This window comes from Salmo salar, chromosome 10, assembly GCF_965601325.2.
Source record: "Salmo salar chromosome 10, fSalSal1, whole genome shotgun sequence".
NCBI classification, from domain to species: domain Eukaryota; kingdom Metazoa; phylum Chordata; class Actinopteri; order Salmoniformes; family Salmonidae; genus Salmo; species Salmo salar.
Window position 1 is genome coordinate 40,160,463 of NC_138300.1, and position 144,179 is coordinate 40,304,641.

The 144,179-nt window shown below is 42.8% G+C and overlaps 3 protein-coding genes across 10 annotated transcripts in view; 2 read left to right on the plus strand and 1 right to left on the minus strand.

Annotated features, from left to right (window-relative positions):
• Nucleotides 1-9,189: 9,189 nt before the first annotated feature.
• Nucleotides 9,190-17,986, minus strand: ileu (Leukocyte elastase inhibitor). 5 transcript variants are annotated; one of them, NM_001252355.1, is given in 7 exon segments: nt 9,190-10,340; nt 10,867-11,034; nt 11,356-11,498; nt 11,799-11,916; nt 15,424-15,561; nt 16,260-16,442; nt 17,849-17,934. In NM_001252355.1, coding segments are annotated over 6 exon segments (1,140 nt in total). In that variant the 5' UTR covers nt 16,425-16,442; nt 17,849-17,934; the 3' UTR covers nt 9,190-9,932.
• An 18,403-nt stretch (nt 17,987-36,389) lies between these two features.
• Nucleotides 36,390-105,338, plus strand: LOC106560377 (uncharacterized). Of its 3 annotated transcripts, XM_014123236.3 has the most exons (16): nt 36,390-36,693; nt 58,026-58,212; nt 58,588-58,656; nt 89,741-89,837; nt 91,090-91,426; nt 91,580-91,803; nt 92,261-92,366; nt 98,916-99,009; nt 99,608-99,717; nt 99,877-100,018; nt 100,332-100,402; nt 101,408-101,536; nt 102,301-102,453; nt 102,583-102,661; nt 102,878-102,928; nt 103,742-105,338. In XM_014123236.3, exons 1-16 carry the CDS (start codon nt 36,629-36,631, stop codon nt 103,802-103,804), a joined length of 1,977 nt encoding a protein of 658 aa, XP_013978711.3. In that variant the 5' UTR covers nt 36,390-36,628; the 3' UTR covers nt 103,805-105,338. The 3 variants fall into 3 exon arrangements, with proteins under 3 accessions (XP_013978711.3, XP_013978712.3, XP_013978713.3); XM_014123237.3 differs by lacking the exon at nt 102,878-102,928; XM_014123238.3 differs by lacking the exons at nt 36,390-36,693; nt 58,026-58,212; nt 58,588-58,656 and adding an exon at nt 63,155-63,871.
• Nucleotides 105,339-124,058: 18,720 nt separating this feature from the next.
• The window catches only part of gmds (GDP-mannose 4,6-dehydratase), a 234,690-nt gene continuing 214,569 nt past the window's right edge, over nt 124,059-144,179 (plus strand). Inside the window, exon 1 of one of the 2 annotated variants that reach the window (XM_014123207.3) lies at nt 124,059-124,288. In XM_014123207.3, the coding sequence (XP_013978682.1) occupies nt 124,193-124,288 (96 nt within the window). In that variant the 5' untranslated portion in view covers nt 124,059-124,192. The remainder of the gene's footprint in view (nt 124,289-144,179) is intronic. The other variant, NM_001141373.1, reaches the window with a different exon arrangement.

Below are 144,179 nucleotides of genomic sequence, written 5' to 3' on the forward strand. Positions count from 1 at the left end.
ACAACAGTAAAAAGACAGGCTATATACAGTAGCGAGGCTATAAAAGTAGCAAGGTTACATACAGACACCGGTTAGTCAGGCTGATTGAGGTAGTATGTACATGTAGATATGGTTAAAGTGACTATGCATATATGATGAACAGAGAGTAGCAGTAGCGTAAAAGAGGGGTTGGCGGGTGGTGGGTGGCAGGACACAATGCAGATAGCCTGGTTACCCAATGTGCGGGAGCACTGGTTGGTCGGCCTAATTGAGGTAGAATGTACATGAATGTATAGTTAAAGTGACTATGCATATATGATAAACAGAGAGTAGCAGCCCCATGTGGGTATTCAGTTGGAAAGGTGGGCATGGGCAGGCCCACATCAAGCCCAAACCAGCCCAGCATTGGCTAGACAACAGCAAGCCCACACCAGACCAACACAGGCTAGTCCACACCAGACCAACACAAGCTAACCCACACCAGCCCAACACAGGCCAGCCCATACCAAGCCCAACGGGCTAGCCCACACCAAGCCCAACGGGCTAGCCCACACCAAGTCCAACAGGGGCTAGCCCACACCAAGTCCAACAGGGGCTAGCCCACATCAAGTCCAACGGGCTAGCCCACACCAAGCCCAACAGGGGCTAGCCCACACCAAGTCCAACGGGGGCTAGCCCACACCAAGTCCAACGGGGGCTAGCCCACACCAAGTCCAACAGGGGCTAGCCCACACCAAGCCCAACAGGGGCTAGCCCACACCAAGCCCAACAGGGGCTAGCCCACACCAAGTCCAACAGGGGCTAGCCCAAACCAAGCCCAACAGGGGCTAGCCCACACCAAGCCCAACAGGGGCTAGCCCACACCAAGTCCAACAGGGGCTAGCCCACACCAAGCCCAACAGGGGCTAGCCCACACCAGACCAACACAAGCTAACCCACACCAGCCCCCCCCCAAAAAAGGAATACATCTCACTCAAAGAAGTAGTAACATTTTGCGTAAAAGTTATCTTACACCTTCCCCTCAGTCAGTTACAGGAAGCCCTAATTAATTGTGCAACATCGATTGACCCCACACCAAGCCCAACAGGGGCTAGCCCACACCAAGCCCAGCACAGACTAGCCCACACCAAGCCCAGCACAGACTAGCCCACACCAAGCCCAGCACAGACTAGCCCACACCAAGCCCAGCACAGACTAGCCCACACCAAGCCCAGCTAGAGCCCCCAAATATTTTGGGGGGTGGTTTGCACACATTTATTTCTTTGCAACCATTACTCAGTGTTGTTCCAGTTTAAGTGTTCGTGTGTGTGCCCTGCTGACTGCCAATGAAGTATCTCAAGACTTAAATAAATGAATGTGACACAGTACGTCAAAAGTTAGGACAAACCTACTCATTCAAGGGTTTTTCTTTATTTTTACTATTTTCTACATAATAGTGAACACATCAAAACATTGAAATAATACATATGGAATCATGAAGTAACCAAAAAAGTGTTTATAATATATTTTAGATTTGAGATTCTTCAAAGTAGCCACCCTTTGCCTTGATGACAGCGTTGCACACTTGTGGCATTCTCTCAACCAGCTTCATGAGAAATGCTTTTCCAACAGTCTTGAAGGAGTTCCCACATATGATGAGCACTTGTTTTGGGTCATTGTCCTGTTGAAAAACAAATGATAGTTCCACTAAGCACAAACCAGATGGGATGGTGTATCACTACAGAATGCTGTGGTAACCATGCTGGTTAAGTGTTCCTTGAATCACTGACAGTGTCACCAGCAAAGCACCATCACACCTTCTCCTCCATGCTTCATGGTGGGAACCACACATGCAGATCATCTGTTCAGCTACTCTGTGTCTCACAAAGACACGACGGTTGGAACCAGAAATCTCAAATGTGGACTCATCAGACCAAAGGACAGATTTCCACCGGTCTAATGTCCATTTCTTGTGTTTCTTGGCCCAAGAAAGTCTCTTCTTCTTATTGATGTCCTTTAGTAGTGGTTTCTTTGCAGCAATTTGACCATGAAGGCCTGATTCACGCAGTCTCCTCTGAACAGTTGAAGTTGAGATGTGTCTGTTACTTGAACTCTGTGAAGCATTTATTTGGGCTGAAATCTGAGGTGCAGTTAACTCTAATGAACTTATCCTCTGCAGCAACGGTAACTCTGGGTCTTCCTTTCCTGTGGCGATCCTCATAAGAGCCAGTTTCATCATAGCGCTTGATTGTTTTTGCGACTGCACTTGAAGAAACTTTCAAAGTTCTTGACATTTTCCAGATTGACTAACCTTCATGTCTTAAAGTAATGTTGAACTGTAATTTGCCTTTGATTATTTGAGCTGTTCTTGCCATAATATGGACTTGGTATTTTACCAAATAGGGCTATCTTCTGTATACCTCCCCCAACTTGTCACAACCCAACTGACTGGCTCAAACGCATTAAGAAGGAAAGAAATTCCCCAAATTAACTTTTAACAAGGCACACCTATTAATTGAAATGCATTCCAGGTGACTACCTCATGCAGCTGGTTGAGAGAATGCCAAGAGTGTGCAAAGCATCAAGGCAAAGGGTGGCTACTTTGAAGTATCTCAAATATAAAACACATTTTGGTTTGTTTAACACTTTTTTGGTTACTACATGATTCCATTTGTGTTATTTCATAGCTTTAACATCTTCACTCTTATTCTACAATGTAGAACATTTTAAAAATCAAGAAAAACCCTTGAATGAGTAGGTGTGTCCAAACGTTTGACTGGTACTGTATGAGAAACATAACAGATTCTCTTGTAAAAAATATATACTGAAAAAAAATATAAATGCAACATGCAACAGTTTCAAAGATTTTACTGAGATACAGTTCATATAAGGAAATCAGTCAACTGAAATAAATTCATTAGACCCTAATCTATTGATTTCACATGACTGGGCAGCGGCACAGCCATGGGTGGGGATCAAATTTTTTTTATTTTTTTTATTTTTTATTTTTTTTTTATTTTTTTTTTGGGAGGGATGGGAGGGCATAGGCCCATCCACTTGAGGAGCCAGTCCAACCCACTGGGGAGCCAGGCCCAAATTTCTGCGATCTTTTATTTAAGCTTATGAAACATGGGACCAACACTTTACATGTTGCGTTTATGTTTTTGTTCAGTATGTATGAATGATAGTAATAACTTGGTTGTCTTTCTGATACAATGTATCACGTTCCCAAATTACCTTTAAAGGCTTGAAAATTATAGAATTTATGCATTGAATTAAATTGTAATAAATTAATTATAAATACATTCCTATGAAATAGCAAATGCACATGGGACCAATATTTTAGCCTGCATTGTGCCAATGTGGGCATGTTTGCTGGGTTGGTTATAACAATAATTTTCATCTAATGGATGGTCAGTTTTTGCATCTGTAAGTCTGTCTATGAATTTGATAGTGTTTACATTTATCAAATCAAATGTTATTGGTCGCATACACATATTTAGCAGATGTTATTGCGGGTGTACCAAAAAGCTTGTGTTCCTTGCTCCAGCAGTGCAGTAATATCTATAAATTCACAACAATACACACAGATCTAAAAGTAAAATAATGGAATTAAGAAATATATAAATATTAGGACAAACAATGCCGGAGTCCGGAGTATAAATATACGCTACCGTTCAAAAGTTTGGGGTCAGTTAGAAATGTCCTTGTTTTCCATGAAAACATACATATAATGAGTTGCAAAATGAATTGGAAATATAGTCAAGATGTTGACAAGGTTATAAATAATTATTTTTAATTGAAATAATAATTGTGTTCTTCAAACTTTGCTTTCATCAAAGAATACTCCATTTACAGCAATTACAGCCTTGCAGACCTTTGGCATTCTAGTTGTCAATTTGTTGAGACAATCTGAAGCGATTTCACCCCATGCTTCCTGAAGCACATCCCACAAGTTGGATTGGCTTGATGGGAACTTCTTACGTACCATACGGTCAAGCTGCTCCCACAACAGCTCAAATGGGTTGAGATCCGGTGACTGTGCTGGTCATTCAATTATAGACAGAATACCAGCTGACTGCCTCTTCCATAAATAGTTATTGCATAGTTTGGAGCTGTGCTTTGGGTAATTTCCTGTTGTAGGAAGAAATTGGCTCCAATGAAGCCACAGGGTATGGCATGGCGTTGCAAAATGGAGTGATAGCCTTCCTTCTTCAAGATCCTTTTTACCCTGTACAAATCTCCCACTTTACCACCACCAAAGCACATCCAGACCATCACATTGCCTTCACCATGCTTGACAGATGGTGACAAGCACTCCTCCAGCATCTTTAAATTTGTTCTGCGTCTCACAAATGTTCTTCTTTGTGATCCGAACACCTCAAACTTAGATTCGTCTGTGCATACCACTTTTTTCCAATCTTCCTTTGTCCAGTGTCTGTGTTATTTTGCCCATCATAATCGTTTCTTTTTATTGCCCAGTCTGAGATATGGGCAGCATCCCAGAGTCGCCTCTTCACTGTTGACGTTGAGACTGGTGTTTTGCGGGTACTATTTAATGAAGCTGCCAGTTGAGGACTTGTGAGGAGTCTGTTTCTCAAACTAGACATTCCAATGTACATGTCCTCTTGCTCAGTTGTGCACCGGGCCTCCCACTCCTCTTTCTATTCTGGTTAGAGCCAGTTTGCGCTGTTCTGTGAAGGGAGTAGTACACAGCATTGTACGAGATCTTCAGTTTATTGGCAATTTCACAGAATAGCCTTCATTTCTCAGAACAAGAATAGACTGACGAGTTTCAGAAGAAAGGTCTTTGTTTCTGGCCTGTAATCGAACCCAAAAATGCTGATGCTGCAGATACTCAACTAGTCTAAAGAAGGCCAGTTTTATTGCTTCTTTAATCAGAACAACAGTTTTCAGCTGTGCTAACATATTTGCAAAAGGGTTTTCTAATGATCAATTAGCCTTTTAAAATTATAAACTTGGATTAGCTAACACAACGTGTCATTGGAACACAGGAGTGATGGTTGCTGATAATGGGCCTCTGTACGCCTATGTAGATATTCCATTAAAAAAGAATCAGCCGTTTCCACCTACAATAGTCATTTACAACATGAACAATGTCTACACTGTATTTCTGATCAATTTGATGTTATTGTAAATGGACCAAAAAATAGCTTTCTTTCAAAAACAAGGACATTTCTAAGTGACCCCAAACTTTTTAACTGTAGTGTATATACGTGATGGAATGTATAGACATTATGGACAGTATGTGGAAAGAATATTTAGTATATCTGTAAGATATGTAGGATAGAATATTATACAGTATATTCAGCAATAGTTGAATAGGATGGCCTTGACTAGAATACAGTATACTGTATACATGAAATGAGTAAAACATGATGTAAACATTATTAAAGGAACCAGTGATTCCATGTCTATGTACATAGGGCTGCAGACTCTGGGGTTCACGCTTGAGTAAACAGGTGGTAGCCGGCTAGTGACAGTGACTAAGTTCAGGGCAGGGTACTGGGTGGAGGCCGGCTAGTGATGGCTATTTAACAGTCAGATGGCCTTGAGATAGAAGCTGTTTTTCAGTGTCTCAGTCCCAGCTTTGATGCACCTGTACTGACCTTGCCTTCTGGATGATAGCATGGTGAACAGGCCGTGGCTCGGATGGTTGATGTTTTTGATGATCTTTTTGGCCTTCCTGTGACATCGGGTGCTGTAGGTGTCCTGGAGGGCAGGCAGTGTGCCCCCGGTGATGTGTTGGGCAGACCGCACCACCCTCTGGAGAGACCTGCTGTTGCGGGCGGTGCAGTTGCCGTACCAGGTGGTGATACAGCCCGACAGGATGCTCTCAATAGTTGTCATGACGTGGCCTTCTTTGGTGATTGCGAGTACCATCCCCTCTCTCTACCATCCCCCCCTCTCTCTCTGTCTCCCCCACCCAGGTTCTGTTATTGCAGGTCGTAAATTCCATGAGGAGACATGGCCATGCAGTATAGAGAGAGAGAGTTTCACAGGAGAACAAAGGAACCTCTTCCACATCACAGAACTTGAGAACTGAACAATGTTCATGCTTTGGAGAATGAGTACACGGTCGGGGGAGAATCCAGCTATGACCGGTCCATTTCGTTTAATGTTTGTGAAACTCATGAGAGACAATACAGCCACATTACCATAACTCTGTGTATACAAGAGTCTCAGTTGTGAGGCTTGCATCTAATTGTTGTATAAAATGAATGAGTAAAGATGAAACTATTTGTGAAATTATGTAATGTGATTTTAAACAGTTTAATGAAGGAAGCTCCAATTCCCTTTGGAGTTTAACTAAGTCAGAGGCCCACCCCATAAGCACAGACATTGATCTGGTGTCATGGGACAGCCCTTTACTACTGTTCTGGATATAACCCCACCTTGGGAATTTCCCTTCAGACCAAGCTACCTCGATTACCGAGAGGGCTAAGGTTTGAGTAGAGACCATGCATTCCTCGTTGCTGAATTCTTAACCATACCACATGGTTAAACTCTGATACTATCGATACCGACAGAATAAGAGCAACTCTTCGATACTAATTACTAGTCTGCAGCTAGGAATTTAATACCATTGAATGCGAAGACTGACAACCGCTGAAATAGCTATTCTATAAGAACATTTCTGAATGTTACTCTGAAGTATCCATTCTAACCAAAGACTCCAGGGACGCAGAGAGAATCCCGGATGAACTCTTCAACAGAAAAGGACGATTCCAACAGAGATCACGACGACACACTGAGTGTAAATATATATATTGATTGCAATTATTCCCAAATGAGTGAGCGTTCATGTGCAAAGGATTAGCATTACAATTATTATAATTATCAACTGTGTAGTGACTCTTGTCTTTTGCGCCCTTCTCAGTCCCATTGTCTACCAAGCCGTCATACCGGTTTAGCCCAATAGGGCACATCCCCTATTATTTCCTTGTAACTATATATACTTTGTTTGTTTGTTTGTGCATTTCTTTGATTAGTTAGTTAGTAAATAAATAAATGATTGAGACAATTGATGTATGGATGATTCATAGTGAAGACTGGGTTCGTGCAGATAACCAACAATTTACCACATTTGGAATGAGACTAACGTGAGGTAAAGAATAATTCATTCATTATAAGACTAATTGATCAGATATTAAAATATCTGAAAGTCATATTAGGAAAATTATAACTTTGTAATCTGAAGATTTTCCTTGGTGCCCCGACTTCCTAGTTAATTACATTTACATGATTAGTTTAATCATGTAATAATAATTACAGAGAATTGATTTGATAAAATAGCAGTCTTCCTTTTAAAACCTCTTGAGGATATAATCCCGCTAACGGGATTGGTTGGACAACAACCAGTGAGATAGCACGGCACGATATTCAAAACAAAATAATCTCAAAATTAAAATTCAAGTATTATACGGCATTTTAAAGATACTCTACTCGTTAATCCAATCACTTTGTCTTATTTCAAAAAGGCTTTACGATGAAAGAAAAACATTCGATTATTTTAGCATAGCATCTCAGCAAAAAAAAAGCAATTTTCCAAGCACGATAGCCATCACAAAACCAGATATACAGCTAAAATTAAGCACTAACCTTTGACAATCTTCATCAGATGACACTCCTAAGACATCATGTTAGACAATACATGCATTTTTTTGTTCGATCAAGTTTATATTTATATCCAAAAACCCAATTTTTACATTGGCGCGTGACGTTCAGAAAATGTTTTCTCCCCATAACTGCCGGTGAATAGGCACATTAAATTTACGGAAGAACTCATAAATGTTGAAAAATGTTATAACAATTATTTAAAGAATTAGAGATAATCTACTCCTTTATGCAACCACTTTGTCAGATTTCAAAATAACATTACGGAAAAATCACATTGTTCAATATTCTGAGTACAGAACTTAGCCTTCAATGCTAAGCTATACAGTTAGCCTACAACCACGGCGTCGACAAATCTCTAACAATATGTTAGAAATATTTACTTACCTTTGCTGATCTTCGGCGGAATGCACTCAGATGGGCACCCACTTCCACAAGAAATGTTCATTTGTTCTGCAAAGCCCATCATTTATGTCCAAATATGTCCGTTTTGTTGACCCATGCAGAACACTTTACAATGCCATGTGGCGTGGACGCAAATCCATAGACGAAATGTTCAAAGTTCCATTACCGTTTGTAGAAACACGTCAAACGATGTTTACAATCAATCCTTTAGGGTATTTTTTAACGTAAAATTGCGATAATTTTACAACCGGGCAATAGCTATTCATCCCAGAAGAAAAATATAAAAACGATGACGTCACGTGTACACGCATCATAAGACACCTCTCCTCAGACTGGCCAATGATTGACTGAACCAAAATGATCTGCCCGGTAACAGATGACGGTTGAAACCTGTTCATAAAGATTGTTGACAGCCAATGGAAGAGTTTGGAGGTGTAACGTAAATCCTATGTCACTGTAATTTTCCAAGGGATTCTAAACAAAAACTACATTTCTAAATTCTCCCACTTCCTGATTCAATTTTTCTCAGGTTTTTTGCCTGCCATATGAGTTCTGTTATACTCACAGACACCATTCAAACAGTTTTAAAAACTTTAGAGTGTTTTCTATTCAAATCTACTAATAATATGCATATTAAATTTTCCGGTCCAGAGTAGTAACCTGTTTAAATTGGGTACGTTTTTCATCCGGCCGTGAAAATACTGCCCCCTAGCCCCTAGAGGTTAATTAATGATGCCAAAGACAGGACATAGGGCATCTGTAAAAGTTTGTGAGGGTCTTAGGGGCCAAGCCAAATTTCTTTAGCCTCCTGAGGTTGAAGAGGCGCTGTTGCACCTTCTTCGCCACACTGTCTGTGTGGGTGGACCATTTCAGATTGTCAGGGATGTGTACGCAGAGGAACTTGAAGCTTTTCACCTTCAACCATTTCAGTGGCCTTGTGTTTTGTGTGGCTACCCTGAGATTGAAAGGTTGGGGGATCGATTCCCAGCAAAGTCATTCCAAAGACTGTAAAAATGGTACCCGGTGCGTCTCTACTTGGCACTCAGCATTAAGGAAATAGATTGGGGCTAAGGCCCTGCGATAGACTCGCATCCGGTCCAATGATTTATGTATACACACTAGATTTTGGCACCCCCCCATTGTAAAAAATATTTTGGAAGCTATACAATTAATTTATGAATGTCTACATTTGTTTTTGACATGTTTATTCTATTACAGACACCTTCATGCATCTTGTTTATATTATTATATTATGTGAGCTAAACAAACATAAAAAAATGTACACATTTTCATTAAAGTATAATTTTTTAAAGTTCTGTTACTGTCCCCACAACAACAACAAAATACTTAATTTAAATGTTTCAAAGACAAGATTTAATGTAACTGCTTCTTCTGAGGAGTGTCAATATGGCCAACCGGGGCTTCAAAGCCTCTCATTGGCCAATACACAGCATCAGCAATCCAGGGTTTATACACATCATTGGTCCGGTCCAGTGGGGGGACTTGTACATCAAGCTGCCTCATGCTACAGAAACAGGAGATAGGCTCATGATCCTGTGAGCCGGAAGTCAAGGCTTGTGCAAGGCTACTTACTTTACTACATTTCTCCAGACCCTACTATCAGCTGTTTAAACCCCCCCGCCGAAAGAAAAAAAAAGTAGGGTGGTGACCACTTTGTTAGTTGAATCTCAGAATCATAACAATGTTGAAGGGAACTAAGGTCGCACACAATGATACTGTCCAAACAGACAAGTAACTTAGACATTTTCCTTTATTTGGTTTTATAGTGGATTAAATCAAGTGCTGATGGAACTAGCTACTAGCTAGCTGGCTAAATCTGGCACATTTACAGAAATGTTGATGTTAAATGTCCCTGTCAAATAAATGTTGTAAATTATGTTAAATCCCCTCTACACGTTTTAACTATTATTCTACTGAGGAGAGGAGAACCTCCCAAGGAAGAGGATGCTTTTGGTCTTATTGTGCCTGATGAAGAAGAGGAAGGGGTGGTCAGCCATGAAGTGTTCCTCTCGGAACATACAGAACGCTATCATCCCAGCAGTGGCGGCTGCAGCCTCCGTCCCCTCCTCATTCACCTCCACAAAAGCCTTATGGGCCACCGTAGACAGGAAGAGCCCCCCCTTCCCATTCATCCCAGACAGGTCGGCCATGCCCCCGACGAACACATCCTTCATGCCCATCTGGACCAGGGGATCATTCAGCTCGTAGTCCTCCTCCAGTTTGAACTTGGGCAGATGAACTATGATGTCTGTGCCCGTGTCCATGTTGGACCTGGTGGTCCACTCATCCAGTTTCTCCATGGTCAGCTCGCTCTCCAGCTAAATGGTACACAGAGTTAAAACACAGTCAGTATATAGAATAAGTAGCATGTAGCAGTATATAGTAGCAGTATATAGAATAAGTAGCATAGAAATATAGTCAAGATGTTGACAAGGTTATAAATAATTATTTTTAATTGAAATAATAATTGTGTTCTTCAAACTTTGCTTTCATCAAAGAATCCAACAGTCCATACATCAGATGATAAATGATACTGTAGTCATGTTTTCAGCAGCCTACCCGGGCCTGACCCAAGTATACCACCTAGTGGCAAATGATGCGCAACAAATGCTGACTTGCATTGGTTTTGGGCCACAAATTCTAAAACGTTAGCATTTGGATACAAAACCAAAGCATGGATTGCTGTCATACCTTGTTCATCGGCTGCTTACAGGGTAAGCAAACCAATGTCTTGTAGTGTAGGGAACGGAGGGACAGGGAAGCGAACCCTGGTTGCTAGTGTGAAAGGCAAACACCCCACGCATCAATCAACTATGCAGTTATAGGAGGCTGTGTACAGTATACCTTCACTAGAGGATTAGATCCGTCAGTGGCCTCCTCAGGCAGCAGGACAAACATACTGAGCTCCTCGTCCACATAGGGAAGCTCCACGATCTGGAGGTTATAGTCTGGGACGTAGTTAAAGGGGAACTTCTTTATCTGGTGCATCATCTGAACTGGCTTGCTCTCACTCTGAAAAAAATCACAGATTATTATAGACAAGGAGAATGAGTTAATCTGAACCATATAACTCCCAATAGGCCTATACAGTATAACTTGAAAGTTTGTTTGGTCTATTGGATGACGCATAAATGTGTCAAACTTATGCCTGTACCACTGCTAAAAAGAAGGCCCAAGTGAAGCGAGCCATTGAACCCTTTTTGGTTTTAAATAGCACCATATCTTCTAGCAGTTTAGTATATAATCCTATTATATAGTAAATCATTATATTATAATTCCATTATTTCATTACTGAGCATAAATAACTATCTAAATATTACTGCCAATATCCACCTGGTTTAGTTTGAAGGTCATCTCTTTGGTATCTTTCTGGTCAAATCTGTTCAGCCAGTTTCCTTTGAAGTAGATGGCATTGACTAGAGCCAGCCTTGTCATACCACTGACTGTCCCCTGCTTCAGCAGATCTTTGATTTTATCTGTAAAAGCACACACACACACACACACACACAAAAACAGCTCTGAAGCCAGAGGTCCTATCTGGCTTTAATGCTGTCGGTAGGCATAGACAGATTTATTCATCACATGTTCAGTTCCATGTTAGCCGAGCCTGGTTATAGATGTGATGGTTGCTATTTTTTAATCTAATGTGTGTGTTAAGTGTATGTTGTTGTATTTTTGTTGTTGTCCCCCCCCCCCCCAGTGTATTGCACTACACATTTCCCAACTGGGATAATACATGTGATTGGTTAACTGATTGATATAGTAAATGATGATACTTTCTGTCTGCTGCTCCACCCAGCTGTTGATCTGTCCTCTGGTCTCCTCTGCTGCTCTGAGGAAGTCCACTGCCTTCATGTCTGCACGGTAGAACTTCTGGGTGGATTCTAAGAACTCCTACATCAGAGTGAAACAGTTCAATAAAAGTAAAGAGAAGTACAGTACAACTTCTGGGTGGATTCTCAGACAGCAGACAGTAATAGCACAGTCCGTCTCAATAAAACCATTTTCACACAGGACTAGTATTACTAGAGAACGTTGGGTATGTCATTATTACCCCTGTATGCCTGTAAATGTATTATGATTGTATAGATTAGTAGATGTCTGGGTGGATTCTAAGAACTCCTATGGCAGAGTGAAACAGTTCCATAAGATTAACTAGCCTCATGTATGCAGATGTAAATTAAGCATTAAAACCTGAGGAGGGGTATATGGCCAATATATCACGGCTAAGGGCTGTTCTTATGCACAACACAACGCTAAGTGTCTGGATACCTCCCTTGGCCGTGGTATTTTGGCCATATACCACAAACCCCAGAGATTTTTTTTAATTTTTATTTCACCTTTATTTAACCAGGTAGGCAAGTTGAGAACAAGTTCTCATTTACAATTGCGACCTGGCCAAGATAAAGCAAAGCAGTTCGACAACATACAAAAACACAGAGTTACACATGGAGTAAAACAACATACAATCAATGATGCAGTAGAAAAAAAATAAGACTATATACAATGTGAGCAAATGATGTGAGATAAGGGAGGTAAAGGCAAAAAAATGCCATGGTGGCAAAGTAAATAAAGTATAGCAAGAAAAACACTGGAATGGTAGATTTGTAGTTTGAAGAAAGTTCAGAGATAAAATATAAATAATATGGTGCAAAGGAGCAAAATAAATAAAATAAATAAATACAGTAGGGGAAGAGGTAGTAGTTTGGGCTAAATTATAGATGGGCTATGTACAGGTGCAGTGATCTGTGAGCTGCTCTGACAGCTGGTGCTTAAAGCTAGTGAGGGAGATAAGTGTTTCCAGTTTCAGAGATTTTTGTAGTTCGTTCCAGTCATTGGCAGCAGAGAACTGGAAGGAGAGACGACCAAAGGAGGAGTTGGCTTTAGGGGTGACCAGAGAGATATACCTGCTGGAGCGCGTGCTACAGGTGGGTGCTGCTATGGTGACCAGTGAGCGGAGATAAGGGGGGACTTTACCTAGCAGGGTCTTGTAGATGACCTGGAGCCAATGTGTTTGGCGACGATTATGAAGTGAAGGCCAGCCAACGAGAGCATACAGGTCGCAGTGGTGGGTAGTATATGGGGCTTTGGTGACAAAATGGATGGCACTGTGATAGACTGCATCCAGCTTGTTGAGTAGGGTATTGGAAGCTATTTTGTAAATGACATCGCCGAAGTCGAGGAATGGTAGGATGGTCAGTTTTACGAGGGTATGTTTGGCAGCATGAGTGAAGGATGCTTTGTTGCGAAATAGGAAGCCAATTCGAGATTTCACTTTGGATTGGAGATGATTGATGTGAGTCTGGAAGGAGAGTTTACAGTCTAACCAGACACCTAGGTATTTGTAGTTGTCCACAAATTCTAAGTTAGAACCGTCCAGAGAAGTGATGCTGGACAGGCGGGCAGGTGCAGGCAGCGATCGGTTGAAGAGCATGCATTTAGTTTTACTTGTGTTTAGGAGCAGTTGGAGACCACGGAAGGAGAGTTGAATGGCATTGACGCTCGTCTGGAGGGTTGTTAACACAGTGTCCAAAGAAGGGCCAGAAGTGTACAGAATGGTGTCGTCTGCGTAGAGGTGGATCAGAGATTCACCAGCAGCAAGAGCGACATCATTTATGTATACAGAGAAAAGAGTTGGCCCAAGAATTTAACCCTGTGGTACCCCCATAGAGACTGCCAGAGGTCCAGACAGTAGGCCCTCCGATTTGACACACTGAACTCTGTCAGAGAAGTAGTTGGTGAACCAGGCGACGCAATCGTTTGAGAAACCAAGGCTACTGAGTCTGCCGATGAGGATGTGGTGATTAACAGAGTCAAAAGCTTTGGCCAGGTCAATGAATACGGCAGCACAGTATTGTTTCTTATCGATGGCGGTTACGATGTCGTTTAGGACCTTGAGCATGGCTGAGGTGCACCCATGACCAGCTCTGAAACCAGATTGCATAGCGGAGAGGGTGCGGTGGGATTCGAAATGGTCGGTAATCTGTTTGTTGACTTGGCTTTCGAAGACCTTAGAAAGGCAGGGTAGGATGGATATAGGTCTGTAGCAATTTGGGTCAAGAGTGTCACCTCCTTTGAAGAGGGGGATGACAGCAGCTGCTTTCCAATCTATGGGAATCTCAGACGACACGAAAGAGAGGTTGAACAGGCTAGTAATAGGGGTTGCAATAATTTCGGCAGATAATTTTAGAAAGAAAGGGTCCAGATTGTCAAGCCCAGCTGATTTGTAGGGGTCCAGATTTTGCAGCTCTTTCAGAACATCAGCTGAATGGATTTGGGAGAAGGAGAAATGGGGGAGGCTTGGGCGAGTAGCTGTGGGGGGTGCAGTGCTGTTGAATGCAGTAGGGGTAGTTAGGTGGAAAGCATGGCCAGCCGTAGAAAAATGCTTATTGAAATTCTCAATTATAGTGGGCTTATCGGTGGTGACAGAGTTTCCTATCCTCAGTGCAGTGGGCAGTTGGGAGGAGGTGTTCTTATTCTCCATGGACTTTACAATGTCCCAGAACTTTTTAGAGTTGGAGTTGCACGAAGCGAATTTCTGTTTGAAAAAGCTAGCCTTGGCGTTTCTAACTGCCTGTGTGTATTGGTTTCTAACTTCCCTAAAAAGTTGCATATCGCGGGGGCAGTTCGATGCTAATGCAGAACGCCACAGGATATTTTTGTGTTGGTTAAGGGCAGTCAGGTCTGGGGAGAACCAAGGGCTATATCTGTTCCTGGTTCTACATTTCTTGAAAGGGGCATGCTTATTTAAGATGGAGAGGAAGGCATTTAAAAAAAATAACCAGGCATCCTCTACTGACGGGATGAGGTCAATATCCTTCCAGGATACCAGGGTCAGGTCGATTAGAAAGGCTTGCTCGTTGAAATGTTTCAGGGAGCGTTTGACAGTGATGAGTGGAGGTCGTTTGACCGCTGACCCATTACGGGTGCAGGCAATGAGGCAGTGATCGCTGAGATCTTGGTTGAAAACAGCAGAGGTGTATTTAGAGGGCACGTTGGTTAGGATGATATCTATGAGGGTGCCAGTGTTTGCGGCTTTGGGGTTGTACCTGGTGGGTTCATTAATAATTTGTGTGAGATTGAGGGCATCAAGCTTGGATTGTAGAGATGCCTTATTGCTATTATAAATGGTTACCAACATAATTAGAGCAGTAAAAATAAATGTTTTGTCATACATGTGGTATACGGTCTAAAATACCACAGCTGTCAGACAATCAGAAAACAGGGCTCGAACCATCCAGTTTATAATCAATAGTAAAATGTATTAATTGATTGATAATATAATAGCAATTGTCTGATTTGGAGGTATTTTGTCCAATGCTATACCGAAGCAAAATGAAAGAGGACACATGTAAAGGGACTGTTACTTGCATGAAAAGTATAGTTTATAGTGAAACTCACGGTCAGGAAGTTGCAGGTCTTCTCTCCATACAGACGGTTGGCCAGTTTCAGGATGTAAGTTGCAGAGGGAGAGTTGATATCTGCATTGAGTGTCTGGAACTCTGTGTGAATGTCTTTGGTGAAGTTGAATGACAGAGCCTGGGGGGAAATTCAGAAAGATGATTATAATGATGATGACATTGATGATAATTGTGATGATAATGAATAAAGCTTGGACTGTGTACATAAAAGGTAAGTAAGAGTGCAGAGTACCTTTCAGATACAAACAGACAGTCATGATGCCATGTACGCTACTGTGGATTTACAGCTTTGCTTGGATTCTGACTGACTGAGGGTGTGCCTCCCAAATGGCACCCTATTTCCTACATTGTGCACTTCTTTTGACAAGGGGCAGTTTCCCAAAAGCCTCTTAAGGCTAAGTTCATTGTTAGAATGGTTATAATGATGAACTTAGCCTTAAGATGCTTTTGGGAAACCGGGCCCAGAGCCCTATGGTCAAAAGTAGTGCACTACATAAGGAATAGGGTGTGATTTGGGGTGCAGAAAAGGGAGTAACCTGTGGGTTTATAGCCCTCTCCATGGTTACTATGTTGCTGTGTGTTCCCAGAGGTATATACTGCTGTGCTACAGTCTAAAGTACAAGCTGAGCAGCTCTAATCAGTTTGTCTTCTACATATAGACACACACCCTGTCACGTTATCAGATGTCTGAAGAATAGGCCTAACGAGTACAACGCTTCATGTTACCTACTATAAGGGTGTGTGTGTATATATATATATATATATATATATATATATATATATATATATAAAAGTCTGTTTTTCTCTGTGTATTACCTTTGCCATCTGAGAGGCTGTGTCTCTTTTAGCCCCCAGGTAGACCATGGCCAGAGCTGAGCTGATACTGAATGGGGAGATGAAGATATTCCCTGTGTTGGTCTGACCCAGAGTGCGGTACAGCTCCAAGGCAAAGGCTGTGTTAGAGCTGCTGAGAGACGCCATGGCTGATGACTGGTCTGTCTGGAGAACGGATGAAAGCAATGTTTGACATATGCAGTGGTGTAAAGTACTTAGGTAAAAATACTTTAAAATACCCCAAAAAACTACGTAAGAAGTATTTATATTTTTGACTACTTTTACATTCCTTAAGAAAATAGGGTACTTTTTGCTCCACACATTTTCCTTGACACCCAAAAGTACTCGTTACATTTTGAATGCTTAGCAGGACAGGAAAATAATCCAATTCACACACTTATCAACAGAACATCCCTGGTCATCCCTACTGCCTCTGTTCTGGCGGACACACTTAACACATGATTCGTTTGAAAATGATGTCTGAATGTTGGAGTGTGCCCATGGCCATCAGTAAATAAATAAAAAAGAAGTAAATGGTGTCATTAGGTTTGCTTGATATAAGGAATAAAACATTATTTATACTTAACATTTTGATACTTAGGTATATTTTAGCAATTACATTTACATTTGATACTTAAGTATATTTTAAACCAAATACTTTTAGACATTTACTCAAGTAGTATTTTACTGGGTTACTTTAACTTGAGTCATTTTCTATTAAGATATCTTTACTTTTACTCAAGTATCACAGTTGGGAACTTTTTCCACCACTGGACATATGCAGACTAGTCGGACACTGATTTGAATGTGACAATAAGATTTTTTGCGGCATCTTTAGTGACCTAAATATTGAGGTGTCTGTCATCACATCTCATACAGGAAATAAAAGTTTTGCTCCTAATCATATTCTCTTTAGTTTGCGCTGTTTAACCTACTCAATGACATTGGCAATAGTGAAATGGCTATGGTAGAATGTAATCATCAATTTTAATTTGGCACTCTTTAATCGCATATCAATTGCTATTGAAAATATACAATCGGCAGGCAAAATATCCATAAATAGCCTACATTATTCTAGTCGGGGGCAATCAGGAAGCAGAGGATAACGTAACTAAAAATATATTCATCAGCTGAAAGCAAAACTTCAGCCTTCAAATCACACAATTTGTGTTGTTTTTTGGGATTAGAAAAAAGTATATACACCAACCCTTCTGCTTCTCTCTGTGTGAAAAGTTCGAAAATGCGCAGTTCAAGTGAAAGATAAACAAAACAGAAGTAAAGACCGCAACGACGCCTTCCTCCTGAGATAACTACAAAAAAGCGCTGTAAATATGCCGCATAATCCCAAATCATTTAGCGCGTCTTTTATTTATCATACTCACTGCTCTACTTGTGCAATAAAACCGGGTGGGGACTTGGCCTTCAGCCCACTCCCCCCATGGGTTCTCGAGGTGGGGACTGGACAGGCTTGTCCTGAATTACATGATAACTTTGCGGAAGTCAGTTCGCCTATTGATAAAGTCAGTTAGCGACAAATGACATGTATTTCTCACCAGGCTACTACTTACTACCTGCTGGACGTGTGTTCCTCTGGAGTATCAACCCTACAGAGATATAGGCCAAAGATGATGGATAAATGAAGAGGTCCCACTTTTCTTCTTCTTCTTCTTCTTCTTCTTTGGGATTTTGTTGGCGGATCTGTCTAATTTAAGGTGCATACACCGCCACCTACTGTACTGGAGTGTGAGGCCATTCATGGCCTACCTACATTAAATTCTTTGTGAAATGGTACAATAAAATTGGAGAAAAGGTTAAATAAAATAAATAAAAACTGGTCTAGAATCATCCTTTACATCCTCAGACCGAGGTGGTCCTCACTGCAGGAACTTCATCCTCACTCTCGTCAGGTTCCAACTCTGAGCTACTGGAACACGTATCCCTCTTTGCAGTTGACGCCAACCTTCCTTTCCACACTGCTACACTGCACCTGCCACCACATCTAATTCATCTTTACTCTCATCCCTCTCCATTTCTTCAAGTTCTTCCAAAAGTTATGTGAAACCCCTCGTTCCATATTTCCTCAACCATTTTTGCTGTTCTCCTTTTTGTCTTATCCATTATCTTCTCGTTCACCAGATCTTTTAGAACACCCGTGTAATCCCCCACTCCATTTTTATTCATAATATGCTCCACTTTCTTCCTTATTTCCTTTTCTCCAATCGCTCCCGTTCTCCAAACATTTCTCCCTGTGCAATCTCTCCAACGCCCACCTCTTGTCTTGAGCACGCGCAGGCACAAAAGGTTACTGTTCACTGCATGATATTTGTGGAATCAGATGTCCCACTCAGACCGTAAAATGGATAGGTTCCAGTCCGAGTGGCTCTGCCATTGGCACCAATCAATGATGTATATGGATCTATCTATAAATAATGGGGCCAATGTGTGACATTGGGATCAACATTTCAGAATGGTTTGAAACAAAAATGAAAAGGATTTTCATACATTTCTAGATGTACTTAGAGGAATAAAAGTGAATATATGCAAATTGGCCCATAACTCCACCTATACAACATAGGCCTTGGACTAGACATCTTCATGCAGGGTTCATAAAGACATTGGCATGTCAAATTCAAGTACTTTCAGGGACTTATTCAAGCACTTCATTGTACTTTTCAAGGATGTCAATGTTATAGAATTGTATAATTTCTATAATTGTACATAGGGCATAGTATAGAACCCCCCCCCCAAAAAAGCATGCAATAAGTGTCCAAAAAGTAGGCCATCACCACTAAGAATAATGAGCGGTAGTGCGTAAAAATAATCTGTCCTCGGTTGCATCACTCACTACCGAGTTCCAAACTGCCTCTGGAAGCAGCGTCAGCACAACAACTGTTAGGCGGGAGCTTCTTTAAATGGGTTTCCATGGCCGAGCAGAGGCACACAAGCCTAAGATCACCATGCGCAATGCCAAACGTTGGCTGGAGGGGTGTAAATCTCATCGTCATTGGACTCCGGAGCAGTGGAATTGCGTTTCTCTGGAGTAATGAGTCACACTTCACCATCTAGCAGTCAGACGGACGAACATGGGTTTGGCGGATGCCAGGAGAACGCTACCTGCCCGAATGCATAGTGCCAACTGTAAGGTTTGGGGGAAGAGGAATAATGCAGGAGGAGGAATAATGACATTTAGACAATTCTGTGCTTCCAACTTTGTGGCAACAGTTTGGGGAAGGCCCTTTCCTGTTTCAGCATGACAATGCCCCTGTGCACAAAGCAAGCTCCATACAGAAATGGTTTGTCGAGATCAGTGTCAAAGAACTTGACTGGCCTGCATCAGGTGAAAAGTCTTCCCAGAAGAGTGGATGCTGTTATAGCAGCAAAGGGGGGACCAACTCCACATTAATGCCCATGGTTTTGGAATGAGATGTTCCACTAGCAGGTGTCCACATACTTTTGGTTATGTAGTGTACGGTAGCCTACACATCATACATATGTAGCATACACAGCATATCAAACAAGCAAAACAGAGACAGGCAGTCAATATTGATTTAAGGTAATTTTTTCATCATCATTGTAAACATTGGCTAAACGGGGCAGCCTGCTGACTTTATGGCAGCATAACTATAAAGATTACATCATCACACAGAACCCTAATTGTTTTGCCTCAATGCAATGTGTAGACTGAGTCTTGCTTGTGTTACGGCAATATTCATTACAACAAACAGAGAAGGTTGGAGCCTTCATATATATTTTTGGAACGTTCGTTCAAATCGCAGCTGTTCAGAAATATGAGGCAGAGACATAGGCTACATCATCATATCGATCAAATTGGTTGAGGGTTCAGAAGAAGGTGAGTAAAAAGAGAAATGTGAATGTGTGTGTAAAATAACACATGCACAGAACATGATTCAGATACTTAGATTAGAGTAAGAAGTTTCCAGAAGTGTGGGACGGGGCCAAATGCCGTATTTGAAGCCTCAGACCTTTTCAAATAGTGGGGGAGTGCCAAGATGGAGGCGCGATGGCTTGAAAACACAGCGCCCCTTGTCTGTCATCCAGTGTATACATAAATCATTGGCACCAATGCATTAGCCAACAAGCTCTCACATTCTCACTTCAGATTTAGACTTTCATCCATGTTTCTCAAACGTCAAATTTCAAAATACCTTCGAAGGTGTTCCAAACGTCAAATTTCTAAGTGTTAGGTTACTTCTCTTTACCCTTCCTTCCAAGGTTAAGTTTAGGTTGTAACTCCAAATTCTTAAGATTAGGCATCAACTCTGAATGGTTGAGGTAATCTAAAATAACTTTCTATCGCTGGATTAGAACATGCAACCTTTGTAACCAGAGGCAGATGCTTACACCCAAAAACCATCCCTGCCCACAATACCTTAACAAAGCCAAAGCCTACTTGAAGGTAACAGCGCTCACTGTCGCCCGGTTTCCATGTCATCTCCCAACATCCTGAGACGTGGATGAACATAAAATACTGACTTGTATCACGGATGACCTGCCTTGCATTAGCATCTGGGTCTGGTCTGCTTAGTTAATTGAACCAGAAATAAGGAGTGAGTGACATGTGTTGTTTCCTCTTCAGTCTCTGATACAGATTATCCAAACAGGAGCCTCTTTCCTGAATATGGCCCAGGGAATACTTGACACCCAGGTTGAGTTTTTAAAGGGACATTCCAAAATGTTCAACCTTATATTCATTATCTCAAGGACCACCTCAACATCAGCATATGTGAAATGGTGGGCTTCTACGTTTTGTAGTCTTGACTTTTTAATCATTAACACATACACAACTTCATAGCAGTCAGAACAGACAGACGCCATGGCCAGCCACACCTTGAAAGAACCCACCATTACTGTACAGCCAGGTGACTTTTGTCCCTTCTAGTACATTCCTGTCTCCTTGTACACCCACACATAAGCGGCATGTGAGTTTCTGTCTCTGTCCTGTTTCGGTCTCCACCCTTTTCTTTCTTACCAGTCACTCCAAAGGAGGTAACCGATGGCAACCAATGGAGAACAAACATGGCTGATTCTCTCTATCAATGCCTCGCCCCACCCTCCCTTTCCACCCTCCTCTATTTCCTTCCCTCTCTCCCGCCTCTCCCTCAGCTGAGGTCACTCTTGCTCTCCCACAGTACTGGAGCTTTCCAATAGTCTCACTGTAGATCCAAAGGAAAATATACCAAAACGGTTTTAGACTGTCAGCCCTCTTCAGGAATTAGGACTCAGCACAGACACGCAGTAGAGAAGGGGGAGAGGAGGGTAAAGTTTGGAGGGAGGTGGAGAGAGAGAGAAAGAGAGAGAGAGAGATAGAGAAGGGGAGGAGAGGAGAGAGAGGGAGGGAGGTAGAGAGAGAGAGAGAGAGAGAGAGAGAGGAAGAGAGAGAGAGAGAGACGAGTGAGAGACAAGGGAGGCCAGGCCAAAGGCGGCCAAACAAAATCAATCATAACCCATGAACATGTCAGTTGTGGTTTGCTAGCGTGTGGAGTGATCAAGCTGGAATGAAGATGTTCCAAACCTGTCAGTAATTTCTGATATATTCCACATTCCATCTTCTTACTGTGACTATTAAACACATACCACACACAGTATAGAGAGACAGATGTGTTTAACTTGAAAATGTATCTCTTTCCTTGATATTTGTGACGACAACCCCCTATAGTGTCATTTCAAGATGTGTATCCACGGACATGTCCACTAGAGGGAGTCCTGTACAGAGTGTGATATGTATTGGTACACCTTGTTGGACATGATGCATGAATGAGCCTCTCTGTCAGTCTACTGGGTCAAGATGGCCTGGTTCGTCCTTTATACCTTTCAAAGACGATGGTCAGAATATTGTACATGATCCCCTTACCCTTTATCAGTTAGAGGGGCAGGAGGTGCGTTCCTCTTAGAATTTGTGCAGACAGCGTACATTAACAAAACCCTCTGACTAAAGCACAGCATATCCACATTACCGGTGCGCGGATCAACTGTTTGTTCATCCGCACCCTGCCCGCAATTGCTAATAACCCATCTGCAACCGTCCGACTACACTGTGATAAAGTGAAAATATGACGCCTACGCCCAACCCCAACCAGCAAATAAAATGCGCTATAGGCCACAGACTGCAGAATTATTTTTTGACAGGGGGTTCAGGATTTTTAGTTGTTGCCTGATTTAGATATGTTTCTGCTTATAATTTCCAACATTTTGGTAGGTTATTTGTTAGTCATCTTGTCTAGAATTAGATACACGTAGCTTCTCTTTTGTTATTATATGTTGCCCTAGAAGACTAAATAAACCCTTGCTCAACAGAATAATGTAATAGATCGATAGAATGAATAATTCAATCTAGTTGACAGTCAAGTTCTCTCTGTCATCTTTCGTGGAGCAAAGATGTTTAGGAACTGGGGAGAAAATACAATAAAGCAACAAAAAAACGGGAAAGAGTTTCTGTGCAAAATGTCCAAATGACCTTTGACCGGTTGTAAGGAAAAATAAAGCTGTGAAAACGACCCAATGTGTTTGAAATACTACCAGCTTTTATTATACTTATATGATGAAGACAGCACCTTTACAGATGGTATCTAACTGAGCATTTAATTCTCTCAAGATGCAGAAATAAAGAAAACATATTTCTCCACTCCTGTTCCCAAGTCCAAATTTTGCCTACATTTGGTGTTTAATTTTACTGAAATAAATTATTAATTCTGCAGGAGTTATTATTAAGGCTATATCCCTATTTGCACGGGACTAGTATTACTAGAGAACGTTGGCTATGTATTTATTACCCCAGAATGTCCGTTATTCCAGAGGCGCAATCTTTTTTTAAGATACATTTTGCGGTTTTCAATTAATTCGCAAAGTCGATACATGTAGGCCCTATACATATAGTCTATGCGCAGCACTTCATTCAATTTATCGAATCAGTTATTGTTTTCTTGCTCAAACTGCGAGCAACACCTGTCAAACTCAGACATTTGGAAGACTTTGGAGTAAAGTTGGCAAACTACCCTATGAGTAAAAGCAAGATAAGTGCTACAGACATCACATAGCTCGGGCAGGGTCCTTTGAAAAGAACAGCAGCTACACTACCACTGCAAAAATGGCAGTCAAAAGTTAAAAACTTTGAATTAATTTTGGGGATGTTATATTGGGAGGAATAATACTCACAATGGGGGATAAAATCAACTTCCGATAGGTGTATGTTGATAGCCTGATTCCAGATCTGTTTGTGATGTCTGAACGCATGACAACGAGTGACAAGGAGATGACATGACAGACAGATCTGGGATCAGTCTAGTATGGTGGTGAGGAAACTACTGAAGATTCATCAGGATATAAACACGATCCCATGTCCATTCACAAAGTGTCTGACGTTTTGAAACAGTCCTCATTGTTATTATGGCTTATGCATGACCCTGCTGAGATGCATACAATTCAGGCCTATCATAAGGTCATGTGGACAGCACCTGGGATTCTTCCTTGTTTTAGTTATTTAACTCCCAACGTCCTCTAACAGGGGACGTTTAGGGACACCCTGATCTGTGTCTCACACATGCTTATAAGCTCCCATCACAAATGACTAAACAAATAAAGGCCTACAGATGACTCTATCCCCTAAAGCCTGGCAATCAGGCTGCTGTAGAGTTGACACAATGCTGTGACACACCACGAGACATAGGTTGCGTCTCAAATGGCACCCTCTTCCGTACATAGGGTATTACTTATGACCAGGGGCCCTAGGACTCTGGTCAAAACTAGTGCACTATGTAGGGAAGAGGGTGCCATTTGAGATGCACACAGCGAGGGAATAATAGACTAAATCAGGTAGTAGGCTAGATAGTGGAAGAAAACACACCTACTACGTCAAACAACCAACAAAACGTTTCCTTGAAAGAGAATAAACAAGTACATGATGATCAGTTTGTTCCAGAATAACAGTGAAAGAGTTAAGATAAAGCCAACAGCCAGCTTACCTGTTCTGAAAATCAGTCTGTAAGGACAGGCTAGCCATCTATATTAGACCACAGGTAGGTTATTACAGCCTCAATCTTAACCTCTCTGGTTTAAGTTATCTGCACCAAGTGTGTGTGTGTTTGCGTTTGTGTCTGCGTACGCGCTTATTTGTGTGTTACTGAATAGTGCTTGAGGGGAATAGTTCAGGATGGGTCACTGGACACTACAGCTCACCGAATGTTTATGGAATTAATCTCCCTTTAATGGTCTGTAGAAGTGAATGTCCTCTTTACAAGAAACTGAAACAGGTGCTGCATGTTTGATACAACTGTTGAAGTCTCTCTGGTGACAGGAGTGATGTGTGTCCCAAATTGCACCCTTTTCCCTATGCAATGCACTACTTTTCACCAGTTATAAAGGAAATAGGGTGCCATCGGGTCCTGGTCAAAATTAGTGCACTATATAGAGAATAGGGTGCCATTTGGGACGTAGCCAGAGACAGGTGCCTGTGGTGCCCGAGACCTCATCCTGCAGTGGCAAAGTGACCGCCGTGTATTTCTGTCACCTAGTGCGCCACTGCCGTGGAGTGTCACTCAGATTTCTGTGCCCGTGCGTCAAAACGTTTAGTCTGACCTCAGTCAACGGATTCAGTGGAAACGATACACACTCTTTTACCACAGAATCACACAGGCTACATTTGAAGTTCATATCGGATGATGTCAGTGCAGACTAGTAGGCCTTTCCTAACCAAGAGTGGTGATATCAACCATTAGCATCAAATGCTGTGGCAAATCAACACCTCACTTAAAGTGGCACGCCAGTCTCCTTTTCACCTCAATTAACACCTGACTTAACAAAGGCACATCTCAATAGGTGGTCCAGGTATGTCATGACATAGCACCAGTGGGGGGTGGGCCTTTCCTCTGATGTTCCTCAAGCAAGGGGGAGGCCGATGACATCATGACTTCCCAACTCACTGAATGCCCTACTCCTTGAAGTTTGCAATATTTTTCTACCCTTTAAAGTGTGTAATTTACTAGATTTAGAGAAAGGGGATACCTAGTTGTACAACTGAATGCATTCAACTGAAATGTGTCTTCCATATTTAACCCCTCTTAATCAGAGAGGTGCGGTGGTCTGCTTTAATCGACATCATCAGCACCCAGGGAGCAGTTGTTGGGGGTGAACTGGCCAGAACTCAAGGCCAGAACAGCAGATTTCCCACCTTGCCAGCTTGAGGATTTAAACCAGCGACCTTTCGATTACTGGCCGAACACACTTAACCGCTAAGCTACCTGCCGCCCTGGGATATCACTTCAACAGGAAAAGTTCAAAAATCACAGGAGGACGTCTTTAAAGATGCCCTATCAAACTTTTGTATAATTTCAGCCAGTAGTTTTGAAAGTGGTGCTCACCAGCCAAAAGTGGTCCCTGTTTTTTGTGTACTACGTCATCAAATTGTGTACTACATCATCCATTTCGTATGATATGGTACAAATCAAATTTGTACTATATGTTACGAATTTGTTGTTCTTACGCTCGTGGAGTGCATCTTTAACCACAGACAGACGGTATCAAAACACGTCTTGTTTCACAACACAGATGATATCAAATCCCTGCATTTTGGTATTTGTGGAAGATATAAACCCTAGTCCATGCATGCATGCACAAAACATTGCCCATGATGGTCAGACAGCTTTCATGCTCAGACTCAGGTCAGTGTATCCAACACACACGCACACACACTGCATCTTAGTGCTAGAGGCGTCACTACAGAGCCTGGTTCGATTCCAGGCTGTATCACAACCGGTCGTGATTGGGAGTCCCATAGGGCGGCGCACAATTGGCCCAGCGTCATCCAGGTTAGGGTTTGGCCGTTGTAGGCCGTCATTGTAAATAAGAATTTGTTCTTAACTGACTTGCCTAGTTAAATAAAGGTTATATAAAATACAAAATAAAACACACACACAGAGCTGTGACCTTCTGATTGATCCCACGGGAATCTGTCCTACTGCTTCTGATGGAGATTCCAGGCAAGATTAAGTACAACCACTAGCATACTGTGTCAGGTTATACTGTCTTTCATCTGTCAACACACAGACAAACACACACACACACACACACATTAATGTTCAAATTCAGTGATTTATATAGTGCAGCAATGCAGACAGTTAACACGCCATCTCAGGTTCCACATGCATCCAGAATACCATACAGTTAATATGGAGATCTATAAATTGCTTGAACTAACTGTATGCTACACAGCCCCAGCCAGACCTGCCCCTTGATGGGCTCAGTGGCGCCTGCTGCCTCCTGTCTTGACTTATAAACTGAATTACTGTGGCCTAGGGTTGTTCAGCGGTCTAAGCTGCTGTCACGCTTGTCGTCGTAGAGAGAAAGGGACCAATGCGCAGCGGGTTTCGTGCTCAACATATTTATTTATAAAATAATGCAAACACCACGGAAGAAAACAATAAACAAACTAGCGACATGAACCAGTGACAGCAGGCTCAACAAAAAGCAGTGCTCTCAAACAACTACCCACGAAAACAAAGACAAACACACCCTACTATATAGGACTCCCAATCAAAGGCAACTCAACACACCTGCCTTCAATTGAGAGTCCAAACCCAATCAACTAGACATAGAAACACAGACATAGACCAGTGACAAACCCCATAATACATACATCAACTACCCTCTGCCACATCCTGACCAAACTACAATAACCAAATATACTCTATACTGGTCAGGACGTGACAGCTGCTGTCTCTGAAACACACACTGCTGCAGCGTGGGTTTGATTCTGGCCTCCTACTATTTCTCTATCTATCCTATCCAATAAACAAAAAATACAAGGAGTGGGACTGCTCTATGCCTTTAAAAAAAAAAGAAATGCTCTCTCAGAACTGGGCAACAAGGTTATAAGACTCTCTCCAATGAGTGTTCTCTAATGACCTGTATCATTTAAAGTACTGTAGAGAAATGAAACACAACTGACATTGTAGCCCTTGATGTAACAGCTGTCTTCAGGAATGGACCAAAATGTGGCGGAGTTAGTGTTCAACATGATTTAATTAAACGAACACTTTACAACTACACAAAACAAGAAAACTGACAGCCAACACAGTCCTGTCAGGTGCAACCACTGTGACAAGAACAATTACCCACGAAACACAAAGGAAACGTAGGCAACTTATGTGTGACTCCCAATCAGCCACAACCCTCTACAGCTGTGCCTGATTGGAAGTCACACGGCCAAAATCAACGAAACAATCAAAAACACACACTCGCTTCTGCCACGTCCTGACCCAACTACACCCTCTACTGGTCAGGACGTGACTCTTGAGACTAAACTTCTAAAGAATTTAGAAGACATAAAAATACAAGATATCGCATTCAGTAGAAACATAGGACTTATCATTCAGTAGAAACATAAGACTTGTCATTCAGTAGAAATATAAGACTTATCATTCAGTAGAAACACAAGACTTGTCATTTAGTAAAAACACAAGACTTGTCATTCAGTAGAAATATAAGACTTGTCATGAATATCATACTGTAGATGTATCATTCAGGACAAATCCAAGCAGTGTAGCATATTTTAAGCATGACACCTTACAGGACTACTATACACAGAGCCTCATGACCAGTAATACTACAGGATGCCACTATAACGGGCACTAATTAACATTGGGCTATCTTTAGTCCGACCACAAAGGCAAACATTTATCTCAGTGCCAAACGCAGGGGCCTGGAGAACAGCACTGCTAAACACTGTTGGGTTGGAACAGACAACAGATCTGTCTGTCAGAGAGAGACAGAGTTGATAAAGGCTAGTGTTACGAAAACAGTGAGAGATAGAGAGTGATAGAGGACATGAAGAGGGAGGGGAGCGCAGAGAGAAAGAAAGAGACAGAGAAAGAGGTGTGTGAGAGAGAGTAGAGATAATTAGAAAGAGAGACAGGTGTGTGCATGTGTGAAAATGAGAGCTACAGAGAAGGAGGAGATATAGAGGTGAAGGGAGAATATATAGATTAACAGACATGAGGGGTTAGAGCAGTGAGTGCCAGTGACCCTTGGGGGTTAGAGGTTGTCCAGCTGGACCATAAAAGTACTAAATATACTGAGGCTAGGTGGAGGGGGCCTTCCCACTCATAGCTTTATGGGCAACCATTAACCTTATGGGAATCCTTATGGCCAACTATCCAGCACCCATTACACATAAACCACAACCTATAGAGAAGCAATAACTGGGTAAAATCAATGGGAAAGCCAAGCCAGAATAAAAAGCCACTACAGTTCAAAAGTTTGGGGTCACTTAGACATTTTCTAGTTTTTGAAAGAAAAGCTATTTTTTTGTCCATTAAAATAACATCAAATTGATCAGAAATACAGTGTAGACATCATTAATGCTGTAAATGACTGTTGTAGCTGGAAACGGCACATTTTTTTATGGAATATCTTCATAGGCGTACAGAGGTCCATTAGCAGCACCCATCACTCCTGTGTTCCAATGGCACATTGTGTTAGCTAATCCAAGTTTATAATTTTAAAAGGCTAATTGATCATTAGAAAACACTTTTGCAATTATGTCACAGCTGAAAACAGTTGTTTAAAGAAGCAATAAAACTGGCCTTCATTAGACTAGTTGAGTATCTGGAGCATCAGCATTTGTGGGTTTGATTACAGGCTCAAAATGGGCAGAAACTCGTCAGTCTATTCTTGTTCTGAGAAATGAAGGCTATTCCATGCAGGGAAATTGCCAAGGAACTGAAGATCCGGTACAACGCTGTGTACTACTCCTTTCACAGAACAGCGTAAAATGGCTCTAACCAGAATAGAAAGAGGAGTGGGAGGCCCCGGTGCACAACTGAGCAAGAGGACAAGTACATTAGAGTGTCTAGTTTGAGAAACAGACGCCTCACAAGTCCTCAACTGGCAGCTTCATTAAATAGTACACCAGTCTCAATGTCAACAGTGAAGAGGTGACTCCAGGATGCTCGCATTCTAGGCAGACAAATTATGAGTGACATTGTCAAATCAAATTTATATAGCCCTTCTTACATCAGCTGATATCTCAAAGTGCTGTACAGAAACCCAGCCTAAAACCCCAAACAGCAAGCAATGCAGGTGTAGAAGCACGATGGCTAGGAAAAACTCCCTAGAAAGGCCAAAATCTAGAAAGAAACCTAGAGAGGAACCAGGCTATGAGGGTTGGTCAGTCCTCTTCTGGCTGTGCTGGGTGGAGATTATAACAGAACATGGCCAAGATGTTCAAATGTTCATAAATGACCAGTGGGGTCAAATAATAATAATCACAGTGGTTGTCGAGGGTGCAACAGGTCAGCACCTCAGGAGTAGATGTCTGTTGGCTTTTCATAGCCGATCATTGAGAGTATCTCTACCGCTCCTGCTGCCTCTAGAGAGTTGAAAACAGCAGGTCTGCGGCAGATAGCACGTCTGGTGAACAGGTCAGGGTTCCATAGCCGCAGGCAGAACAGTTGAAACTGGAGCAGCAGCACGGCCAGGTGGACTGGGGACAGCAAGGAGTCATCATGCCAGGTAGTCCTGTGGCATGGTCCTAGGGCTCAGGTCCTCCAAGAGAGAGAAAGAAAGAGAGAATTAGAGAGAGCATCCTTAAATTCACACAGGACACCAGATAAAACAGGAGAAATACTCTAGATAACAGACTGACCCTAGCCCCTAGACACAAACTACTGCAGCATAAATACTGGCGGCTGAGACAGGAGGGGTCAGGAGACACTGTGGCCCCATCTGATGATACCCCCGGAGAGGGCCAAAAAGGCAGGATATAATCCCACCCAATTTGCCAAAGCACAGCCCCCACACCACCAGAGGGATATCTTCAATCACCAACTTACCATCCTGAGACAAAGCCGAGTATAGCCAACAAAGATCTCCCCCACGGCACAATCCAAGGGGGGCGCCAACCCAGACAGGAAGACCACGTCAGTGACTCAACCCACTCAAGTGACACACCCCTCCTTGGGACGGCATGGAAGAGCACCAGTAAGCCAGTGACTCAGCCCCTGTAATAGGGTTAGAGGCAGAGAATCCCAGTGGAGAGAGGGGGACCGGCCAGGCAGAGACAGCAAGGGCGGTTCGTTGCTTCAGTGCCTTTCCGTTCACCTTCACACTCCTGGGCCAGACTACACTCAATCATAGGACCTACTGAAGAGATTAGTCTTCAGTAAAGACTTAAAGGTTGAGACTGAGTCTGCGTCTCTCACATGGGTATGCAGACGATTCCATAAAAATGGAGCTATATAGGAGAAAGCCCTGCCTCCAGCTGTTTGCTTAGAAATTCTAGGGACAATTAGGAGGCCTGCATCTTGTGACCGTAGCGTACGTGTAGGAGCAAGCCCATGTAATGCTTTGTAGGTTAGCAGTAAAACCTTGAAATCAACTCTTGCCTTAACAGGAAGCCAGTGTAGGGAGGCTAGTACTGGAGTAATATGATCAATATTTTGGGTTCTAGTCAGGATTCTAGCAGCCGTATTTAGCACTAACTGAAGCTTATTTAGTGCTTTATCCGGGTAGCCAAAAAGTATGGCATTGCAGTAGTCTAACCTAGAAGTGACAAAAGCATGGATGAATTATTCTGCCTCATTTTGACAGAAAATTAGATTTTTGCAATGTTACGTAGATGGAAAAAAGCTGTCCTTGAAACAGTATTGATATGTTCGTCAAAAGAGAGATCAGGGTCCAGAGTAACGCCGAGATCCTTCACAGTTTTATTTGAGACGACTGTACAACCATCAAGATTAATTGTCAGATTCAACAGAAGATCTCTTTGTTTCTTGGGACCTAGAACAAGCATCTCTGTTTTGTCCAAATTTAAAAGTTTGCAGACATCCTCTTCCTTATGTCTAAAATACAGGCTTCCAGCGAGGGCAATTTTGGGGCTTCACCATGTTTCATCGAAATGTACAGCTGTGTGTCATCCGCATAGCAGTGAAAGTTTACATTATGTTTTCGAATGACATCCCCAAGTGGTAAAATATATAGTGAAAAAAATAGTGGTCCTAAAACGGAACCTTGAGGAACACCGAAATTTACAGTTGATTTGTCAGAGGACAAACCATCCACAGAGACAAACTGATATCTTTCCAACAGATAAGATCTAAACCAGGCCAGAACTTGTCCGTGTAGACCAACTTGGGTTTCCAATCTCTCCAAAAGAATGTGGTGATCGATGGTATCAAAAGCAGCACTAAGGTCTAGGAGCACGAGGACGGATGCAGAGCCTCGGTCTGACGCCATTAAAAGGTCATTTACCACCTTCACAAGTGCAGTCTCAAACAAGCGACTGTGGTTACAATAAAGAATGTAGCCCATCATGCAAATGTTTCCTATTAGCAGGACAATAGACTTTTTATAGCCTGGCTACTGTTGTGAAAATCCCTCAACTTGCAATGTATTCGATACTTAAGTACTTTAAAGTGTTACATTTCTAACTCAAAGCAACATTTCTTCAACATATTTATGCTTTCGTTAATGTTCTTGATCTTCTTCCTTTTGTTCTGTAGCAATTTTGATGCAATTGCTCAAGGGCCGTGGTTGATTCGTCTGTGAAGATGTTATTGAATGTCTCGCCAGCTTTGATCCATGCCTGGGCCTGCAGAACGCAAAGTTCTTTGTCAGACGAATCATTGGGTCGAAACTACAGAATACTACAAAACAAGCAAACACACATGGTTAATGTTCTGAGAATTAAAAAGAAACAATATATAAAACATTTCTTACCGAGCCTTTCCATAAGTCCACTCAAGTTTCTTCAATGGTCTTCTGACTGTGATTAGAGCGATGTTGATGTTGTGCAGTGATGCCAGCAGATTCCAGACTGCATTTGTGTCACGGTGCTGATAAGAGACGGTCCAAGGCGCAGCGTTTGTTGAGTTCCACATATTTATTTCAAGTGAAACTTCTTCAACCAAAACAACACACCGTGACTACATGGTGTAACAAGAACCACCACCAACAAACAATATCCCACAAAGCAGGTGGGAACAGGGAACCCTTAAGTATGATCCCCAATTAGAGACAACGAACATCAGCTGCCTCTAACTGGGAACCATACTAAGAGCACCAACATAGAAATGGATAAATTAGAGCACCCCCTAGTCACGCCCTGACGTACAACACCATAGAGAACCAAGTGCTCTCTATGGTCAGGGCGTGACAATTTGCCGATCGCCCATCATCTTCAACCATCAGTGAGTCGATGGCTTGAACTGTCATTGACTCACTAACGCGTTGAAAAGGGCGAGGAACGAGATGGAGTCACAATCCATGCCAGGCACACCTGTGAGCTCTGGAACTCCACCTCCGACAGGCAGAGTCAACATAAAGTACAGTACGTGGCGGGTTCGTCAGGTTTTCGGTTCACCCTGACATTTCCATTCCTCTTCTGACAAAATTGACCAACTGCTCACCAGGCACAGCAAGGGCCGCCCGGACCGTTATGCTGTTCTGTTATTCCAAGGATGTGTAACCGAAAAAAGATACCATCAGTGGACACAGAATACATAGCCTTCCCACTGTGGCCATCTATTTCAGCACCGTTTGGCGCTGCTCTGAGACAAGCATGGAGAAATTAAAATGTTCAAATATTCCATGATATTATTAAGATATGTGTTGACTGAATATAAGCAAGTGATGTCTGCTAAATAATCAAGTTAGGTTTCTCCAGAAATAAATAATTCTAAATAACAAAGTCTATTTACAAATTAGTGAGAATGTCTCACCCCATGTTCAAGAATTGCCTTTTTACTCATTCACTCTAGGTTAAATGAAAACAAAATCTCCAAAATATCATTACTTTTTAAACAAAGCGATTATTAATAATACATTTAGAATTATATAAAAAACCCTTAGATATTCTCAGAGATCCTAACGTAAAATGCCCCTTAGATATTAATATAGAGTCCTCCAATCCTCTAAATGTAATTATTGGCGGAGAGTATATTTTTAGATATACTGTTAAAAATGGTGTTGGTCTAATTTATTTAAAGAGCATATTGAAGTTAGAAGCAAAAGCCTACAACTATTTTAGCGCCGTTTCGCGCTGCTCTTGTAATGAATACTCAGGGAGAAAAAGGTGTAGATTCAGGCGTGGAGCACGGCAGGTGTTTATTTTGCCTTCGCAGAAGGCAGGAATCGTGGTCACAGGCAGGCAATGGCCATACACCGGTAGGCAAACAGGCAGGTCAATCAAAACTAAGACTGAGGGATACAACTGGTTCTCACAAATGAGCTAGGAAAAGAGCATATTGAACAACACCTCACAAAGGCACAAACAGAATGAACTGAACTAAATAAGGAGCTGATGAGACCAGGTGAGTAACTAACACAGGTGAAATCAACGAACAAAAATGAAAGACAGGGCTATGTTCAAGAACACAAAGAAACAGGGCTACGTTCAAGAACACAATGAAACAGAACACAAGGTTGACTAAGAAAATAAATACAGAACCTTACAGCTCTGAGGCAAGCATTGGGACTGGTCTGGATAAATCAATGAGATTTTATTTTCACTTAATCTCCATTTGGGTATTGGTTAGACAAGAATTAGAAAATTATGGTGCAGAAATGTTATGCTCTTAGCGTAACCTTTATTTAACTAGGCAAGTCAGTTAAGAACATATTCTTATTTACAAGAACAGCCTACTCCTTCCTCCCGTTGTACAGCGCCATATTTTCCATTCCCACCCTAATGGAAACCCTGATGATTTCGTTTTTCATTTTTCTCTGAATAGAAACACCATAATATTAATCAAATTAATTAAGCCACATTTCTTAAAATCAATCCCATATACTATGTTATTACAAAAAAGGTTTTACATTCTCTGGTAATGCCAATACGGAGACTATCAAATGCTTCTCAAAGATGCCCTCTGGTGGTCAAACTAACAATAACTTGCATTAACAGAAAAAAATGGCTGACAAATAGATAACGTGCCACAGAATGCTGCAGCTGCCCGCAAGGTATGCCGCAGTATGACGCAACTTTAAAGGAGGAAGCACTGTGTGTGTTTTGATAATTGCGTTGTTTGCTCTATAACCTGTTAGTTCATATGCCTTGCAGCCGTGATATATAGGCCTAAGGCCGAGACAATAAGAAGACACAGTGGCAGAATAATTCAATCGCACCTTCGTTTCATTACAAAACCGGAGAACATCTGTCTGGTGAAGTCCACAAAGCATATTGCTTGCAACAAACAGACCTACTACAGCATGATCAAGCAAGTTAATGTTTCTGAGATTTGCGGACTACTAAACAACTATTGATTTAGAACCACAGAGAGTTACTGCAAGAAAACAGGAGCTGCCTCCACTATTCCAGCACCATATCAACTTCAACATTTCAACTTCATAAAATCATCTATGTTTGTCTAATACAGTGACAACTAAAAGATAGCGAAAACGATTTAGTCCAATCAATGTAAGCTAAATATTATTTGGCTGTACATGGTTCGGATTTCTCTCTCTCTCTGCGTGTGTGTGTGTGTGTGTGTGTGTGTGTGTGTGTGTGTGTGTGTGTGTGTGTGTGTGTGTGTGTGTGTGTGTGTGTGTGTGTGTGTGTGTGTGTGTGTGTGTGTGTGTGTGCAAGTAGAAAAATGGCATAGGGAAATGCCAATGCCATCTTTTCATGTTGATGAAACTGTATTTGACATACAGTACACTTTTAGTTTTTGTTGTCATTGCTACCTGGCTAAAATGCTTTCTCACTAGCATAACTTTCTTTCATGGGCAACAACGACCCAGCAAGTTAACATTAGCTAGTTAACATTAGCTTAGTTAACATTAGCTTACTAGATCTAGCTACACATTGAACTTCTATCCTCTCAGGCCAGGGACACAATGTAAAAATTTATGGTTGGATTAGAAACTCTGTTTTAATCATTGGCCAGTACGGAGAATTAAGTAAAACCCACAAGTCCAAATTGATACCTCCATCCATGGCTAATTTAGGGAAGGGCCAATTTTAGCTAGCTAGCTAGTCACCAGAAGACAACAACACAACGAGATGCAACTATTTTTTTTTCTTCTGTCATTTGACGTTTTGCCCTCGATGTAATGGAATTGGTGAAAATCCAAACTGACTTCACTTAACACTTTTTTTGGGTGCACCACGACCATTCACAGTTGAGCTCACTCAGTTTAGCTCAACGCTGATTGGCTATTATTTTATATATTTTTTCGCTGGCTTCCCTTGCGTTCAATGCTATGGGTGGCAACAATGTCATACTCTTTTTGACCAGACAGCATCAGATAGCCCTAGATGGGCTACACATACAGAGATGTGCTGTTTCGCTCGCTCAGATGCTTTCTCAGAAGAGATATATTCAGCCTCTTGCGATTTGAAGGAAAATTATGAAACACAGAGCGACGAAAGATACATTATTTGAATATAGCTACAGGATCTATATTCTTATCTACATTTTTAAATGTTGATCCTCCCCTGTGGTCATGCCTTTAAACCCCATCATCTCTCTCCCTTATTTCAACCAATCTCCAGTTGTCAGCCCTGTCTTAAGCTCATCTCCCTTACACCTCTCTTGCTGTCCCCCTCCCCCCTCCCCCTCTCCCTACTCCCCACCCTCTCCCCCATTCGGAGACTCATGGCGCTTCAGCATTCCAGGCATTCCATTTTAACACGCCACATTCCCTGGAAGACTTCCTCACTCCCATCTGTCCCTGTTGTCCCAGGAGTGAATGGAGGAGCAGAGAGATAGAGCCTCTTCTTATCTAGTTCATACCCCTCCTGCCTCTCCAGTCCCATCAATCCCTTCGACCCCTTCCCTTCTTTATATCTCCCCTGCCCCTCATGCCCCCTCCCTCCCTTTCCCCACCTCATGATTCTGTACCCCCTCTACCCCCAATATCCCCCTCCCAGGACCTGCCCTTCATGCCCCCTCCTTTCTTTGTACCCCTCCTCCTACTTTCCCCTCCCTTCCTTCTCTATACCAACACCTGCCCCTCTCCTCCTCCTTCTCCCTCCTAACCCCTCCTCCCATTATATTCCCCCTCCTCCTCTTCCTACCTCCTAGCCCCTCATCCAATTATACCCCTCCTCCTTATCCTCCTCCTCCTCACCCCTGTCATACTATAGACTGATGTCCTTCAGGGCCCCACTACAGAGCAGAGTGACTCTTACACCAGCCCTGTACACTGAGCTATCTCACTGTACACACAGAGAAGAGAGAAGTGGACATCTATAACCTGGTCTGTCCCCCCAGAGCTCACCTGAACACAGAGGTATACACTATAGTGTGACTCTTACCTAGACATCACCACGACTACCACTCACGAAAGGAGAGAGGGACAGGTAAACAGACGGCTGGAGGAAAAAAGGGACTGCATCGATGAGAGATATGGGTGGGAAGGAGAAGAAGACTGTAGGCATTACCAATGTGCCAAAATACCAGGGGTGAGTGTCACTATATCCAGTTTGCTTTAACAAATGGACTCAAATGAGACATGGAGATTTCATTGTCTTGAAATGTACAGCTGTGAAAAAAGTGGAAAAAGAAGACTTTTGATAATGCAAAAACAATAATGAAAACAACCAGACCTTTTGATACATTTGCATTCTGGTATGGAATTAGATCAGAGCAAATTACAGTAGTTTTAACCTCTTGTTAGCCTTTGCTGTATGTCTCTCTCTGTTATTCTACAGAGGTTCCGTGCAATCTCGTGCGTGCACAATAACCATGCTGTGAATGTTAGCACCTCTTTCCCTTTGGTGTTGTTTGCATCCCATGCAAGGTGATAGCTACCAAGAAACACTGCACAAGAACACTCACAGTTTAGCTATCACACATTTAATGGTGCCCCATGAAACATTTTACAGATATTTTTTTAATTTATTTTAAATTTTTTAAACTATTGGCATACAGGATAGGCCTTAGTGAAGGTTAACCTTGCTATGACCCCAAAAACATTATTTGCATGCATGTGAAGTCATTATATTGTTAACATTTCAACTCGAAAATGAGAACCACCAGAAAATCATGAAGGCTCTTCTTTTTGTTATACTGTGTACACTGAAGGTAGCCAGCAAGCCACTCTGACAGGAAACAAACTTCAGAACTTCCTAGGGTGGTTCTTTATTCTCTATCACAAGGAATGTATTATTTCACCTATCCCTTGTTGTCTATATCAAAGAATATATTGGGTATTAGCATATACACATGTTAGGATATTCACATTTATGATATGAAAATCAAAACAAATTCAATGAATATTTGATGCAAATCAGAATGATTTATCTGACAGTATTGAATCGTTTTTGAATGGAACCTTTCATATTCAATAATACCAGATGCTGTATAGGCTACTTCTCAATCTCACTTTTTCACTTTATCAACGTAATTACTGGTGCTGCAAATACTGAATGAGCAAATGAATGGAATAACAACACTTACAACGCAGACTGTACAACATCAACAACACTTACAATGCAGACTGTACAACATCAACAACACTTACAGCTGCTACAGTTTACACAGAGAGATACATGTGCAGAGGTTTACAGCAGGGAGATGTGAGATGTGACTTTCCACCGTGAGTATTTTTGGTAATGCTGAAATGGGTCCATCTCGTGCATACTAAAAGAAGGACTTTGTCTGCTTTGTTTTCTGCTGTTGAACGGAAAAGTACATTGGGTGGGACTAGGAGAGGGGTACAGTTACACTCTTCTGCAAGGTTGCTTGGCTGTCGCCGGTGTGAAGGATGGGGAAAGAGTTTGTTTGTGTGTGTGTGTGTGTGTGTGTGTGTGTGTGTGGTGTGTGTGTGTGTGTGTGTGTGTGTGTGTGTGTGTGTGTGTGTGTGTGTGTGTGTGTGTGTGTGTGTGTGTGTGTGTGTGTGTGTGTGTGTGTGTGTGTGAGAGAGAGACAGGCTGCTAAGAAGGATAGATTCATGGCCTACATAAAATACTAATAAAAAAGAATTACACACAGTCACAGCCACACACACACACACACACACACACACACACCACACACACACTGTAAGCCTACAGAGCTGGGGTTGGGTTCTGGAGGATTTGGTTGTTGTAATCGTATACACCCCCACTCCAGCCCTTCAGTAAGAGTAATGGCGATGATACTGTGATACTTTGGCGAACTCGGCTTTAGACACGATCAAAGCAGCGACGTGTGTGTGTGTGTGTGTGTGTGTGTGTGTGTGTGTGTGTGTGTGTGTGTGTGTGTGTGTGTGTGTGTGTGTGTGTGGTGAGGAGGGAGGAGGAATGTTGTTGGCTTGGATGGAGAAAATAATCCTGCTGATGACTCATATATTATATTCTCTTTAATTACAATTAATTTAACATTCATTTGTTGGGTGGACTCTGTCATAGTGTCAGTTAGAGAGAGAGTGTCACACAATCACACATCTGCTCTTAGAAGACCTATAGTAATTAAAGAGAGGGAACAAACACCATCTACTTGACCTCATTGGGGATCTTTCTGGCAAACTTGTTGGTGTTTGGAGAGTGTGGTCAATTAGTCCCGGGGTAGTTGGAGATCTACGTGTTGATCTCTGGGTAAAAGCCTTGGAGCTTTTAGTCAGATCTCCACATCTCTCTGGGCCAAAACTGGCTTCAAATACTATTTGAAATCATTTGCAATACTTTATATGTGTCACGCCCTGACCATAGAGAGCCTTTTATTCTCTAAGTTGGTTAGGTCGGGGTGTGACTAGGGTGGTAATTTAGGTTGTTTTATTTCTATGTTGGCCTGGTATGGTTCCTAATCAGAGGCAGCCATTTATCGTTGTCTCTGATTGGGGATCATATTTAGGCAGCCATTTCCCCACTGTGTTTTGTGGGTTCTTGTTTTGTTTTTGTGTAGTTGCCTGTGAGCACTCCAGAATGTCACGTTTCGTTTGTTCTTTATTGTTTTTTTTGTGTGGTTCACGTCTAATAAAATGTCGAACCGATTTCACGCTGCGCTTTGGTCTGAATGTTCTTCCGAAGATTGTGACAATATGTGGTTGATTGAGCTTGCCTGTTGCAATGGAATTAATATAAAAGTCCTAAAAGTGCAAACCCCATCCAGCTGGCACTCAAAACAGGCTAAGGCAAACCCCTTTAAAGTTTTTGAAAGATTTCAAATACTATTTGAACCTAGGTCTCTCTGGGCTGCCAATCAGAAAGGAGCTTTCCTAAGGCTTGACCATGAGAGGTGGTTGCCATGCAACTTAACCTTGACTACAAAAACAACAACACTCAGACTGAGACTGCGTCAAAGTTTGCACCCTATTCCCTATATAGTGCACTACTTTTGACCAGGACCCATAGGGTGCACACACACACACACACACACACACACACACACACACACACACACACACACACCGTCTCTCTAGCCTGAAGTTATGTGTATGTCACTGGCTATGTTTATGTTTGTCTGTATCCCACTAGTATGTAACGGTATGTCCTTTCATGGTCATGCCAACTGGACTGGGTCAGTGACGTCCAGATATGACCCGTTCTCTCACTCCTTCATTCTGAATGACCTCAGAGCCTGGTTTAGTTGAGAGATTGTTTCCATGTAGAGCAGGGGTTTCAAACTCATTGTCTAGCTTTCATTTGGGTGAATATTAATGAGCTGGACACAGTCAAGAAACTGTATGAATACAGGTCCATTATCATTTCTACACAGTTTCGATTTAGTTATTTTAAAGTACACTATATATACAAAAGTATGTGGACACCCCTTCAAATTAGTGGATTCGGCTATTTCAGCCACACCATTGCTGACAGGTGTATAATGTGAGGCTGCGTGATGAATCACGCTTCACAATCGGGCAGTCTGACAGACAAATCTGGGTTTGGCGGATGCCAGGAGAAAGCTATCTGCTCCAATGCATAGTAAAGTAATGTTTGGTGGAGTATGAATAACGGTCTGGGGCTGTGTTTCATGGTTCGGGCTAGGCCCCTTAGTTCCAGTGAAGGGAAATCTTAACTGTACAGCATACTATGACATTCTAGACGATTCTGTGCTTCCAACTTTGTGGCAACAGTTAAGGAAATGTTTTCTCCTGGATTTATTTACACTTGCCATAACAAAGGGGTTGAATACTTATTGACTAAAGACATTTCAGCGTTTCATTAATTTAATTAATTTCAAAATGTTTCTAAAAACACACTTTGACATTTTGGGGTATTGTGTGTAGGTCAGTAACCCAAAAATCTAATTTTAATGCATTTTAAATTCAGGCTGTAACACAACAAGATGTGGAAAAAGTCTCAAGGCCCTGTAGCTAGTGACGTCAGCCTCGCGTGCTTGCTGATTGACACATGCGCACACACAAACAAACAAACGCACGCATGCACACACACACACACACACACACACACACACACACACACACACACACACACACACACACACACACACACCATGGGGTCCACACACCATGGGGTCCTTTGACAGAGCCACGCTACTTAATCTTTGGGAAAGGCGTACCGCTAGCGCCCGGCCTCAACAACATCCGGTGAAATTGCAGAGCGCGAAATTCAAAAATACAAAATTCGTAATATTAAACATTCATGAAAATACAAGTGTTATACATCAGTTAAAAGCTTAACTTCTTGTTAATCCAGCCACTTTATCAGATTTCAAAAAGGCTTTACGGCGAAAGCATACCATGCAATTATCTGAGGACAGCGCCCCACGTACAAAAGCATTAAAAACATTTTCCAACCAAGCAGATGCATCACGAAAGTCAGAGATAGCGATAAAACAAATCACTTACCTTTGAAGATCTTCCTCTGTTTGCAATCCAAAGGGTCCCAGCTACATCACAAATGGTCGTTTTGTTCGATAAAGTCCTTCTTTATATCCCAAAAAAGTCAGTTTAGTTGGCGCACTTCATTCAATAATCCACCTGTTTCCCCTCGTTCAAAATGCATACAAATGAATCCCAAACGTTACCAATAAACTTGGTCCAAACAAGTCAAACAACGTTTCTAATCAATCCTCAGGTACCCTAATATGTAAATAAACAATAAATTTTAAGACGGAGAATAGTAAATTCATTAACTGAGATAAATAACCAAACATTTTCCAAACATGCAGATGCATCACGAAAGTCAGAAATGGCAATAAAATAAATAATTTACCTTTGAAGAGCTTCCTCTGTTTGCAATCCAAAGGGCCCCAGCTACATCACAAATGGTCATTTTTGATAAAGTCCTTCTTTATATCCCAAAAAAGTCAGTTTAGTTGGCGCGAATGACTCAGTAATCCACCCATTTCCCTCATTCAAAATGCATACAAATGAATCCCGTAAATTACCAATAAACTTGGTCCAAACAAGTCAAACAACGTTCCTAATCAATCCTCAGGTACCCTAATATGTAAATAAACGATACAATTTAAGACGGAGAATAGTATATTCATTACCGGAGATAAATAACGAAGTGCGCGCCCTCACCGGAACGCGCTACAAACACTACAGCCATAATGGGAGCCACTTACAAAAACAACAAACTCTAGCTCATTTTTCAAAAAACAAGCCTGAAACTCTTTCTAAAGACTGTTGACATCTAGTGGAAGCCCTAGGAACTGCAATCTGGGAGGTATTCCTTGTATATTCCCATTGCCAGCCATTGTAATCAGTGGTGAGCTGGGGGGAAAAAACTATTCTGGATGGATTGTCCTCGGGTTTTTGCCTGCCACATCAGTTCTGTTATACTCACATACATTATTTTAACAGTTTTGGAAACTTTAGAGTGTTTTCTATCCAATACTACCAATTATATGCATATCCTAGCTTCTGGGCCTGAGTAACAGGCAGTTTACTTTGTTCACCTCATTCATCCAAACTTCCGAATATTGCCCCCTATCCCGAAAAAGTTTGAACTGATTTGCCTAGTTAAATAATGGCAACCAACACAACAGAGGAATTGATTATGTTTAGCATGGGAACCAACACAACAGAGGAATTGATTATGTTTGGCATGGCAACCAACACAACTGAGGAATTGATTATGTTTGGCATGGCAACCAACACAACAGAGGAATTGATTATGTTTGGCATGGCAACCAACACAACAGAGGAATTGATTATGTTTGGCATGGCAACCAACACAACAGAGGAATTGATTATGTTTGGCATGGCAACCAACACAACAGAGGAATTGATTATGTTTAGCATGGCAACCAACACAACAGAGGAATTGATTATGTTTGGCATGGCAACCAACACAACAGAGGACTTGATTATGTTTGGCATGGCAACCAACACAACAAAATAATTGATTATGTTTGGCATGGCAACCAACACAGCAGAGGAATTGATTATATTTAGCATGGCAACCAACACAACAGAGGAATTGATTATGTTTGGCATGTCAACCAACACAACAGAGGAATTGGCTATGTTTGGCATGGCAACCAACATGACAGAGGAATTGGCTATGTTTGGCATGGCAACCAACACAACAGAGGAAATTATTATGTTTGGCATAGCAACCAACACGACAGAGGAATTGGCTATGTTTGGCATGACAACCAACACAACAGAGGAATTGGCTATGTTTGGCATGACAACCAACACAACAGAGGAATTGGCTATGTTTGGCATGGCAACCAACACGACAGAGGATTTGGCTATGTTTGGCATGACAACCAACACGACAGAGGAATTGGCTATGTTTGGCATGGCAACCAACACGACAGAGGATTTGGCTATGTTTGGCATGACAACCAACACGACAGAGGAATTGGCTGTTTGGCATGACAACCAACACGACAGAGGAATTGGCTATGTTTGGCATGGTAACCAACAGAACAGAGGAATTGGCTAAAGCACAAACAGATCTGCAACTAAGCTAAACAACCTCAACGACTGGTGCCATTTTATGTCCTAGCTGGCCTTGTCATGGACTGTTCACTCCGGGGAAATGCTGTGTCTCCATGCTGGATCCCATACCTGTTTCCCTCCTTTTTATCTTAACCCGCCCTGTCAGTGTCTTACCCCCTGAAGACTTCTTCCAGTATAAAAAGATGGAAGGGATATCTGATGCCGTGGGCTTGCATTGCGATATGTTTTGACGGACATGTTTGCTCTCATCACTGTACTCCTGTAGCACACTCGGCACTTCAGCTATGGAGGTTAAGCTATGCACAAAGCTTCATATCGCCCTTCACACTATCTGCCTGTCTGTCGCTTCCTCTCTCGCTCTCTCTCTCTTTTTGCCTCTCTCTCGCTCTCTCTCTCCCTTCCTCTCTCCCTCTCTCTCTCTCTGACTCTCTCTCTCTCCCCCTTTCTCTCTCCCCCTCTCTCTCTCTCCCTCTCTCTCTCTTTCCCTCTCGATCTCACTCTTGCTCATTTTCTCCCTCTCTCTCGCTCTCTCGCCCTCTTTTGCAGGCGCATGCACCACGCACACACGCATGCACGCACACACACGCTCACACACACAGAGACACACACTTGAATGCACATACTCATGGACGTACAGAAATACACACCCTGTGTCTCCGTCTTTATGGTGTCTTTACGAGGTATGAGGCACACGCAGCTCTTCCTATCAATTACATAGAGGGGATTATACAGTGGAAGACAGAGAAGACCTCTCCTGCTATCTGTGTTATGGACAGGGATAAGTAAAGGGCAGATTAGGAAAACACACACACAAACTGATGAATAGCTGGAGCACACACATCAAGCATGCACACACACACACACGCACACACACACACACACACACACACACACACACACACACACACACACACACACACACACACACACACACACACACACACACACACACACACACACACACACACACACACACACACACACACACACACACACACACACTACAGCATTGTCTCAAACTTTTCTTTCCTAAACACCAATCCTATCTATAGCACTGTGTTACTATCCCACACTCTACCAGACCTCTGTGCACCACTCTACCAGACTACAGTAACCCACTTTACCAGACTACTGTACACCACTCTACCAGACTACAGTAACCCACTCTACAAGACTACTGTACACCACTCTACCAGACTACTGTACACCACTCTACCGGACAACTGTACACCACTCTACCAGACTACTGTACACCACTCTACCAGACTACTGTACACCACTCTACCAGACTACTGTACCCCACTCTACCAGACTACTGTACACCACTCTACCAGACTACTGTACACCACTCCACCATACACCACTCTACCAGACTACTGTATACCACTCTACCAGACTACTGTACACCACTCTACCAGACTACAGTACCCCACTCTACCAGACCACAATACCCCACTCTAGCAGACTACTGTACACCACCCTACCATACACAACTCTACACAACTCTACCAGACTACTGTACCCCACTCTACCAGACTACCGTACACCACTCTACCAGACTACAGTACCCCACTCTACCAGACCACAATACCCCACTCTACCAGACTACTGTACACCACAATACCGGACTACACTACCCCACTCTACCGGACTACTGTACAGCACCCTACCAGACTACTGTACCTCACTCTACAAGACTACTGTACACCACTCTACCAGACTACAGTACCCCAATCTACCAGACTACCGTACACCACTCTACCAGACTACTGTACGCCACTCTACTAGACTACTGTACACCACTCTACCAGACTACTGTACACCACTCTACCAGACTACAGTACCCCACTTTACCAGACTACTGTACACCACTCTACCAGACTACTGTACACCACTCTACCAGACTACTGTACCCCACTCTACCAGACCTCTGTACCCCACTCTACCAGACTACTGTACCCCACTCTACCAGACCTCTGTACCCCACTCTACCAGACTACTGTACACCACTCTACCAGACTACAGTACACCACTCTACCAGACCTCTGTACCCCACTCTACTAGACTACTGTACACGACTCTACCAGACTACTGTACACCACTCTACCAGACTACTCTACACCACTCTACCAGACTTCAGTACCCGACTCTACTAGACTATTGTACACCACTCTACCAGACTACTGAACACCACTCTACCAGACCTCTGTACACAACTCTACCAGACTACTGTACACCACTCTACCAGACTACTGTACACCACTCTACCGGACAACTGTACATCACTCTACCAGACTACTGTACACCACTCTACCAGACTACTGTACACCACTCTACCAGTCTACTGTACACCACTCTACCAGTCTACTGTACACCACTCTACCAGTCTACTGTACACAACTCTACCAAACTAATGTACACCACTCTACCAGACTACTGTACACCACTCTACCAGACTACAGTACCCCACTCTACCAGACTACTGTACCCCACTCTACCAGACTACTGTACCCCACTCTACCAGACTACTGTACCCCACTCTACCAGACTACTGTACACCACTCTACCAGACTACTGTACACCACTCTACCAGTCTACTGTACACCACTCTACCAGACTACTGTACCCCACTCTACCAGACTACTGTACCCCACTCTACCGGACTACTGTACACCACTCTACCAGACTACTGTACACCACTCTACCAGACTACTGTACACCACTCTACCAGTCTACTGTACACCACTCTACCAGACTACTGTACACCACTCTACCAGTCTGCTGTACACCACTCTACCAGACTACAATACCCCACTCTACCAGACTACTGTACCCCACTCTACCAGTCTACTGTACACCACTCTACCAGACTACTGTACACCACTCTACCAGTCTACTGTACACCACTCTACCAGACTACTGTACCCCACTCTACCAGACTACTGTACACCACTCTACCAGACTACTGTACACCACTCTACCAGACTACTGTACCCCACTCTACCAGACTACTGTACAACACTCTACTAGACTACTGTACAACACTCTACTAGACTACTGTACAACACTCTACCAGACTACTGTACACCACTCTACTGTACACCACTCTACCAGACTACTGTACACCACTCTACCAGACTACTGTACACCACTCTACCATACACCACTCTACCAGACTACAGTACTCCACTCTACCAGACTACAGTTCCCCACTCTACCAGACTACTGTACACCACTCTACCAGACCTCTGTACCCCACTCTACCAGACTACTGTACCCCACTCTACCAGACTAGTGTACCCCACTCTACCAGACTAGTGTACACCACTCTACCAGACTACTGTACAACACTCTACCAGACTACTTTACAACACTCTACCAGACTACTTTACAACACTCTACCAGACTACTTTACAACACTCTACCAGACTACTTTACAACAATCAGTCTTTTACCAATGGAATGTTCCTTTTACTGGTGATAGCCTGCCTGCCTTCCTTCCTTTAACCGCTAACCCCTCTGTCCATAACCGTTGACTTCCCACCACTCTGCCTCTCTAATGCTCCAAAAATAACCCCTTTTAAAGTGGGTGACCCTACACCCCCCTGGGGTGACTCTACACCCCCTGCCAGGAACACTGAGGTCCTAGATGTTCTCTGATGTCTGTTCTGGGCAGCCGTCGGCCCTGTAAATAAGGCATGCAAATGCTCCTTAAATGCTCCTTTAACCCCTAACCCCTCTGTCCATAGCCTTTAACCACCCCTAACCCCTCTGTCCACAGCATTTAACCCCTAACCCCTCTGTCCATAGCCTTTTACCCCTAACCCCTGTGTCCACAGCATTTAACCCCTAACCCCTCAGTCTATAGCTTTTAACCCCTATCCCATTTTTCCATAGCATTTAACCCCTAACCCCTCTATCCATAGCCTTTTACCCCTAACCCCTCTGTCCATTGCCTTTAACCCCTAACCTCTCTGTCCATAGCCTTTAAATCCTAACCTCTCTGTCCATAGCCTTTAACCCCAACCCCTCTGTCCATAGCCTTTAAATCCTAACCCCTCTGTCCATAGCCTTTAAATCCTAACCCCTCTGTCCATAGCCTTTAAATCCTAACCCCTCTGTCCATAGCCTTTAAATCCTAACCCCTCTGTCCATAGCCTTTAAATCCTAACCCCTCTGTCCATAGCCTTTAACCCCTAACCTGTCTGTCCATAGCCTTTAACCCCTAACCCCTCTGTCCATAGCCTTTAAATCCTAACCCCTCTGTCCATAGCCTTTAAATCCTAACCCCTCTGTCCATAGCCTTTAACCCCTAACCTGTCTGTCCATAGCCTTTTACACCTAACCTGTCTGTCCATAGCCTTTAAATCCTAACCCCTCTGTCCATAGCCTTTAACCCCTAACCTCTCTGTCCATAGCCTTTTAACCCCAACCCCTCTGTCCATAGCCTTTAAATCCTAACCCCTCTGTCCATAGCCTTTAAATCCTAACCCCTCTGTCCATAGCCTTTAACCCCTAACCTGTCTGTCCATAGCCTTTAACCCCTAACCCCTCTGTCCATAGCCTTTAAATCCTAACCCCTCTGTCCATAGCCTTTAAATCCTAACCCCTCTGTCCATAGCCTTTAACCCCTAACCCCTAACCTGTCTGTCCATAGCCTTTTACACCTAACCTGTCTGTCCATAGCCTTTAAATCCTAACCCCTCTGTCCATAGCCTTTAAATCCTAACCTGTCTGTCCATAGCCTTTAAATCCTAACCCCTCTGTCCATAGCCTTTAAATCCTAACCCCTCTGTCCATAGCCTTTAAATCCTAACCCCTCTGTCCATAGCCTTTAAATCCTAACCCCTCTGTCCATAGCCTTTAACCCCTAACCTGTCTGTCCATAGCCTTTTACACCTAACCTGTCTGTCCATAGCCTTTAAATCCTAACCCCTCTGTCCATAGCCTTTAAATCCTAACCCCTCTGTCCATAGCCTTTAACCCCTAACCTGTCTGTCCATAGCCTTTAAATCCTAACCCCTCTGTCCATAGCCTTTAACCCCTAACCTGTCTGTCCATAGCCTTTAAATCCTAACCCCTCTGTCCATAGCCTTTAAATCCTAACCTGTCTGTCCATAGCCTTTAAATCCTAACCCCTCTGTCCATAGCCTTTAACCCCTAACCTGTCTGTCCATAGCCTTTAACCCCTAACCCCTCTGTCCATAGCCTTTAACCCCTAACCTCTCTGTCCATAGCCTTTTAACCCCAACCCCTCTGTCCATAGCCTTTAAATCCTAACCCCTCTGTCCATAGCCTTTAAATCCTAACCTGTCTGTCCATAGCCTTTTAACCCCAACCCCTCTGTCCATAGCCTTTAACCCCTAACCTCTCTGTCCATAGCCTTTAAATCCTAACCCCTCTGTCCATAGCCTTTAAATCCTAACCCCTCTGTCCATAGCCTTTTACACCTAACCCCTAACCTGTCTGTCCATAGCCTTTTACACCTAACCCCTCTGTACATAGTCTTTACCCTCCCACCCCTCTGCCCCTCTGATGCCCCAATAAGGCATGCAAATGCTGCTTTTAATATACTATTAAAAAAAGCCCCAAAAAAACAGACCGGCGGCTGGTCAGGGTTGTAGCCGGGTCACGTGTCAAGAGTTTAGTCGTGTTAGAAATGTCCGTAGTCGAGTTACTAGGGAGGGACTGACTGTTTGTGGTGTTCTAGCAGAGTTGCCTGGTGCTTTTGGGTTTTCTTTAAAATTAGTAGTAGAAATGGTTTATGCATAAGTCTGGTATTGAGACTCACTTGAGAAAGATGACTTGGATAGAAACTTCAAGTTATTAGCTCTTGTTCTTCAGTGAGAGCTGTCACTTGACAGCTGGTATGTTGATGGTTTCCTCTCCAGCAGTGTCTCCCTAGTCATTTAGTTAAACCACAAACATTATCACCTTCTCGCAGGAATCCATTTCTTAATCATCATCTACAATCTGACACCGAAAATCCCACTTCCTCTCCATACCCTCCCCTAGTAACCCATTCTGGTAACCTATTCTAGTAATCCATTCTGGTAACCTATTCTAGTAATCCATTCTGGTAACCTATTCTAGTAATCCATTCTGGTAACCTATTCTAGTAATCCATTCTGGTAACCTATTCTAGTAATCCATTCTGGTAACCTATTCTAGTAACCCATTGTGGTAACCTATTCTAGTAACCCATTGTGGTAACCTATTCTAGTAACCCATTCTGGTAACCTATTCTAGTAACCCATTCTGGTAACCTATTCTAGTAATCCATTCTGGTAACCTATTCTAGTAATCCATTCTGGTAACCTATTCTAGTAATCCATTCTGGTAACCTATTCTAGTAACCCATTCTGGTAACCTATTCTAGTAACCCATTGTGGTAACCTATTCTAGTAACCCATTGTGGTAACCTATTCTAGTAACCCATTCTGGTAACCTATTCTAGTAACCCATTCTGGTAACCTATTCTAGTAACCCATTGTGGTAACCTATTCTAGTAATCCATTCTGCTAACCTATTCTAGTAACCCATTGTGGTAACCTATTCTAGTAACCCATTGTGGTAACCTATTCTAGTAACCCATTCTGGTAACCTATTCTAGTAACCCATTGTGGTAACCTATTCTAGTAATCCATTCTGGTAACCTATTCTAGTAATCCATTCTGCTAACCTATTCTAGTAACCCATTGTGGTAACCTATTCTAGTAATCCATTCTGCTAACCTATTCTAGTAACCCATTCTGGTAACCTATTCTAGTAACCCATTGTGGTAACCTATTCTAGTAACTCATTGTGGTAACCTATTCTAGTAACTCACTGTGGTAACCTATTCTAGTAACCCATTCTGGTAACCTATTCTAGTAACTCATTGTGGTAACCTATTCTGGTAACACTCCCACATATTCATGATAGACAGGTTGGTTGTTTAGCAACAAAACCGATGGTGCACAACTTTGGGGCAAAAGAGACAGGGATGTAAACTATATTTTGTCTCCAAATGTTTATTGAAAACATAAATACATTTGCACAATGAGCACTTGTTGTCTCTCAAATGCATCGTTACAGTTGGTTAGGTAGGTAATGCATTTTAGCCATATTAGCATAGACGTGACATCAGTCAAAACACCTCTAAACAAGACATGGTATCAAGAACAAGATAAACTAGCTGAAACAAGACACCTATGATTCCCCACACGGCAGCTTCTTGTTGCTAACGATCTGATCGTTCAGAATCATAACAACACACAGCCTTTCGCCCCTGCGATGCACGCACATCATTTTTGTGATGTTGTCAGGCAACCCGTCTATAGAGACAAAGAGGTGATACTAAGAGATATGGACTTATCTCCATTGGGCTAAACATCTCCTAAATGATTCAAAGCTGAGACTTTTGCGTTGAATCATCATGTATGTCAGCGGGTGGAAAACTGTTCCCACTAACCATTGTCCAATGTTTCTAACATGATTTGGTTAAGTCTCTTAAGGCTTTTGTGTTTTAATATTTGTGTTCTGTAATGTAGACATAGAAGTTGCTTTGAATGTTGTAAAATAAACGGTGCGTGGCACAGGACAGAAATAGAGAGGATGAACAGGTGTGTTTCTGCCTGGCAGGCTGTGTGGTTTCAACACTGCTGACTGAGGGTGAAATACAACACTGATAAATAGTCCCTTTGATTCTGAGGAAGAAGAAAGAGGACCTTGAGGGGAGTGGGATGGGAGGGAGGCAGCAGTCTGCGGGACTAACTTGAATTTGCAGACCACTGGCCCTTGCTGACGTCTGTAAAACCCTTTTCACACTAATGAGCTGAGCCGAGCCAAGCCCTGGTCTACTTACGAATCCATCAAAGTTGCCAGAACTATGGTTTTAAGGACAGTGTGAAAAGATAATATCCACAGCAGTATAATGTGGTTTGGGTCAGCACAATACTAACCTGAGCCTGTTGACCACTTGCTGATCTGGCGATATACAGAAGTGTCAAATTTCACAAACTCATATAGTTGCTTAAAAATTATTTAAGGATCTCTAATTGTTGTTTGGAACACCCCAAAGGAGTTGTCATCATGTCATATTATACACTTGTTGAGATGACCTCTGTAATTGTTAGGCTTGGGAACCTCATTGCCACTATGCAGATAAATATATCAGCAGTCACTAGCTGTCCTTGGGGATCAGCAGGGAAAAAGCTAAGCCTGCTGTCGCCGCATGGGGTATCAGTATAGGTGCCTGCTTTGTACCATCACTCAACAGAGTTAGACTTTAAAACTGTCCCATTGGCATGGCGGATTAGCGAGATTAGCGAGAGAGATTGAGAGTAAGATCTTTACAGCTACCAGTATTTCAAAGCACTGCCATCATTCTCAGATATAGACAGCTTCAATGGAGCTGGAATCTGATGATTGAATGATACTGTATTAGGACCTGTAGATGTGTATTTCATATTATTTGTTTGGTAATATATTATTTTACATTATTATTAGAATTCGTTACAATAAAAAAACATACATAGACAAAAATAATAGACAACTTAACATTTACATACATTTCCACAAACATTAATGACGTCCCACTTGCTCAGACCCACATGTTCCCACTGTATCCACACTGTCACGCGTGCTCCCACTCCGGCCTCTAGGTCACCAGGCTGCTCGTGATGGCGCACACCTGTCACCATCGTTACGTGCACCTGCGCGTCAGCACTCACCTGGACTCCATCACTTCCCTGATTACCTTCCCTATATATATGTCACTCCCCTTGGTTCCTTCCCCTTGCGTTATTGTTTCTGTTTCTGTGTCATATCTGTGCGTTGTCAGTGTTTCTTATTTTGTATTATGTTGTGTTTATTTATTAAAACACTCACTCCCTGAACTTGCTTCCCGACTCTCAGCGCACATCATTACTGTAACGGTCGTTGTACGTACTGGACCAAGTCGCAGTGGGTTGAGTGCTCATCTTTACTTTATTAGAACACGTAATAAACAAAACAAGAAAACGATCGAACGAACAGTGTTGCAGGCTACACACAGCAGTACAACAACAACTTCCCACAAAGGGACAGGTGAAAACAGGGCTACTTAAGTATGACTCTCAATCAGTAGCAACGATGTACAGCTGTTCCTGATTGAGAGCCATACCAGGCCAACACAAAGAAATACACAACATAGAAAACCATAGAAATACAAAACAAGAACATTACCCAAAAACCCCAAACCACATAAAACAAATACCCCCTGCCACGTCCTGACCAAACTACAATAACCAATAACCCCTTATACTGGTCAGGACATGACAGTTACACACACCCAATGTTGTTTCTAATGCCCCACATGACTTCAAATTGTGTTACGTTGTTTCTGTCCGTAGATTTTTTCAATACTTAAATAAAGCATTTGATTCTTCCATTCTCTTAATGTTGGAGTATCATTTGACTTCCAATATTTAAGTAAGAGCTTCTTCCGTATAAGTGACGAAAAGACAATTGTCCAACCCATTGTGTATCTCACCACACCTCAATATGCCATGTCTTGAATATGCAGATGGTTTAAAAGTAACCTTAGATTGTTAAACTTCTGACAGGTAGCTTTCTAACTGACCAGAACTTTTGGACTTTATAGCATGCCCAGAAGTATATTTTTCCCTCAACATTGCTCTGATGTCCAAAAGCTTTCAGGTCAAAATTTCGTGAACTAGAACATGCATATCCTTGCCTCAGGGCCTAAGCTACAGACAGTTAGATTTGGGTAAGTCATTTTAGGCAAAAAATTGAAAAAAAGGGGCTAATCCTCCATATGTTTGGTAGATTATAAATTATTCTTTTTTTTCTTCTGTTTTTTTCCATGTTCATTTTATACCCTGAGATTTTAGAGTATTCAATATATAATTTTTTTACAAGGGGTGCATTGACTTTTTTATATTAGTCAGGTATATCAGAAGATTGTCGGCATTGTTTATATTCATGTTTACCAATACTGATACCTGTTACGTTTGGGTCCGGTCTAAATCTTTCTGCAAGCGGTTCAATTGCCAGTGCAAACAGGAGACATCCCTGCCTCATGTCCCTTTCTAAAGCATTTTTAACATATAAAGTATTATTTGTGTATATTTTTGCTTTAGGATATTTATATAATATTTTTTAAATGTATTATTTCAGCTAGAAAGTTGAATACTTGCAACGTTTTTAATGGAAAAGGCCACTTTGTCCCAGAATATAAAATACAATTCTATGGGAAAGCTGTCCATCCCTGGTGCTTTTCTCCAAGCGACTGTTTTAACAGTGTCTAATATACATTTTCTTTCTATTTCTTGTGATACATTTTTATCTAATGATAGTTGCTTCAGGGTTATTGAGTCTAAGAAGGCTGTAGTATCAGTCCAATTATTATTTAATTCTGTTTTTATAGGTTTTCATTGAAGCTTTAAATTTTTTTATTAATTGCATTGTTGTTTCTAATTAAAGCATTTGTATCCGTATCTTTTAAAATTATAACTAGTTTGGCGTGTATTTGTTTTGGGAGGGCTGCGAGGTGTTTGCCAGGTTTATTTGCCATTACATAGTATGCTTTATTTTAGTTTAAGCTGTAGTTGTTGGCACTCTTCAAAAGTACAAGACCATATTACTATTTAAGTTCAGAAATGTTAGTTTCTTCATTACCTTGTAACGATTTGTTTATGGGTTGTTTAATTTGAACTTATAACTCAGATGTAACTTTTGCCGAGTATGAGATTATCATTCCCCTAATGTATGCCTTAAAAGCATCCCAAATTATGTGGTGGCTACATTTGTAATGGTAAAGGTCTTTATTTTTTTGTTTACGTATTTAATACATAACTGTATTTTCTGTTGGTGTAATTAAGCATTATACAGGAGAATGATCTGATATCACTATATCATGGATTTTAGAAACCAGTATACAGTATTGTTAAGTGCATAAAAAATATAGTCAATTCTGGAATAGCTTTTCTTACTTTGAGAATAAAAGGAGTAGTCTTTTGTAGTTGGGAATAATAATCTCTAGTTGTCCTGGCCTCTTTGGAGACTCCTTGATTTTCCCTTTTTTATTGCTATGTCTGTCTAACTTGCTGAATGCTTGATTTAGGGCACCTACTAAAATAATAGTTTCTGTCTGGGTTTGATCTAATATAGCTTGAGTTCTATCTAAAATAAAAGCAGGGTTGTCTCTGGGGGGATATACAATGAACGTGTATTTGCAATATGAGAAAACATCCTTCTCGGTCCCTGTGCTGGGATATAAGGGAAAGGGTGTATTCTTATTTATCAAGATGACTAGACCTCTGCTGTTACTACAGTAGGTGGCAGCATATGACTCTCCAACCCAGCTCCACATTAAATATTACATTTTACATTTTTGAAGTGTAGCTCTTGCAGGAAAATCACATCTGCTGATAATCTCATATAATGTTTTTGTAGCCATCATGAAGTCTGTGCTCATTCCATGTAATACACTGAATTTTGTTGGCCTTTACTTGTATAGAATCAAAGTTAATCTTGTCAGTTCCGTCTGTCATTGAAGAATCAGATAAACATTTTAGCAGACGTCATATGAGAGCGGTGGACATCCCATGGATATGGAAGTGTCATAGTATGAATACATAATTATTGTATCCTTTACATATATAAAACATGTAAACATATAAGCTAGAGCAAACATTTAACAGAAAACACACAAAAACATAAAGCAAGTACTTCGTTGTACTTTGAGGCTCTATGCCTTTTTAGGGCTTTTAAGCTCTAACTCCTCCCCTAACGTACCAAAAATCTGTGGATTATGTCATGTAAATAATTGGAGAAAGACTACCACTTAAATACTGTGGTCAGTTTGTAATGCCTTGTGAATTAAATGAAAGTACAGTTGCTGGTGGGGCTCTACTTGGGGAGAGTGGATCCACCAAGAGGCTGAAGTGAGATGAGTGGAGGAATCACACATACTTCAGGCAAGTATTTGATGCCTTCCCAGCTTCCCTGTCCCAATCCTTTGGATACAGTCCATCTCCACTTTACCAATAACCAGCATTGGATCTTAACTATAATGTCGAACAAGGAGTAATAATGACTTGATGTCGTCTCCTAGTTTGGCCAGAACTCGTATTCATTTTACAGCAGTTTTGCAAGTCACAAAAAATAAATAAAATGACATTGTAGTATACATCAATACTTTCTTCCATCTTTCCCAGAACAAGCCATTCTCTCTCCACCTCCCCTCCATATATTCCTCCCCCCTTTACCCCCTCCCCACCCAAGCCAACCTTGTCCCACGCTCCCATCCTTCCCCATCCTTTCCCACCCTTGTCCACCCAAGCCAAGCTTGTCACAACCTATATCCTTCACCCTCCCCCACACTTCCATTCATATGCAGAGGCGCACACACACACATACAGTACACCCACACACACCTACACCTACACGCCCACATACACACATCCATAGAACGGTTAATGACATACACGCTATGTTTCCCCCTTTGTATTGTCTTTTCAGTGTCCATGTAGCCCATTGGTATCAGCTACTTTTATCGTTACTTCCTAGAGAAGAAAAGTTACTTGGGGAAAGTAGAGTATAGATTGTATATTGGGGAGGGAGAAATAATATTATCTCAATTTATGATAAGCTGGTCTTAGACATCACTGTATGTAGCCAAGAGTGCTTATTCCTTTTTCCCGTTTTGTCCTATCCTCAGGGCAGGGGGCTCTCCTCCTTCAACTGGAAAGTTTTTGTTGTAGCTTGTTTAGAGCTTCCTCTGTGCTTGTGAATGCCATCCTTTCCGTTTCTTTCCATACCCACAGCACAGCTGGGAAGCAGCCGTGGAGCTGAGATTTCATTCCTTTCCTCCCAGTGACTGATCGGAATGTATTCCTTGCAGGTTTTTTTCTCGGCTAGTGGAGGTTCCACTGAGGAGGAAGGGGAGGACAATCCTCCTCAGTGGTTTTCATAAAAATGTAAATAGTGAAAGATAAAAAAAAAGTTAGCCTTTTTAGATAAAACCACACTAAATACTGTATTTCACTTCACCAAATAACTGACTAAAACACACTGTTTTGCAATAAAGGTATACAGTAGCCTCAACAGCACTCTCTGGGGTAGCACCATGGTGTAGCCGGATGACAGCTAGTTTCTGTCCTCTTCTGGGTACATTGACTTCAATAGAAAACCTAGGAGGCTCATGGTTCTCAACCCCTTCCATAGACTTACACTGTAATTATGACAACTTCCAGAGGACGTCCTCCAACCTATCAACCTACCTGCTCTTTCCATGACATAGACTGACCAGGTGAATCCAGTTGAAAGCTATGATCCCTTATTGATGTCACTTGTTAAATCCACTTTAATTAGTGCAGACGAAGGGGAGGAGACAGGTTAAAGAAGGATTTAATAAGCCTTGAGAAAATTGAGACATGGATTGTGTATGTGTATGTGTGCCTTTGAACGGGCTTTGGCAGTAGTTGCCAGGCGCACTGGTTTATGTCAAGAATCCTAATGTTTGATATAATCTGTGTATGTGGCTGCTATGAAAGTGAACTGTGTGTGCGGGTGATCAGGGGTCTATTCATTCCACCGATTCTGTTGAAAAACCTTTCTTAAACGGAAATAAGCGGAATGAAACTAGGATAATGAAACTAGGACAAACCTGAATTTATCCAAGAGAATCTCTTGTTTGCAACTGTTTGGACTAATGATTACACCCTAGATCCGCTAGATTCAGGCAAGAGCGTGCAAGGCGGTATTGAATGTGTCACTGTCTGTCACCTTGATTACTCACATTTTTCTCTCGACCTGTGTACCTACGTATTGAACTTTTATTTGTAGGCTAGGTTGTAGCAACCTCATGATGGGTATAGTGAAAATTAGAGTATCATGTAGTAGCCTAAACCTATCAATGTTTCATTGATCTGGGTGAATGGAATATGAATAACAGTCATCCAACATACTGTACTAGAAATAAGGCTATGCTCATTAAAAAAATCATCCTCCCTAATCTTAAACGGCACCACTCTTCTCAACCTAGCAGACAGGTCCTGTATGAAATAAATGGACTGGCCTTGGATTTTGATCTCCTTTCCCCCCTGTGCCTTCATAATGTTGACTTTGATCTGATTGTTCCACAGCTTGAAGATTACCATGCGAGGGTGTTTAGCGTTCTTCTGTTTCATGCCGATTCTATGGCATCGTTCCAGATCCTCTGATGATATACCCACGTCAACTTCTTCTGATATCAGTTTGACAATGTAGCTGGAAAGATCTCCTTTTTCCTCATCTTCCAGTAAGGACAATATTCTCATGTTGTTTTGTCTCATTCTGTATTCTTGCTGGTCCAATTCATCTTCTAAAGTTTGCAACTTTGTTTCCAAAATGCTAATTTTGTTGCCTTGTTCGTTCCTGCACACGTCTTGTTTGTGCATGTCTGACACGATAGCGAATGTACTTCTTTAACAACAGAATGTACCAGTTACTTTTGGTGAGCATTGAGATCATTTTAGCTTTGTTTTCCTGGATATCCTTTAGCTGTTCATTATTCTCGTTTGGGTTACCAAGTTGCTCCTTGTCTATTCCTCTGGGGGAAGCCATGGCTTGTTGGATTTGTGTCGCCGCGCAGCTTTACCAACTATTGTACATAACTGACCACTCACTCTCTCCCATTTGCTTGGGGAAATGTTTATTTATTGATTTTAGAGGCTTAATTTCATCTTTGTTGTCTGGTTTCTACATATAAACAGTTTTGTCGGTACAAACGGAGCTACTCACAGCCCATGTCTCCTATTGGTACAAACATGTGCCACTCTTCTCTTAGATGTGCAATTCAATATTATATGGGAGACATATTTCCTCTCATGGGCAATACAATATTCTTCTATTCTATTCCAAACTGATCTAATTTTGTTTGTTTGTACGTTGTGGTTGTAGGTCGGACAAGAAGCCTTCCCCATGCTGTGAAGGCCGTAGCAGTGAGTCAGCCCCACAAAGCAGAAAGCAGAATGGCAAAGTCCATCAGACCCGCTTGCCGCTTGCCGCTTGCCGACACCTGGAGAAGGTGGAGACCATGAGGAGCTTCTGGGAGCTCAAACACGTGGAGCAGGAGGGAGAACAACAGGTTGGGCCAGCACCCCAAATACTCACATATTTGTTCCCCTCCATCCTCTTATCTCTTATCTGTACCCTCATTCATACCTTAACCCTCGACAAGTAGGATTATCACCCCCATTCTCATCTTTAACCGAACAGGTAGGGCTATCACCACCGATCCTCACCTACACCCCTCCAACAGTGGAGTCTGCACCCAAAACCTTTACCTATACCTTTACCCCTCATTCTCTTACCCCTTAAATGTATCATCAACCCTCATTCATAATATAACCATAACCCCCTTAACTTAACCCCTCATCATCTCACCTTTCAGGCTACCCCGAATTCTCACCGTATACTCTCTTCATCCTCTCACCTGTACCTCTCTTCCTCTCACATTTAGGGTAACCCCTGCCCTCAGCTATTGCCCCTCATCCTCAAACAAGTGGAGAAGAAAGGAGACTATCAACAGGTAGGACCATTACCCCTATCTTTACAACATCATTGTCAAGTGTGAACCTAATTAAGAATTTAATTGTACTGTGTACCTTGTGTATCCTGTGCATACAGGGCTCTAAAGTGCGACCATTTGCAATGAAATATTTTGGGAGCACTGTGTCTCCCAGATAATATTTTTTGTAATGATGAGGCTTCACTGTACCATTGTTTCCAAGTGCCCTAGAGAAACAAGGGAGTACATATTCGTTAGCATTATGGCTGCACAATTACTACAGTGAAAACGGATTACTTCTAGCCCAACCAGATCAAAAGATCTGACCGGGACCACATTTTATATTCATAAACCATGCCTCGGGCATTCTAAAACTACTCGCGCCTCAACCTTTCTTTACATGTTGTTCAGTCACATTGCCTCATTGGCTAGCTAGCTAACAACGTGGTAACTTTACCAGTATATTAAAACATTTGGGGGCGCAGAAATAAAAGGGAAAGGGATAGCTTCTACTTCAGGAGATCAATGACTATGACTCTGATAAAATAAAGGTTCAATCAAAAAAATATCATAGCAATGAATGACATATCTACATGTAGTCATCACAAACCTGACGTTTTTAAAGAGACAGTGTACAATGTTCAATGTAATGCATCTCAATCAGAAAATAGTGCATTTAAACAATGTAGAAACCTAATATTCCACAAATTACTTTGTAATTTCAATGACAGGTATTTACAGTGTTACATATTAGTTTATAGGGCATACCATGTGCTTCAAAAGTACCTAGAATTTATATTGGCCCAATATAGGCTGTATTATTTCATGTAGTGCCCCTAACTTTTTTAAATTCGGAGCACCAGTGCTATCAATTATTTATTTTTTATTTAGAGCCGTGTGTGCATATGACAAATATACTTGACTTGACTCACTAAGCTAAGCCTGTGTTCACTCTCCTATTCAGAGCCTTGTGTTTTTATCCTGTGGTTATAGCCTGTGGGTATAGCCTGTAGGTATAGCCTGTGGGTATAGCCTGTGGGTATAGCCTGTGGTTATAGCCTGTGGTTATAGCCTGTGGTTATAGCCTGTGGGTGTAGCCTGTGGGTGTAGCCTGTGGGTGTAGCCTGTGGTTATAGCCTGTGGGTATAGCCTGTGGGTATAGCCTGTGGGTATAGCCTGTGGTTATAGCCTGTGGTTATAGCCTATGGGTATAGCCTGTGGTTATAGTAAAGATGAGGCTAAGGCTCTGTGATTCTGCATTCAGAGACTATCTCACACGCTACAGTGGACGTGATTGTGATGAGATGCCAGCACTGAAACCAGCATCTGAATAAGAACCGCCACAAGGTGGTGTCTAGGGACTGAGTAAGATGTGTTATGTTGGTATATTTCACAATAGTTAAACAGAAAGCCACAGTAATGTGCTGCTATTGAACATGCCATGAGTGTATTTCTGCTATACTGTATCTGTGTGGATTTTTTCTTTTCATTTCCATGAGTGTGTGGACTTGTAGAGGTCAGATATCCAATACGAAGGGGTCTTGTCACAGCGGTGTATTGCTGTCAGTGCCTACAACTAAAGTAGAAAAACAATCACGATCATATTATGATCATTTCAAGTACAACCTCCTTCAAAAATAGCTGCTATGATTGATTGTATTTTGTGAACCAGGGTGGATTGGGAGTGTGTTTGTGCATCACAACAGAAGTCTTCTTCAGGCTGAACATCAAATGAAATCTGGTCTGCTTTCCCTTTCTATATGTACCACTGCTGCCCAAACTACAGCCAATGAGAGCCCAAGGAAATGTTCCAATCAGACTCTGGCTGCGTGTGTAACTCAAGATCCCTGGCTATTTGAATCTAACTGCATCTACACTCTCTCTCTCAGCATGTTCCAGGGCATCAAGGCACTGCACAGATTCACAAATCTTATTCACATATAGGTATTTACAATGCACAATGATTTGTAGATCAGTGATTCTAAACAGCACCTTGCTCGTTCTCTGTCTTGTTTATCTAAGAGAGGCATGTCTTACGACACAACAGACACTGTCTAGTAGCTGCGTTTACAAGGCAGCTTCTCTTCTGTTCCTTACTGAGGTCAGGTTCCTTTCAAATGTATATCTGATGGGTCCTGCTCTCTAACTCCTGCTTTCGTCCCAAATGGCACCATGTTCCCTATTTATTGCATTCATTTTGACCAGAGCCCATAGGGAATAGTGTTTTTGATTTGATTTGATTTGATTTGGATCTCTTTTAGTCCCCATTTGGACTAATCTTCCAAGAGTCCTTAAATATTAAAATACAATTTATATACGAACACAATTTCACATATAACACACTATTAGAAACATACATAATATACTAACGTAATAAACCAATAAATAATCAATCTAAAAAATATGAATTCTTCTATATCAGTAATATGGTGCTATTTGGGACGTACCCCTGCTCTCTCTGCTCTCCCACCTGCTGCTGCCTGTTAAAGGTCCAGGAGACCACTGCTGGGATATAGTTTACAGAGTGCATAGGTGGCGTTTGGACTGCCAAATAGAAGTAATTTGAAATTAAAGATATTACTTTTACTTTTGATACTTAAGTATATTTTTGCAATTGCATTTACTTTTGATACTTACAGTGCATTCGGAAAGTATTCAGACCCCTTGACTTTTTCCACATTTTGTTACATTACAGCCTTATTCTAAAATGTGTGAAATATTTTTTTACTCATCAATCTACACACAATACTCCATAATGACAAAGCAAAAATAGGTTTTTAGAAATTTTTGCAATTTTATAAAAAAAACGAACTTATTTACATAAGTATTTAGACCCTTTGCTATGAGACTCGAAATTGAGCTCAGGTGCATCTTGCTTTCATTGATCATCCTTGAGATGTTTATACAACTTTATTGGAGTCCATCTGAGGTAAATGTAATTGATTGGACATGATTTGGAAAGGTACACATCTTTCTATATAAGGTCCCACAGTTGACAGTGCATGTCAGAGCAAAAACCAAGTCATAAGGTTGAAGGAATTGTCCATAGACAAGGATTGTGTCGAGGTACAGATGTGGGAAAGGGTACCGAGAAATGTCTGCAGCATTGAAGGTCCCCAAGAACACAGTGGCCTCCCATCTTTCTTAAATGGAAGAAGTTTGGAACTACCAAGACTCTTCCTAGAGCTGGCCGCCCAAAGGAGAAAGGTCTTGTTCAGGGAGGTGACCAAGAACCCGATGGTCACTCTGACAGAACTCCAGTTCCTCTGTGGAGATGGGAGAACCTTCCATAAGGACAACCATCTCTGCAGCACTCCACCAATCAGGCCTTTATGGTAGAATGGCCAGACGGAAGCCACTCCTCAGTAAAAGGCACATGACAGCCCGCTTGGAGTTTGCCAAAAGGCACCTAAAGACTCTCAGACCATGAGAAACAGGATTCTCTAGTCTTATGAAACCCATAATAATTTTTTGGCAAAAAATTCTAAAAACTTGTTTTTGCATTGTCATTATGTGATATTGTGTTTGGATTGATGAGGGAAAAAAACTATTTAATCGATTTTAGAATAAGGCTGTAACGTAACAACATTTAGAAAAAGCCAAGGGGTCTAAATACTGTAAGTATTTTTAAAACCATATACTTTCATACTTTTACTCAGGTAGTCTTTTACTGGGTGACTTTCATTTTACTTGAGTCATTTTCTATTAAGGTATTTTTACTTTTACTCAAGTATGACAATTGGTTACTTTTTCCACCACTGATTTTATCCATTCATGTGTGCATACATTTTCCTAAGGGTGGCCTAGCAGGAATCAGCCCACTATCCTTGGCTTTGAGAGCCACATGTTACTTGCACACAAACACATTATGCACCTGCAGACACACAAAATAGACATACAGATTAATGTGTGTGTGTATGTGTGAGTGAGGGATTGAGTGTGTGAGTGAGTGTGTGAGTGAGTGTGTAAGTGAGTGTGTAAGTGAGTGTGTGACTGAGAGTGGGAGAGTGAGAGAGAGAGAGAGAGAGAGGGCAATAAAGCGGAGGAGCAAGTGGCTCCACAGCAACAGATATACTTAACACCGAAGTTAAAGGATACCAGGCATGGTCTGTATCCCAAATGGCACCCTATTCCCTACATAGTACACTACGTTTGTCCAGGGTCCATGACGTGGTGCACTTCACACTTTGGGACGCCACATGGTCTCTGGGGTTCTGCTGACACACTAGCCAGACAACGCTAGCCTACCAACACCCTGAACCTAACACCACCTTTCCAACGCACACACACACGCACATGCACACACACATACTCTCTCTCACACACACACACACACCTGTCCCCCTCTCGTCGTCTCTGAGACAGCATGTTCTCTCCTCTTTGGCTGGGGGGTGGTGGAGGGGTCGGGGGTCGAGGAAACAGGGCCGAGGAGCGGGTGGGGGGTGTTGGACAGCTCGACTGGGCAGAGATGTACCTGTTGTTCCCATCTGAGAGGAGTGGGAGGAGTGGGAAGAGTGTCTGAGTGACCGAGGGAAATGGGAAGAGTGTCTGAGTGACTGAGAGGATTGTCTGAGTGACTGAGAGGAGTGAGAGGAGTGTCTGAGTGACCGAGAGGAGTGAGAGGAGTGACTGAGAGGAGTGGGAGGAGTGTCTGATTGACTGAGAGGAGTGGGAGGAGTGTCTGAGTGACTGAGAGGAGTGGGAGGAGTGTCTGAGTGACTGAGAGGAGTGAGAGGAGTGTCTGAGTCACTGAGAGGAGTGACTGAGAGGAGAGGGAGGAGTGTCTGAGTGACTGAGAGGAGTGGGAGGAGTGTCTGAGAGGAGTGGGAGGAGTGTCTGAGCGACTGAGCGATCAGATCAGATTGGTCAGAGAGAGACAGAAAGAGAGGCCTTGTTGTTCCGTAAACACCTGGCGCCCACTGTCATGCCCACGTCAACAACCCCAACCTGCCGCCGATCACCCCCGAGACCTATCGCTGCTGTCGACAAGAGAGAGGCAGATGGAAATAATCCAGCTCTGAGCTCAGACGTGGAAGAGGAGCAGAAGGAAGAGTAGGGACACTGAGATCTAGAACCATCAGTAGTTACCATGGAGAACTTTCTGAAGGATAAGGATATTTGGATAGTAGGGAGTGTGTGTCTGGTGGCCTCGTTCCTATGGAGACGCATCTGGAATTTATTCACATACAAGAGGAAGAGGGAGAAGGACAGGGACACACCCTCTCCAGACATGCAGGTACAGATAGACCTGTTCCCTGTCTTTATTGGTTCATTCATACTACTGAGCCGAGCCAGAATGTACTGTGCTAGCTGGTTTATGCATCCACCATAGTTGCTTAAACACCATGCTGGAAAAGACCACGTGAAAAGAGTCAGTACTGTACGGTTCGGGCCAGCACGATAGTTTAAAAAGGGTATGATTGCAGGGCTTAGTGCCCGCTCAGGTAGTGCAGGTGTGGCTGGTTGAATCTTCTTGCAGAGGTGAGGTTCTGTTCACCTGTTGACCTATCAGAGTAGGGAGTTTTCGTTAGTAGAGCAAATTCTACACAGAGGATGTTTTGTTGTTTTTCATCATCCTGTCATAATGGAAACATGGTATAGGATAGAGAGACAGAAAGTGAGAGTAATGGTAGGCCTGTAGGCTGAAGTAAAGTCTTGAAAGATGTTGGCACATTATCACCCTAACAGACATATACATCTATAGTGACTTTGAAATGCTTGTTCAAATTGCTTGCACTGTAAAGAGAGTGATAGTTTGTTGTGTTTGTCTTTCCATGATAAAGACTTAGAACCGGTGTCCTGGACACAGAATTAGCCTATAGATAAAATAAGCCTGTAGATTCTCCATTGAGAATGCTTTTAAGGCCAGGACTAGGCTTAAACTGGCCCTTAATCAGTGGTGGAAAAAGTATCCAATTTTCATACTTGAGTGAACGTAAAGATACCTTAATAGAAAATGACTCAAGTAAAAGTGAAAGTCGCCCAGTAAAATACTATTTGAGTAAAAGTCTAAAAGTATTTGTTTTTAAATATACTTAAGTATCAACAGGAAATGTAATTGATAAAATATACTTAAGTATCAAAAGTTAAAGTAAAAGTATAAATCATTTTAAATTCCTTATTTTAAGCAAACAAGACAGCATCATTTACTTGTTTTTTTATTTACTGATCGCCAGGAGCACGCCCCAACACTCAGACATCACTTACAAACGAAGCATGTGTTTAGTGTGTCTGCCAGATCAGAGGCAGTTGGGATGACCAGGGATGTTCTCTTGATAAGTGTGTGAATTAGACAATTTTCCAGTCCTGCTAAGCATTCAAAATGTAACGAGTACTTTTGGGTGTCAGGGAAAATGTATGAAGTAAAAAGTTCATCATTTTCTTTTGGAATATAGTGAAGTAAAAGTAGAAGTTGTCAAAAATATAAATTGTAAAGTAAAGTACAAATACCCCAAAAAAACTTTTGCTTAAGTACATTACACCACTGCCCTTAGTTTACATTGAGTGTGAGATCTGGCTTGCAGGATCACTTTCTATGATCCTAGGCCATAATGGCTAGAGAAAACAACTAGACCCCAACTGTCAGGCGAGACAACGTGCTGGGTAGAGGGCCATAATATTTGATTGATCATGTGACAGGCCTTGGAAAGAAGACCCGGCCATCTCTCATATGAGCTATGTCCATGTGATCTGAGGGGGGTAGCGGTTGCATTTAGTCACAGACAGGTTTCTCTTACTGAGATCTGGAAAGAAAGGGTCTACTTTAATGATGCAATAACAAGTTTTGGTTGAATGATTGTGTTCTGCTACTGATCTGGTGAGTCTCATAACTATGACAGAAACATTGGGTCCAATTCAGAGGTAGTAAGTGTGAACAACTCGAGTAAATCATTGATGGACGTCAAATGGAGTTGTCAGAATACCGTCACTGGAGTTGCTGCACACTGTTTAAATGCTCCCAATTTTAAGCCTGACACATTGATACTGTATATTCATTCACCTTTTGTATACACTGAAATAATCAAATCAATCAAAATCAAGCAGACATGAAGTGCCGTTGGAATGCAATACTGTCACATCAGCAAAAGCTGCAGAATAATGTCTGTCTCATCAGTCTCTCTGTTCTGGGGCAGAAAGAGGGCTCAATTTGAACTGATGCCAAAATGTGGGACCCCCCCATGGAACAACTAACGTCATCTTTCTCACTCGCACATCTTTCTCACACACACTCTCACATGGTTGTCACATGTGGTGGCGACATCTTTATCTTGTCTTTCCTTTTACTCTATAGTCATAAAAATAACTGTCCCACTGTATGACTTCACCTCACTGTGCCCTTCATGTACATTACATAGTTCATATGCAGTATGATGGTCATGTTTTAGACTCAATATAATCTGTAAATCATAAAGTAGATGTAATTCACTCCTCGTGAAGAGTTACAGCTGCCTGATCATACTACTCAGTTAAAACCCTGTAACTGTCAGCCTCTAATATGATGACATGTTCCCTTACTGTATCTGATGCCCGCTTGTCACAAGCACAGAAGGACATGATTGAGAAGATCAGATGAGCTTTGACATAGATCAAGATTAAGATGGTTATATTGCCACAAAACTGCGGTAGCCTATTTGGTGGTATTTCATATTTGCTTTTGGTACAGCATGGTAACCCACTGGGCACAGACGTCAGTTCAACATCTAGTTTGGATTTACAACTAGTTTTCAACTAACGTGAATTCAACATGAAATCAACAAAAAATGTCATTGCATTTAGGTTTAAAGTTTGATGAAAAAAGTACAAAATGCCCTTACGTTGATTACTTTTTGCAAATCCAAACAGTTTTCCATGTTGATTCAACATCATTGCATAGATCCAACCAGTTTGACAGAAGTGTAGTGCAGAAAGGCTTTTCAAATACACAGTGACATGATTAAGAAAACGAGAGGTACTAAATGTAGCAGAGGGCTGTAAGTTTCAGTGTTATTGTATAATTCAGGTACCAATGGTTCATTGGGTAAGAGCATGATGTTGGCAACACCAGAATTGTGTGGGTTTGATTCCCATATGGGCCACATAATACTGGATATATCAATGTCGACAGCTTTGTACGTTTTCTTGGCTAAATGACCGTAGTAATATTATATCGTATTATTTGTTTGTCCTCTGGGTGAGAGTTTGCCCACCTTGTGCTAATGTGTGTAAGAGGAAGAGTTCCCTCTGAAGCCTGTATCTAATGTGACAAAGGATTCTCTCCTTGTCGCAGGGTCTACTTAACTGGACAGATTTAGTTTACTCCGATATGAATGAGAGAGAGGGAGGAAGAAGGAGACAGTCGTAGGTAGAGTGACCAACAAAAGATGGGTGATTCCTATCTTCTACTTAAGTCAATTTTCATTCAGTCTACTTCAGTCTAATGTTAATTTAGTCTAAGTGAAAGTTAGGATTATTCCCACAGTGAGTAACTAAGTAAAACAATGTATCCAACTTGGGTTGCAAAGGGCAAAGACAGTGTCAGACAGCATAAGAGAGGAACAGAGCAACCTGTACTCAGGGGTAGACGTAACATCGTAAAAGTAAAGACTCTCCAATTAGTATGATATGTTAAGTTTCTTTTGGTATGAATTAATTTGAGGATGTCCATCATCCATTTCATACAATATGTTACGAATTTGCTGAACATTTGATATGTTACGAATTCCAATTTATTGTGGCTAACATTAACTATGTTGCTAGGTGGCTAACGCTAATGTTAGCTAAGGCTAAGTATTTGCAATGTTGCTAATTAGCTAAAATGCTAAAGTTGTCTGTGAACTCCAGAGTGGCACAGCATCTCAGTGCTAAAGGCATCACTACAGACCCTGGTTCAACTCCAGGCTTGATCACAACTGGCTGTGATTGGGAGTCCCATAGGGCGGCGCACAATTAGCCCAGCGTCGTCCAGATTAGGGTTTGGCCAGGGTAGCCGTCATTGTAAATAAGAATTTGTTCTTAACTGACTTGCCTAGTTAAGTAAAGGTTAAATATAAAAACACGCAAACCTACTTTTGTTTTTGCCTTAAGTAACATTTTGTCTTATGTAACCATACCATACGTAAAATGTCATACTAAGTGTTCTGGATTTACTTTAGCTATGAGACCAGGATGAGCTGAGAGGTAAAAAGAAAGAGATGAAGGAGAGAGAGCCATAGGTAGAGTGACCAACCAAAAGAGTAATAGAGAAAGAAAGAGATAATACATTTGGGATGTAAAGGGCAAAGACAGCGGCAGACATATACAGTTTAGAGACATGAGCTGAGAGGTACTATTGCCGAGACAATAAAGGCCCTGATAGGTCTTTGTCTGTTGGCAAGGTCAAACACAATGACATATTTGATTACATTGTGGATGTTCATTTATACAGCAATAATTATTCAATATGTCCTCACCTGGGACTTGAAATCACAACCTCTTGGTTATTGGTATTCTGAAGTTCCTGCTACGCCGCTGTGTCTGTGTCAGTTAATACGACTTTTCTCATCATTGATTTTATTGACTTATTTCCGTTATTAAAGGACTTTCTGTGTATAGGTTTTTTTTTCAAAATCAAATCAAAGTTTATTAGTCACATGCGCCGAATACAACAGGTCTAGACCTTACAGTGAAATGCTTACTTACGAGCCCCTGACCAACAATGCAGTTAAAAAAAAAAATACGAATAAGAATAAGAAATAAAAGTAACAAGTAGTCGAGGTAATTGAGGTAATATGTACATGGAGGTAGAGTTATTAAAGTGACTATGCATAGATGCTAACAACAGAGAGTGGCAACGGTGTAAAAGAGGGTGGGGGACAATGCAAATAGTCTGGGATGCCATTTGATTAGATGTTCAGGGGTCTTATGGCTTGGGGGTAGCTGTTTAAAAGCCTCTTGGACCTAGACTTGGCACTCCGGTACCCGTCAGGATGCTCTCGATGGTGCAGCTTTAAAACCTTTTGAGGAACTGAGGACCAATGCCAAATCTTTTCAGTCTCCTGAGGGGGAATAGGTTTTGTCATGCCCTCTTCACGACTGTCTTGGTGTGCTTGGACCATGTTAGTTTGTTAGTGATGTGGACACCTAGCAACTTGAAGCTTTCAACCTGCTCCACTAAAGCCTCGTCGATGAGAATGGGGGCGTGCTCGGTCCTCTTTTTCCTGTAGTCCACAATTCTTTCCTTTGTCTTGATCATGTTGAGGGAGAGGTTGTTGTCCCGGCACCACATGGCCAGGTCTCTGACCTCCTCTCTATAGGCTGTCTCGTCGTTGTTGGTGATCAGGCCTACCACTGTTGTGTCATCAGCAAACTTAATGATGGTGTTGGAGTCGTGCCTGGCCGTGCAGTCATGAGTGAACAGGGAGTACAGGAGGGGACTGAGCACGCACCCCTGAGGGGCCACCGTGTTGAGGATCAGCATGGCGGATGTGTTGTTAACTACCCTTACCACCTTGGGGCGGCCCATCAGGAAGTCCAGGATCCAGTTGCAGAGGGAGGTGTTTAGTCCCAGGGTCCTTAGCTTATTGATGAACTTTGAGGGCACTATGGTGTTGAACGCTGAGCTGTAGTCAATGAATAGCATTCTCACATAGGTGTTCCTTTTGTCCAGGTGGGAAATGGCAGTGTGGAGTGCAATAGCGATTGCGTCATATGTGGATCTGTTGGGGCGGTATGCAAATTGGACTGGGTCTAGAGTTTCTGGGATAATGGTGGTGATTTGAGCTATGACCAGCCTTTCAAAGCACTTCATGGCTACAGACGTGAAGTGCTACGGGTCGGTAGTCATTTAGGCAGGTTACCTTAGTGGTCTTGGGCACAAGGACTATGGTGGTCTGCTTAAAACTTGTTGGCATTACAGAGTCGGACAGTGAAGACACTTGCCAGTTGGTCAGCGCATACTTGCAGTACACATCTTGGTAATCCGTCTGGCCCTGCGGCCTTGTGAATGTTGACCTGTTTAAGGGTCTTACATCGGCTGTGGAGAGCGTATCACACAGTCTTCCGGAACAGCTGGTGCTCTCATGCGTGTTTCAGTGTTATTTGCCTTGAAGAGAGCATAGAAGTAGTTTAGCTCATCTGGTAGGCTCGTGTCACTGGGCAGCTCTCGGCTGTGCTTCCCTTTGTAGCCTGTAATGGTTTGCAAGCCCTGCCACATCCGACGAGCGTCAGAGCCGGTGTAGTACGATTCGATCTTCTTCCTGTATTGATGCTTTGCCTGTTTTATGGTTCGTCGGAGGGCATAGCGGGATTTCTTATAAGCTTCCACGTTAGAGTCCCAATCCTTGAAAGGGGCAGCTCTAGCCTTTAGCTTAGTGCAGATGCTGCCTGTTATCCATGGATTCTGGTTGGGGTGTGTACGTACTGTGGGGACGACATCCTCGATGCACTTATTGATGAAGCCAATGACTGATGTGGTGTACTCCTCAATGCCATCGGAGGAATTGCGGAACATATTCCAGTCTGTGCTATCAAAACAGTCCTGTAGCTTAGCATTTGCTTCATCTGACCACTTTTTTTTGAACGAGTCACTGGTGCTTCGTGCTTTAATTTTTGCTTGTAAGCAGGATCAGGAGAATAGAATTATGTTCAGATTTTCCAAATGGAGGGCGAGGGAGAGCTTTGTATGCGTATCTATGTGTGGAGTAAAGGTGGTCCAGAGTTTTTTCCCTCTGGTTGCACATTTAACATGCGGATAGAAATTTGGTAAGACCGATTTAAGTTTCCAGGCATTAAAGTCCCCGGCCACTAGGATGAGCGTTTTCCTGTTTGCTTATGGCAGAATACAGCTCATTGAGTGTGGTTTTAATGCCAGCCTCAGTCTGTGGTGGTATGTAGACAGCTACGAAAAATACAGATGAAAACTCTCTAGGTAGATAGTGTGGTCTACAGCTTATCATGACATACTCTACCTCAGGAAAGCAAAACCTTGAGACTTCCTTAGATATCGTGCACCAGCTGTTGTTTACATAACTGGATAGGCCCCCACCCTGTGTCTTTAAAAATATATATTATATATTTTTTTAACCCCTCTTTGGAGGACAAATAGCTTCATTTTTTTACAGCTTTTTTGCAACATATACATACATTTTACCTATACATTTTACATACACATTTTATATAAACATTTTACATATACATTTTACATACATGGTACTTTTATATATAACAACAATATATTACCAAACAAACTGTTTAATCCCAACCCTCAACCACTCTCAGCCCATCCCACCTATCACTATAGACCGCCCTTGTTTGGTTTCCATGTGCCATATATTTTTCAATTGTGCTGTGATATTTTACAAAATGCTTGAATCTTTCTAATCATATATTATCCACAGATTGTGAGCTAAAGATGAAAACCTTTCCTACGAGTATTATTATATTATTTATTGATTGGCACTGGCTTTCCAGGTTGCCCAACACTGCTATTAGTAAGGTTAATTTTAAGTGCATGTTTTGATTTTTTAACCACATGGGGGCAATACCAGAATAAGTGATCTATTGATTCTGTCTCTTCGCAACAAAATCTACAGAACTGCCCCATATATATAGCATTCGGTTGGTGGCAAGAACTGTATAGAATCACTTAAATTGAAAAACTCTTAAGTGTTGAGTCAAGTGTAGTTTTTTGTACCAGTTCATAAACCATGTGACATGGAATTGGTACATCGAAATTCTCCTCCCATTTATTTTGCAACCTGTATGGCGCAGCTGTCAACATTTTTGTCCTCGGATGAAACTGGTATATTTTTCAATTTATGCCAGTTCCTTTCAGCCAAATTGTATCTTTAATATATGGCAGGCAAACAAGTTCCCTACCTTCTCCCTTTTCTACTTGCCTCCTCCATTGTTGTGTTAGTGCTGCAATCAGTTGGTTGTAAATTTGGATTGAGCAGATATATTTTCAATAACTACATATGTGACTTTTTTTAATCCTTTATTTAACTAGGCAAGTCAGTTAAGAACAAATTCTTATTTTCAATGACTTCCTAGGAACTGTGGGTTAACTGCCTTGTTCAGGGGCAGAACAACAGATTTTTACCTTGTCAGCTCGGGGATTCCATCTTGCAACCTTTGGGTTACTAGTCCAACGCTCTAACCACTAGGCTACCTGCCGCCCCGACATAACTCCTCCATTTCTATTCATAACATCATTAATACATTTAATAAAACATTTTTTTTATTCTACTTCACCATCCTCCCATTTTATTGGTAAACTACACGGTAGTGTAAACACTGTATTTTTTAACGATCCAATACGTAATATGGTACACTTGTCATAATTAGGTTTTAATTCAGAGAGGCTAGAAAAGTGATCAAGATCTTCAATGAGACTGTGCAGGGATCTAGATTTTAGTCATCAGCATACATTGACACTTTTGTTTTTATCCCCTGGATTTCTAACCCCTTGATGTTCTTATTGGATCTAATTTTAATAGCTAGCATTTCATTGGCCATAATAAATAGATATAGAGACGATGGACAGCCTTGTTTTACTCCTCTTATAAGCTCAATACTTTCTGAGAAGTAACCATTGTTTACTATTTTACATCTGGGGTTGCTGTACATAACTTTAACACATTGTATAAGAGGTTAGAAGCATGCCTATCTAATACATTTAATGACAAACCATCTAACTACTTAGGTAAACATATGAATTACCTGTTGCACAATGTTTGGCGCAGGTGTTGGAAACTGGTTCGCCATACACCTGCGCCGAACGTTGTTCAGCAGGTAATTCATATCTTTACCTAAGTAATATCCGTACGTTATTGACCCGTGACTGACAATTTTGAACTATGTTAGCTAAAACCCTAAAACAAGGTGACGTCAGACTGTCTACTTAAGTAGGCAATGGAAAAAAGCCTGTCTATCATGTCATTGATTGGGTTAAGACAACCCGTCACTCCAAAACTAGCGGACCAATGGAGACTCATTATCTACGCCTCCCTCTAAACCCTTCATGGAAAAAATAATGCCAAAACTCGCAATCGAAAAGACTGGCAGTGAAAGCAAAGAAACAGACATTGAAAGCAAAGATACGAGTAGCGTAACCAAAAGGTAGTACATGCAGGCAAGACCGTAGGCAAAATGTATTCAATAGGATTGGTTGCTGGGAAAGTTGAACCGAAAATGATTTTTGCATTCGTTTTCAAATATATATTTTTTATCATAGAGTTTTTCTCTCGCTTTAAAATTATTTGCTTACAAGTTTTGGGGTTTTGGTTTTGATGTCTTATTTTTGTTTACAATTCTATACATTTTTCTTTCAATTGTTTGGTTTTTGATTTCAACATCCCCATTTCACCCATCCTCGAAAATATGTTTACATTTTCAACTTTATTTTTCATGTTCACAATTTATTTTCTCTTGAATTCAATACATGGCGGAAAATTGACTGCATACATTCTTCAATTCCCTACCCTGTTATAACAAGGCAATTTTCATTTTGTAGTGGGTTAGCATAGCTACGATTGGACGGGGCCTTCCCTCTGCTCTGCCACCAAAATGGTGAGCTCTTTGAAAATCAATTGTTTCCACCTGTTTGTCCGTTATCTTTAGATTACGTTTCATGAACACCTTGACTTTTTCCTCCGTTGACTGATATTTTTCGTTTTCATCCTCCTTTATTCCTATTATAACAATATTATTTCTCATATTTCTGCACTTTAGATCAAGTAATTCGGCTTTCATTGTTTTATTATCATACCGTAGCCTCTCTGTAGTGTCTTTTAGGGAGTCCACGATAGTTTTCAATATCTTATTTTCCACTCGTATTTCTACCTGATCCTCACAAGGCATCCCGATCTCTTTCTGCAAAACCTACATTTCCTTTTCCAGCGAATCACAGGGATCTGGGCCTGATCGGGCATCCGTAGTATATCGCTCACGTCGGACTCATTGAAGAAGAACTCCAACTTGCCTATGGAGCTGTGAGGGGAACGGCACCTCCGTACCTTCAGGCTCTGATCAGGCCCTACACCCAAACAAGGGCACCTTCCGTAGACACCTGAAACCCCACCTCTTTAAGGAATACCTGGGATAGGATATAGTAATCCTTCTAACCCACCCCCCCTCAAAAAAAAGATATAGATGTACTATTGTAAAGTGGTTGTTCCACTGGATATCATAAGGTGAATGCACCAATTTGTAAGTCGCTCTGGATAAGAGCGTCTGCTAAATGACGTAAATGTAAATGTAGAATGTGAGTAATCCCAGTTCTGATGTCCAGAAGCTCTTTTCGTTCAAAAGAGACGGTAGCAGCAACATTATGTACAAAACAAGTTACGGACAACGTGAAAAAACAAACAAAATAGCATGGTTGGTTAAGAGCCGATAAGATGGCAGCCCTACACTCCGGCGCCATCTTGGAAATCGTTAGTTAGTTGACAAGTTAGTTAGAGGACAAGCTTGGCTTCCCTGTCTTTCATTCACCAAGGTAGCTCACTTACTTACTGTCTCTTTACCCGAGCGATGTGAAGATCTCTCTGTCTCACTTTTTCCCCACTCTCTCTGTTTCACTCTCTGCCTAAATGACTCCCGCCCAGTAGCACTCACATCTGTAGCCATGAAATGGTTTGATAGGCTGGTCATGTCTCACATCAACACCATCATCCCAGAAAGCCTGGACCCACTCCAAGTCGCATACCGACCCAACAGATCCATTGATGACGCAATCTCTGTTGCGCTCCACACTGCCCTTTCCCATCTGGACAAAAGGAACATCTACGTGAGAATGCTATTCATTGACTACAGTTCAGCATTCAACACCATAGTGCCCTCCAAGATCATCACTAAGCAAAGAACCTTGGGGCTGAACATCTCTCTCTGCACCTGGATCCTGGACTTCCTGATGGGCCACCCCCAGGTGGTGAGGGTGGGCAAAAACACATCTGCCACGTTGACCCTCAACATGGGGCCCATCAAGGGTGGGACCCCTCCTGTACTCCCTGTTGACCCACGATTGCGGGGCTCGTAAGTAAGCATTTAATGGCATGTTACAAATACAATTTGATTTGAATAGTCAGCTTTAACCTACAGCAACAGGTAGCCTAGCAGTTAAGAGCGTTGGGCCAGTCGTCGAAAAGTCGCTGGTTTGATTCCCTAGCCGGCAAGGTGGAGAATTCTGCCCTTCAGCAAGGCAGTTGACCCCCAACAACAACTGCTCCCAGGGCACTGTGGATGTTCTGATTCAGAAGGGTTGGGTTAAATGTGCAAGACACATTTTGGTTGAATAGATTCAGTTGTGAAACTGACAAGATATCCACCTCCCCCATATGATGAACCCTAGGAATGTGTTGTTTTCACCAGGCCTCTCTCTGGTGTCTAGTAACAGACCATTTGCATAATTAATTTCTAACACAAATCAGCTTGGCACCTACTGGGCTTGCTGCTTGACACATAGAACACAGAGCATATGGACAAAGACACATGCAAACAGGTGCACCCTGTGCAGATGCACATACAGGCAATCGTATACACACACCTACAAACAGGTGCCTCTATTTACATTTTAATGATTTAGCAGACACTCTTATCCAGAGCGACTTACAGTAGTGAATACATTCATTTCATGTAATTTATTTTTATTTAAATTTTTTGTACTGGCCCCCCGTGGGAATCAAACCCACAACCCTGGCATTGCACACACCATGCTGGCGTTGCAAACACCATGCTCTACCAACTGAGCCATATCTTACTGTGAATGTAGTCTCGAGGTAGAATGATTACAAACTGTGCATGTCATGTTTTCTGTAAAAGTGAGTGTGTTTAGTAGCTCCTGCCTGTGTGTGGTTATGGTTGTGTGTCTGTGTCTGTCTGTGTGTGTGTGTGTGTGTGTGGTTGTGGTTGTGGTTATGGTTGTGTGTGTGTGTGTGCGTGCGTGTGTCATTTGTGCTAGTACTCATGTGACCAGCTAAGCGGCATTCCCGTCTCCCTAAGACTAAAAGAGAGATGAGGAGGGACAAATGTCTTGGGACATACCGAGTGAGAGTGAAGGACAGAGAGATTGTGGTAGACATAGAAGCTAGGAAGATATTAAGAGGTTGGGTGGGAGGGATGTTTAGTCTCAAATGTGCAGAAGAGTGTCTCTATTTCTGACATCACACTTGTAGCACTGGACTCAGAGGAGGGACGGTGGGCGGAGAAAAGAGGCGGTAGAGTAGAGAGAGAGTGAGGAGCGAAAGGGTAGAATTAAGCTTTTGACTGACATAATCACAGCAGGTAGTTAAAGGGCTATTCCACTACGGTCCCACTTTATGGGCTGTCAGCACGTTGGGCTTTTAAAGACTGAGGTAGACCACTAGATTTGAAAGAGATAGACAGAAGAGAGAGAGAGAAAGAGAGAGATACTGTATATAATGACGAGATGGTCTCCGCCCTAACAATGGAATTCGTTGTCTCAAAGGTGGGAAGGCAGGCGGTCTGCTTATTGGTCTGGTTATTGCTGTATTTGCAGGAGTTGACGCTCTCGATTTGCCTCTTCCTCTCTAGTGTGACTGATATGAGGCCAGTTCTGTAGCCCCCTGAAGGGTTTGTTTGTCTCTCCTGACCTCCAGTGGTCAGGGAAGGACGGACAGGAGTAACACCATGAATATATACTGAACAATAATATAAACACAAATGCAACAATTTCAAAGATTTTACTGAGTTACAGTTCATATAAGTGTCATGACGTTGCACTGTTGGTGAGGTTTATGACCCCCATGAATACCTTTCCCCCTTTTCTCTCTCTACTCTACAGAATGGACTCTTGGAAAGCCCTTTGTTGACATAGAGAGAGTATGGTAACATCAAAAGGTTGGGGAAAAGAACAATCTTTATGTAATCCAACCAGTTGAAGTGTCCGTTGGTACTTAAAGAATATGATGTCAGTTGTCGTCTGAGACATTATTACTGATGACAGGACGACATAAACTGTATCTTGGAAAGTCTACACATTCTAGTTATCAGATTCACATGGAATTGTTGTGCAATTTAAATGTTTAAATATGAAACTATTTGTGAAAAGATGAAAAGTAATTTTAGTTTTTAAAATGAGAGAATTGTTTTCATAAGTAAAATATGCTCAATCAGTGGCCATGCCGACGTGAATAGGCATTGTTGGAAATGATGGACCAACCATTTTTCTACATTTTTATAAGAGCCCGCTTGACCCAATTCACAGCAAACTAAGCCAACCTCAGCGTGAGCTTTGGTTGCGAATGGTTGAACGACTACAACCTAATGAAATTAACATTGTGTTCCCGATGAAGTGAGGACTGATGTCCATACGTTTAGAAGGGCGAATTTCAACGTGGAGGTGACGATCGCCACGCTGGAAGGATGAATTTGACTACACCAGCCAGAATATAGCATGAGCTTATAGTTTGGCAACTTGGTATGAACTTTGAACTCTTATTCAGTAAAGAAGTGATACATCCTAGACGTCGAGTTATCAGCAGCAGCTGTAAACGTGCGTGGCCTAGGAAAGGACGGACAAATCTCTTCAGAACGACAGGGTACTACAACGTATACTTTCTACCACACACTACAACCTATCCGCCCAGAAATATTCTTCAAAGGACAAGGGAGAGCTCTGCTGGGCAACCCAGCCTTCCATCTTCGACCAATCTATCGAAGCGCAGCTCAGAGTAAATATATTTCTTGCATTTTCCTTTTCCGAATGGGCGGTTATTTAGAATACATCAGATTCTGTATTTACGATAGCATAGCTTCATAAGGTCCGATAGAGACCCAATCCTTTCGTTCCTCAGTCTTCCCGCTCTTTCATTCAAACCGAACCCCCTTTCTTTGTGTAACCAGCCGTCATATCGGTTCCGTCCGCTAGGGATGTTTTCTTTCATGACATAATTTGTAATCAATGTATGATCCATTCTGTGTAGATGTAATTCTGTGTGATTATTTAGGTATTTAGTAAATAAATAATTAAACCAAATGTTGTATTGCTGATTCAACTTGTTAGCCAGGGTTCGTGAAGATAACCAAGAATTTTACAACATTCAGATGAGATTGAATAAGGTGACGATTAATAATTGACTTCTATTGATGTAAAAGATTACCAGGTCTTTAAGAGTTTATTCAGAAGACAGCAGCTCTATAAACATTCTTCAGTGGTGCCCCGACTTCCTAGTTAATTACATTTACATGATTAGTTTAATCAGGTAATATTAATTACAGAGAATTGATTTGATAAAATAGCATGTCATATATCACTTAATCCATAGTAAAGACACGACATAAGGAAATCAGTCAATTGAAATAAATTAATTCGGTCCTGATCCATGGATTTCACGTGGCTGGGAATACAGATATGCATCTGTTGGTCACAGATACCTTTGGAACAAGATACCAGAAATTGTGTACAGATCCTTGCGACATTGGGCCGTGTATTATAATGCTGAAACATGAGGTGATGGCAGAGGATGAATGGCACGACAATGGGCTTCAGGATCTCGTCACGGTATCTCTGTGCATTCAAATTGTCATCGATAAAATGCAATTATGTTCATTGTCTGCCACCATGGGGCATTCTGTTCACAACGTTGACATCAGCAAACCACTCACCCACACGACGCCATACGCGTGGTCTGCAGTTGTGAGGCCGGTTGGACATACTGCTAAATTTTCTAAAATGACGTTGGAGGCGACTTACAGTAGAGAAATGAACATTAAATTCTCTGGCAACACCTCTGGTGGACATTCCTGCAGTCAGCATGCCAATTGCACGCTCCCTCAAAACTTGAGACATCTGTGGCATTGTGTTGTGTGACAAAACGTTTTATTGTCCCCAGCACAAGGTTTACTGGTGTAATGATCATGCTGTTTAATCAGCTTCTTGATATGACGCACCTGTCAGGTGGATGGATTATCTTGGCAAAGGAGAAATGCTCACTAACTGGGATGTAACATGGGACCAACTCTTCACATGTTGCATTTATATTTTTGTTCATTAGAATCCAAACTTATTCTGAGAAACAATCTCTCTGAGGACTGATCAGCAGGAGTGGAAATGTAGTTACTGTTTGATTGACATTTCATATTTACTTACAGCCCAGAAAAATAATAGATTTGTCTGATACATTTGACTGTCCTTTAAAATGACTACTTGCCAGTAATTTGTAAAGGAAGGTATATGCAGTATGTTTCTCAATAATATCATATTATGAGTTTGGTATGTGTTTGGTTTGTGTTAAGTGTCTTAGATTTCACCAGTGGTAACTGAGGAAGGCTGGAGTGATTACTCTTTTAACGCCATGGCCTTCTCAGTGTGGCCTTGGTGTTTATTTGTGTGTGTGTGTGTGTGCGTCAGGGCTAGGAGGAGAGGTCAGTCCCACTGCTCATACCATGGGGTTAGAGGGCACTGTTTACCCAGAATACCAGGCACGTGAGTACTGCTTTTTCCGAACAGTTGTCTTGAAGTCGTAAGCAACGTTACATAATATAATCCATAAAACCAGTAACACATTCACCCCACATCTGAACGGCCCTTCTCCCATCTAAGGGTCTGAAACTAGCAAGTCATTGTGTATGTGTGTGTGTTTTGCCAATTAGTGTGTAGCCCGTCGATCAGCAAGCAGCACACGAGGCTGACGTCACTAGCTACCTCTACATGGAAACAATCTCTCAACTAAACCAGGCTCTGAGGTCATTCAGAATGAAGGAGTGAGAGAACGGGTCATATCTGGACGTCACTGACCCAGTCCAGTTGGCATGACCATGAAAGGACATACCGATACATACTAGTGGGATACAGACAAACATAAACATAGCCAGTGACACTCTAGGAAAAAAGGGTTCCAAAAGCGTTCTTTGGCTGTCCCAATCTTTTTGGTTCTAGGTAGAAACATTTTTGGTTCCAAGTAGAACTTTTTTCAAATGGTTCTCCTATGGGGACAGCCGAAGAACCCTTTTCTGTTCTAGATAGCACCTTTTTTTCTAAGAGTGTAGAGACTGGCTGGGTGTAGAGGGATTAGTGTACAGGACATAATAGGCTATTGTGTGTGGGGTGTGATTGTTGTGAGTCTGATCATTTGTCCGCTCTTACTGATGTCTCCCCTTCTCTACTTTCACGTTCTAGACCAATCATAGACCGGAAGGATGTCCCAACAATGGCTATTGGCTAAGCTATGCTAAGCTATCTCCTATCTGAAGCCTGACACTGAATTCTAATTATGTTAAATTATGCTAAGCTATCATCTGAATAATGCTTTGAAACTGAACTCTATTCATTTAGCCAGTGGCTAAACTATGCTAAGGTATCATCTGAATATAGCTTGAAACTTGAAACCTTGATAATGAATACTTTGTTGTTGGGAAAGAGCTTGCAAGTAGGCATTTCACTGTACTGTTTTACAACTGCTGTATATTTTGCATATGACATATACACTTTAAAACTCAAAACTAAATTCTATTCATGCAGCTAGTGGATAAACTATGCTATCATCTGAATATAGCTTGAACCTTCTATGCAATGTAACAGAGGTCTTTATTTTAGCACTGCCAGCTTGCAGGGCTAAATTCAATTCAACTCCCTATGAGGCAATTAATGCAGCCTTGGGTTCAAGGTTGGGCTCCCTCCTCCCATGTGAACTCAGTCTATTACTGTGGACTGCCTGCGTGGATAGCTGATGGTGTATAGTGTAACAGGATGGCATGCAGAATACAGATGATCTAGAATAAGCATTGTGCATTGTTTTGTCTCTGGGTCTTGATGAGTAACCCTGTAAAGTATGGCATGTGTGGTCCTTTGAACGGCTGTGTCTGTCTGTGTGTCTGATGTGTTTGTGTGTCTTTCTGTGTGTCCACCAGGCACTGGCTAACTCCTTACAGCAAAACTTGTACTGTCCAGTCCTGGTAACATTGGGGGCCCTAGCACCCCAACTCACCCAGCAAAGCCCAACATAGAAATACAAAAACTAGGACATAACATCATAGAAAATCTAAACTAGAAAAATAACTGTCACGCCCTGACCTACTCTACCATAGAAAATAACAGCTTTCTATGGTCAGGACGTGACAGTAATGTCAAAAGTATATACAGTACCAGCCAACAGTTTGGACACACCTACTCATTCAAGTTTAAAAAAATATATATTACTCTTTTCTATATTGTAGAATAATAGTGAAGACATCAAAACTATGAAATAACACATGGAATCATGTAGTAACCCCAAAAATGTTAAGCAAATCAAAATATATTTTACATTTCAGATTCTTCGAAGTAGCTACCCTTTGCCTTGATGACATTTTTGCACACTCTTGGTATTCTCTCAACCAGCTTCACCTGAAATGCTTTTCCAACAGTTTTAAAGGAGTTCCCACATACTGTATGCTGAGCACTTGTTGGCTGCTTCTCCTTCATTCTGGGGTCCAACTCATCACAACCCATATCAATTGGGTTGAGGTTGGGTGATTGTGGAGGCCAGGTCATGTGATGCAGCACTCCATCACTCTTCTTCTTGGTCAAATAGCCCTTACACAGCCTGGAGGTGTGTTGGGTCATTGTCCTGTTGAAAAACAAATGATAGTCCCACTAAGTGCAAACCAGATGGGATTGCGTATCGTTGCAGAATGCTGTGGTAGCCATGCTGGTTAAGTGTGCCTTGAATTCTAAGTAAATCACAGACCGTGTCACCAGCAAAGCACCCCACACCAACACCTCCTTCTCCATGCTTTACGGTGGGAAATACACATGCAGAGATCAATCATTCATCTACTCTCCATCTCACAAAGACACGGCGGTTGGAACCAAAAATCTCAAATTTGGACTCATCAGACCAAAAGGACAGATTTCCACCAGTATAACGTCCATTGGTCGTGTTTCTTGGCTCAAGCAAGTAATTCTAATCCATTTTAAATTCAGTCTGTAACACAACAATATTTGGATAAAGTCAAGGGGTGTGAATACTTTCTGAATGCACTGGTTAAGGGCCTATAACTATAAAACTATACTGCCAGCGTTACTATAGTATTGAATGGCCATAGGCTTTCACAAACTAGTTATGTGAATGCTAGATATCACAATGTGTCACAGACTGTATTGATGTCATAGACGGGCATCACTATAGTTTCTCACACATCTCCCTCTGCTGGAAGTTGGTCTCCCTGCTGTCCTCCCTGCTGTCCTCCCTGCTGTGGTGAAGAGAGATCATCCTGGATTGCTAGGCTAATAGCTGACTGGATGTATAGTATAACTAGCTCTTTAGCTGAACTATAATCATCATGTGCAGCGAAGACACGAAACTAGAGGAACATTATTCTTATATCTCGTCACTTCAGTCATTTGATTCTGTATAATGTACCACATCCTATATGCTGTAATTCATATTTCACACGTTTAGCACAACTTCACCCCCACCTCACTCATGTGAAGTAAGTAAAAGCTTGACTGATAGCATGAGAGATTTTTTCAACATTGTCCCATCCCATCTGGTGCAATAGGCACATATTCTATTAGGCCAGTGGTTCCCAAATGTTTTATAGTCCCGTACCCCTTCAAACAGTCAACTTCAACCCCTCTAGCACCAGGGTCAGCGCACTCTCAAGTGTTGTTTTTTTGCCATCATTGTAAGCCTGTCAAATACGATACATTTATTAAACATAAGAATGAGTGTGAGTTTTTGTCACAACCCAGCTCGTGGGAAGTGACAAAGAGCTCTTATAGGACCAGGGCACAAATAATAATATAATAATAATCAATAATTTTGCTCTTTATTTAATCATTTTACATATAAAACCTTGTTTGTTCATCGAAAAATGTAAATAACTCACCACAGGTTAATGAGAAGGGTGTGCTTGAAAGGATGCACATAACTCTGCAATGTTGGGTTGTATTGGAGAGAGTCTCAGTCTTAAATCCTTTTCCACACACAGTCTGTGCCTGTATTTAGTTTCCATGCTAGTGAGGGCCGAGAATCCACTCTCACATAGGTATGTGGTTGCAAAGGGCATCAGTGTCTTAACAGCGCGATTTGCCAAGGCAGGATACTCTGAGTGCAGCCCAATCCAGAAATCTAGCAGTGGCTTCTGATTAAATTCAATTTTCACAGAACCACTTGTTGCAATTTCGATGAGGCTCTCTTGTTCAGATATCGGTAAGTGGACTGGAGGCAGGGCATGAAAGGGATAATGAATCCAGTTGTTTGTGTCATCAGTTTCGTGAAAGTACCTGCGTAATTGCGCAGCCAACTCACTCAGGTGCTTCGCTATGTCACATTCGACATTGTCCATAAGCTTCAGTTCATTTGCACACAAAAAATCATACAACGATGGAAAGAACTGTGTGTTGTCCTTGTTAATGCAGACAGAGAAGAACACTAACTTCTTAATCATAGCCTCAATTTTGTCCCGCACATTGAATATAGTTGCGGAGAGTCCCAGTAATCCTAGATTCAGATCATTCAGGTGAGAAAAACATCACCCTGATAGGCCAGTCATTTGAGAAACTCATCATCGTGCAAGCGGTCAGACAAGTGAAAATGATGGTCAGTAAAGAAAACTTTAAGCTTGTCTCTCAATTCAAATACTTTGCTCCTTGATAAACAGCGCACTTCTGTATGTTGTAAAAGCATTACATGGTACACTGCCCATATCATTGCATAGTGCAGATAATACACGAGAGTTCAGGGGCCTTGCTTTACAAAGTTAACCATTATCACTGTAGTGTCCAAAACGTCTTTCAAGCTGTCAGGCATTCCCTTTTGGCAGCAAGAGCCTCTCGGTGGATGCTGCAGTGTACCCAAGTGACGTCGGGAGCAACTGCTTGCCGCACGTTACCACTCCACTATGTCTCCCTGTCATGGCTTTTGTGCCATCAGTACAGATACCAACACATCTTGACAACCAAAGTCCATTCGATGTCACAAAGCTGTCCAGTACTTAAAAAATATCCTCTCCTGTTCTTGAAACAGTGTTGCGGCGTGAAACAGTGTTGTTTGATGGAGGCATTGTCTGTATAGTTTTTTGGGCCTTTTCCCCCAGCATTGTCCCAGCCATATCAGTGGCAGCAGGAAGAATGGAGTCCACAATTGTATGGGGCTTGCCTGTCCTAGCCACTCGGTAGCTCACCAAATAAGATGTTTCTAGCCCCTTCTTATTAATGGTGTCTGTTGCTTTTATGCATGTCTTACTACTCGAAAGTCGTCTTAATTCTCGCTCAAAAAACTCCTGTGGCTTATTTTCAAAATTGGCAAGTTAGTGGAATTCCCTCAAGAGAGTAAAGGTTAATGTGATTGGATGTTAATTATTTGACTAGGCTACCTGTATTTGACATTGTGTTTTTATTTCGCTGAACACTAGATGGTTTAATTTTATTTTTTTTGCAGTGAAACAAGGCTACTCAGGTGAGAAAAAAAATCTCACCCAAATGTATAGCTCTGTTGGAAAATATAAATGTACTGTTTGAAAATGTGAAGAATTTTTTGAACCACATTTTTATTTGGCATGCCCCCGACGGCATTGCGCGTATCCCCAGTACCCCAGTTTGGGAATACCTGTATTAGCAGATAGTTTCCACACACCCCTATCCCAAAACACCCTATGTTAACAGTATAGTGTTGTTACAGGGTCCTGCTTTAAACACTTCTATGGTATGATGTGGATGGGGTTTTTTGGTCAGGGTCTTATGTCTTAGAATGTGACAGTATAACACTTTTCCAATGGTAAACAATCCAAATCTATTTATGTGTTGTCTGTCTGTCACCACGTCAAAGCCATATTTATGTTTTCATCTTGGTCTTTTCTTAAGTAATAAATATTATCTTGTGTAATGAACACGTAATAAACATTATCTTGTGTAATGAACGCGTAATAAACATTATCTTGTGTAATGAACACGTAATGAACACATAATAAACTTTACCTTGTGTAATGAACACGTAATAAACAGTATCTTGTGTAATGAACACGTAATAAGCATTATCTCCATTGTGATTTAGAGGTACAGTGGTAGAAAAAAATCATCGCTCCCTCTTCTCTCAGCTTTACTCTCCTTCCTTCCCACAGCTTTCTTAGTTGTTTGGTGTAGTCAGTATCTACTGTTTCTTATGTTTCCGTGTTCCTGCACCCCACAGTGGGAATACTATTCCTGCACCTGACTGTGAATACTGTTCCTGCACCTCACTGTGAATACTGTTCCTGCACCCCACAGTGTGAATACTGTTCCTGCACCCCACAGTGGGAATACTATTCCTGCACCTCACCGTGAATACTGTTCCTGCACCCCACAGTGAGAATACTGTTCCTGCACCTCACTGTGAATACTGTTCCTGCACCCCACAGTGTGAATACTGTTCCTGCACCCCACAGTGTGAACACTGTCCCTGCACCTCACCGTGAATACTGTTCCTACACCTCACAGTGCGAATACTGTTCCTGCACCCCACAGTGTGAACACTGTCCCTGCACCTCACCATGAATACTGTTCCTACACCTCACAGTGTGAATACTGTTCCTGCACCTCACAGTGTGAATAGTGTTCCTGCACCTCACAGTGTGAACACTGTCCCTGCACCTCACCGTGAATAATGTTCCTACACCTCACAATGTGAATACTGTTCCTGCACCCCACAGTGGGAATACTATTCCTGCACCTCACTGTGAATACTGTTCCTGCACCCCACAGTGAGAATACTGTTCCTGCACCTCACTGTGAATACTGTTCCTGCACCCCACAGTGTGAATACTGTTCCTGCACCCCACAGTGTGAACACTGTCCCTGCACTCACCGTGAATACTGTTCCTACACCTCACAGTGCGAATACTATTCCTGCACCTCACAGTGTGAACACTGTCCCTGCACCTCACCATGAATACTGTTCCTACACCTCACAGTGTGAATACTGTTCCTGCACCTCACAATGTGAATAGTGTTCCTGTACCTCAGTGTGAACACTGTCCCTGCACCTCACCGTGAATACTGTTCCTACACCTCACAATGTGAATACTGTTCCTGCACCTCACAGTGTGAATAGTGTTCCTGCACCTCAGTGTGAATAGTGTTCCTGCACCTCACAGTGTGAATACTGTTCCTACACCTCACAGTGTGAATACTGTTCCTGCACCTCACAGTGTGAATAGTGTTCCTGCACCTCACAGTGTGAATAGTGTTCCTGCACCTCACAGTGTGAATAGTGTTCCTGCACCTCACAGTGTGAATAGTGTTCCTGCACCTCACAGTGTGAATAGTGTTCCCTCGCATCTCACAGTGTGAATAGTGTTCCTGCACCTCACAGTGTGAATAGTGTTCCTGCACCTCACAGTGTGAGTACTGTTCCTGCACCTCAACGTGAACACTGTTCTTAAATTGGGAACCAGCCTCTGTCCGGGGGCTTCTGTCTGTTGAAAGCGGGAAGGATCCTCGTCCTGAATTCTCTCCACCTGCCCTCTCTTTCCTGTGGTACTCAGAACTCACTGAAGCTATTCTTTTTGGACATGCTCTCCATACAGTTTGCGCTAGACCCAAATGTTTTCTGTGGTATTCATGTTTGAGTAAAGAAGTTGGAAATCTACACAACCTCTCTTGTTTGTTATTAATGGTAGCATTCACTCAGTAGTTCTACTACTAATCTAATAAAATAATAGTTGCTCACTGTCAACTTTGAATGTCTGAATGTTAATTGGCCTTGAGACTTGGACTGAGATCAGTGGTAGGAAGGAGGGAAGGCTCGCCAGGAAAGATTTGACCCTGGAAATGAAGACTGAGTCTCAGATGAGCCAGTAATGCTCAGTGTTCTGCCCCAAGACACCCACTGCTGAGTAAAAACAGGGTAGATATAAAGGCCATTTGGCATTTGGAGACGTTCAGAAATACCCCTGAGTTGTAGTGAGTTTAACAGAGGTTCAGAAGGGTTAATAGAGTCTTTGTGGCCTTGTGCCCTCTCCCACCTGTTACTGCATGCATGTACGCACACATGTACATATGCACACGCACACACACACACACACACATACACATACACACACAAACCAGAGCAATGAGAGAGCAACACACACATAACAGCCAAGACAATACAACAGGGTTCATAATGGTCTGAACTGTCCCTCACTTTTCTCACTCTTTACTGCAGCAGCTGATTTGTTTTTTTAGACGTGGCTTGTTACTGCTTGCAATCTCAGGATTGTGACACCTGACTGGAAGCTTTTGAAGTGTCTCGGATGTCACACAGCAATTCCTTGCATCCCCCTCCACACACCCCTCACCCCCTCCACAGCCCCTCCTCACCCCTTGCACCCCCTCCACACCCCCTCCACATTTCCTTCACCCCCCCCCCCCCCCCCCCTTAACTACTACCATCACTGGCCACTCACCACTGAGGTTCTGACATCCGTTTAAGGCTGCACTGTATTTTGGAGGACACCCCTATGCCCCACACTGTTCTTAAAACTCCCACTGTCTCTCTGGCTAGGAAGAGGAGATGATTGACTGGCAGACAGCCTGTATGTCCTGTCCTCTCTCTGTTCTCTGTCTCTCTTCACAGTCTCTTCACTGTTTCTTTGTGAAAGGATTTTCCTTTTCGTTGGTCTTTGTAAACAAGCCTGTGATTGGACTGATCTGACTTTAGTTGGACTTTAACCCACTGTGAAGAGGATACAGCGGTCGAATGATCAATCGGTCAGACTTCTGGGTGGAGTATAACCACAGAGGGGACTGTGTTTGGGAAGAGAAGCGCAAACTGCTGTGAGTAAAGTGAGGGGTGACAGATTATCATCTTGTTATCAGCGGACTCCGACAGACATAAGAGAAAGGGTTTCAGTTTAACCAGGAGGGAACTTTCTTTGTTTGAGAGGTGACCAGGGAAGAGATACTATAGCTGCTGTGCGTGAAGAACGAGGAAGATTGCGTTACGTTTAAGTGTCCAGTGACTGTGGTTGACCACTCTGCTGTGGAACTCAGCATGAGTTACAGTCTGGTCAACTCTCTGGCCAAGGTGTACGACCCCAACCCATGTCACGGTCAGAAACCAGCCGGGACGAAGCTAACACCAACTGGACCTGGCAAACAACCCCACACACCATCCTCAGCCTCTTCCTCCTCCTTGTCCGCCTCCTCTTCTCCAGTCATTGCTCCAAGGTGCTTTGTGACTGAAAGCTGCATGGAATCTCTAAGCAGTAAGATGGAGCGTCTACTCAACGTCCAGGAGACAGTCCTCATCCGGCTGGATGACCTGTCCCGGGACCTGGGAGGTGTGGGGCGGGAAGTGGCCTCTCTCAGGGCCGGGGCCTGGGGTCTGGATGTCTGGGTGGAATTCAGACCCAGGGTGAGACCCAGAACCAGGGATTGGAGGTGGAGGGGATGGAGAGGCTGATGGTGGGCATGCATCAGGTCATCAGCTTCATGGAAGAGGTGGTAAAGAGCTCCCGGCTGGCTGAGCTGCTGTTTAATAAGCCAGGTGGCTGTAAGGGGGCTAAGGCCAAGCAGGCCAGGAAGGTGAGGGACACACACCATGTCAGCCTTTTTTTTTTATAAAGACAATGAAAAGCTTCAGTTGTAAATCATAATCAACCCAATGGGCACACACTGGTTGAATCAACGTTGTTTCCACGTCATTTCAATGAAATTACGTTGAACCAACGTGTAATAGACATTGAATTGACGTCTGTGCCAAGTGAGTCCTGGCCCCTTTTTTAATTTTTACACTGGAGCCAGTGCTGGGTTGTATTTCATTTGCTACCTTAAATTACTACTCAACACTGCATTACCCACCCATGCCTTTTCATATTAGCTACACAGAAATGGAGAAGACTGTAGTCACTGTAAAACGACACAAGTCATGGGTAAGTGGGTGCGTGGCGTGCAAGCAGACGTCTATCTGTGCGCGTGTGTTGAGGTAGCAGTATCATGTATTACTTCTGCATATTCCCCTGCCCTGTGGGGGACTCTGGGTCCTGGAGGTTCTCTGGGTCCTGGGGGTCACTGGGTCTGGGTGTAGATGGGTAAAGCAAACATCTATAATGCCAACATTATTATCTTGGTTAGGTCCCAAATGGCACCCTATTCCCTGTATATATATATATATATATATATATATTCTCGATATAAAGTGTATATATGGGCCCTGGTTAAACTTAGTGCGCTATATCACGAATAGGGTGCTATTTGGGACGTATCCCTAGTATCACCTTCTGGGCGTCTAGTGTTTAGGCACTCTGGTGGAGAGAGGGGCGGTATAGATGACATGCTATGTGTGTGTATGATCCCACACATGTTATGCAAATACACACACACACACACACACACACACACACACACACACACACACACACACACACACACACACACACACACACACACACACACACACACACACACACACACACACACACACACACACACACACAGTAGTTGGAGATGACATCATACAAACTGAGATGACATTTAAGCCCTTCTCTGTATTATTGTCTAGGAGACGATCTGTCCATCATGACATGACAACCATGCTTCAGTTATGATGGCAACCACCATGACAACAAACACATGCATCTGTTAATGTGTAGTGAAACATACAATTCCACTATTGCTATCGGAAATGTGTTGCTATATACTAGGTCTGTTATATAATACATGCATGGAATATGAACCAATAGCTTTCACAGATCCTTAAAGCTTCCTGGCCATACGTGCAAATTGTTGGTAATAGAAGGTGCAAACAAACGTGGCAATCTACAGATGTAGGATCTTCATTTGATCACCCTGTTGCAGGAGAACTTTCCTGCAATGCAGGATATTTAAAACTTGTAGTGTATTTGAGGTTTAAAAGGGATTCTGAGGTTTGTCATTTCCATTTTGTAATTTCAGACTTGATTTTTACGAAAAAATTACGAAAAATGTATCTACCAATACTGTACAGAAAGTCCATTAATTAAAATCCACATAATAATGAACATTTCCTGTTGCTGCAGGATTATTTTCCTGCTGTAGCAAACGAGCTCAAATGAAGATCTAACTTCTGTATTTCCCCTGTCTCTTCTCTTTCCATCGCTCCATTCTCTTTGCATTCACTGTCATAGCATTCAAATGTAAGACCAGAGTGTTGTTGCCCAGTTTGCAATGAGCATTTAAAGTGTATGTCTCTTCCTCTCTCCCTGTCAGCTGAAGGACAATGGGGTGAGGGATGGAAAGGACAAGGTCAAACTCACCCTGAAAGGCCTGAAAGCCCAGAAGAAGAAGAAGCCTCCACATGCATCAGGTAGCAGAGATAAACACACCATCTTCACCTCAACTTGTAACACAATAAAGCAGTCAAACAAATGTAACTAAAATAGAGCAGCAGTGCATCCTTGGTAATAGATGTCTAATGAGGGGGGCTCTTTGGTAATAGATGTCTAATGAGGGTGCTCTTTGGTAATAGATGTCTAATGAGGGGTGTTCTTTGGTCATAGATGTCTAATGAGGGGTGCTCTTTGGTAATAGATGTCTAATGAGGGGTGCTCTTTGGTAATAGATGTCTAATGAGGGGTGCTCTTTGGTAATAGATGTCTAATGAGGGGTGCTTTGGTAATAGATGTCTAATGAGGGGTGCTCTTTGGTAATAGATGTCTAATGAGGGGTGATCTTTGGTAATAGATGTCTAATGAGGGTTGCTCTGGTAATAGAAGTCTAATGAGGGTTGCTCTGGTAATAGAAGTCTAATGAGGTGTGCTCTTTGGTAATAGATGTCTAATGAGGGGTGATCTTTGGTAATAGATGTCTAATGAGGGGTGCTCTTTGGTAATAGATGTCTAATGAGGGGTGCTCTGGTAATAGATGTCTAATGAGGGTTGCTTTGGTAATAGAAGTCTAATGAGGGGTGCTCTTTGGTAATAGATGTCTAATGAGGGGTGCTCTTTGGTAATAGATGTCTAATGAGGGGTGATCTTTGGTAATAGATGTCTAATGAGGGGTGCTCTGGTAATAGATGTCTAATGAGGGTTGCTTTGGTAATAGAAGTCTAATGAGGGGTGCTCTTTGGTAATAGATGTCTAATGAGGGGTGCTCTTTGGTAATAGATGTCTAATGAGGGGTGCTCTTTGGTAATAGATGTCTAATGAGGGGGGCTCTTTGGTAATAGATGTCTAATGAGGGGTGCTCTTTGGTAATAGATGTCTAATGAGGGGGGCTCTTTGGTAATAGAAGTCTAATGAGGTGTGCTCTTTGGTAATAGATGTCTAATGAGGGGTGCTCTGGTAATAGATGTCTAATGAGGGGTGCTTTGGTAATAGATGTCTAATGAGGGGTGCTCTTTGGTAATAGATGTCTAATGAGGGGTGCTCTTTGGTAATAGATGTCTAATGAGGGGTGCTCTTTGGTAATAGATGTCTAATGAGGGGTGCTCTGGTAATAGATGTCTAATGAGGGTTGCTCTTTGAAGATCAGGATGAATACTCAAGGCAAGTAAAGTTGTTGATTGGGTGAATCTACACCAAAGCATGATTTTTTTTGCTCCGTTTGTCCCTCCTCAGACTCTGTAGAGGCCCTTCTTCTACACCAGGTGGAGAAGCTCAACAGGCAGAATGCTGAACTTTCCCATGGTAACGGGGTGGTTCTGGACATGCTCCGTGCCCCCGTCGTCCAACCAGAGGACCTCGAGGATCTAGAGGGGGAGGAGGAGGAGAAGAGGAGAACCCCTGAACGGGAGGAAGAGCAGAGGGCCAGGGAGGAAGAGGAGAGGGATATATTTGGTGAATCCGTGCCTGAGGAAGAGGAGGGGAGGGAGGAACACGTTGGAGAGGAAGAGGTGGAGAATAGAAGAGAAGGAGGGGAAGAAGAGTCATCATTGTCACCAAAACCTCTAAAAAGGTACCTTTTGAAATTCAACTCATCTTTTGACATTACTATGACTGTAAATTGCAACTTCTGTATAGTGTACGCTTACCAAAATAACTACTGGCTAATTACTTAACATAATTAATAGTTGATTTGATATGTGTTTGATGTTTGTTTGTTATTTAGCTCAGAGGAGTTAGGTGAAGTGGCCGCCAGCAGTAAAAACTGTGTCACAGAGGAGGACCTGCTGAAAGATGACCTGAAAAAGAGCAGAGTGGAGGAGAGGAAAGAGGAGGACGAAGAGGGAGGAGTACCTGAGGGGGTAGAGCCTCAGGCTGCCCAATCAAAGGCAGAGAAGATGAAGGAGGAAGAAGAGGTGGATGATGGACAGCCAGAAGAGTACATCATTGGTAAGGTTCATCATTTCACAGAAATGGAAACTGACAAAAGTTTGAAAACAAAACAGGAAGCTAATTTGGACTTTTGTTGCAATTGAGGCAATATTCCTAAAATAAAATATAGTATATAGTATCTTCATATTATCCTGGGTTGGCAAGCAGGCTGAAAAACTGTCAGAAACCCTAATGACTACTCTGTCTTCATAGTCAGTCACTCACCACACAGACCACAGTACTTAACCACACCTTGCATGTTTAAAAGTCACAAACATGTCACAGCTGGCAAATTGGATTATGAAATTCTGGCATGAGACCGTATGATCCGTTTGGTTACTAAGACAGAACAAACACTAATCTATCTCCTGTATGCTCCCTATCCACTCTCCTGTCACCTCACTCCATTTCCCTTATCCCTCCCTTCCTCTCCTTTTCCCCACCTCTCTCCTCCATCTCTCTCTATCATCTCCAGACTTTACCCCTCCGCCAGCAGCCCCCTTTGACCACCGTATTGTGACTCCAAAACCTCACCAGATTGCTACCTTCTACGCCATTAACAGAGACGAGGTCCTAGGAGGGTGAGTCAGGAGGAGAGAGAGAGAGAGAGAGAGAGAGAGAGAGCGCGCGAGAGAGATCTTGAAAACCAGACCCTTTGAAGCCGTAGCATTTGAACATTTTGGGAGGCAATGCAGATGTCGAGAGAGAGGGAGGGAAAGAGAGAGAGACAGGGAGAGGGAGGGGGTGAAGAGAGAAAGAAAGAAGTGGCCAATAATAGAGAGATACAACAGGGACTGTGGGACACCACAGTCAGACAGTTTATTTTTACTCCACGGTATGTGAAACTCACACACACCAGTGGCGGTTCTAGACCATTTCAACTGGTGGGGCCAAGCTTGAGCCAGTTGTACTGTTAGAGGGGTCAGTTACATTAGACGTTGTTGTCATATCGTTTTCTTCACTGCATTGCAGGCATTAGCAGGCAAAAGACCATGTTCATAATCATCATCATTGCCACTGTTTAATAACGGATGTAAAAAAAGAACGATAGAAAAAATGTGTTATGTAAAAATGATTTCATACTCCACATTTAGGGGGGCCACAAGGGGGTCCAAAATTGTTGTCACTGGGGCACTGGCACCTTTTTTTCAATCGCTCTTACCCATTTCTCAATACTTAGGTCACTTTTTCAAAACTCTTTACACAGTTCTCCTAACCAACTTTCAGCTTGGCACAGCAGTTAATTTCACATTGAAAATGCACTAAAACTACCAAAACACTTCATACATGTCTCAATCAACTCATTCTTCCATAACACTAGCAAAGGTTGTCACCCAACAAGCACGCTTTGTCACTCATAAAACAATGACCTAAACAACACTAACAACAGGTAGCACTACACAATGTTTTCTTTTGTAAAAAGTCTTTACAGAACAAGAATGACACCTCTCTACTGTTTAGAATTCACTGCAGTATATGTTACAGGAATGAATCAGACATGATGCAATATGCTTCATGTCATTTTTTGGCATTGAGTGATTCCAAAATACAAGAATTTGTATATACACCATCTACCAATACTGATACAGTAGCAATGCTAGTCAATCCTGTCTTCTGCATTTGGCCACAGGTTCTCATCCACATCACATCTTATGTCATCTTGGGCAATACACCTAGGAAAGAATCTTTGGCATCCCTGGCAATCTTCTGCAGATATGTCCAGGCATCCAGCATTCATTGCGTCCAGGAGGGACATTTGATCATGTGTCACGGCTGTCGTAGGAATGAGAGGACCAAAGTGCAGCGTATGTGTCGTTCCACGTTTTATTTACACTGTGAAACTAAGCAATACATAAACTAAAGAACAAAACAAGAAACCGTGACGCAGAGGTGAAACATACACTACTCAAAAATAATCTCCCACAAACCCAGGTGGGATAAACATCAACTTAAATATGACCTCCAATTAGAGACAAGGATGACAAGCTGCCTCTAATTGGAGATCATCTCAAACAAAGCCCAACATAGAAATACAAAACTAGAACATAACAACATAGAAAACCTAAACTAGAAAAACCCCCTGTCACGCCCTGACCTACTCTACCTGTCATGGGTGTCATAAGGATTGGACCAAAATGCAGCGGGAATGTGTATACTCATCTTCTTTTATCCGGCAGAAAGAAGGAAAACCAAAACAAACACACGTATACAAAAAACAACGACGACAAACAGTCCTGTAAGGCCTACAGCTATACAAGGAACAACTACCCACAAAATCCCATAGAAACACACCCCTCTTAAATCGGACCTTCAATTAGAAGAAACTAGGAGCAGCTGCTTCCAATAGAAGGTCAACCCAACAAACACCACATAGAAATAGACATACTAGAACATAGCCCAACAAACCCCGAAACACTCTAAACAAACACCCCCTGCCACGTCCTGACCAAACTACAATAACAAATAACCCCTTATACTGGTCAGGACGTGACAGTACCCCCCCCCCCCCAAAGGTGCAGACCCCGGATGCACCTCACACAAAAATTAAACACAAAAAATAAACCCCAAAACAAAAAATAATAATCCTAACTAAAGCGAGGGAAGGGAGGGTGGCCACCGTCACCGACGGTTCTTGTGCTACACCCCCCCTCCCCAACCTCCTTTTATGGAGGTTTTTCAGGCTCCGACCTTACTCCCCAACCTAACCTGTCCACCCCCGCTAAATACTTATTACATTTTACCCCTCCCGAAGTCTCTGGGCTATGGCGCATCGCTGAAGACCTCGGGCTGATGTGCGTCGCTGGAGACCTCGGGCTGATGTGCGTCGCTGGAGACCTCGGGCTGAAGGGCGACTCTGGGAGCTCCGGACTGTAGGGCGACTCTGGCTGCGCCGATTCCGGACTGTAGGCCGTCTCTCTCGGTTCCGGACTGTGGGCCGTCTCTCTCGGCTCCGGACTGTGGGCCGTCTCTCTGGCTCCGGACTGTGGGCCGTCTCTCTCGGCTCCGGACTGTGGGCCGTCTCTCTCGGCTCCGGACTGTGGGCCGTCTCTCTCGGCTCCGGACTGTGGGCCGTCTCTCTCGGCTCCGGACTGTGGGCCGTCTCTCTCGGCTCCGGACTGTGGGCCGTCTCTCTCGGCTCCGGACTGTGGGCCGTCTTTCTCGGCTCCGGACTGTGGGCCGTCTCTGCTGGCTCCGGACTGTGGGCCGTCTCTGCTGGCTCCGGACTGTGGGCCGTCTCTGCTGGCTCCGGACTGTGGGCCGTCTCTGCTGGCTCCGGACTGTGGGCCGTCTCTGCTGGCTCCGGACTGTGGGCCGTCTCTGCTGGCTCCGGACTGTGGGCCGTCTCTGCTGGCTCCGGACTGTGGGCCGTCTCTGCTGGCTCCGGACTGTGGGCTGTCTCTGCTGGCTCCGGACTGTGGGCCATCTCTGCTGGCTCTGGACTGTGGGCCGTCTCTCTACGGGGCACTGTCACCGGAAGCTCTGGACGGGGCACTGTCGCCGGACACTCTGGACGGGGCACTGTCGCCGGACACTCTGGACGGGGCACTGTCGCCGGACACTCTGGACGGGGCACTGTCGCCGGACACTCTGGACGGGGCACTGTCGCCGGACACTCTGGACGGGGCACTGTTGCCGGACACTCTGGACGGGGCACTGTTGCCGGACACTCTGGACGGGGCACTGTTGCCAGACACTCTGGACGGGGCACTGTTGCCAGACACTCTGAATGGGGCACTGTTGCCGGAAGCTCTGGACGGGGCACTGTCGCCGGACACTCTGGATGGGGCACTGTTGCCGGACACTCTGGACGGGGCACTGTTGCCGGACACTCTGGACGGGGCACTGTTGCCGGAAGCTCTGGACGGGGACTGCGCACTAAAGGCCTGACGCGTGGGGCTGGCTTAGGAATCATCAGACTAGGGACACGCACCACAGGGCTAGTGCGAGGAGCAGGAGCAGGACGAGCTGGACTGGGCTGACGCACTGGAGGCCTGGTGCGTGGTGCTGGCTTTGGAGGCGCCAGACTAGAGACACACACCTCAGGGAGCAGGAACTGGATACACCGGGCCATGAGTAGGCACTGGAGGTCTGGAGCACACCTCCTGCACAACCCGTCCTGGCTGGATCGTAATAGTAGCCCTGCACGAGCGGAGTGCTGGCACAGGGCGAACTGGGCTGTGCAGAGGCCTGATGGTTGCCGTGCGTAGAGCAGGCGTAGGGTAGCCTGGGCCTAGGAGGTGCACTGGTGGCCAGATGTGCTGCGCAGGCATCCTCCTTCCAGGCTGCATGTCCACTCTAGCACGGCACTTGTGAGGGGCTGGGATCGCTCGCACCGGACTGTGCGTGCGCATGGGCGAGATCGTGCGCACTTCCGCATACACCGGCGCTCTCCACTCTATACGTTCCCCATAATAAGCACGGGGAGTTGGCTTAGGGCTCACCCTTGGACCAGCCAAATTACCTGTGTGCCTCTCACACTTGCCTCTCGGTGCGTATAATGCCTCATAATAGCGCCGCTCCACCTTGGCTACCTCCAGATCCTCCTTAGGGCGCCGGTACTCCCCAGCCTGGTGCCATGGTCCTGCCCCGTCCAGGATCTCCTCCCATGTCCATGAATCCTTATATTCCCCTGCTGCTCCTTCCTCCGCTGCTTGGTCTGTTTAAGGTGGGTAGTTCTGTCATGGGCGTCGTAAGGATTAGACCAAAATGCAGCGGGAATGTGTATAATCATCTTCTTTTATTTGGCAGAAAGAAGGAAAACCAAAACAAACGTATACAAAAAACAACGACGACAAACAGTCCTGTAAGGCCTACAGCTATACAAGGAACAACTACCCACAAAATCCCATAGAAACACACCCCTCTTAAATAGGACCTTCAATTAGAAGCAACTAGGAGCAGCTGCTTCCAATTGAAGGTCAACCCAACAAACACCATATAGAAATAGACATACTAGAACATAGCCCAACAAACCCCAAAACACTCTAAACAAACACCCCTCTCAAAACAGAACATAGCCCAACAAACCCCGAAACACTCTAAACAAACACCCCCTACCACGTCCTGACCAAACTACAATAACAAATAACCCCTTATACTGGTCAGGACGTGACACTACCATAGAAAATAACAGCTTACCATGGTCAGGACGTGACATCATGTGGATTGTGGTCATAAACCTTCCACCTCCTTGAGGAAAATAATTCCTCTATGGGGTTGAGGAATGGAGAGTAAGGTGGGAGGAAAAGTGACACCTTCCTGGGATGGGCTGCAAACCACTCTGTGACTGCACAGGAGTGGTGAAATGCCACATTGTCCCATACAATTACAAACGTTGGCCGATTTCGCCTCACTGCAACCCTTTCCTCACCTGGCACAACCCTTCCATAGAGGTCATCCAGGAATAAAATGAGACGCTCAGTGTTGTATAACAGCAATCCATCAGAGGATATTGCTGCACACATTGTGATGTTGGCACCCATCTGGCCCGGGACATCCACTGTGGCTCTTTTTCCAATCACATTTCTTCCTCGCCGCCATGTTTTGGCCAAGTTGAAACCAGCCTCATCCACAAAGATGAATATGTGGGTTGTTTGCCTGGCTTCAATCTCCATGACTCTCTAAAATAAATCCACAAGGCAACACAAGAGTTAGGCTATTACGGTAGTTTACATTATACCTAAAACATGCCATTGTGTGTCTCTGCCCTGTTTGGTTTTGTTCAAACCAGTTGTGTATTTTATAGTCATCTTGCCTGGACATATCTGTTCCTGAGTTGCTTGACTCGTTCAGAGTTCCTCTCAAAGGGGACAGTGTACAACTGCTTCATCCTGACTTGATGTTGTTTCAGGACTCTAGAAATAGTTGATATGCTTACATTGTGAATATTTCCAAATGTAATGTTGTCTGCCAACACTCTGTCCCGAATCTCTGTGAGTTTTATGCCATTGTTTCTGATGACCATATCAACAATTGCAGTTTCCTGCACGGCAGTGAAAATCCCACCTGTCCCACCTGTGAGAGGTAACCGTTGGGTCCTAAGCAGAAATACAATTACACACATGTGGGTTTGGAAGCCTTGCTCATTTTACTTCTTGAATGTGCAGTTCAGTCAGATGTCCTTGCAGAATGCGCATCTTACCTGTTGTTTTGCTGGAAATTTCTCACAATAGATGCCACTGTTGAGCGTTGCAGATTTGGCTGCACTCTCAGACCAGCCGCTCTCATTGATAGACCATGATTTATTACATGATCAATTATAGTAGTCCTAATCTCATCTGAGACTACAGCTCTTGATCTTCCTCTCAGTCTTCTTCCACCATGCATACATACTCCTCTCCCTCTCCCAGCCAGTCTTCTTCCGCTGTCAGCCACTTCTCTATCTCTGGCTGGGTCCATGTTTACATTACAGTACAGCATTATTCCTAAGATGTCCCCTTTTCTATAGATGGTAATGTAATTGAAAGACTAACACCTGGGTAGGTGTTCAGCTACAATGGGAATCAGCTGTGGTTGGTCTAATTGTTTTGATAGTATTTAATCTTTTAGATGTGGAATATATTTCAATACGGTATTACTGTAGAAATGTAGCAAATTGCTGTCTTATTAAATGTTGTGTTATGTTAGGTTTTGAACTTAAGTTTAACAGTTTTGAAAAGAGTATGTAAACATGTGCAAATTGTCCTGTAGGTACATAGAGTTTTGGTGGTGGTTGTGTCTGAGTGAGAAAAGAATTCATGAAATTTGAAAGATGTAGTCATTGAATGCATTTTGTGCCAAAGCAATGAAAAATGATCACAGTTTAGCCCACATAGACTGCTGTTGTGTTCACTGTGTGAAGAGTTCTGAAAAAGTGAGAGAGAGAGAGAGAAATCTGTGAGTGTGCATACCATCCCTACAATGACAAACCAATTAAAGCCTGATATAGAACAGTTAGCATTAGTATAATGTTATTGTTAACTTAGCTCTATTGTACGCTGAGGCGAAAAGGACAGGGTGTTATAAAGCATCACTGTTATTCATCTCGGCCACCAGAACCAAAGCAGCTCCTCAACTTTAATGTTAAGGCTGTCACAAGAGACTACACTGTTTCTGAACTTGTTTCTCTGTATGTGATGGTGGGATCATAGGGGACGTTTTGGACAAGTCCACAAATGTGTGGAGAACTGTTCTGGACTGACTCTGGCTGCCAAGATGATCAAGGCCAGGAGCCAGAAAGAAAAGGTAAGGATCATAGTGTTCGAAATGTGAGACCTGAAACAGACGCTTGATTATAGCTGCTTCCCAGATGCCACCCTATTTCCTATTAAGTACAACAGGGCCCTGGTCAAAAGCAGTGCACTACATAGTGAATAGGGTGTCGTTTGGAACGAAGCCATTAATATCAGATGTACAGTATGTGTCCAATGTCCCCACCACCATTAAGATTGATGGATATTTTATCATAGCACATAAATAATAGAATACCATTTTAAAGTAGCTTTATCGCCCTCATATCCACTGCACATGTGGCAATGTGTCAGAGTCAGTCTCATCTTATGCTTTCCTATGGTCAGCTGAGTATAACATGTGAGATAAGATAGTCGTCAGATGTCTGGGGCAGTGCATAGCTGGATGATTACGTTATCATGTCAGATATTCACAAAGTAGTTTTCCCACCAATGCCACGGCCAAAGCCATAGCTGGCTCAGGTTGCTATGTGGTACTGTAGGTCTCAATAACCAACCCCGTTGGCACTGTCTGTGTGTGTCTGTTTCTGTGTCTGTCTCTCTGTCCGTCTGTATTGTGTTTCTGTCTGTCGTTCTAATGTTCTGTTTCCCAGGATGTGGTGAAGAATGAGATCCAGGTGATGAACCAGCTGAACCACGCTAACCTTATTCAGCTCTACGCCGCCTTCGAATCACGCCACGACATCATCCTCATCATGGAATAGTAAGTCCCTCCCTCCCTCCCTCCCTGTGTGTGTGTGTGTATTTCTCCTCTCTACACTACACCATATGTCTACTCTTTAAATCCCATTGTGGGACTGTATTCCTCTCTCTCTACTGTAGTCTATGATGACTGACTGTCTCTCCTCTCCTCTCTATGTAGTGTGGATGGCGGGGAGCTGTTCGACCGGATCATAGATGAGAACTACAAGCTGACAGAGCTGGACACAGTGCTGTTTATCAGACAAATCTGTGAGGGACTACAGTACATGCACAGGATGTACATCCTGCATCTAGACCTCAAGGTAGGACAGGACACACCCTAGCTCTCTACTTTCATATCCTCAACAACCTGTCACTCTGTTACTTTCTCACTCGCTGCCCCCTTCTCTGTCTCCCTCTCTCTCTCCCTCAGTCTCTCACTGTCCTATTGTTTTTTGTCTGTTTCTATTGCAACCTTCCCCATTGTACTCTTTTCAACACTTTACCTTTCTATAGCTATAGCTCTATCTCCATCTTCCTGTCATTGTAGCATAATAGCTTAGCGATGATGCTAATAATTGCGTGCTGTTATTCTCTTTGTCTCACTGTTTTGGGTTCTTTAATATCCTTTCCTAGCCCGAGAATATTCTGTGTGTGAGCAGAGCCACAAACAAGATCAAAATTATTGACTTCGGGCTCGCCAGGAGGTAAGTTTAATTAGCAGTGGTTCCTGGCTTGATACAGGGCAGCAAGTAGCCTAGCGGTTAAGAGTGTGCCCAGTAACCGAAAGGTCGCTGGTTTGAATCTTTAATTTCAATTTCAAATGTATTTATATAGCCCTTCTTACGTCAGCTGATACATCAAAGTGCTGTACAGAAACCCAGCCTAAAACCCCAAACAGCAAGTAATGCAGGTGTAGAAGCACGGTGGCAAGGAAAAACTCCCTAGAAAGACCAAAACCTTGGAACAAACCTAGAGAGGAACCAGGCTATGAGGGGTGGCCAGTCCTCTTCTGGCTGTGCCGGGTGGAGATTATAACAGAACATGGCCAAGATGTTCAAATGTTCATAAAAGACCAGCATGGTCAAATAATAGTAATCACAGTGAACAGGTCAGGGTTCCATAGCCGCAGGCAGAACAGTTGAAACTGGAGCAGTAGCATGGCCAGGTGGACTAGGGACAACAAGGAGTCATCATGTCAGGTAGTACTGAGGCATGGTCCTAGGGCTCAGGTCCTTCGAGAGAGAGAAAGAAAGAAAGAAAGAGAAAGAAAGAAAGAAAGAAAGAAAGAAAGAAAGAAAGAAAGAAAGAAAGAAAGAAAGAAAGAAAGAGAGAATTAGAGAGAGCCTACTTAAATTCACACAGGACACCGGATAAGTCAGGAGAAATACTCCAGATATAACAGACTGACCCTAGCCCCCCGACACATAAACTACTGCAGCATAAATACTGGAGGCTGAGACAGGAGGGGTCAGGAGACACTGTAGCCCCATCTGATGATACCCCCGGACAGGGCCAAACAGGTAGGATATAACCCCACCCACTTTGCCAAAGCACAGCCAGCAATCTTCAAGCCGACTAGGTGAAAAATCTCTCGAGGTGCCCTTGAGCAAGACACTTAACCCCAATTGCTCCTGTAAGTCGCTCTGGATCAGAGTGTCTGCTAAATCACTAAAATGTCATCTCTTAACTTTCTTTTCTCGCTTTCTCAGGTATAAGCCCAGGGAAAAGCTGAGGGTGAACTTCGGAACGCCTGAGTTCCTGGCTCCGGAAGTCATCAACTATGAGTTTGTCTCATTCCCTACGGACATGTGGAGTCTGGGGGTCATCACCTACATGCTGTGAGTCCTGATATCCACTAACCGTTACATTGCTGAGGGTCCTGATATCCACTAACCGTTATATTACTGGGGGTCCTGATATCCACTAACCGTTACATTGCTGGGGGTCCTGATATCCACTAACCGTTACATTACTGGGGGTCCTGATATCCACTAACCGTTACATTACTGGGGGTCCTGATATCCACTAACCGTTACATTACTGGGGGTCCTGATATCCACTAACCGTTACATTACTGGGGGTCCTGATATCCACTAACCGTTACATTACTGGGGGTCCTGATATCCACTAACCGTTACATTGCTGGGGGTCCTGATATCCACTAACCGTTACATTACTGTGGGTCCTGCTATCCACTAACCGTTACATTGCTGGGGGTCCTGCTATCCACTAACCGTGACAGTACTGGGGGTCCTGATATCCACTAACTGTTACATTACTGGGGGTCCTGCTATCCACTAACCGTTACATTACTGGGGGTCCTGCTATCCACTAACCGTTACATTACTGGGGGTCCTGCTATCCACTAACCGTTACATTGCTGGGGGTCCTGCTATCCACTAACCGTTACATTGCTGGGCGTCCTGATATCCACTAACCATTACCTTCTTATGCTCACATATTGTACCTGTTTTTATTGAACCCGGAAAATGGCCTTGAGGTAGAAACCTCTTTTGCGAGGGGGACCTCACAAGAAGTCAGTAGGAAGTAGTCAGTGTGTACATACACAAACCATGAACACACTATACATCCTTTTCTCCAGGCTGACAGGTCTGTCTCCGTTCCTGGGGGACAATGACAATGAGACTCTGAACAACATCCTGGCCTGTCAGTGGAACTTTGAGGAGGAGGAGTTTACAGACATCTCTGAGGAGGCCAAAGACTTCATCACACGCCTGCTGGTCAAGAGCAAGAGGTGAGGGGTACCGTGTGTGTGTGTGTTGACAACTATGTTGTAGTTCTCTAAAGTTATATTATTATTCAGTTGTGGACCTGTGTATCCCTGTGATAGTGTGTGTTTTAATCATGTATGTGTGTTCTCTAGCTGGAGGATGAGTGCCTCACAGTCACTAAAACATTCCTGGCTGTCGGATCACAATCTTCACTATCGCCTGCATCAGAAGGTAGAACACACACACACACACACACACACACACACACACACACACACACACACACACACACACACACACACACACACACACACACACACACACACACACACACACACACACACACTTTCCAACTTAGAGACTTTTTGGCATTAATGCATGGATGGATTAAACCCATTTTTATCACAAACATTAATATGGTCAATATACTGTACCTATTTCTTACAGAAACATAAGTGCCATTCAACACACCCTTACCCGCCCTGTCGATCTAGACAGGTAAGCTGTGAAAACCACCCAGCCCACCATACACTATCACACACTTTCTAGACATTCCATTCAACTACACTGAGCAAAAATATAAATCCAACATGTAAAGTGTTTGGTCCCATGTTTTATGAGCTGAAATAAAATATCCCAGACATTTTCCATATGAAGAAAAACGTACTTTGCTAAAAAAAATGGCACAAATTTATCTACATCCCTTTTATTGAGCATTTCTCCTTTCCCAAGATAATCCATCCACCTGACAGGTATGGCATATCAAGAAGCTGATTAAACAGCATGATCATTACACAGGTGCACCTTGTGCTGGGGATAATAAAAGGCCACTAAAATGTACAGATTTGTCACACACACAATGCCACAGATGTCTCAAGTATTGAGGGAGCATGCAATTGTCATGCTGACTGCAGGAATGTCCACCAGAGCTGTTGCCAGAGAATGTAATTTTAATTTCTCTACCATAAGCTGCCACCAATGTCGTTTTTGAAAATTTGGCAGTAAGTCCAACTAGCATCACAACCGCAGACCATGTGTAACCACGCCAGCACAGGACCTTCACATCCAGCTTCTTCAACTGCAGGATCGTCTGGGCCTTGCTCCCCAGTGGGTACCCTGCCAGGCCCACCTATGGCTGCACCCCTGCCCAGTCATGTGTCCTAATTATTTAAATTGACTGATTTCCTTATATGAACTGTAACTCAGTAAAATATTTGAAATTGGTGCATGTTGTGTTTATATTTTTGTTCACAAATATAATGTAGATGCCAAACATTGGGGTCTTATTGTCCCTCTTTTGTGTTGGTTTAGTCTCCCATCCAAAACGAGCGTCCCCTCCAAAATGACTCCCAAGACCCCGTGGGCGCCTTATGATGACACGGGTTCAGTGCCTTTTGATGCCACTGAGGCCAGGGGCAGGACTCAACACTGGACCAACACTGCCATTGCTCTATGGCTACTGGATTACTGCTCTCTACTCTGCCTCACATCCGTTAGCTTAGTTATGCAGCTTGTGTAACGGAGTTAAAAACATACCATAAACTCACTCCACAGCTAGCTTGAAATGTCGCTGATAGCTCTAATGGTTGGTACGTTGTTAAGGAAGGCGGTCACTATAAAATGCACTTTAATGTATCACTATCAAATACAAACAGAACTACTTTTTCGAACGATCATATTTATTACATTTTCAGCTTACTGTGGATTTCAAATAACTTAACACAGGCCTAGTTTACCAAGTCTTATCATACCATTGCATTTGTATTTGTTTGTTGGGTTTTGATTTAAAATAAAGCTTTGGGTGCAATTTATTTTCCTGGTATTGTAAAAGTTTAGTTTCTATAGAGTTAGGAATTCATTTTTACACACCTTTCTCCTTGGTTTTCCCCATCAAACTTTAAATAGATCACATTCATTAAAATAAATAAATCATTATCAATCCAGGTAAACATAAACTTGTCGATATTAGACATTATTCCTCACTATTAACTCTGCTCTGCCCGTTGCTACTGACTTTAATTTCTCCTGGAGCCACTGCTGTGAATATACTGTAAAACCGCCTCTTCTGTGCCTGCATGCTGTTGGCTTGACCTCAACCTTTTACCTTTCTTTGGATTAGCCCTCTCACCTTCCATGAAGGCATATTACTGATCAACAAAACACTACCTATATGATTTCATAATTCATGTTTATCGCTGAAGTTAGTAGCCTAAGTGTCAGTCTGTTTGTGTTGTCATGCCAACTCCTTGTCACTCCTTGTCATGACATATATTTGCACTACCCTTCTGACTGGGCACACAATGAAATGATGTTGACCCAACGTGGAATAGACGTTGAATTTACCTCTGTGCCCAGTGGGTTGTGATTGGATGATAGCTGTGAGTGTTGGGAGGCCAGACTGTTTGGCTTGACAATGAGCAATGGAGTTCGCATGAGCTACAACAGATCTGAGACCAGTCTATGGAGTTAGTTCTTATGTTCATGAATTATCTTGGTTCCTAACTGGATTTTTACTTGAAATGCAAGGCTTAGCCTCCATAAGAAGGGTACACAATATTATATTTATCCAGGAGAGAAAAAAAACACATTCAAAATTGTTTATTTAATTAATTGTGTTTCATTGTCTGAATTTGAAGTGTTTGATTAATTGTATTGTAGATCTAAATAAAAAAAGGTTTGTCTGTGTAATAGACTCACTATTTTCAAACTGTGCATAGTGAGTTGATTATTACTTGGTCAGATATTGAGTTATTGATTTAATAATTGATTGTCAGATTTGCCCTCCCTGGAATCAATTGTTCTCCTTATACCGTTGTGATTTTGTGTCATTTTTGTGTCATTATGAAACATAATTCTAGTTAGAAATGTATAAAAATAAATATAGACAGAAATAAAAACTGAAATGACTTATGTTGTCCTAGTTTTACTCTAGTACGTAATGCACATAATACTTTGTTTGACAGTAGAGAGATAATTCATAGAAAAATAGGAAGGGTGGATAGAATGATCATCTTTTCTACAGAGATGATCAATTGTTGATATTTGATCGTCATTTGAATAAGGCCATATCATTTGGAGACTGTATCCAGGTTATGTCTGATAATGGCAACTAGGGAGCAGTATCGGACAAGGACAGTCAGTCAAGACTCACACTGATCCCATGTGGCTCAGTTGGTAGAGCATGCTGTTTGCAATGCCAGGGTTGTGGGTTCGATTCCCACGGGGGACCAGTATGGGGAAAAAATGTATGCACTGTAAGTCGCTCTGGATAAGAGTGTGCTAAATGACAAAAATGATCACCAGCAGGCTAGAGACTCATAGTTCATGCTGGCCAAAGCCCTAGTCCAGAGTTCCCAAACTCTGCCTTCAGGACCCCAAGGGGTGCATGTTTTGTTTTTTGCTCTAACACTGATTCAAAGCTTGATGATGACTATTTGAATCAGCTGTGCAGTGCTAGGGCAAAAAACTAAATGTGCACCTCTTGGGGTCCCGAGGACCGAGCTTGGGAAACCCTGCCCTAGTCCCTACTCTGTACTGAAGCCCGTGTCTGATTTGTTGAAAGTCCATATCATGTTGCTTGGATTGCCCCTGCTAAATCAACATCATATTTCTGGTATTTTATATTAAGTCCTTTAGAATACAAGATATTGACTACAGTTGGAGTTGTTGCCTAAACATGGAGAGAACAAATGGACCCTGTACATATTATATGGAAAGTAGGCTAGAACAAAAGCATTTTAACACTACTTCTTTAATGTTTATATTCAACCTTTCCTTTTTTACTCACCCTGATCATTGTGAGACATAAAGTAGCCTAGGAGGTGAATTTCTTGGCTGGTCAGATAGTTAAGGACCGTCTGACGTTTTTAATAACAGAGAGCATGTTCTATCAGGCCTACAGTACGTGATCCTATATGACAAAGCTACAGGTCTACCCTCTGTTTGAAGCCTGTGGTAGGCTGCATGATGAGACCACAGGACCTGACTTCTCACCATGGGTGTGCTGCTTGTGCTCCTTGAGCCTTGCCTCCAGGTATTTACCTAAAAACTAGGACCTGAGCGCAGCGGCGGCGGGATACGTCGCGTCACGCAGAGCAAGATCAAAGCGGCAGGTTCTAGACGTAATTAGGCCCTCCAACTGAGAAGCCAGTATATTCACTTCACTATGCTCACCTGAACAAATAAACCCTGAAGGAATGGAGGGATGGGGGCGTTTTGACCATAGAGAGAGGTGGGGGGGGCGGGGGTGTAGCCAGGGAGGAATGTTTTTCAGAATGTGTGAAGTCTTCATGAGTTCTCAAACTTGGACCCCACACACACTGACTCGGACACCGAATTCTGAACTCAAACTCAATACAATAGGCCTACAACATAGAAAGGGGGGGACTAGTTGGAGGTTGAATCTGATCTATTTCTACAGACATCCAGAACTCAATCAGTCACCCTTTAAACATAAACAAATTCCCTCTAATTGATTTTAATGAAATCTATATGATGTGTTTATTAAGTAACTGTCTGAACTGGGTTTCAGTAAAATAGACAGGCAGACACATGCTTTCTATTCTACCAGTAATGAGATAAGTGGAGCACAGTCAATCCTATGAAAAGGTCCTCACCATTGAGAACATAACATAATTGATCTAAAACAGACTGTGTGGGATTCATGCCATAGGAACATATCTCTCTCTATTACCTGCCATCATCAACTCATTCTGGTAAGCCTACAGTACACAGATGACATAACCCACACAGGTCAGGTAGCTAAGTTCATGTGCAAATAAATTGACACATATCATTATATCAAGCAGTAAGCACACAAATGGATGAGAGTGTGCGCATACACACCGGATACAATGTATATGTGTGCTTTTTGGCGTGTGCATTTGTTGATTTGAATTGCAAATAAAGTTGGAACACTACCACGCTCTAACTGCTAGACTACCTGCCTAGACAGGTCTGATGCTGCGTGGACGTGCTAGTCGGAGGTAGGAAACTCTGAAATGTCCGACTTGCTAACTGGTTGTAGTTATACATGTGCCACATTCAACCAGTTAGCACATTGAACATTTCTGACTTTCCTAGTTCCGACTAGCACGTGAACACAGCATGAGCCTTGGCCCTGTCAATTAACATGACCTCATCACCCCTGAGACTGGATTAGTATAGGGGGGTGGCTATGGTGTGTGTGTGTGTGTGTGTGTGTGTGTGTGTGTGTGTGTGTGTGTGTGTGTGTGTGTGTGTGTGTGTGTGTGTGTGTGTGTGTGTGTGTGGTGGGGGATTCCACTCTCCTGTCAGTGCTTTGTGTTGAGTACTGATTGTACCCTGCCACATCACCTTCACTGTGAAGGCTTAGTCAGATGATCATCTCGCATGCCAGACTTCACAAAAATGTTTGTAGGAGGTTTGTAGTATATGCAATAATCAAGACTCACTCATCTGACTCACTGACATTACAAGTCAGCACACCTTAGCTAAATCCAGTCTGGTCTACCAGGGATCTACACACACCCACTGCTTCAGGGTGAGAAGAGGACTCTGCAGAACCAAAGACATCCCCACTCCTCTTACAGTGTCTAGAGGACAGAAGGATCCCCACTCCTCTTACAGTGTCTAGAGGACAGAAGGATCCCCACTCCTCTTACAGTGTCTAGAGGACAGAAGGATCCCCACTCCTCTTAGTGTCTAGAGGACAGAAGGATCCCCACTCCTCTTACAGTGTCTAGAGGACAGAAGGATCCCCACTCCTCTTACAGTGTCTAGAGGACAGAAGGATCCCCACTCCTCTCAGTGTCTAGAGGACAGAAAGATCCCCACTCCTCTTACAGTGTCTAGAGGACAGAAGGATCCCCACTCCTCTCAGTGTCTAGAGGACAGAAGGATCCCCACTCCTCTTAGTGTCTAGAGGACAGAAGGATCCCCACTCCTCTTACAGTGTCTAGAGGACAGAAGGATCCCCACTCCTCTCAGTGTCTAGAGGACAGAAGGATCCCCACTCCTCTTAGTGTCTAGAGGACAGAAGGATCCCCACTCCTCTTACAGTGTCTAGAGGACAGAAGGATCCCCACTCCTCTTACAGTGTCTAGAGGACAGAAGGATCCCCACTCCTCTTAGTGTCTAGAGGACAGAAGGATCCCCACTCCTCTTAGTGTCTAGAGGACAGAAGGATCCCCACTCCTCTTACAGTGTCTAGAGGACAGAAGGATCCCCACTCCTCTTACAGTGTCTAGAGGACAGAAGGATCCCCACTCCTCTTACAGTGTCTAGAGGACAGAAGGATCCCCACTCCTCTTAGTGTCTAGAGGACAGAAGGATCCCCACTCCTTTCTTTGTCCTCCTTCCTTCTTTTTCTTCCTCCCTCCTTCTTTCTCACTGCCTCTCACCTGGTGTGCATTACCTTCAGTGAGGTCAGTTCTGTAAGACAGGTAGGAGTCAGTCCAGTCAGCCAGGTAGAAGTCAGTCCTGTCAGCCAGGTAGAAGTCAGTCCAGTCAGCCAGGTAGAAGTCAGTCCTGTCAGCCAGGTAGAAGTCAGTCCTGTCAGCCAGGTAGGAGTCAGTCCTGTCAGCCAGGTAGAAGTCAGTCCTGTCAGCCAGGTAGGAGTCAGTCCAGTCAGCCAGGTAGAAATCAGTCCTGTCAGCCAGGTAGGAGTCAGTCCTCTCAGCCAGGTAGGGGTCAGTCCTGTCAGCCAGGTAGGAGTCAGTCCTGTCAGAGGAAGATAGATGACAGAGGGAGAGAGATGCTACAGACATTTATACAAACTGGTATGACAGGTAACTGGAAATGGCAGTTACAAATGATGCATTACTGTCAACCCAAGCATGTAGGTATAACATTGTCATATCGTTGCCTTGGCATTTGATTACACAGATAACACACCTTTAACTAACGGCTAGCGTGCTATCATGTTGAAAAGAGTTTGGGCAAATCAGCTCAACGAGACAATCTGGTTTTATGAGCAGTGGATCCTCAGTAAAATACATGTACATTCAAGGGTTCAGCAGAGGATGAGTGATGGGCAATATATATATGTTATGATAGGTCTTACTGACACCCTCTCCTCAAATCAAATCAAAGTGTATTGGTCACGTGCACAGAATACACGGTATAAACGGAACAGTGAAATGCTCTTCTCAACAGTGCAATACACATTTATAAAAAAACTAAAAAACTAAGAAATAACAAAAAGTAGTAAAAAATAAGAAATCAGTAATGTTTGGAATATGTAGACAGTAAGAATATACAGTATAGACTATGAAATGTACAAAGGTGAGTAGTGGCATGGTTGAGCAAATTGTAGCCGCCACGGTGACTGTGTGTGTGTGTGTGTGTGTGTGTGTGTGTGTGTGTGTGTGTGTGTGTGTGTGTGTGTGTGTGTGTGTGTGTGTGTGTGTGTGTGTGTGTGTGTGTGTGTGCTGTGTGTGTATTTATTATGGATCCCCATTAGCTGCTGCCAAGACAGCAGCTACACTTCCTGGGGTCCAGCAAAATGAAGGCAGTTATACAATTTTAAAAACGTTACAATACATTCACAGATTTCACAACACACTGTGTGCCTTCAGGCCAATACTCCACCACTACCACATATCTACAACACAAAATCCATGTGTACGTGTGTGTATAGTACGTATGTTATTGTGTGTGTGTGTATGCATGCGTCTGTGCCTATGTTTATGTTGCTTCACAGTCCCCGCTGTTCCATAAGGTCTTTTTTATCTGTTTTTTAAATAAAATTGTACTGCTTGCATCAGTTACTTGATGTGGAATAGAGTTCCATGTAGTCATGGCTTTATGTAGTACTGTAGGCCTCCCATAGTCTGTTCTGGACTTGGGGACTGTGAAGAGACCTCTTGTGGGGTATGCATGGGTGTCTAAATGTCAATACCTCTGATAAATACAAGTAGTGATGAAGTCAATCTGTCCTCCACTTTGAGCCAGGAGAGATTGACATGCATATTATTAATATTAGCTCTCTGTGTAAATTCAAGGGCCAGCCATGCTGCCCTGTTTTGAGCAAATTGCAATTTTCCAGAGTCCCTTTTTGTGGCACCTGACCACACGACTGAACAGTAGTCCAGGTGCGACAAAACTAGGGCCTGTAGGACCTGCCTTATTGATAGTGCTGTTAAAAGAAGGTAGAGCAGCGCTTTATTATAGACAGACCATGACGGTTTACAATTCACGGTTACTCCAAGCAGTTTAGTCACCTCAACTTGCTCAATTTCCACATAATTTATTACAATATTTCGTTGAGGTTTAGGGTTTAGTGAATGATTTGTCCCAATTACAATGCTTTTAGTTTTTTAATATTTAGGACTAACTTATTCCTTGCCACCTGCTCTGAAACTAACTGTAGCTCTTTGTTAAGTGTTGCAGGCATATCAGTCACTGTAGTAGCTGACGTGTATAGTGTTGAGTCTTCCGCATACATAGACACTGTCATGACTTCCGCCGAAGTCGGCTCCTCTCCTTGTTCGGGCGGCGTTCGACGGTCGACGTCACCGGCTTTCTAGCCATCGCCGCTCCATTTTTCATGTATCCATTTGTTTTGTCTTGTTCCCTGCACACCTGGTTTTCATTCCCCAATCAATCTACATGTATTTATTCCTCTGTTCCCCCTCATGTCTTTGTGTAAGATTGTTTGTGTGATACGTGTTTTTGTACGCACTAGGCTTGCGTGTGTTTTCTCTCGTGTTATTTCATGAAACCTGTTTGTATACATTTGATGGTTGTGACTGTTTTTGCGCGTTTTACACTTTGCCTTGTTTGGTTGGAGGTTTTTTGGACGCAGCTGCGTAAGTCTGTATATTCTCTCCTGCCGAAATAAAGTGTGCGCCTGTTCACAATTCTCTGCTCTCCTGCACCTGACTTCAGCACAAGTACGCACACACCTGACAGACACACTGGTTTTACTCAAAGCCAGTGGCATGTCATTAGTAAAGTTCGAAAAAAGTAGGGGGCCTAGACAGCTGCCCTGAGGAATTCCTGATTCTACCTGGATTCTGTTGGAGAGGCTTCCATTAAAGAACACCATCTGTGTTCTGTTAGACAGGTAACTCTTTATCCACAATATACGTGTAGCAGGGGGTATAAAGCCATAACACATACGTTTTTCCAGCAGCAGACTATGATCGATAATGTCAAAAGCCGAGCTGAAGTCTAACAAAACAGGGCCCACAATATTTTTAGCATCAATTTCTCTCAGCCAATCATCAGTCATTTGTGTAAGTGCTGTGCTTGTTAAATGTCCTTCCCTATAAGCGTGCTGAAAGTCTGGTGTCAATTTGTTGACTGTAAAATAGCATTGTACGTCAGAGGTCGGCATTGTACGTTTCTCGTCCTCCTGGTTTTGACCCTTGCCAGTCCTGACTCAGAGCCTGCCTGCCTGACCACTCTAACTGACCCTGAGTCTGCCTGCTGTTCTGTACCCTTGCCCCACTACTCTGGATTATCGACCTCTGCCTGTCTTGACCTGTCATTTGTCTGCCCCTGTTGCTGTAATAAACCTTGTTACTTCAACACAGTCTGCATTTGGGTCTTACCTGAAACGTGATAATTCCTTTTGCCTCATCCATCTCAACCATACAATTTTTCAATTCCTCATCAATCCACAGGGATTTAACAGTTTTTACAGTAATTTTCTGTTTGTTTGCTCCTCATCACACACCACGGACCAACAAATATTCTGTACATCAACAACATAGGAATCACAACAAAACATATTGTATGACCTCTTATACACTATATTAGGCGCAGCCTTTGGAACTTTGGTTTTCCTAGATATGGCTACTATATTGTGATCACTACATCCAATGTATTTGGATACTGCTTCCAAGCAAATTTCTGCAGCATTTGTAAAGATGTGATCCATACAGGTTGATGATTTCATTCCTGTGCTGTTTGTAGCTACCCTGGTAGGTTGACTGATGACCTGAACCAGGTTGCAGGCACTGGCTACAGTTTGAAGCTCTTTCTTGAGTGGGCAGCTTGATTAAAGCTAGTCAATATTTAAATCACCCAGAAAAATATACCTCTCTGTTGATATCACATACATTATCCAGCATTTCACACGTTATCCAGATACTGACTGTTAGCACTTGGTGGTCAATAGCAGCTTCCCACAAGAATGGGCTTTAAGTGAGGCAGATGACCCTGTAGCCATATTACTTCATGTCACAGCGGTCGATGAAAGGGGACCAAGGCGCAGCGTGTAGAGTGCTCATTCTTACTTTATTTTATGAGAACACTTAAACAAAATAACAAAACGACAGCCAACAGTTCCATAAGGTACTCAGACAAAACGGAGAACAACTACCCACAAACCCCAAAGGAAAACAGGCTGCCTAAGTATGGCTTCCAATCAGAGACAACGAAAGACACCTGCCTCTGATTGGAAACCATACCCGGCCAAAACATGGAAAACAAAACATAGAAATAGAATACTAGAAAAACCCCACCTATAAACAGAAAACCCAAAACCACCCAACACAACCACCTGTCACGCCCTGACAGGGCTCTACTATGGCAAATGACCTCTTACAAGGGTCAGGACGTGACACTTCAACAGTATTTAACATGAGATCCTCTCTAATCTTTACAGGAATGTGGTTCTGAATATAAACAGCAACACTTCCACCATTGGCATTTCTGTCTTTTCTGTAAATGTTATAACCTTGTATTGCTACCACTGTATCATCAAAGGTATTATCTAAGTGAGTTTCAGAGATAGTCAGAATATGAATGTCATATGTCACTAGCAAGTTATTGATTTCATGAACCTTGTTTCCTAAGCTACATATGTTAATGTGGGCTATTGTGAGCACTTTTCTTCCAGGATGATTACTTGTTTTCATTGCATTACTGGGAAGATTAGAAAAAGTAGATATGCTCATGTTATTTATGTTAGTGCATTGTGAGCTGCACACAGTGGACTTCCTACTAGACAACACCACCTGCAGACAATAGCTGTAGGATCAGCAGAGGCATTCAGGGTAGTCAGAGGGACATAAATTAGGTTACTTACATTGTGTCTACCAACGCCCCTGGTATAATGTACATTTGCTGAAGCATTATGAGAACTCAGCGTCACAGGGATTAACTGAGCTGGGCTTGGGTCATTGATAAATCATTGTCTCAACCACACCTTATAATGCTGTGAAAGGATCCAGGAACCCAAATTATTTGGGTGGATCCAATCCTCCTTATAAAACGTGTTTTGCTTCCAAAAGGTTTAAAAATGTTCAATAAAAGTTACACCCATTGCGCTGCAATAATCACATAGCCAGTTGTGAAGAGAAAGAATCCTGCTAAAGCGCCCAATGCCACGATATCCATGTCTTGACGTAGTACATTCTGGAGCAGCTTAGCAATGTCATTTACTCAAGCTTCGGGATAGGACATTGTTTTTGCACCAGGAACGGTCACATTTCTTACCATGGAGCTGCCCAAAATCACCGCTGGTGAGAAGGACGAGGAAATCCACAGGTACCCCCAGCGAAGAAGGTGCAGGAAGATCAGGCTTCAGGATGGCGAAACTATTTGTTGTTTGTATCCAATCCAGGCCTCTCGTTGGTAGTGTAGGCTGCTCTGCTGGAGGCCGCTGTCTTCAGCTTCCACAGCTCGTGACATGCGGCCATCGTTGATTGCCATGATCCTCTTGCTGTTCTCCTTCAACTCCACTATCAGATGGAGATGCATCCAACACGCGTGAATGCCGTTCAGCCACCTGTATAGAAAAGGTAAACATTCCACTCTGCGTTTTCCCCAGTATCTTACGTAGGCTTGCGACCTGTGTGATCAAGGAAGCCATCTCAAGCCTATAATCCTTGGCAAGCAAACAATTGTGCAGGTAGACAGCTTGGGGTTAGCTGTTCAGCATTCTTATGGTCTGGAAGTAGAAGCTGTCTCAGAACCTGTTGGTTCGAGACCTGATGCTCCGGTACTGGCTGCCAGAAGGTAACGGAGAGAGCCACCCACGGCTGGGGTGGCTGGAGTCCTTGGCAATCTTCCAGGCCTTCCTCAGATACCACCCAATGTAGATGTTCTGCAGGGCTGGGAGCTTGCACCCAGTGATGAACTGGGCACCAGCCTCTGTCGAGCCTTGCGGTTCAGGGCAGTGCAGTTGCTGTACCAGGCAGTGATGCAGCCAGGCAGAATGCTCTCAATGGTGCACCTGTAAAAGTTCTTGAGGATTTGAGGGGCCATGCCAAACCGCTTCAGCCGACCTGAGGTAGAAGGGGCGCTATTGCGCCATTTTCACGACTGTGCCTGTGTGGTTGGTCCATGTCAGATCCTCTGATGTGTACACCGAAAAACTTGAAGCTCTCTACCCTCTTCACTGCAACCCCCCCCACCCCCCCACCCCGACCACCACCCCCCCACCCCCACCACCACAATCACCTCCTTGATTTAGCTGACATTGAGGGAGAGGCTATTTTATTAGGCTTTCTTGTCATCGTCTGTGATCAGGCCTACCACCGTTGTGTCGTCTTCATTAGTCTTTCTGATTGAAGATTGGCAGCCTCTGGTCAGTGCTTCAAATGGGGTGGCAACTTTCATTCTCTGCTGTTTTAGTACCAACACCTCTTTTAGAATATTGGCTCTAAAATTATTTAAAAACTGACACTTTAAAATTCTAATGAATAAGACCTTTTTCATTCGACTCCATGCCCTGCCTTTGGTCAATACATCCCTGTGACAGAGAGACAGAAATGTGTCAGTATGAACGGTCAGAGGTCAGGGTGAGGTCATGTGGGAACATATATATGGTTTGAATGAACTCTAGCTAATACGTTGTATTACTCTTAATATGCACACATTGACCCAAGCAGGTGAAAGTTGTTTGATCCATCCAGCACTACCCCCCTCCCCTCTCCTCTCCCCTCTCTTCTCCCCTCCTCCCCTTTTCTCACGCCAAAATGGTGAGAAACTAAATTTAAGACCAGAGAAAAAAATACAGATACCTTGATCCTACCTCGCACACACAGGCGTGCACTGCAATCTAAGACAGCGAAATCAAGACCAGCTGGACAAACAGAGAGCAAGGGATTCTCTCAGTAAAGAGACAGAGACCACCACAGAACATGGACGTCCGTACGTCTGTCACATATCATTACTAATAGTAGTACCACCTCTAGTGTAGTAGTATTAGTAGTAGAACTACTGATATTGACAGTGGTGTAGTGGTGTTGTATTATTAATCTTACACAGAGTATGTAGGATCTTCATTTGAGCCAGTTTGCTACAGCAGGAAAATAATCCTGCAGCAATAGAAAATGTGAATTATTATGTAGATTTTAATTAATGGACATTTTTGTACATTTTTCATGAGGAAAAATCAAGTCTGAAATTTCAAAGAGGAAATTACAAACTTCAGAAGCCTTTTTAAACCTCAAATACACTGCAAGTTTAAAATTCCCTGCATTGCAAATTAAGATCTGTAGTATTGGGTTATAATGAATTGATTTGAGCTGAAGGTCGGTGTATTTGTGTATCATGCGTCTGATTTGAGATGGGAGTCGCCTCGGAGGTATTGTGTTTACAGCAGCAAGGGGAGGTTAAGGGGGAGGACATGGCTGAAGACGTGGGTGGCCCACACACACATATACAGATGTAATGGTGTGAAGGGCTTCTCTTCTCTGCTTCTACACAGCAAGTCACACACACACACACACACACACACACACACACACACACACACACACACACACACACACACACACACACACACACACACACACACACACACACACACACACACACACACACAGTGAGACTCACATACCAAGACACACACAGCAAGACACACACAGGCAGGAAGTGAATTGAAAAGATCAAACCAGAGGAAAAGGAATCCCACTGGGCACATATGTCAATTCAACATCTATTCCACTTAGATTCAATGTAATTTCACTGAAATGACGTGGAAACAACATTGATTCAACCAGTGTGTGCCCATTGGGATGTCTCTAAGCTTTTCTCTTTTGATTGGGCAGGGTGGACGGACAGCCTCTGTGATTCTCAGGACCCCCAGGCAGGTGGTTTTTATTTGGAAGGCCAATGAGATGGTGTTTACATTTAGGCCAGGCAGTGAGTGAGCGCTTTCATAATGTTACAGACAGGCTGAGAGAGTGTCCTAAAAAGCACCCTATTCCCTATATAATGCACTATTTTTGACCAGAGCAGTGCACTAAATAAGGAGTAGGTTACCATTTGGGACATAGACTGAGACACCAACTGAGACATAAAAACTGATGTTTTTATACAAGGTCACATTATGGTATTTGCTCAGTGTATTTGATTGCCTCAAAAGGTATTTTCTGTCACTCCAAACATTCAAACCGAATGGTTATGCCTGTCTCCCAAATGGCAGTGTAATGGGAATATTGAAGATGACTATAGTTCACATTCTATTAAGAGTGATCAGCACAATGTTTAGCATATTTAAAGTTTCTGTAATACACACTTTCCAGAGTTTAATTTGCAACAGTCAAGGTGCGGGTTGATGATCAACCTGCTGAATGTCATGGATTATTCTCATATCTGTTGATTGACTCCAGACTGGAAGTAAAAGGACCGAGGACACACTGATTACTCCCTGTTGTATTGTACTGATGAAATTCTATGAACACTGTGTTTTTCAGCAGCAGTTGACTGTCTTTTTATTTGGACTTACGAGCCTCTTGGGCTGGTGTTTACAGAACATTAGGTGTTGTCTGATAAGGATATTAAGGGCCAACACACTATCACAGCTTATTGTGAAATAGACAGAAATGACTTTTTAGAAATGTGTTTATAAAGGCAAACAAAAAAGTATTTCTCGTGTGTATTACACAATTTTCTTACAAATTCCAATTTGTTGTGGCTAACATTAGGTAGGTTAGCTAGGTGGCTAACATTAGCTAGGCTAGGGGTTAAGATTAGGGGTTAAGTTTAAAAGTTAGGGTTAGGGGTTAAGTTTAGGGTTAGGGTTAAGGGTTTAGGTTAGGGTTTAGGGTTAGGTAACATGCTAGATAAGTAGTTTAAAAGTAATAGGTAGTTGCAAAGTTGCTAAGTAGCTGAAATGCTAATGCTGTCCATGATGTGATTCGAACGAGCAATGTTTGGGTTGCTAAACCTTCGCAATATATGCCCATCCATCCTCCCCAACCAATCTCCCTCTCATCGTTTCTGTCTTGAGTGGCCTAATGTCTTTATCTGCGATTGAAATGCACTGTATACATTATTGTGTGGTGTAGCCTACACAAAAAAAATCAAATTAAATAATTGGGGAGAATTGGCTCGTGATAATGACTGGAGTGGAATCAGTGGAATGGGATCAAATACACCAAACACATGGTGTCCAGGTATTTGATGTCATTCCATTTGCTCCGTTCCAGCCATTATTATGAGCCGTTCTCACCTCAGCAGCCTCCACTGATGGGTTGAAAGGGCCTGTCTCCGAGAGGCCAGTTAGACATTGCTTCTGTGCTGGGTGGTGTTAAACTAACAACAGTAGTCTTGAACTGTCAACTAACTTAATGCAAGCTACTACTTTTCACCTGAGCGGACTATAAATGTACCTTAAAACAGTACATTTCACATTCACAGTGCTTGATAAGAAGCCTGAATTGAAGACCTTGGATTTTCTGAATAGAATGAGAATTGACAGGTGAAACACAGGGCTAAAAAAGCTTATCTGAACGATGTTAAGACAATGTTGACACAGTCATCTGCAGTCCTTCAGATGTGTTCTGAATGTGTTGATCTAGATCGATAAAGCACTGTGTCAATATTGCCTTGCCTGGCCCTAACTGGCTAGTTTACGTCACTGACGGGACATTTGCCCATGCTCAAGGCTGCCGGGAACGATTGGTAAGTCAGAGGGTTTGCCGAGAAGAGGTACGTCAGCCGGATTTACTAGGCCTATTGTGGAGGTTTATGAATCTGAGGCCGCATCTGGTACAACACACTGACAGGATTTGATCACCAGACACACCACACACACACACACACACAAATGCACACGCACACAAAGACGTTTACTCACTTGCATTATTTTCAGTGCATTACTCTTCTTCTTAGAAGGGGGGTTGTAATGTTATACTCTATTGATATTCATTGGCCCATGTAGAGTAGGCCTGTATCCATACACAGTGTCTGAGAGCTAACTTTAGCTGCACACACATGCTGCTATATCCTGTGAGATGACTGGCCATAGCTACACACTTGGCTGTCCTTTAGAGAATAGTCACTAATCAGACTATTCAGAAGGGCTCCCAAGTGGCGCCGCAGTCTAAGGCACTGCATCTCAGTGCAAAAGGTGTCACTACAGCCCCTGGTTCAAATCCAGGCTGTATCACATCAGGCCATGATTGGGAGTCCCGTAGGGCGGTGCGCAATTAGCCCAGCGTTGTTTGAGTTTGGCCAAGGTAGGCCGTCATTGTAAATAAGAATTTGGTCTTAACTGACTTGCCTTGTAAAATAAAATAAAAACATTGTCACAGCTACAGAATCACACAATAATCATCAGTGTCCTTGTACTTCCAGTCTGGTGTCAGTCACAGCACCTTCCACAAACAGAACCCTGGAAGTCATGTGTATTACAGAAAGTATAAAAAATATGCTAAGCATTGTGTTAGTCACTCTTAAACATTCCCATTACAGTGTGTGTGTTCACCAGCAGTTCTCATTCTCACTGCAGGCCTCTGGAAGAGGCGATCAATCTAAAACATCTGCTTCTGCTTTGAGAAACCCATTCTCTCCCTCTCCCTCTCTCCCTCTCCCTCTCTCTCCTTCTATCCCTCTCTCCAGTCTTCAGTCTTCAGCTCATGGAACAATAACATACTGTTTGCTGTAAAAAAAAAAAAAACATGTAACAATGAATTATAAATGTATTGATAGTTCCCTGTGACACTGAACTTCAACTATGCTTTTACGTGAACATTTACACACAGCATGGGAGCTGTATAACTTTATGTGCAGTTGAATGTACAGTATATGGATGCTATATGTGTACACATTTATCTATGTCTGCAAGCATGTTTGGCTATGTGTATACACAATAAAATAGTGTTCAAACTGTAAATAAATTACACATACGCATGTGTGTTTTCCAGCATATAATTCACTAACAGGGTGAACCGGATACTCGGCTGTCACTACAATGATTCATTCATAATGGACCCTTCACACTAGCACACCCTCTCTCAGAGAAATGTAATGGTGTACATCCTGTGTACATATAGATGTGACCTCAGCAGAAATGTATGAAATTGTTCCAGAACTTGGCCCAGGCCTACTGGGTTTCATTCAGCCCCAATAACATGAACATACTTGATTTCCAACCCAACATCCCTCCAAATCGGTCACTCAAATAGTAAGGAAAAGTAACGAATTGTGTGTCGCAACATACAGCAAAGTTGGTACCACACGATAGGCCAAGGTTACTTGTTTACAACGTGTTTTGTCAAAAAATAAAGAAATATATGAGGGTTTGTGGTCAGCATGCCGATTCATTCATTTGTTTTTTGTGTGTTTTTTTTTCTCTCTATTTGGCACCAAACTGTGGGTTTCCACTAATTACCACAGCCACAAAGTCAAAAGTGTCTCTATCATCAAAATTCTTCATTTAAGGTTAGGGCTAAGCATAAAGTCAGCAGTGTGGTTAAGGTTAGGTATAAAGGTTAAGGTTAGGTTCAAAATGACATTTTAAGAGAAATTTGAGAAATAGGCAGGGTTTATGACTTTGTGGCTGTGGTAACTAGTGACAACCCAAAACTTGTGTTCAAAGCGCCACATAATCTATGGCTCTTTCCATTCAAAGTTACAACTATGCTGAATGTACAAAAAATTAGGAACACCTCCCTACAATTGAGTTGCCCCTTTTGCCCTCAGAACAGCCACAATTCGTTCGGCATGGACTCTACAAGGTGTCAAAAGCATTCCACAGGGATGCTGGCCCATGTTCACGCCAATGCTTTCCACAGTTATGTCAAGTTGGCTGGATGTCCTTTGGGTGGTGGACCACTCTTGATACACACGGGAAACTGTGGAGCGGGAAAAACTCAGTAGTGTTGCAGTTCTTGTACACTCAGTGTATATGATCATGTTTAATATTTAGTGTGTTTGCTTAAAGCAAGAGTATAAACACCTAAATGACATGTATGATACATGATAACCATACATAATGACTACTCGTTATTGCTAATTGATTTTACATAGTGGTAACCACAATTGGTCACCATATAAAAGGGTGTGTGTGTGAACACTTGCAATATATTTCAACATGAAGCAGGACAGACAGCAAGGGAGAGGAAGAAATCAAAGGGCTAGTAGTCAAAGAGGTGGGCACGGGCCCCGTCAAAGAGGTCAAAGAGGTGGGCATGGGCCCCGTCAAAGAGTTGGACATTAGAGAGATGGCGGCAGACGGCAGAGAACTGTTGTGTCTAATGAAGTCCGGGCCATCATCGTTGACCATGTGGTAAACAGAGGTCTTACCATGGCAGAGGCTGCCAGATTAGTTCACCCCAGTCTAGAAAGATCAACTGTCAATTCAATCATGAGAACATTTTACCAAGAAAACTGGTAAGTCTGTAAGCAATGCACTATGCGTTACCATTACATTTACAGTAAATTACATATTGTAATGCATGTAAATTCACAAAACATGGTAGAGTACAGTAAGTACAGTAAGATGGCGCCGAAGAGGATTGTTGACATTTTACATGATCCTAACCAACTGTGCTATTTAGCTTTTTTTTTGCGTTGTTTGCAACATATTTTGTAACTTATTTTGTACATAATGTTGCTGCCACCGTCTCTTATGGACGAAAATAACTTCTAGACATCAGAACAGTGATTACTCACCACGAACTGGAAGAAGGATTTTCCTTTAACGGGTCCGACGTGAAGGATATACTGCTCTCCCGGGAACAGGCCCAAATCCCCGTCATTGGCGCAAGGAAAAGACAGAGAAAAAGGGGGCGGAGGTCGGGCTGTCTTCTGAGAATCTGTAGGCGAGCGAGTAAACTTCCACTGCCATCCGTTCTACTGGATAACATGCAATCATTGGAAAATAAAATTGATGACCTACGATTACAATTATCCTACCAACGAGACATTAAAAACTGTAATATCTTATGGCTGAACGACGACACGGATAATATAGAGCTGGCGGGATTTTCCATGCACCAGCAGAACAGAGAAGAAGCTACGTCTAGTAAGACGAGGGGTGGGTTGTGTGTCTATTTGTCAATAACAGCTGGTGTGCAATGTCTAATATTAAAGAAGTCTCGAGGTATTACTCGCCTAAGGTAGAGTACATTATGATAAGTTGTAGACCACACTATCTACCAAGAGAGTTCTCATCTATATTATTTGTAGCCGTCTATTCACCACCACAGACCAATGCTGGCACTAAGACCGCACTCAACCAACTCTATAAGGCCATAAGCAAACAAGAAAATGCTCATCCAGAAGCAGTGCTCCTAGTGGCCGGGGACTTTAATGCAGGCAAACTTAAATCAGTTTTACCTCATTTTTACCAGCATGTCACATGTGCAACCAGAGGGAAAAAAACTCTAGACCACCTTTACTCCACACACACGTACAAAGCTTTCCCTCGCCCTCCATTTGGCAAATCTGACCATAATTCTATCCTCCTGATTCCTGCTTACAAGCAAACACTCAAGAACGAAGTACCAGTGAATTGTTCAATGCGGAAGTGGTCAGATGACACGGGTGCTACACTACAGGACTGTTTTGCTAACACAGACTGGAATATGTTCCGGGATTCATCCAATGGCATTGAGGAGTATGCCACCTCAGTCATCGGCTTCATCAATAAGTGCATCGACGACGTTGTCCCCACAGTGACTGTACGTACATATCGCAACCAGAAGCCATGGATTACAGGCAACATCCGCATCGAGCTAAAGGCTAGAGCTGCCTCTTTCAAGGAGTGGGACACTACTCCGGCCACTTATAAGAAATCCCGCTATGCCCCCAGACGAACCATCAAACAAGCAAAGCGTCAATACGGGATTAAGATTGAATCCTACTACACCGGCTCTGACACTCGTTGGATGTGGCAGGGCTTGAAAACTATTCCGGACTACAAAGGGAAACCCAGATGCGAGCTGCCCAGTGATGCGAGCCTACTAGACAAATAAATAAAATATGTATTTATTTTATTATTTTAAATGTTTTCCTTTTTCTCCCCAATTTTGTGGTATCCAATTGGTAGTTACAGTCTTGTCTCATCGCTGCAACTCCCGTACGTACTCGGGAGAGGCGAAGGTCGAGAGCATCCTCCGAAACATTTTATTTTTTATTGTTGGACATGAAAGACAACAAGTCAATTCATCAAATTTCTGCCCTGCTAGAGCTGCCCCGGTCAACTGTATGTGCTGTTATTATGAAGTGGAAATGTCTAAGAGCATCAACGGCTCAGACGCAAAGTGGTAGGCTACACAAGCTCACAGAATGGGACCACCGAGTGCTGAACTACCGAGTTCCAAACTACCTCTGGAAGAAACATCAGCACAATAACTGTTAGTCGGGAGCTTCATGAAATTTTTTTCCATGGCTAAGCAGCCACACACAAGCCTAAGATCACCATGTGCAATGCCAAGCATTGGCTGGAGTGGTGTAATGCTCGCCGCCATTGGACTCTGAAGAAGTGGAAACATGTTCTCTGGACTGATGAATCACGCTTCACCATCTGGCAGTCCAACGGACAAATCTGGGTTTGGTGGATGCCAGGAGAATGCCACCTGCCCCAATGCATAGTGACAACTGTACAGTTTGGTGGAGGAGGAATAATGGTCTGGGGCTGTTTTTCATGGTTCGGGCTAGGCCCCTTAGTTCCAGTGAAGGGAAAACTTAACGCTACAGCATACAATGACATTCTAGGCAATTCTGTATTTCCAACTTTGTGGCAACAGTTTGGGGAAGGCCCTTTCCTGTTTCAGCATGACAATTCCCCCATACACAAAGTGAGGTCCCTAAGGAAATGGTTTGTTGAGATTGGTGTGGAAGAACTTGACTGGCCTGCACAAATCCCTGACCTCAACCCCATAGAAAACCTTTGTGATGAATTAGAGCGCAGACTGCGAGCCGGCCTAATCGCCCAACATCAGTGCTCAACCTCACTAATGTTCTTGTGGCTAAATGGAAGCAAGTCCCCATAGCAATGTTCCAACATCTAGTAGTGGAAAGAAGAGTGGAGGCTGTTATAGCAGCAAAGGGGGGACCAAGTCCATATTAATGCCCATGATTTTGGAATGAGATGTTGGACAAGCAGGTGTCCACATACTTTAGACCATGTACTGTGATCATAAACAAATGTAAGCAAGGTTTGAAATTATTATGTTTTAGTCAAATATATCTGTTTGGGCTTCTTACAGTACATTTTTAATCTACAAATTATTTGTAATTATCCTGACCATCTACCCAAAAACAAATCGGCCCGCGACTGAATGTAGTTGATGATCCCTGCTTTATGCAATCGTCAGTGTTTTAGTCATGTTGGACTACTGTAGCTAGTCGGCGCTGTCCAAAGTAAGCACGGGAAACCCCAGACCGAATATCTTCTCTTCAGCCTGAAGATTCCTCTGCTCCGGCGCTACTTGCAATCTGTCGATTGGCTGTCCTTGCAGGCACTTCCTGATACGTCACATGTTGTAGTTACAGATGGTCCTGTGCTTGTAGTGTCTACCCTACAATCACACAACTGCTCATCAGAACAGCATTCAGTAGGTTTGATACTTTGAAACACTACGCGCAAAAATGGCCCAATGCACGGAACCGTCTACCAGCACAGGGGCGAACGGAGAGCTGAAAAAGCCGAGGAAGGTCGCTGTTATCACGGGCATCACTGGACAGGTAAACGCAGTCTCCAGATATGAATGGAAAGAGGATGTATGGACAGTGACAGGGTGCCTATATGAATACCTTTAACGTTAGATAAATAATAATAAATACCAGCTGTAGCTATTGTGTTTGTTTTGCAGTAGCCTATGTACTGGTCGATAGACATTGTTATGATTTGACTAACAGACAGTGGTTTTGTGAGGAGAGCGATGGATGCAGCATAGTTATCTCACTCGTCTAACGTTACATTCATATGTGTAAGGTGCACTGGCGCACCACAGCTGGTTACATACGTTTCCCACACACGAACGATGTGTTCTTATGAATAAATATAATTATTGTAGTAACCAGCTATGGTGCGCAAGTGCACCTGACACATTATGCACAGTCATGATACAGAAGTAAAGCAGGGCGTCAAACCAGGAAGTCGAAAGAGAATATTCCCCCAGACAGACACGCTTCACCCGGATCCATGGCTATTCATTGCTGGTCTAATTCTACTTTCATAATTGACACTGATACACATGCCCTACGAATAGAGAACGTAGTGTGATATAGGCCAGCACTCAGCTGCGTTCACACTCTGCACTTGACTTAGCACAGGGCTAACAGCCTCCTTAGCCCTGCATGTTTCAAGGATGTTATAATATAAGCTACCAGTACCACCGGTGTTAGTTTGAATTTACTGAAAGGTTCATGAATAGAACCTATGATGGTGATGATAATGATGCAGGTAATGATTACTCAATGTATGTATTTGTTATCAATGTTTCTTGCATCTCAGATTACTTAATAAGACACTGGCTACATGTTTTTAGTCATTCTGAAGTATAGTTGTAGAAAGGTAGTAGGCTATATAAAAACATTTTTTTAGACAGTATGTCTATAACTGCCTCACATGGGCTGGAGGCACCATGTTGACTGGCTGGGAGAAGGATCCACTACAAAATGGTGAAGGATCTGATTTGTTTGCCACATCACAGCAGGAACTAAAGCAGTCTGTGTTTGCAATCAAATAGGATACTGCTGGGCTGAGTGTCAACCCAAAGATCTAGTGTCCCCTGACTTAGCCAGCGGATAAGATGAAGTGACACATCGAGATCCTGTTAGTTCTGAGGAAAGAGAGGGAGGGAGGGAGGAAGGAGGGAGTGATAGGGAAATATCAGCCCTGCTGCCCCTGAAGTCGCTCCTTCTTGCCCTGCCCGATGTGTGTCCAAAGTCCAGAGTTTCCCCAGAACAGAGGAGCAGATAGAAAAACCCCACCCTTTCTTTTATCAGAGGACTAAGTACACTGAAGAAGAGTGTATGTGTATGACGAGTGTATATGCCTGTCTTCTATAGGCCTAATTCTATGCACGTCACTGAACAGTGGTGTCACCCTTGTAGGGAGCCAGCCAGGCTGGATTCAAGACAAGTCTAACTTCATAAATGGTAGCAGTTTGCCCCACAAAGTTCGACGGCATACTGTACACATACTGTGTAGAGGATTACCGTCTCAGGGTAGGCCTATACCATTGTACATGCGTTGGAGTTAATTCACGCTGAACTGACTAGCTGTTTAGCAGCATGGGCCTCCTTTATCAAGGTCTATACCTGGGCTAGGTAGCAGTTTGACAGGTCTTGTATGCAGTGACCTTAGAGTAATGTTAATGCCAGGCTATGGCAATGACACCAGACATTTCACATAGCCTATTTGTTGTAACCCTAAACTGGCACACCTCATTCAATTAGTCAACTAGGCTTATCATCAAGCCCATTACTAATTTAGTTAGGTGTGCCAGTGTAGGGCTATAACAAATAATGTATTGTGGTCCCCTGATCTAGGGTTAACATGGCCAGTGGCTCTCAAACCTCTCCTTGGGGACCTCCAGACATTTCACCATTTTGTTGTAGCCCTGAACTATCTCACCCGAGTCACCAAGTCAAGGGCTTGATGATTAGTTGATGAGTTTAATCAGTTGTGCTCGCTCTGGAATAGATCAAATACTGTACATGGAATGGCTGGGTGTCCCCAATGAGAGGTTTGAGAGCCACTGGCCTATATAATTACAAGCCAGTCAGTCAAGTCCTGGTTGATTGAGAAATATCTACCAGACACGCAACAATGTCCTGTTTACTCTTCTTTGTCTTTGCGATGGTTCTTGACGTGGCTCACACATGAATGAAACAAAGGGCTGGGAGGGCCAGTGTAGTGCGTTATTACAAACTGGTTTGACTGGTACCACTGGTCTATTAGGGTGTTTTCACATAGTCCTCTTTTAAAAGAACCGATCTCTGTCCTCTTTAAAGGGAACTCTGGGGTAAAAACAAAGAAAAATAACTAGTTTGTCTTTGTATTCACATTGCCCTTGCCTTTGAATGAGGACTATTTTGCCAGTTCACTTCACCTATTTTGTGGTTAGAATCCTCTTAGCATTCACATTGCTATGTTTAGAAAGAAACCAAGATCTTTTTCCAATATTCACTCAATGGACTCTGGGTTTTTACAAAGTGCAGGACAAGCCATTCCATCAGATCATCTTATTGGGAAGCTAGATATACCTACTTACATTTTGGAAGTTAAAATATTGCATTTAATTAAAAGATACATATTTATTTTTTAATTTTTAATTTAGCCTTTATTTAACTCGGCAAGTCAGTTAAAAAAAAAAATATTATTTACAATGACGGCCTACCACAAGCCCTCCTGCGGGGATGGGGGCTGGAATAATACATACAGTGGGGGAAAAAAGTTTGATCCCCTGCTGATTTTGTATGTTTGCCCACTGATAAAGAAAGGATCAGTCTATAATTTTAATGGTAGGTTTATTTGAACAGTGAGAGACAGAATAACAACAAAAAAATCCAAAAATGTAAAAATTGTATAAATTGATTTGCATTTTAATGAGGGAAATAAGTATTTGACCCCCTCTCAATCAGAAAGATTTCTGGCTCCCAGGTGTCTTTTATACAGGTAACGAGCTGAGATTAGGAGCACACTCTTAAAGGGAGTGCTCCTAATCTCAGCTTGTTACCTGTATAAATGACACCTGTCCACAGAAGCAATCAATTAATCAGATTCCAAACTCTCCACCATGGCCAAGACCAAAGAGCTCTCCAAGGATAGCTCTCCAAGGCTCTCAGGGAAAAGATTGTAGACCTACACAAGGCTGGAATGGGCTACAAGACCATCGCCAAGCAGCTTGGTGAGAAGGTGACAACAGTTGGTGCGATTATTCGCAAATGGAAGAAACACAAAAGAACTGGCAATATCCCTCGGCCTGGGGCTCCATGCAAGATCTCACCTCGTGGGGTTGCAATGATCATGAGAACGGTGAGGAATCAGCCCAGAACTACACGGGAGGATCTTGTCAATGATCTCAAGGCGGCTGGGACCATAGTCACCAAGAAAACAATTGGTAACACACTATGCCGTGAAGGACTGAAATCCTGCAGCGCCCGCAAGGTCCCCCTGCTCAAGAAAGCACATATACATGCCCGTCTGAAGTTTGCCAATGAACATCTGAATGACTCAGAGGACAACTGGTGAAAGTGTTGTGGTCAGATGAGACCAAAATGGAGCTCTTTGGCATCAACTCAACTCGCTGTGTTTGGAGGAGGAGGAATGCTGCCTATGACCCCAAGAACACCATCTCCACCGTCAAACATGGAGGTGGAAACATTATGCTTTGGGGGTGTTTTTCTGCTAAGGGGACAGGACAACTTCACCGCATCAAAGGGACGATGGACGGGGCCATGTATCGTCAAATCTTGGGTGAGAACCTCCTTCCCTCAGCCAGGGCATTGAAAATGGGTCGTGGATGGGTATTCCAGCATGACAATGACCCAAAACACACGGCCAAGGCAACAAAGGAGTGGCTCAAGAAGAAGCACATTTAGGTCCTGGAGTGGCCTAGCCAGTCTCCAGACCTTAATCCCATAGAAAATCTGTGGAGGGAGCTGAAGGTTCGAGTTGCCAAACGTCAGCCTCGAAACCTTAATGACTTGGAGAAGATCTGCAAAGAGGAGTGGGACAAAATCCCTCCTGAGATGTGTGCAAACCTGGTGGCCAACTACAAGAAATGTCTGACCTCTGTGATTGCCAACAAGGGTTTTGCCACCAAGTACTAAGTCATGTTTTGCAGAGGGGTCAAATACTTATTTCCCTCATTAAAATGCAAATCATTTTATAACATTTTTGACATGCGTTTTTCAGGATATTTTTTGTTTGTTATTCTGTCTCTCACTGTTCAAAATTATTAAAATTATAGACTGATAATTTCTTTAAGTGGGCAAACGTACAAAATCAGTAGGGGATCAAATACTTTTTTCTCCCACTGTATGTACGTACGTACGTACGTACGTACGTACGTATGTACATACATACAGTTGAAGTCAGAAGTTTACATACACTTATGTTGGAGTCATTAAAAATAGTTTTTCAACCACTCCACAAATTTCTTGTTAACAAACTATAGTTTTGGCAAGTTGGTTAGGACATCTACTTGATGCATGACACAAGTAATTTTTCCAACAATTGTTTACAGACAGATTATTTCACTTATAATTCACTGATTCACAATTCCAGAAGTTTACATACACTAAGTTGACTGTGCCTTTAAACAGCTTGGAAAATTCCAGAAAATTATGTCATGGCTTTAGAAGCTTCTGTTAGGTTAATTGACATAATTTGAGTCAATTGGAGGTGTACCTGAGGATGTATTTCAAGGCCTACCTTCAAACTCGGTGCCTCTTTGCGTGCCATCATGGGAAATTCAAAAGAAATCAGCCAAGACCTCAGAAAAACAATTGTAGACCTCCACAAGTCTGGTTCATCCTTGGAAATTTCCAAACGCCTGAATGTACCACGTTCGTCTGTACAAACAATAGTACGCAAGTATAAACACCATGGGACCACGCAGCCGTCATTCCGCTCAGGAAGGAGACGCGTTCTGTCTCCTAGAGATGAACGTACTTTGGTGCGAAAAGTGCAAATCAATCCCAGAACAACAGCAAAGGACTTTGTGAGATGCTGGAGGAAACCGGTACAAAAGTATCTATATCCACAGTAAAACGAGTCCTATATCGACATAACCTGAAAGACCGCTCAGCAAGGAGGAAGCCACTGCTCCAAATCTGCCAGAAAAAAGCCAGACTATGGTTTGCAACTTCACACGGGGACAAAGATCGTACTTTTTGGAGAAATGACCTCTGGTCTGATGAAACAAAAATAGAACTGTTTGACCATAATGACCATTGTTATGTTTGGAGGAAAAAGGGGGAGGCATGCAAGCCGAAGAACAACACTTCATCCGTGAAGCATGGGGGTGGCAGCATCATGTTGTGGGGGTGTTTTGCTGCAGGAGGGCCTGGTGCACTTCACAAAATACATGGCATCATAAGGAAGGGAAATTATGTGGATATATTGAAGCAACATCTCAAGACATCAGTCAGGAAGTTAAAGCTTGGTCGCAAATGGTTCTTCCAAATGGGCAATGACCCCAAGCATACTTCCAAAGTTGTGGCAAAATGGCTTATGGACAACAAAGTCAAGGTATTGGAGTGGCCATCACAAAGCCCTGACCTCAATCCTATAGAACATTTGTGGGCAGAACTGAAAACGCGTGTGTGAGCAAGGAGGCCTACAAACCTGACTCAGTTACACCAGCTCTGTCAAGAATGGGCCAAAATTCACCCAGCTTATTGTGGGAAGCTTGTGTTAGACTACCCGAAACATTTGACCCAATGAGATAAAACTGTCCAGTGGGTCTTGCGACGGGTATACAGAGATGACCAGTTTACAGAGGAGTATAGAGTGCAATGTCCTATAAGGAGCATTGGTGGCAAATCTGATGGCTGAATGTTAAAGATTATTATCAGAAGATAATATTAACATGTAAATATGATTGGTAATACAATAAATAAAAAAGAATACTGCAGATTAAATAATGTTGTAATTGAAAATTGTGCACTCGGTGTAGGTTACTACCCCTTTAAGAACTAGCATTGTTTTTATGGTTAGTTTTATCAAGTATCCTTTGGACTTCCCAACCCTAAATCTTAATCTTAACCATTTTAAATGTCAACTTCAATGGGGCAACGTCAGAGTTGGGACGTCCCAACAATGTTGGATAGCAAGGACCTTGATTTTCTAATCAATTCAAACTTTATTGGTCACATGCGCCGAATACAACAAGTGTAGAACTTACTGTTAAATGCTTACTTACAAGCCCTTAAACAACAGTGCAGTTCAAGAAGAGTTAAGAATATATTTACCATATAAACTAAAGTAAAAAATTATAAAAATTAACACAATAAAATAACAATAACGAGGCTATATACAGGGTGTATCGGTACCAAGTCAATGTGCGGGGGAACAGGTTAGTTGAGGTCATTTGTACATGTAGGTAGGGGTGAAGTAACTATGCATAGATAATAAACACCGAGAATCAGCAGTGTACAAAAACAAATGGGGGGGGGGGGGGGGGGGGGGTCAATGTAAATAGACCGGTGGCCATTTGATTAATTGTTCAGCAGTCTTATGGCTTGGGGGGGGGAAAAGCTGTTAAAACCTGTTGGGGCTCGGGGGCAGTATTGAGACATTTTGAAAAAAATATGTGCCCATTTTTAACTGCCTCCTACACCAACTCAGAAGCTAGGATATGCATATTATTAACACATTCAGATAGAAAACACTCTGAATTTTCTAAAACTGTTTGAATGGTGTCTGTAAGTATAACAAAACTCATATTGCAGGCAAAAACCTGTGAAAAATAGATTTAAAAAAAAATGTGAATTTTGTGACTGTACTATTTAGTGTCATTGTTTTATAGATACCATAGTGAGAAAGGATTCATTTCGCAACACCTACGGCTTCCACTAGATGTCAACGATCTTTATAAAGTTGTTTGAAGCGTCTATGATAAACAGAGAGCAAATTAGAATCCAAGGAAGTTGACATGTCATCACTTCATTTTTTTGCGCCTGCGCATAAATCTGAGAAACGTGAGTTTGTCATAATTTTTTATCTAGACATAGGATAGGTTGTGTGAAAATATTACTGATGTTTAACGTTAAAAATGGACCAAAAGATTAATGCTAAACAACATTTGACATGTTTGAACGGACGTAAATAGATTATTTACTAGGTTTTTTTAGCTTTTCGGCGTGATTTTACACTCCCCCACCACGTTCTGTGGGAGCATAATGAACGCTAAGTACTTGATGTTATTTGGACATAAATTATGAACTTTGTCAAAAGAAACCACATTTGTTCCGGACCTGGGATGCCTTCCGGACCTGGGATGCCTGCCTTCTGATGGAGATAATCAAAGGTAAGGGGATATTTACAATGTTATTATCGATATTAGATGATGCTAACTGTATAGCATAGCCTGTTGTTCTTAGCATAGCACCCCGTTTATTGCAAAATGTGATTTCCCAGTAAAGTTATTTTGAGATCTGGCCATTCGGTAGCAATTACAAGATGATAATATATTATTCTTTGAATGACAATATTATAATTTACCAATGTTTTCGAATAGTAATTTTGTTATGTTCACCGGAAGCATTTCAGAGAAGAAAAAAATCTGAATTTCACGCTACTGTAAAATGCTGTTTTTGGATATAAATATGAACTTGATGGAACAAAAAATGCATGTATTGTATAACATAATGTCCTAGGAGTGTCATCTGATGGAGATTGACAAAGGTTAGTGCATAATTCTTGCTGGTTTCTGCTTTTGGTAACGCCTGACCTTGAATTGAAAATGGATGTTTGTACTTTTGTGGCTATGTACTGTCCTAACATAAACTAACTTTATGCTTTTGCCGTAAAGCCTCTTTGAAAATCGAACAATGTGGTTAGATTAAGGAGATGTTTCTTTTAAATTGTGTAAAATAGTTGATTGTTTGAGAAATTGAAATTATTAGATTTTTGATGTTTTGAATTTCCAGCCTTGTTAGCAATCCCGACTCGGGGTTCATTGCTAACCTGTAGCCCCAACAGGTTTTAAGGAGCCTTTTGGTCCTAGACTTGGCGCTCTGGTACCGCTTGCTGTGCGGTAGCAGAGAAAACAGTCTATGATTTAGGTGACTGGAGTCTCTGACAATTTTGTATCCTGTGTTGTGATTCTCACCAAATATGTTGTAGTCTTCTCACAGTATTCAAAATCTCTTAGCCTGTAGATCACATATTGCAAACAAATAATCATTGTCAGTACAAAACACACATTTTGTAATTTCCGCACATCCTTGACAATCGCAAATCAATAACCAAAAACCTTCATAATCTTCTCTCTTTTGTGGCACTAATGTGAGGGGAATGTCAGGGGAAACGGTGTTGCAGTAGTCTAGTGTGAGGGGAATGTCAGGGGAAACGGTGTTGCAGTAGTCCAGTGTGTGGTGCGGGAATAGTGACAAGTGAACCTGGGGAGCTTTGTGTTCACATTGCCCTAAAAAGGGAACCGGACCGTGGAATTCAAGCGAAGCCGAACTCAGACCACCTTTCGCTTCGGGGGCTCTTTTGAGGGGTCTGAGTGCCTTTTTGTGTGTTCACACACTGCACCAACATGAAGCGAACTGCACTGATTTCACAAAAATTGTCTGAAAAGGAACAAGTGAGAACACCCTTAGATGATTGCCACACAAATGCGTGACATAGCTAGGTTACGTGTATGAATTCATATTCCTATTGTTGCACCAAAGGACAAAAGCAGGAGCAGGAAATTAATATCAGCAGCTAGATCAATGACGGTGGTGGCAAGATCAAACAGCAGGTTAGAAAAGAGATGAAGGTGCAGCCTGCTACCCATCTACAGCCCTATACAGTGACACGGAGGCAGGCTTTTTCTATGTTCAGTGGAACAACAGACCCTATAAACTACAGTACAGTCGGTGTGGGCCTGGGATGACTAGCTGAAGATTATGTACTGTATGTGAAAACCGAGTCACTCAACCTGAACAGCAAACGACAAGCCTGACCACATAACAAGGCACCCAGACAGCTAGGTGACAGGATTAGTGAAATGGCGGCACATGAGCTCACTCAGTGGTGCAGGAATAATACTATGCTAAAGCCTTCTAGATGTATTGACTTCAAGACAGCTAAAAGTATTAGAGAAATATCAGCATGTGGTGCTTTGTCACCTGTACACTAGGCCTATTGTGTGTGTACAGTGGTATTGCTGTGGTGCAGTAGCCTACAGTAGAGTGAGTGTAGCCGGAAGGTTGCTGGTTCGAATCCCTGGTCTCACAGTTGCCTTTATTATCAGATACAGCGTAGGCTTACAGCAAGCTCCTATGTACTCACTGATGAACCAGCCATTCAAGCTAAAATAGTTTATATACCATCTATACTGGGGGGGGACTTTTTACTTTAAATGTCATTCACTCAACCCCTTTACAGTGTTGCTTATCTGTTCTTGTGGGAGAGTAGTGTGGTGTAGAGACTGGGGGTAGGCTAGGTTATGTTTTATCCCTTTTGAGTAGAACTGCAGGAGATAACACATGCGTGTGCGCACACACACACACTAGGGCTGGACGATATGGCCTTCAACTCATCAAAAAAAAATCTAACTTATGGGCGATTCACGATATACAGTTGAAGTCAGAAGTTTACATACACTTACGTTGGAGTCATTAAGTTTTTCAACCACTCCACAAAATTCTTGTTTACAAACTATAGTTTTGGCAAGTCGGTTAGGACATCTACTTTGTGCATTACAGTAATTTTTCCAACAATTGTTTACAGACAGATTATTTCACTTTTATAGTTCACTATATCACAATTCCAGTGGGTCAGAAGTTTACATACAGGAAGTTGACTGTGCCTTTAAACAGCTTGGAAAATTCCAGAAAATTATGTCATGGCTTTAGAAGCTTCTGTTAGGTTAATTGACATAATTTGAGTCAATTCGAGGTGTACCTGAGGATGTATTTCAAGGCCTACCTTAAAACTCTTTTCTTGACATCATGGGAAAATCAAAAAATAAATCAGCCAATGTCCATTTGTAAGACCCATTTGTGACCAAGCCTTAACTTCCTGACTGATGTCTTGAGATGTTGCTTCAATATATCCACATAATATTTCTTCCTCATAATGCCATCTATTTTGTGAAGTGCACCAGTCCCTCCTGCAGCAAAACACCCCCACAACATGATTCTGCCACCTCCGTGCTTCACGGTTGGAATGGTGGTTCCTCGGCTTGCAAGCCTCCCCCCTTTTCCTCCTAACATAATGATGGTCATTATGGCCTAACAGTTCTATTTTTGTTTCATCAGACCAGAGGTAATTTCTCCAAAAATGACAATCTTTGTCCCCATGTGCAGTTGCAAACCGTAGTCTGGCTTTTTTATGGGGGTTTTGGAGGAGTGGCTTCTTCCTTGCTGAGCGGCCTTTCAGGTTATGTCGATATAGGACTCGTTTTACTGTGGATATAGATACTTTTGTTCCTGTTTCCTCCAGCTTCTTCACAAGGTCCTTTTCTGTTGTTCTGGGATTGATTTGCACTTTTGGCACCAAAGTATGTTCATCTCTAGGAGACAGAACGCGTCTCCTTCCTGAGTGGTATGACGGCTGCGTGGTCCCATGGTGTTTATACTTGCGTACTATTGTTTGTACAGATGAACGTGGTACCTTCAGGCGTTTGGAAATTAGTCCCAAGGATGAACCCGACTTGTGGAGGTCTAAAAAAAAATTCTGAGGTCTTGGCTGATTTCTTTTGATTTTCCCATGATGGCACGCAAAGAGGCACTGAGTTTGAAGGTAGACCTTGAAATACATCCACAGGTACACCTCCAATTGACTCAAATGATGTCAATTTGCCTATCAGAAGCTTCTAAAACCATGACATCATTTTCTGGAATTTTCCAAGCTGTTTAAAGGCACAGTCAACTGTGCCTTTTAGTATGTAAACTTCTGACCCACTGGAATTGTGATACAGTGAAATAATCTGTCTGTAAACAATTGTTGGAAAAATGACTTGTCATGCAGAAAGTAGATGTCCTAACCGACTTGCCAAAACTATAGTTTGTTAACAAGAAATTTGTGCAGTCGTTGAAAAACGAGTTTTAATGACTCCAACATAAGTGTATGTAAACTTCCCACTTCAACTGTATGCCTTCCACATCCATAAGACCCACTAATAATTAAATGATTTGATCAAAATAGTTGTATCTGCATTTTTTTGTTGTTGCCATCATCACTTATCTGACTTTCAGTTCGGTCTATAAAAATGCACTTTTTGTTTACAAATGTAACCAGAACCATACATAATGCACATTCCCTAATAATGTAGCATCTATGATAGAACATCAACACCGCTCTTATAAACAATCTCTCAAGCACAAGCCCACGTGCTAGTGAGTAGCCTGCTAATATTTATATTTCAAGTTTGGCAACTTGGATCTGGGAATAATTTCACAAACTCTGAATTCAGCTAAGAAGGCAAAACAGTTAAATTATTATGAACACATCCTTCTTTCTGTCTCCAGCTGTTTGAACAGCATGGTAACCTGTCCACTTTGTTCAGATGTTGAAATCAAGTGGCCTACCTTTATTTGGACGAATTGCCAATTCCTTATAATTGTTTTATGCTTATTAAACATTTATAAAAGTCATCCAAACAGCTAGTATGTTAAGAGAATGTTGTTCTCAATGTTCTTAAACTGAACTTCAATTAACTACTCAGTCTGCAAACCAGAATTTGTAAGATTCTGGTTGAATGAAACAGACAGAAGCCCAGCTTACAATAATCAGAACGTTTATTCACGGGGGCTCTGAAGTCCATTATACAAAGACATCCATTTTATAGTTCACTTCATATCCTACGCACATACATTCACACAAACAGTAGATATCCTACGCACATACATCCACACAAACAGTAGGTGAGTTGTGTGCTTCTCCAGAGTTCTCACCACTGTGTATCACTACCCAGCACTGTCCGTTCCATTCCCCAGAGATTAGAGAAACCTTGAACTACTCCCTGTCCTATCATAAGTTTCTCAGAGTTCTAGCCAGGTCGAGCCAAACAGTCTCTATTGTTCTTGGTATTTTCTTCGGCACACACATACATTGTTTCTTTAATCTGCAACATGTTTAATAATCTTCTGCAAGCCTAACAGTTTCTCTACTCCACGTATGGGGACAGAATGTCCTGTAAGGAACACAGTAGGACAACTTGTCTGTCGATAGCTCCTCTTATCATTTGTTTCACACTTGCACCCTGCTTACATACTAAAAAGGAGCAAAAGTTCCTTGTTCTAATTCTGACTAAAACTACACACATCATCAGATTATAGTTTTATGATTCTAATAAATGTCATACAATTATATGGTTTCAGAGTGGAATTATTTAATCATTATCTTTAAACATATAAATCATTTTATCATAGTATAACAATCTTTATTTGACCAAAATGCTGCTAGCGATACGTGGTACCGTAATGCGCGCACGACAAACTGACCATTATTTTCCAGAATGAATGTTCATTGGTATATCTGTTTTAGTACTGTCAGCTCTGTTCGAATTGTGAGTCATTGAAACAAACAGGGTATGGTTTGAAAGGTTAACTTTTCCTCTTTTACAGTAAACTAATGTCTCTGTGTTTCGGTGTCCATATGACAGATTCTGTTGGACTAAACCTCAGAGAGGAAGAAGTGATCTCATCTTTGTTGTTGTGAGTTTTAGGGGGAGGGGCTTGAAAGAGACCAAGTGAGAGGTTTCTATCCAAAATGAGCCCAATGCGTTTCTATGGGCTTATTTTGAACCTAAGCTAGTCGCCTGCCTTCCCTCCTTTGGGACAACGACTCCCATTGTTAGGGCGGAGACATGAGCATCTCATCATTATATACACATCTCTGGTGTAAATGAGAAGGTTCACAGTGTAATGTAAAAATCTTCCCAGCGTGAAATACTTCCCAATCGTTCTGATTGTGACGTCATGTTGTACATTTTCCCAGTCAGTAATTGCACGCACGTCTGTGTGGATGGCTGAGCTCATGCAGATGTTTCTCTCACACCCCCTCGACCTTGATTTAACTAGCTAACTGGCATAATTACATTACTAACCTGCTCCAGAATGTGCTACGCCAGGACATGGACATCGATTCTATCGTAGTCCATGTGGGTTTTAATGACATTATATAGGGCAGCTCTGAACTGTTGAGACGGGCTGCGTTGAGACAATAACTTATCAATGACCCAAGCCCAGCTCATTTAATACCTACCATTGTGTTGCTGAGTCATCATAATACTTCAGCAAATGTGCATTATACGAGGGGCATTGGTAGACACAATGTAAGTAACATAATTTATGTCCCTCTGACTACCCTGAATGCCTCTGCTGACCCTACAACTATTGTATGCAGCAATCATGTGCCTATGAACCAGATATGTTTTTAGCACTGAGGCGTGTGTCCTAGTAGGAAGTCCACCGTGTGCAGCTCACCCTGCACTAACTTAAATAACATGATAATATCTACTTCTGCTACGCTTCCCAGTAAAGCAATGAAAACAAGCAAGCATCCCATAAAAGTGCTCAAAATCTAGAATCGGCTTTCTATTTCGCAACAAAGCCTTCTTCACTCACGCCGCCAAACTTACCCTAGTAAAACTGACTATCCTACCGATCCTCGACTTCGGCGATGTCATCTACAAAATAGCTTCCATTACTCTACTCAGCAAACTGGATGCAGTCTATCACAGTGCCATCCGTTTTGTTACCAAATCACCTTATACCACCCACCACTGCGACCTGTATGCTCTAGTCGGCTGGCCCTCGCTATATATTCGTCGCCAGACCCACTGGCTCCAGGTCATCTATAAGTCTATGCTAGGTAAAGCTCCGCCTTATCTCAGTTCACTGGTCACGATAACAACACCCACCCGTAGCACACGTTCCAGCAGGTATATCTCACTGATCATCCCCAAAGCCAACACCTCATTTGGCCGCCTTTCCTTCCAGTTCTCTGCTGCCAGTGACTGGAACGAATTGCAAAAATCGCTGAAGTTGGAGACTTTATTTCCCTCACCAACTTTAAACATCAGCTATCTGAGCAGCTAACCGATCGCTGCACTTGTACATAGTCCTTCAGTAAATAGCCCACCCAATCTACCTACCTCATCCCCATACTGTTTTTATTTACTTTTCTGATCTTTTGCACACCGTTATCTCTACTTAAACATCATCATCTGCTCATTTATCACTCCAGTGTTAATCTGATAAATTGTCATTCTTTGCTACTATGGCCTATTTATTGCCTACCTCCTCATGCCTTTTGCACACACTGTATATAGACTTTCTTTTTTCTACTGTGTCATTGACTTGTTTATTGTGTTATTGGCTTGTTTACTCCATGTGTAACTCTGTGTTGTTGTCTGTGTCACACTGCTTTGCTTTATCTTGGCCAGGTCGCAGTTGTAAATTCTCAACTAGCCTACCTGGTTAAATAAAGGTGAAATAAAAACAATTATGATGGAAAAATACTGTAGTTTTTGTGCAGGTACAGCAAACTAGCGCAAAAATAATATTGTGATATTGTCAAATTATATCCAAATCAAATTGTATTGGTCACATACACATGGTTAGCTGATGTTAATGCGAGTGTAGCGAAATGCTTGTGCTTCTTGTTCCAACAGTGCAGTAATATTTAACAAGTAATCTAGCAATTCCCCAACAGCTACTTAATACACACAAATCTAACGATTCCCCAACAGCTACCTAATACACACATCTAAAGGGGTGAATGAGAATATGTACATATAAGTATATGGATGAGCGATGGCCCAGCGGCATAGACAAGGTGCAGTAGATGGTATAAAATACATGTGATATGAGTAATGTAAGATATGTAAACATTTATTGAAGTGGTATTGTTTAAAATGACTAGTGATCCATTTATTAAAGTGTCCAGTGATTGGGCCTCAATACAGTATATACATGTGATATGAGTAATGTAAGATATGTGACATTATTAAAGTGCCCAGTGATTTGGGTCTCAGTGAAGGCAGCAGCCTCTCTGAGTTAGTGATTGCTATTTAGTAGTCTGATGGCCTTGAGATTGAAAAACAGCTTCTATCTCTCGGTCCCAGCTTTGATGCACCTGTACTGACCTCACCTTCTGGATGATAGCGGTGTGAGCAGGCAGTGGCTCAGGTGGTTGTTGTCCTTGATGATTTTTTTGGCCTTCCTGTGACATCAGGTGCTGTAGGTGTCATGGAGGGCAGGTAGTTTGCCCCTGCTGATGCGTTGTGCAGACCGCACCACCCTCTGGAGAGCCTTGTGGTTGAGGGCGGTGCAGTTGCCGTACCAGGCTATGATACAGCCCGACAGGATGCTCTCGATTTTGTATCTGTAAAGGTTTGTCAGGGTTTTGGGTGACAGGCCCAATTTCTTCAGTCTCTTGAGGTTGAAGAGGCGCTGTTGCGCCTTCTTCACCACGCTGTCTGTGTGGGTGGACTGTTTTTTGTCTGTGATGTGTATGGCCAGGAACTTAAAAAAACAAAAAACTTTCCACCTTCTCTACTGCTGTCCCTTCGATGTGGATAGGAGGGTGCTCCCTCTGCTGTTTCCTGAAGTCCACAATCATCTCCTTTTTGTTGACGTTGAGTGAGGTTGTTTTCTTGACACCACACTCCGAGTGCCCTCACCTCTTCCCTGTAGGCTGTCTCGTTGTTGTTGGTGATCAAGCCCACTACTGTTGTGTCATCTGCAAACATGATGATTGAGTTGGAGGCGTGCATGGCCACGCAGTCATGGGTGAACAGGGAGTACAGGAGAGGGCTGAGCACACACCCTTGTGGGGCCCCAGTGTTGAGGGTCAGCGAAGTGGAGATGTTGTTTCCTACCCTCACCACCTGGGGGCGGCCCGATCAGAAAGTCCAGGACCCAGTTGCACAGGGCGGGGTTCAGACCCAGGGCCTCCAGCTTGATGATGAGCTTGGAGGGTACTATGGTGTTGAATGCTGAGCTGTAGTCAATGAACAGTATTCTTACATAGGTATTATTTTTGTCCAGATGGGATAAGGCCGTGTGCAGTGCGATGGTGATTGCGTTATCTGTGGACCTGTTGGGGCGGTATGCAAATTGAAGTGGGTCTAGGGTGGCCGGTAAGGTGGTGGTGATATGATCCTTGACTAGCCTCTCAAAGCACTTCATGATGACAGAAGTGAGTGCTAAGGGGTGATAGTAATTTAGTTCAGTTACCTTTGCTTTCTTGGGTACAGGAACAATGGTAGCCATCTTGAAGCATGTGGGGACAACAGACTGGGATAGGGAGCGATTTTAAATATGTCTGTAAACACACCAGCCCGCTGGTCTGTGCATACTCTGAGGACGCGGCTTGGGATGCCGTCTGGGCCAGCAGCCTTGCGAGGGTTAACATGTTTAAATGTTGTACTCACGTCAGCCGCTGAGAAGGAGAGGGGGGGGCTTAGTCTTTGTTAGCGACCCCGCTACAGTGGCACTGTATTATCCTCAAAGTGGGCAAAGAAGGTGTTTAGTTTGTCTGGAAGCGTGACGTCTGTATCTGTGACGTGGCTGTTTTTTATTTTGCAGTCTGTGATGTCATGTAGACCCTGCCACATAAGTCTTGTGTCTGAGCCGTTGAATTGCGACTCCACCTTGTCCCTGAACCGGCATTTCCCTTGTTTGATTGCCTTGCGGAGGGAATTAACTACCCTGTTTATATTCAGCCATCCCGATGTGTAACTGTATTGTTTTCTTCTTCCCCATCCCTAGTTTATTAGTATTGTACAGGAGCCAGTTGTCTTTCTGCAGGGAGAGTGTAGTTTGTCAGCCAGCACACAGCAGTATAATCTGTCTTGTAATGTGTGGTGCTCCACAGTGCTCTATGCCAGTCCTCCTAGGTCAGCTCTCCTCTGTGTTTATTGTTTTTGGCTGTGGTCATCCAGTATGGCTACGGATTCTCATCACTCCATTTTAACAAGGGGAGGATACCTACCTACCGCACACATACCCAACACCTGGTCAGTCTGAAGGGACTGGGAGTGGGAGAGCAGATCTACTAATCTCAAAACCAAATATGCCTAGGTCAAATAAATAAATATAAAAAAACATAAAAGATTGCTAGAGGACAATGTGTGTTCTCTCAACCTAAGCAGGCGTACACAGGTTTTTGTAAGTATGTATATACACTCACCGACTCGTTTATTAGGTACCGGGTAGAACCCTCCTTTGCCTCCAGAACAGTCTGAATTCTTCTGGGAAATCTACTAGGGTTCAAACGTTCCACAGGGATGTTGGTCCATGCAGATGTGATGGCATCACGCAGTTACTGGAGATTGGACGGCGGTACATTCATGCTGTGACCAGCCCGTTCCTTCTCATCCTAAAGATGCTCTATATGGTTGAGGTCTGGGGCTTGACCAGGCCACTCGACTAAACTTATCTCAGTTCACTGGTCATGATAAGTGTGACAGGGTCTAGGTCTGCTGGTTCACTGTGTCACACTGCTTTGCTTTATCTTGGCCAGGTCGCAGTTGTAAATGAGATCTTGTTCTCAACTAGCCTACCTGGTTAAATAAAGGTGAAATAAACTAAAAATAAATGAACTCACTGTCATGTTCCAGGTGATGCTTTTCCACTCCTCAGTTGTCCAGTGTTGGTGATCACTTTCCCACTGGAGCCACTTCTTCATGTGTTTAGCTGATAGGAGTGGAACCCGGTGTGGTCGCCTGCTGCAGTAGCCCATCCCTGACAAGGATCGACGAGTTGTGCGTTCCAAAATGCCATTCTACGCACCACTGTTGTACTGCTCCTTTATTTGTCGGTATGTGGCCTGCCTGTTAGCTTGCACTGTTCTTGACATTTCCTTCAACAAATTGTTTTCGCCCTTTAGGACTGCCACTGACTGGATGTTGTTTGTTGCACCGTTCTCAGTAAACCCTAGACGCTGTCGTGAGATAGGTATCTCAGCTGTTTCTGAGATACTGGATCGCAACGCCGATCATACCACGCACAGTCACTTAGGTCACTCCTTTTGCCCATTCTAGCATTCATTCGAACAGTAATTGGATGCCTGTCTGTCTGCTTTACACTGAGTGTAAAACATTAGGAAAACTTTCCACGACAGATTGACCAGGTGAAGGCTATGATCCCATATTGACGTCATGTTAAATCCACTTAAATCAGTGTAGATGCAGGGGAGGAGACAGGTTAAAGAAGGATTTTAAGCCTTGAGACAATTGAGACATGGATTGTTTGTGTGCCATTCAGAGGGTGAATGGGCAAGACAAAAGATTTAAGTGCCTTTGAACGGGTTATGGTAGTGATGTCAGGCGCACCGGTTTGAGTGTGTCAAGAACTGCAACGCTGCTTTTTCACGCTCAACAGTTTTTCGTTTTTATATCAAGAATGGTCCACCAGCCAACTTGCCACAACCGTGGGAAGCATTTGAATCAACATGGGCCAGCACCCCTGTGGAACGCTTTCGACACCTTGTAGTCCATGCTCTGATATAATTGAATCATCAACACACGTGCATTAGCTCAAACCAGTCAGGCAGCAGAACTGTGCCCAGACCCCAACTCTCTGTGTGTGTCTGTGTGTGTGTGTGTGTGTGCGCAGACTCCAGAAAACCAGTTCCATTTATGACCTAGACCCCCACATCCTGTTATTCACTACTAAAATGTCAACAACTATTTTTTTCATCACCTTTTTTTTCTCTCTCTCTCGCTTGCTTTTTATGTGCCCAGTCAGGACACAGTGGAGCCTGTGTGAGGTAGAGAGAGGAAAAGGTGGGCTCAGTTTTGAGCTGACTGAGTCACTGCTCGTTTTCTGAACATTCCCCTTTTCCCCTCTATCTCTCCTCCCTCTATCTCTCCTTCTTCCTCCATCTCCCTCAAAAGGTAGACCTTAGATGCCAACCCATTCCATAGTGCCAGGGTGTTGGACTGGGGGCACTGCCCAGTAACCATTCTACCCTACACCACCCTGGTCTTCTGTGTGTGTGGCTTAGTGAGTGGAGTGAAGGGGGGGTGGATGTGGGTTAGAGAGTGGAGTGAAGGGGGGGTGGGTGGATGTGGGTTAGAGAGTGGAGTGAAGGGGGGGTGGGTGGATGTGGGTTGGTGAGTGGCGTGAAGGGGTGTTGGATGTGGGCTAGAGAGTGGAGTGAAGGAGCAGTTGATGTATGTGGGTTAGAGAGTGGAGTGAAGGGGGGGGGGGGGGGTGGATGTATGTGGGTTAGAGAGTGGAGTGAAGGGGTAGTTGATGTGTGTGGGTTAGAGAGTGAAGGGGTGGTGTGTTAGGGAGGGTCTGGAGTTTAGCTGGGTCAGGGGATGCAGATGGGAACAAGGCTGCTAACAGAGCAGAGCTGTAACTGGCTCTCCTGTTGCTCCCGTCCCGCCCCAGTCCACACAGGCTCTACAGTACCAGGACTCTACCTATCACCACCCACCCACAGGCTCAGACCTCACCTCACCTGACCAAGCTCAGCTTGGTAAGCCCAGTCAGACCTTGTAGAAGTCAAACTAAACAGGTGTTGTCCTGAATTCTGCTCCTGTTACCCAGCTTTTCCAGACTGGAAATATACAGCGAGCCTATGCCTATAATGTTTAATATGGTTCAAGCTGTGTTTGTCAGGTGTGTGTATGTGTTTGACTATATAGTGTAGTAGGATATTATGGTGCCGCAGGCCTTCCCCCACTATGTCAGATTCAGTCTTTTACCATTATTACGTCACACTGTGATGTTACCAAGTACAAATATTGATATCAACCTGGCCAGATTGTACGATTTGCTTCAATTTTGGCTTCAGGTTCTGCGATCACCTTACGAGGATTCATCAGCCGACGTAGGCTACGTTACCTGCAGTGGTGTATTTGACTTGCGACAGCATCACCAGTGCAATCCAATCTTATGCACAAGTGAAGTGAGTTCAGAAAAACTGAAAGTATGAATC

Excerpts from the sequence above, each read along its gene's own strand:
- ileu (XM_014123208.3), bottom strand. The coding sequence starts at position 16,424 with ATGGCGTCTCTCAGCAGCTCTAACACAGCCTTTGCCTTGGAGCTGTAC. Across the intron at positions 11,499-11,798 it reads GGTGGAGCAGCAGACAGAAA|ATAAAATCAAAGATCTGCTG; the intron begins GTATCATCATTT and ends GTGCTTTTACAG. Across the intron at positions 11,035-11,355 it reads TGACCTTCAAACTAAACCAG|AGTGAGAGCAAGCCAGTTCA; the intron begins GTGGATATTGGC and ends GATTTTTTTCAG.
- LOC106560377 (XM_014123236.3), top strand. The coding sequence starts at position 36,629 with ATGAGAGATATGGGTGGGAAGGAGAAGAAGACTGTAGGCATTACCAAT. Across the intron at positions 58,213-58,587 it reads AGCAGGAGGGAGAACAACAG|GGTAACCCCTGCCCTCAGCT; the intron begins GTTGGGCCAGCA and ends TCTCACATTTAG. Across the intron at positions 102,929-103,741 it reads CGCCCTGTCGATCTAGACAG|TCTCCCATCCAAAACGAGCG; the intron begins GTAAGCTGTGAA and ends GTGTTGGTTTAG.